Source organism: Mixophyes fleayi, chromosome 1, assembly GCF_038048845.1.
Source record: "Mixophyes fleayi isolate aMixFle1 chromosome 1, aMixFle1.hap1, whole genome shotgun sequence".
NCBI classification, from domain to species: Eukaryota; Metazoa; Chordata; class Amphibia; order Anura; family Limnodynastidae; genus Mixophyes; species Mixophyes fleayi.
This window is the reverse complement of record NC_134402.1, coordinates 455,722,988-455,867,166: the sequence shown is the minus strand read 5'-3', so window position 1 is coordinate 455,867,166 and position 144,179 is coordinate 455,722,988. Positions and strand designations below refer to the sequence as shown.

The window sequence follows — 144,179 nt, the reverse complement described above, 5'->3', positions numbered from 1 at the left end:
TTTACCTGCAGCCGCATCTGATGACATCAGATGCAGCCGTGTCAGCGCACAGACGGCCGCATCACATGACACGGGATGCGGCCGCATCATCAATGACGCGGCCGCATCCCGTGTAATGAGATGCGGCCGCCTGTGTGCCCCCCTGCCTGATGTATCCCAGCCCGCGTCTGGATACAAGTCTTAATTGAATAAACACTTGTGAGTGAATCAGATTTGTTTTCACTTACCCGGATCTGATACATTATATCTTCATTACTGCAGCATCGCTGTTCATGAGCATAAGCCTTTGGTTGTGCATTTATGAGCTGCTTCTCTCTACTCCATTTACAGGGCGCTCCAGGTTGGCAGACTCAGGATGTGATTGCCTTTAAAACAAAATCTGTTAAGTCTTGAAATAAATTGTTGTTATGTTGAACCTCAAAATGTTTTTTTCTGAAGAATATTGTTTTTAAACCAAGAAGCTCTGTTTATTACCCTATCTATGTAGAGTTTGTATATTCTCCCCATGTTTGCATGAGTTTCCTCCAGGTGCTCCGGCGTGGAAAATATTTGTACTTGTGGCTAACTGAATCGCTATCTGTTGTTTGCTACCATTGAACTCAAGGTGGCGATCCTACAGAACTTGATGCATTGTGCTAATTCAGCCTGACATGCTAGGCTGTGTCTCTTTGGGGAGCCACTGCAGACGGGGCTATTTCCCATTGTTATAAGAAGGGTTGGACTTGAAAGAGTGAGAAATGTTTTCTATTGGAGGTGTTAAGTGTTATTTAATCAATGCGAGTTTTGAACTAAGATCGGAATAATTCCCAGCCTGGTGACAGTCCGCATGAGTCACCATATACCCGGGATCAGGGCCACCGATAGGGCCTTGGTGTAGCTGCTTCTTTTTGGTTCCTCATAGGCTGGGCAAACTCCGGAGCTGCATTCACAGCCTAGGGGGTGTGACCGAGAGAAACAACAGTAAGCAATTGGTCAGCGTGGTCACTGTCCCCCACCCAAAATCTGATGCTGATAAGGCTGCGGATTTGGCTGGAGCACCTTCCATCCCTACCTAGTCACCGTCGAAGGGCCCTCAGTGGAGACCTGAGTTCTCTGTAACTGCCAACATGTAGCTTAATTATTACAATATTCAGGTTAATAGAGACTCCAATCCCCTGGAGAATCATAAAATATTGAATCTTTATTAATCACTTGGTTAAAATAGTTATTTTTTTGTATCTTTAAAGCCCATCTAAGTCTTATAATTCATTCACTCTGCATCTTAGATTTTTATGAAGTTTCTAAAATTTAATGTGAAAAGGTTTGTGACAATAAAGTGAATAGTGTATATTAAATCAAAAGTTTAATATAATTACTTTTATTAAAGCATTTTTGGTAATGGGGAAGAGGTACAGAAAAGGGTGGAAGGGAGGGGGGTACATAGTGAGGAGCAGACAAACCAGAATACACCACAAGAAATAGTTTGTTTCCATAGTTGTGCGATCGACACTCTGGCAGCTATAAGAACCTAAAGTGGAGATTGGGCTAATGATACTGAAGTGACCGTCCTTGTTATTTCAAAGATCTCTAACCAGATTATCCGGCATGTCCAGAACACAGGAGAGATGTCGCCAACTGCAGCACAATAGCGCCAACAAAGCTTTGAGTGACAAGACCACATCTTCTGCAGATGGGCCGCGGTAGGATAGGTCCTATATAAAAGTTTCAAAAACATTTCCAAGTGATTAGTGCAGTGGTTCCCAAACTTATTTAGTTTGCGGCACCCTTAGAGTCTCCATAATTTTTTCAAGGCGCCCCTCCAAAATAAGTACCGAGCAGTCCCGTTTTATAAGTAGTTGGGTCAAAATACGTAATAAGTATTTAGGTCAGGACAGAAATACTTGTTTAGTTGTATACAAAAATAATACACATAAATCCAAGGGAAAATAATATGTTTATATATTTTTTCAATTATATTTCTGTCAAAGAATAATTTACAGCTAACTCACTCTGTGCCCCCCCCCCCTGCATCATCTCCATACTCTCTTTGCCCCCTCTACATCCACTCTATGTGCCCCCTCTGCATCCTCACTCTGCCCCCTCCTTCAATCTTTTGCCCCTCCATTGCTGTTTCCTATCACTCTTCCCCTCCGTTTCTTTACTTACCACACTTGACCTTCTTTCTTCTATTTCTTCTGTCTTTTCTTCTTCCTTCTTACCAATTCGGCGGCGCCCGGGACCCAGAATTCTCTCTCCTGCCGCTGCTCACTGAATGTTGGGCGTGATGATGTCACGCCCAACATTCTATGAGAAGGGAGAAGGGAGGAGGATGCTGGGTCCCGGGCGCTACCGGATTAGTAAGTTGTTTTTTTGTTTTCTTTGTCCCCTGGCCACGGCACCCCTGTGACACTTTGGGAACCCAGGTATTAGTGCATTTGGACATTTTGGAGCGATCACCATAAATGCATTTCCACTGGGCATAAACTGATGCTAGCTGGGGGAGAAAACATACTCAATTTTTTACTTAACTTTCCTTAATGCGGTGGTAATGGTGTCATCGGCTCTGACAAAGCCGACACACTTAAGCAGTACAAATTAACCCCGAAAGCAATAATATGGATAGTATGAGAATGTAGACTTACCATACAGCAGGCAGTCATTCTGTCCGGCAGCTGTACCGATACAGGCGGTGGGGCCGGCCATTGCCGCTTTAAAAGCAGCATTTGCACTCAGTCTATTAAAAATGACGTCATTTCTTTATTTACATCTTTCTCACAGTCGCATTTTAGATCTATAGATCAGTACAGCTGCCGGACAGAATGACTGCCTGCTATATGGTAAGTCTATATTCTCATACTATCGATGTTATTGCTTTTGGGGTTATTTGTAGTGCTTTAGTGTTTCGGCTTCGTCAGAACCGATAATTCGTACAACACCCCCTTAGTGAATCTGGCCCAATATCATTATTTATTATCCTACTATTACTCAATAATTCTGATCGATTCATATGTCTCATCCTTTCAAAGTCATTTCTACATGTGATCGATTATAGCCTCTATTTAGGAAGTTATCGCTAAGGATTTTGGGTAGTGTTTTATATGTATCTTCGTTATCAGTTCTCCTTGGTAAACGCATGTATTGACCCTTAGGAAGATTAGGAATTATTGATTTAGGATGAAAAGTATCCGCTCTCAGAAACCATTTTCAATCAATCGGCTTTGATTAGACGTCAGTGGATAATATGGTATCATACTTAGTTACCATAACATCTAACAAACTTACACTGACTTCACTGATTGAAACATTCAATTTGACTGATGGACGCAGTGTAATAACCGTGTGCCTCATCAAATTAAACTCATTAACGCTTATAACATTATCAGCCGCCAATAATAAAGTAGTATCTGGCATTTCTGTGAAGCTGTGATTGGTGCATCATGTTTGCAGCAAGAAGAGGCATCTGAATCATCAAACAAATCATTAAGTGGTTTTTAGTGGAATAAGGTCCATCAACCCCAGACACAGCAACAGAAGGACACGATCACGGTCCTCAAAGCAACAGATCCACCGGTCAAACGAAACAGTCAAAAAGGACAATACCCAAAGTATGATGATCAACCTAAGAAAAAACGATCAACAATATGTTGCGTGCTTTGAATAGGGGTTGCTTTATTTACCCATTTATGAAGCTCGTTTGTTGACTGTTAAAGTTGAACTTTCCAAATTCCATAAAGATGTTAAAAGGAAAATATTTTTCAACTCACAGTTAAATAATCCCTTATGAGGAAGCAGAGACTACCTGGAGTATCAAATCGCTACATGTGGCATTATCTTACATAGGACAAATGCAGCTCAGATAATGTGACATTTCATGCACATATAATCCAATTATAAGTCTTTATTGGATACATATAGTAACATGATGCACGATGTAAAGAGCTATATCACCAGGGGGAAATCGTGACAGGAGTAATACTGAAAAATATATGATTACTATGTAAATAAATTATAAGTTAGCATTAGAAAATCTTACAAAAGATACTGATGTATTAGTTTACAGGGCAGATAACGGAGGTGATATTAGTGTTTGGATTAATGACTGTATAAATCTGAGTTTATGGAACAGTTACTTAGTTAATCATTACAAGACATTGTTAAATGATATAACAGCCTCATTTAAATCTATTTTAGATTATTTTATTGTAGATGCAGATAAGAATAACAGTCTAAAGTCAAATGTGACTTCCTTATAAATCCAAATCCTCATACACCTGTACTTTAGTTATTATCAAAAGTACATAGAGATTCTACTTCCCCAAGAGACCAATGGCCTCTTGGGGAAGTAGAGTTTTTATTGTTCCTTATAGGACAATTTATATGTTTCCATTAACTAATGATACAAAATATTACTCACCACTTAAAAGAAAACACTCAATTTTTAAAGTCTATAAAAGACATTAACAACGTCCAAGATGCTTATGTGTTGGTCACAATCGATGTATTGATTCTGTACTGAACATCCGCATAGTGAGGTCACATACAAATGCATAAAGAGTTGGAATCATTGGAAAGTGACCTCAGTATAGAGAATCTCATGGCGGAATTACTACATAAAGTCCTGACAATGAATTCTTACTGTTCTGACCATCATTTCTATCTGCAATTACAAGATAGATAAAACATTTTCCTTTGAACATCCCATTTGCACCTGTAATTAATACAATCTAATTCTGATAATAATGTTACTGTTGGCATGATCTGTCCTAAAAACTCAAGTGACTTTATCAAAATATTTTCCAGCAATTTGTGCGTAAGCAAACAAGGGTTAATATATGAAGGGGACAGACATACTTCAGAGGCTCCTATCTGTTACCTTCCCCTGATTTATCACAGACCACATGAAGCTTTTGTTTTGTTTCTTTCTTATTTATTTTTTTTAAAAAAAACAAGTTCAGGGTTCCAAGGAACCTAAAAATTGGCTAAAATATTTGGGTCAATCCAAGTTCATTATATTATCCTTATAAGAAACTTATTCATCAAAGCAATAATTCCCCTAACAAATGTTTGTGAAGGCATCTGTATACATTTTTACATCTGAGAGCAACAAAATAACATCACAATAACATAACAATAATCATGCCCCATAAGGAACCTATGAGTAATACCATCTATTTGCTATGTTCCAGAAGGGTTTTATGGTATATGTTTTAGAACCCAATGCTAGAACTTTTCTTAGACAATAGAGCAATAAATAGATTGTAAAACAGATTAGCATAACAGCACACATCTTACTGTAGTGTCACAAGGGAGACGTTTTGCAAGGAAGAAGAAAGTTTAAAAAGTGTGACTTGATTTGGGAAATTGACAGTTTCTGGGTATCAGTCTGCTACTGAGAAATTGTGAACACCTTACCAAATTCCCCCTAGGCAGGTTATGCAAAACAGTACAGTATAAGTGTAGCTATTTTGTTTCTGTGTTTTATTTCTGTTTTATTTTAAGTAACTGTTTTGTATTTATATTATGTATGTCAATTTGTTAAAACTATTTTTGTTTAATAAGCATTCTATCTTTTTGACATATTAAATTCACACATCAGATAGGCTTGGCTTTTATTGACATTACATTTAGGCATGGAATTTTTTGGTTTACCGTAAAATTAGGTTGTATTTGGTAGCGTTTTGGTATAAGTCAGGGAGTAACTGACATAGCCAGGTCATCCATTAGGCAACGTAAGCTGCTACCTAGGGCTCAGTGACACCAAAGGCCCTGGATAGCCTATTTTTATGTTGTTTTTTTCTGAGGTACCCAGATAATGTTTTTTATGTGCTTTTTTTGACAAATAGAAGGGGGAGAAAGGGGCCCAAACCAGTATCATGCCTAGAGCTTCATGGGTCACTGATAGCTGAAGAAGTCCTAAGAGTGTCAGCTCTTGAACTAAAATCTTAGTGGTAGCAAACTTTTGGCCTGATTCATGTTCTAACACATACCTGCCTACTTTTGAAGGGAGCTGTTTGGGAAGGGGTCCGTGGAGGGGGCGTGGCCACGCGTGGTGCGCCATTAAGCTCCACCCATGTCAATCTTAGTCAATTTTGGCCAATCGCAGCAGGGGGCGGGGACATGACAACGCGTTTAGCTCCGTCCTTAACCTCTTCAACAACGGAGATGGCTGCATCCGGTATGTTTGCTTGCTTTCTTGGGAGTGTGGGAGAACTCTTTAAAAATCGTGAGTCTCCCGGGAGAGTAGGCAGAGTTAGGGGTTAGGGGTATTAGGGGTATTAGGGTTAGGAGTTAGGGTTAACCCTTATCCTAACCTTACCCCTACCCCTAACCTTAACCCCTAACATAATACTTACAGGACATAAATGACAGGCGGGTCTGTTAATCGCTGCTTTAAGCCAAATTGCTGTGTCTGATGACGTCATTTTCTCCAGTCGGCGAGAGAGCGAATCGTGATGTGAAGTAATCTGCATTCGGTAAGTAGGTGTTTTTACAGGTAGGTGTAGTACTCAATCGGCCTCCTCATGTCGTTCTCTCCTCTGTTGGGCTAGTCAGTATCATAAAACTGACTATCACCGGGTGGGCCTGGGTACGTCTGGCAGTACTGCTGAGAGCAAGAGAGTGAATGGGTGAATGAAATCTAACGTGGGAGGACGTATCTTGTGTGAAATAGCAAATGTGCATGGTCAGAAATGGGTCAACGCAATTGCATGTAAGTCATGTGTGAATGTAAAGACACTTATGGCTGTCTAAAGGTTAAAGGCCGCAATGGGGGTGGAAAGAGACAAAGTGGACAATGTGCAAAAAGGGCGGGCTGAGGGCGTAGGGCCGATTCAAGTCAGGAGTTTAGTATTTGTAAACTTCTGGGTATATATAAGGACTTACTGGGAAAGTCCTTATTTTTTAGCCATATCATTTGCACCCGCTGCAGGGCAGGGTGATGACTTACACGGCATTGTCTTTGTATTAAAACATTATATGTATATGTGCCGCTAGACAGCCCTGAACATTCATCACCATTTATTTATATAGCGCCACTGATTCCGCAGCGCTGTACAGAGAACTCACTCACATCAGTCCCTGCCCCATGAGGTTACAGTCTAAATTCCCTAATATAGACACACACATACACACACACACAGACTAGGGTCAATTTGATAGCAGCCAATTAACCTACTAGTATGTTTTTGGAGTGTGGGAGGAAACCGGAGCACCCGGAGGAAACCCACGCAAACACGGGGAGAACATACAAACTCCATGACCCCAGTGCTGTGAGGCAGAAGTGCTAAGCACTGAGCCACCATGCTGCTCATTTGTATGTAAATACGAGAGAATATGAACATGCACTGTATGTAAAGTACATATTATGAACATCCTGATTTATGTATTTAATGTAAGAAAATACAAAATGAAAAAAAATAACTTTCAAAAATATATTTTTATCATAATTATAGAATTATGAATTTATTTAGTAAAACTTTTTTTTCACGTGTCTTATTGCACATATACATGTGTCCTTCTCTTTGTTAACGTGAGGCAGTAACATTAAGCAGAGCGTAGTAACACCCAGATTCAAACTGAAATGTATCTTGACATCCACTCAGATTTGGTCGGAACTATAATTAAGTTCTGTTCTAATTTTTTTTTAAAAAACAAACTGCGTGTCGGTTGTGTCCAAACATGTATCAGGTCCTTTGTTTAACAGTAAGGGTAAGATAGGATTTTTGTTAGTGGGTGCTTAGTCATTTTTAGACAAAACAGGTGGTTTTATGCTGGTTAACCAATTCACACCCACATGTCATACCTGCCCAGGTGATTGTGTCCAGAAAATACCTTTCTGAGATACATCATTTATATTTTCCTTATATGCATTAAAAGAAATTTTGAGTTTCATTGGATAACGGACAAAGATAATATGTCAGTCCAATGTCATTTTTCGGGCAGTGACACCATTACTTTTAAATGGAATAGTAACTCAGCATTAATATTAGGCAACCCTAGACAGTTGACTAAGGCACTGAGAGTTTTCGGGGCACCTGAAACACTGAGAGGTATATTTACTAAACAAGCAACCAATCAGATTGTAGATATCATTGATTTAGTGCATTCTACAAAATGACAGCTAGAATTTGATTGGTTGCTATAGGCAACATCTCCACTTTTTCAAACCTGCAGTTTAGTAATTATTCCCCTGAGAGACTAATTTGTTAAGTCTACATTCCATACTTTGAGCAAAATCGCTCTGCGTATTCCCAGAAATAAACCATACGATAGAGAACGCAGCAACATCCAATTCACCTTCAAGCACAAAGGACCCTTACTACGGCCTGCGATTTCAGGGTGAGTATAGAGAGGATGCTGGGTGTGTGCACGTAGTCAGTGTACAGTAAGGACGTGCCAAGCTAAAGCGCGTGCACCAGAGTCTGATTCACTCTTTGTGCATCTCTCAAATACGTGTTTTTCTGTATCTTTTGCACCAGCTACAGGTCGGGTGTAAGTGCTAATTACTAGTAATGACGGCTGTGTATGCAGCTAGAACATGTGTTTGCAATCAGTAAAAATGCATTTTATGCACAGTAGAAATTCATAACATCCTAATAAAACTATTTTAATGGGGGGGGGGGGGCTAAAAAAATGTTTTTTAATGTTTTGTCATTATTCACTATATCAATAGGTAACATTAACTGAATAGTTTTTTTTCTGTGCGCTATTTTGTGACTTATATTCCACATATGTATTGGACGAATCCTGCAGTGTCTTCTCTGTTACAGCAGAGCGGACCTAGAACCATATTCATCAATAGATGTATTTTCAGATCCGCTCCTTGTTGACTACAGATGTGCGTATGTCCTATGTATGTGCGTTTTTTAATAAAAACGCACAATACATTCATTTTGCGTGTCTTAATTAATGTGGCCCTGAATGTGGGGTGCAGGGGTGAAGGTGCAGCACATGCATAGGGCGGGGGGGAGGTGGGAGGATTGCGCTGTCCCTGAGCATGATTCAAAACTATCCACTGAGGTCTTGTTTTAAAACATTCTGCTCTATATGGTTTTCTAAGAGCGGACAACTTTCATCCAAAATTGTTCTTTCATAATCTTCCTGAATGCATATATGAAGGATATCTGATTGGTGACCAGATTGCTTCCGGTATATTTTGTCAAGAATGGACTGTAGTGATTCCTCTATCGCTTCCTGCTTTGGGATGCGGAACCAGTGACTGGTGGAGGCTTAGCACGATGTCAGCCTTAATCTCAGCAATAGGGTAAAATTATACATTTAATCAAAGAAAGAGACACCTATCGGTAATAACATATCAGAAGGCATTTTACACATCTTTTACAAGCTATAACAAACACATGTGAAAGCATGATGGAGCAGGTTAAGGCCTGGAGGGCCACATGTGGCCCCGGGGCCTCAATTTTGCCCATCACTGGTTTAGACCCATTGAGGCTCGTGGAAAATCGAGTGAATGCAGCAAAGCAGGTAAAAAACTTTTGGTTTTTATTTCAACCCAAAACTAAAGTTTCTGTTTTAGATGGTTTTTAGGTATATTGATTGCAGTGAATAAATTTGTAGCTGTAATTTGAAAGTAGCAGAGATTTGTATTTCATCTTATCCAGACTTTTGAACGTTCCTTTTGGTCCCGGGTTGTGCTATTATAATACACAAGGCGAGGGAAGGATATAGGCTAGCTCTACCTTCTGGTGATCGAGGGGTTAAGTAGAACTCTACAGAAAATATTTCTTCATAAGGGCCCCTCTCATCTGTAATATGCGGTTTTTGGAGCTTACCCATGAGTCACTCACCCGTCCAATATTAATGTTCCCATTCACTCAGGTTCTCTATTGAACAAACGACATCTGGATGAAATTTGGCAACTTTTATACTAAATAGAACTCAGCCAGTGACTTTTATTGCCAAAGAAAAACACCAATCTCGAAATTCACAGCCTTTGTTTCAGACTGAAAGTAAAGAGAAACAGAGCAGTGAACTTTCCAGAGCTTTGACCCTGTTCCAGAAACCCAGAATATTGCTGCCATATTTGTTGAAAATGGGTAACAAAGCAGCTTTAATACGCTAGACAGACCAACACCCACATGACTTAATGACAGGGCTGTATTACACAAAACAACATGTATAAATACAGCATTAATGAGTAACAGCAAAAAGGAACCTGGGAGCTATCATTAAGCATTACATGGCCCCGGGATATCATAATGGGGGCCCAGAGCAGGACACAGTTTGGGGCCCCCAATGTCCAGCTGAATTAACAAAAAATTCATATCAATGTAGTTTAGACAATATTAACCCAAAGAAAGTAGTTATCCAGTTATCCAATAGACACCTCTGAAATGTACCCCGTTTAGTCTTGCAAGTGATAAGCAGTGAAATCAGCAGCAGAAAGTTTAAGAATAATTTATATATTTTAAATATATATGTATATATATATATATATATATATATATATATATATACTTATAAATATAATGTATATATTTTTAATGTGTAGAACTGGAACAGACTTCTAGCAGTTTGAACACCAAACAAAATGAATCATGCCTGGGATAACATAGGATGGGCTTTGTAATGTACAATAGTCACCAGAGAATAAGTATTGCATCGTTCACTAGCCACCGCCACCAGAGACTGGGCTTTGCATTGCACACTAGTCACCAGAGAATGGGCTTTGTATTGCAAAATAATCACCAGAGAATGGGCTTTGCAAGGTACACTAGTCACCAGGGAATAGGTATTGCATTGTTCACTAGCCACCGCCACCAGAGAATGGGCTTTGTATTGTACACTAGTCACCAGGGAATAGGTATTGCATTGTTCACTAGCCACAGCCACCAGAGAATGGGCTTTGTATTGCACACTAGCAACCAGAGAGTGGGCTTTGTATTGCAAAGAAGAACAAGTTTCCAATACAAGCTAGTGCATTTTATACAGTGCAGACACAGGCTATTTTTAGCATCAGGATATAACCTGTTTACACAAACATGGATTTACATGCATTGCAATGCCAATAATATTTACACTTAGCTATGAAATTCTTAAAAACCTTGCTGTGATATCCTGTGTCTTATTTCAGAGGCAGGATACATACTAGCAAGTCAAAAGGTCTGACATGAATACCTTCTTCAGACAGTCGCCGAATACACATTCCCACAGAACAACACAACCCAAACAAGCCAATTGCCTACATCACAATACACCAAAGGCTTTGTAAACAAAGGCTCATTGTATCAGATATATACATCAGACATAATGCATTTCCTCTAGAAAGGCTAAAAAGAAAAAACACATTTTCTACCCTGGTCTCAGAAATAACGATTTCCTATCTCAAAATATTATTATTATTATTATCATTTATTTGTTGGGCGCCACAGGGTTTTCGCAGCACCTTACATAATACGAACAGTAGACCATACAGGGTAAACATCACAGAACAATAAACACTAAGTACCAATGCTTCGGAAACTCCGGGCAGACATATGGAGTGAGGGCGGAGCAGAAGAGTCGGTATGAGGACAGGAGGGGAGAGGGGCCCTGCTCATACGAGCTTACATCCTAAGGGAGGGAGGACAAAAAGGCACGAAGGGAGGCAATGATGCAATGGAGAAAAAGGGACCAGGTGAGAGGAGGGAGAACAAGCAGAGTGGATGAGGGGTTAAGTGGATGGTTGGTAGGCTTTCAGGAACAGGTGAGTTTTGAGTGCCCGTTTGAAGGAGCACAGATTGGGAGCGAGACGGATGGAGCGAGGGAGGTCATTCCAGTGCAGGGGGGCAGCTCGGGAAAAGTCTTGGACTCGGGAGTGGGAAGAGGTAATGAGAGTGGAGGAGAGGCGACGGTCATTTGCTGAGCGCAGGGAGCGAGCGGGAGTATGAATGGTAAGGAGGTTAGAGATGTAGGGGGCAGTAGACTGGGAGAGAGCTTTGTAAGTGGTAGTAAGGAGTTTAAAGAGGATTCTGTAAGGGAAAGGGAGCCAGTGTAAGGCCTGGTAGAGAGGGGAGGCAGAGGAGGAGCGACGTGAGAGAAATATAAGTCTGGCAGCTGCATTGAGCACAGATCGGAGCGGGGCAAGATGGGAGAGAGGGAGGCCAGTGAGGAGGAGGTTGCAGTAGTCCAGGCGGGAGATGATGAGTGCATGGATGATGGTTTTGGTGGCGTCTTGTGAGAGGAAGGGTCGGATGCGGGCGATGTTGCGCAGTTGGAAGCGACAGGCTTGAGGCAAGGGATTGGGCGTGGGGGGCAAAAGAGAGAGAGGAGTCAAGGGTGACACCCAGGCAACGGAGTTGGGTGACAGATGAGATGGTAGTGTTGTTAACAACGATTGAGAGGTTGTGGTGAGAGGGGAGTCTGGAAGGAGTAAAGACTATGAGTTCCGTTTTGGAGATGTTAATTTTGAGAAAGCGTGAGGACATCCAGGAGGAGATGGCAGAGAGGCAGTCAGATACACGAGAGAGGAGGGTGGACGAGAGATCAGGAGAGGAGATGTAGAGTTGAATGTCGTCAGCATAAAGGTGATACTGAAGACCAAAGGAGGAGATGGGCGCACCAAGGGAGGAAGTGTAGAGCGAAAAGAGAAGGGGGCCGAGAACAGAGCCCTGGGGGACTCCTACTTGGAGGGGCGTGGGGGCGGTGGAAGAGCCAGACGTGGAGACAGAGAAGGTGTGGTTAGCAAGGTAAGAGCAGAACCAGGCATGGACAGAACCAGAGAGGCCTAGAGAGAGAAGAGTTTGCAGAAGGAGGGGGTGGTCCACGGTGTCAAAGGCTGCGGAGAGGTCGAGGAGGATAAGTAAGGAGAAATGACCCCTGGATTTGGCTGATAGGAGGTCATTGGTGACTTTAGCCAGGGCAGTTTTAGTGGAGTGGAGGGGGCGGTAACCAGATTGGAGAGGGTCGAGGAGGGAGTTGTCTGAGAGGTATCTGGTGAGACGACAGCAGACTAACCGCTCAAGAAGTTTGGAGGCATAGGGGAGAAGAGAGATAGGACGATAATTGGCAACGGAGGAGAGGTCGAGGTTGGGTTTTTTGAGGATAGGAGAGATGAGAGCTTGTTTGAATGAGGAGGGTATAACACCAGAGGAGAGTGATAGGTTGAAGAGGTGTGCCAGGTAGGAGCAGGCAGTGGGAAAGAGAGAGCGAAGGAGGTTAGAGGGGATAGGATCAAGAGGACAAGTGGAGGGAGGAGAGGAAAGAATGAGGGAGCGAACTTCATCGCCTGTTGTGGGGCTGAAGGAGCTCCAGAGTTGTTTGTTAGAGGGAGGTGAAGCAGTAATGGCAGCGGGAGAGGGGTTGGAGGAGGAGATGTTGAGTCTGATGGCTTCAATTTTGGAGGAGAAAAAAGTGGCAAAGTCATCAGCTGAGAGGGAGAGAGGGACCGGAGGGGGGGGGGGGGAGAAAGGAGGGAGTTAAAGGAGGCGAAGAGACGACGGGGATTAGAGGCCTGAAGGGAAATGAGGGATTTAAAGAAGGTTGTCATTATGGAGTATTGTGTGTAGAATGTTGAGGGGGGAAAGGGGAATTTATTCCATTTTGGAATAAGGCTGTAACATAACAAAATGTGGAAAAAAGTGAAGCTCTGTGAATACTTTCCGGATGCACTGCACAAATGATATCCCAACTGCATTATACATTTCATAATTGTTATTATTAACTTGCAAAGAAGTAACATTTTCCCAAGCAATATGAGAATACAGCAGTCATACATTGATAACAATGCAAGAACATTGTCACTCACCGGACTGTGAGGGCCATTTCTCCTGTGTTCAGGAACCGTGGCCGTCCGCCATCCTGAGGGTCTGCGCATGTGCAGCCCTTATGAAACCTTCAGTACCTGTTGCTTTTAATTGATTGGATGATCAGGCAACCCTCCCTATTTAAACCACCTGTGATCATTACCTAGTTGCCTGATCTTGGAGTCTCATTCCCCATGAGCCTCTGAAGGTGTTCCTGTGTTTCCTCGTGTATTCAGCTCCAGCTGATTCCTGTCTACTTCGATTGTGGTTTCCAGACCACTTCAACTCTCCTGTGTTCATCGTGTCTGCAGCCAGCTGATTCCTATCTGCTACTGCTGCCGGATTCCAGTCCGCCTCAACTCTCCTGTGTTCAGCGTGTCTGCTCTCCGCTGCCTCCGTTACTACTGCCGGGTTCCAGACCGTCTCAACTCTCCTGTGTTCATCGTGTCAGCTCTCCACTGATTCCTATCTGCTACTGCTGCCGGATTCCAGACCGTCTCTACTCTCCTGTGTTCAGAGTGTCTCCCCTCCGCTGCCTTCGCTACTACTGCCGGATTCCAGACCGCCTCTACTCTCCCGTGTTCAGCGTGTCTTCCCTCCGCTGCCTCCGCTACTACTGCCGGATACGAGACAGCCTCACCTCTCCCGTGTTCATCATGTTTCCAGTTTTACTTACTACTGCTTCCTAAATATTGCTCCGTTGATTACCGGTTACCTTCGGTGCGCTGCACCAACCTGATTACCGCTTCCATCCTCCAGTGGTCTCTCCTCCTGCCGGCGTTCAGCCGTTCAGGTATCTCTGCACGTCTCCTTGACAGCCTGCTCTCCTGAACCGCGGTATGCATACTTTCCATTGACTTTGCTATTATATTGCATATCCGTCTGGACTGTGTTGTGTTCATCTCCGGAGTCTTCCATCTACTGAAGCTATTGTTACTATTGACTGTGTTTCCTATTACCTGGATCTCTATAGTGACTTTGTATACTTCAAGCAGCGCTTGTCAGTTATTATTGTATTGTGGTTATCATCGTGGGATCAAGTTCCGTGTGCCCCGTGTATCCTCTGCATTCCATTCATCTCCTCGTGTCCCTCCTCACATATATATAGCAGTGGTACAACTTGCTGTACGCAGACCACTGACTTCCCCGTTACCTACTTGCACCTGGAATCCATTCCTTCACTATAGACAGCGGTACAACTTGCTATACGCAGACCGCTGACTCTCACTACCTCCTCGTTACTCCTGGACATTCCTCCTCACTATAGCAGTAGTACAACTTGCTGTACGCAGACCACTGACTCTCCTCACGTTTACTTGTCCATCTGGTTCCTCGTGTACATACATCTAAGTCATTACCAGTTGCTGCTAGTCATAGACTTTCCTTGAGCATTCTCTCACCATCTGCTGTTTCTCCTGTTCCGTTGTCACCCTGCTACCAGAGGACCATAGTACCAGCTATATTACTCTGGTAAGAACATCATCTGGTGATATCCTGGGCAAAGACTCCTAGTGCCCGTGACAAACATAATTTGAGGCAATATATGTAGCTGGGTCAAAAGATCGACTTGTCTTTAATAGACTCACAAATCTTATTTTTGCTTCAAGATTTAGAAGTTCTCCTAAAGGAAGGCTGCGTTATTGTAACCTATCGATTCACCGGGAACTTGTGACATCACTAAGACATGACCCAAGTGAGGACACTGGTTCCCAGGCTACATTGTGATAAATACTGGTGCGTCCACACAACGCCTCCGCTGTGCATAGGTGACAGAACAGGGACACTAATACAGCAGGTTCTTGTAGGTGCATTGGGAGGCTCATTAGATAGAACCAGCTTGGAGGACCTCTATGAGATCACTGTATGTAACGTGCCCTGAGGAGAACACCATTTCCAGTGCTCTCTGGCTGCCGCCACTGTGTCCTGCGTTGAGAGGATTAAGACCTTTGTCCCAGACTGAGGCGAGGCGGCGAAGGTGGCATCACCCAGCTCACGCATTTCACCTGCTACCTCCTGCGTTGAGAGGATTAAGACCTTTGTCCCAGACTGAGGCAAGGCTGCGAAGGTGGCATCACCCAGCTCACGCATTTCACCTGCTACCTACTGCGTTGAACTTCAGGAGTCGAAACATAATCAGTCTGTAATATTACTGGATAGAATTTTGTTTCCTGTCCTACAGTGATGTGACTGTCAGAGGTCAGAAAAACTTAGCTGCTGTTAGTCTAAAAGTAGCACTTGGGCAGCCAGAGTTCTTCCACTGTCTGAGAATCTCTGCTCTGCATTGTCCACTGGGCCACCAGGGAATAGATTACACTGAGCCACCAGGAATATGCCGTATTATACACTGGGCACTAAGATATGTCTCTATGTTATGTTGAGACACACTGGGCCATTAGGTAATGAGCTTTCTTGTGCTTTGACCAAATAGGAAATGGGTTTTGTCCATGCCATGTGTCACCAAGTCATGGCTCTTTTTTACACTGGGCTACAAGCCAATGTGTTGAACTGTACAAGGCCACAATAGAATGTGTTATAATGCACAGTGGCCCACCAAGGAATGGGCTCTGTTGTAACTAGGACTCTATAATAAACTCTAGTCAATGTTTAAAGTGTACACTAACCTCCATACAAGGGGCTTCATTTTGTTTGCTAACCACCATACAATGAGGCCTGAAATGTACACTAGCCACCAAAGAATGGGTTTTGTATTGTACACTAGTCACCAGAGAATAGGGTTTGCATTGTACACTAGTCACCATAGGTCATGATTTACATTGTACATTAGTCACAAGAGAACAGGCTTTGCAATGTACATTAGACACCAGAGAATGGACTTTGTATTGTACACTAGCCACCAGAGAATGGGGTTTGCATTGTAAACTAGTCACCATAGATCATGCTTTACATTGTACATTAGTCACCAGAGAATGGACTTTGCATTGTACACTAGTCACCAGGGAATGGGCACCACAACATTTACTTTGTATAATACACACCACTCCTATCATGAGTGTATTTGACTCATTGTATATACAAACTAGTCAGCTCTGCTCTGATTGCATATATGTTTGAATATTGTGATATATCACCAGGAAAACAGTATAAATACATTCTAAGTTGTTGCATTGGAGTGTAAGTGGACCTAAACTTTGTGATCAATCATTATGATGAATGTACGAACTTAGTCTTCGTTCAATTACTGGAACTGGTTCAATCACTGCCAGATTTGAGTGGAAGTTTCAAGTGAAAAAGGTGTACCAAACAATGGCCATTATAAACCAAGAACCTAGATAGGAAAAAGAATATTGATTAACAATCAAAGGTTTAAGAAAAGAAATGTGGAAAATATAAGTGGTAAATGTATCAAGCTGAGAGTTTCTGGCGGGTTTGAAAAGTGGAGATGTTGCCTATAGCAACCAATCAGATTCTAGTTATCATTTATATAGTACATTCTACAAAATGACAACTAGAATCTTATTGGTTGCTATTGGCAACATCTCCACCTTACAAACCCACTGTAAACTCTCAGCTTGATACATTTATCCCAAGGTATTTTCAAAGATGATAATTTAAGACACAAAGTTTCTGGATTTGCTTAGCTGAGAACTTGAAAAGGAACAATGAATCGGGAGCTAATTTGAAAGAAGTAACTCTTAATTTGTCTTTTTTTGCGGAATGTCACACTTTGTCTCCTTTATTTCAGGGACAGGACTACAGCATTTATCTGCTGCTTGTTGTTCACGGAAATAGTTTAGTCAACGGCTTTGTGGAATACGGGCCATTGGCTTTGGCGTCTCCAGAGGAAGAAGACAATAGATCGTGGAGTACTGGATGAGTACCATATACCATAAAAAATGGTGTTTTGTAGGTGGAGTCATGAGTGTGAAGCAAGTCAGACAAATCAGTCAGTCTGGCTTATAAATATATAGTCCATCACATACTGTTACAGAATTCGGAAAGCTTGATCTGGCCATTGGACAATGGAAGATAGGTCGAAGAAATATTCACATTGACTCCTAATTTTTTGTAGAAAGCTCTCCATAACCTGGCCACAAATAGCATCCCTCGATCCAGGATGATATCGCGTGGTAGACAGTGCAACAAAAACATTTCCTCTATGAAGATGTCTACAAGGACTGGGATAAAGGAAAACTTTCCATGAGGATAAAATGGGACATTTTGTAAAACTGATGTACTGCAACCCTAATAACAGAAATACTTGTTAAGCTAAAGCATTTATATTACACACTGCCCCATTATGAACATGTGTAGTCGTTAGAGTTTGTATGTTGTATTACTCATTGCTCAGGGCTGTGCTAACCTTGGCGGTTGTCTTGGGCAGCAATGGCAGAGACTGATGTGAATGATTATTCATTAAAGCGCTGAATAATATGTAGTCTGAGAATCAATAACTGTTAAATAAGTAAAATGTATGTAGTGTTACACACTGGTCAGGTATGTGTAGTAGCGACACAGTCTATATTGTGTTACACACTGGCGACGTATGTGAATGTGTAGTAGAGTTACATGCTTGCAATGTATCTGTACAGGTATTCCTCACTTAACGACCGACCTATTTAGCGACCATTCGGACTTACGAACCGTTTTTACGTCCGGCTCCGCCGCTCAGCAATAGGGGAAATTAATGACCTGTGCCCTTGCGACGGGAAGTAACCACGCCCTTAGTACCCGCATAGTTTCTTTCTGAGCTGAAGAAGACAAGACAAGACGCACCTGATACCCTTCCAGTCTCCATCGTGCAGTCAGTTAGCTCTACAGTACTTGAAAGCACTTGGTTCTGAAGTAATACTGCAAGAACATTAACTAAACATAATATCTTTTTACTACAGGGAGGAATATAAAACTGCATATGCTGATTTTTTATTGCCATGCATATGTATACAGTACTGTACAGTATTTTCATCATTCAACTAAGCTGCTGAAACTATTTTAAAATGAAAATAATTTTTATTATTTTAGTAGCCAGATACATAGGACACTATTTATACGAGTGCCCCACACCCCCATTATGTAGTGCCTCTTTTGGGGTCCCCCAAACAAGACTTGCAATAATTTGCCATACATGTCCTCGCTATTAAAGCACGTGTATGTGCATGTGTAAGTTAGCTCTCATTCACACTCAATTAGTACATACAACATACAGCTGTACATACAGTATTTGGTTTCTAAATTTGAACCCTTGTGTGCACCCATAGATAAAAAATGTCCAAAAAAAGAAAGGTTATTGACCTTGAGATGAAAATGAAGATTATTAAAGACTATGAAGCTGGTAAAAAAGTGAAAGTGATAGCAGAAGATTTGGAGCTGGCCCATTCGACCATTTCAACAATTCTGAAGGACAAAGATAGAGTGAAAGAGGCAGTGAAAGCCGCAACGGGATTTAAAGCCATCATAACAAGGCAGCGGAAAGGCCTCATTCATGAAATGGAGAAGTTACTGGCAATCTGGTTTGACGACCAGCTACAAAAAAGAATGCCGATGAGCCTTTTCATAATTCAAGCTAAGGCACGCAGTATCTTTGATACTTTGAAGGAGCGTGAAGGAGAGGAGGAATCGATAGAAACATTTACGGCAAGCCATGGATGGGTTCAACGGTTTTGTCGAAGATTCAATTTGCATAATCGGAGTACCTGTGGTGAGGCAGCAAGCGCTGACTTTGAAGCAGCTAAAAAATTTGTTCACGAATTTGATGAAATCATTGAGAAAGGGCTACTGTATGGAACAGATATTTAATGTGGATGAGACCGGACTTTTTTGGAAAAAAATGCCGGAAAGGTCTTACATTCACAAGGAAGCAAAGACAATGCCCGGTTTCAAGGCTTTTAAAGATAGGATCACCCTGTTGTAGGGAGGAAATATCGCCGGGTTCAAGTTAAAGCCTTTCCTCATCTATCGCTCAGAGAACCCACGTGCATTTAAGCAGATTAATAAGCACACATTGCCCGTTTACTACCGTTCAAATAAGAAGGCATGGATGACACAAGCTTTGTTTGAGGATTGGTTCCTCAACTGCTTCATACCCCAAGTCAAGCAATATTGTCAGGGGAAGGGAGTTGTCTTTAAAATTATGCTCCTCCTTGATAATGCCCCAGGCCATCCACAACATCTTGATGATCTACACCCGGATGTAAAGGTGGTGTATCTGCCTAAAAACACAACTGCCATTCTTCAGCCAATGGATCAGGGGGCTATAGCTACGGTCAAGGAGCACTATTTGCGCACAACTTTTTCCAAAGCTGTAGCAGAAACTGAAAGTAATGAGGTAACCCTTCGAGATTTTTGGAAGTCGTACAATATTTATCACTGCATACAGAATGTTGATTCATCTTGGAAGGAAGTGTCAGAAAAATGTATGCAAGGCATATGGAAAAAATGCCTAAAAAGATTTGCAAATAATTTTGAAGTATTTGATGTAGACACACAGGTCGATGTCATAAATCAAACATTTGTGCAACTAGCTAGCAATCTTAATTTAGAGGTTGAAGTAGAAGATATTGAAGAACTAGTGGAATATGTTGAGGGAGAGCTGAGCAACGAAGACTTAATGGAGTTGGAAGCTCAGCAACACTTGGAAAATGATGACGAAGAGGAAAAAATGGAAGAAGTACAAAAGAAGTTCACTTTAAAAAAGTTAGCTGGTGTGTTTTCAAAAGTGAATGCGGCTATGGTACAACTAGAGGCTATGGACCCGAATGTGGAACGGTTCATGAAAGTGGAGCGGAAAATAAATAATGTTTTACTATGCTATCGTGAAATTTATGAAGAAAAGAAAAAAAATACTAAACAAACCACACTAAAAGAATACTTCCCGAAACCTACACCTAGGACCTCCACTCATACATCTACAGGTCCTTAGACATCCTTGCTGTGATCTCCCTGGGCCCTCTTTGTTATACAGTACTGTACTGTAATTGTTGCTGTTTGTACAGCTTTACTGTACACATGTTTCTTTTATGTTATGCAGTTATGCAAAGTAAAGCAAACTTCAAAATACAATTTTCTTTTGTCCATTTCTTTATTCAGAATCAATGAAAATGATTACAATACATGTAGGTGTATATTACAGTACTGTACTCACTTAGCGACCAATTCGCTTAACGACCTAGTCGTTGGAACGGAACTAGGTTGTTAAGTGAGGAATACCTGTAATAGTAAGACAGTGAATGTTGCTATACACAGGTCAGGTCAGGTATATGTAGTAGTGGACAGTGTGAAGTGTGTGTGTAACACTATAGTGCAGTGTAAGGTGTGTGTGTAACATAATAGTGCACATTGTGAGGTGTGTGTAACACTATAGCGTACAGTGTGAGGTGTGTGTTACACTATAGAGCACAGTGTGAGGTGTGTGTAACACTATAGAGCACAGTGTGAGGTGTGTGTAACACTATAGAGCACAGTGTGAGGTGTGTGTAACACTAAAGAGCACAGTGTGAGGTGTGTGTGTAAAACTATAGTCACAGTGTGAGGTGTATGTGTAACACCATAGAGCAGTGTGAGGTGTGTGTGTGTAACACTATAGAGCACAATGTGATGTGTGTGTGAAACACTATAGTGCACAGTGTGAGGTGTGTAACACTATAGAGCACAGTGTGAGGTGTGTGTAACACAATAGAGCACAGTGTGAGGTGTGTGTAACACTATAGAGCACAGTGTGAGGTGTGTGTGTAACACTATAGAGCACAATGTGATGTGTGTGTGAAACACTATAGAGCACAGTGTGAGGTGTGTGTAAAGCTGGGTACACACTATACTGTTTTCGTCCAATAATCGGCTCAAAAGCCGACATACGACCGCTCGTTCAAAAGTCGGGTCAGTGTGTGCAGTGACACGATGGTCGAAAGTCTGCCCAAATGGTTGATTGTCGCCTCATATGGTTGGTCGTACCGTTTAATATTTTCGTTCCAATTTCGTTTCCGCTGTGTAGTGTGTATAAACTTCACACCGATCCACAACAGTGAGTACGAAATTACAGTCATTGCTCACGACAACATGGCTGTAAAAAGTCGCTAAAGGGACATCCGCTCTTCCCTTTATCGTCCTAAACAACAAGGCTAGTGTGTATGCATTCCATGGACCGAGCGATCAGAACATCGATCGCATGTAAAATCACTCGGCATAAAAAGCTGTTCGAAATTTCTGTAGTGTGGACCCAGCTTAACACTATAGTGGACAGTGTGAGGTGTGTGTGTAACACTATAGAGCACAGTGTGAGATGTGTGTAACACTATAGAGCTCAGTGTGAGGTGTGTGTAACACTATAGAGCAGTGTGAGGTGTGTGTAACACTATAGAGCAGTGTGAGATGTGTGTGTAACACTATAGAGCACAGTGTGAGGTGTGTGTAACACTATAGAGTAGTGTGAGGTGTGTGTAACACTATAGAGCAGTGTGAGGTGTGTGTAACACTATAGAGCAGTGTGAGATGTGTGTGTAACACTATAGAGCACAGTGTGAGGTGTGTGTAACACTATAGAGTAGTGTGAGGTGTGTGTAACACTATAGAGCAGTGTGAGGTGTGTGTAACACTATAGAGCACAGTGTGAGGTGTGTGTAACACTATAGAGCAGTGTGAGATGTGTGTGTAACACTATAGAGCACAGTGTGAGATGTGTGTAACACTATAGAGCTCAGTGTGAGGTGTGTGTAACACTATAGAGCAGTGTGAGGTGTGTGTAACACTATAGAGCAGTGTGAGATGTGTGTGTAACACTATAGAGCACAGTGTGAGGTGTGTGTAACACAATAGAGCAGTGTGAGGTGTGTGTAACACTATAGAGCACAGTGTTAGGTGTGTGTAACACTATAGAGCACAGTGTGAGGTGTGTGTAACACAATAGAGCACAGTGTGAGGTGTGTGTAACACTATAGAGCACAGTGTGAGGTGTGTGTGTAACACTATAGAGCACAATGTGATGTGTGTGTGAAACACTATAGAGCACAGTGTGAGGTGTGTGTAAAGCTGGGTACACACTATACTGTTTTCGTCCAATAATCGGCTCAACAGCCGACATACGACCGCTCGTTCAAAAGTCGGGTCAGTGTGTGCAGTGACACGATGGTCGAAAGTCTGCCCAAATGGTTGATTGTCGCCTCATATGGTTGGTCGTACCGTTTAATATTTTCGTTCCAATTTCGTTTCCGCTGTGTAGTGTGTATAAACTTCACACCGATCCACAACAGTGAGTACGAAATTACAGTCATTGCTCACGACAACATGGCTGTAAAAAGTCGCTAAAGGGACATCCGCTCTTCCCTTTATCGTCCTAAACAACAAGGCTAGTGTGTATGCATTCCATGGACCGAGCGATCAGAACATCGATCGCATGTAAAATCACTCGGCATAAAAAGCTGTTCGAAATTTCTGTAGTGTGGACCCAGCTTAACACTATAGTGGACAGTGTGAGGTGTGTGTGTAACACTATAGAGCACAGTGTGAGATGTGTGTAACACTATAGAGCTCAGTGTGAGGTGTGTGTAACACTATAGAGCAGTGTGAGGTGTGTGTAACACTATAGAGCAGTGTGAGATGTGTGTGTAACACTATAGAGCACAGTGTGAGGTGTGTGTAACACTATAGAGTAGTGTGAGGTGTGTGTAACACTATAGAGCAGTGTGAGGTGTGTGTAACACTATAGAGCAGTGTGAGATGTGTGTGTAACACTATAGAGCACAGTGTGAGGTGTGTGTAACACTATAGAGCACAGTGTGAGATGTGTGTGTAACACTATAGAGCAGTGTGAGGTGTGTGTAACACTATAGAGCAGTGTGAGGTGTGTGTAACACTATAGAGCAGTGTGAGGTGTGTGTAACACTATAGAGCAGTGTGAGGTGTGTGTAACACTATAGTGTAATATATCTAGGGGAGGAATGTCTATGAGTCACACAGGGGAAGGGTCAGCTCGGTGTTAGCAGCCCCCCAGTCCCGTCCTCCTCTCCCAGGCTCAGCCCCTGTATCCCCCGGACAGGAAGGAGCCCCCCCAGCTGTACAGACAGAGTCTCCAATGACCGGACCGTGCTGAACTCATCCCCCGGCCCCGGAGACACTGCGACCCCCGGGGAGGAGAGAGAGACCCCCGGGCAGGAAAGAGACCCCCGAGAAGGAGACAGAGACCCCCGGGGAGGAGACAGAGACCCCCGGACAGGAGAGAGAGACCCCCGGGCAGGAGAGAGAGACCCCCGGACAGGAGAGAGAGACCCCCAGGCAGGAGAGAGACCCCCGGGCAGGAGAGAGAGACCCCCGGACAGGAGAGAGAGACCCCCAGGCAGGAGAGAGACCCCCGGGCAGGAGACAGAGACCCCCCGGGGAGGAGAGAGAGACCCCCCGGCAGGAGAGAGAGACCCCCGGGCAGGAGAGAGAGACCCCCGGACAGGAGAGAGAGACCCCCAGGCAGGAGAGAGACCCCCGGGCAGGAGACAGAGACCCCCCGGGCAGGAGAGAGAGACCCCCCGGCAGGAGAGAGAGACCCCCAGGCAGGAGAGAGACCCCCGGGCAGGAGACAGAGACCCCCCGGGCAGGAGAGAGAGACCCCCCGGCAGGAGAGAGACCCCCGGGCAGGAGACAGAGACCCCCGGACAGGAGAGAGAGACCCCCAGGCAGGAGAGAGACCCCCGGGCAGGAGAGAGAGACCCCCGGCAGGAGACAGAGACCCCCGGACAGGAGAGAGAGACCCCCCGGACAGGAGAGAGAGACCCCCAGGCAGGAGAGAGACCCCCGGGCAGGAGAGAGAGACCCCCGGACAGGAGACAGAGACCCCCGGGCAGGAGAGAGACCCCCGGGCAGGAGACAGAGACCCCCGGACAGGAGAGAGACCCCCGGGCAGGAGAGAGAGACCCCCGGGCAGTAGACAGAGACCCCCGGACAGGAGAGAGAGACCCCCGGGCAGTAGACAGAGACCCCCGGACAGGAGAGAGAGACCCCGGGCAGGAGACAGAGACCCCCGGACAGGAGAGAGACCCCGGGCAGGAGACAGAGACCCCCGGACAGGACACTGGTAGAGGCACAGACCCCCGGCCCGGGACGGGACTGACGCCTCCAGCCAGGGATAGACACAGAGACCCCCGGGCAGGAGATCACCCTGTGAGAGACCCCAGAGACATCATGGATCTTATGGCCGGATAATAGCTGGAGCGGTGTAAGGTGAGTATTACAGTACAGTACATTATATACAGGTATAGGTGTATGTATATATATATATATATATATATGTTATATATGAGTGTATGTATGTTATATATGTGTATATGTTATATATGTATGTAGATGTTATATATATGTTATACATGTATACTTTAGACTTGTGTAAGGTAATGCTGCTGGTTTGTTATTGTGTGTGACCTACCTGGTGTATGGGGTGTACTGCATCATACCTGTACCATGTGCTGTCCTCATTACATGTATGTTCTGTACATGAGATCTATAATCTGTATGCTTGGGATTCTCTGCCTGAAATATATCACAATACTTTAGATTGCATTTATAAATTAGAAGTCTTTTGCAATACTACCCCTGGAATTTCCATAGTCATAAAAGTGTTCATCAGTTGTCAGTGCTTCGTTTATGAGATCACGGCTTATGTATGACACCAATACTGTATGTATATACGTGTGTGCGTGTATATATATTTATATATATACTCTACTCAATAATATATGTACAGACAGTTCTGATGACATTGCTTATCGCATGTGAGTTCTGATGTCAGCTTTTCAGTTCATTAGGAGAACATGTGTAATACATGGGATAATGCACACTCTACTCTAAGTTATAATGGATAATATAAGTCACCCCAGACGTCTGTGGCCTACAGTCTTGTGTTACTGTGTGGTCACATGACTTCCTGGTGACTTCACATATACATATACATTTTAGTAGGGTGTGCGTTATCCCATATAAGTATATGTGTAGGGTGTGCGTTATCCCATATAAGTATATGTGTAGGGTGTGCGTTATCCCATATAAGTATATGTGTAGGGTGTGCGTTATTCCATATAAGTATATGTGTAGGGTGTGCGTTACCCCATATAAGTATATGTGTAGGGTGTGCGTTATCCCATGTAAGTATATGTGCAGGGTGTGCGTTATCCCATGTAAGTATATGTGTAGGGTGTGCGTTATCCCAGATAAGTATATGTGTAGGGTGTGCGTTATCCCATATAAGTATATGTGTAGGGTGTGCGTTATCCCATATAAGTATATGTGTAGGGTGTGCGTTATCCCATATAAGTATATGTGTAGGGTGTGCGTTATCCCATATAAGTATATGTGTACGATGTGCGGTATCCCATATAAGTATATGTGTAGGGTGTGCGTTATCCCATATAAGTATATGTGTAGGGTATGCGCTATCCCATATAAGTATATGTGTAGGGTGTGCGTTATCCCATATAAGTATATGTGCAGGGTGTGCGTTATCCCATGTAAGTATATGTGCAGGGTGTGCGTTATCCCATATAAGTATATGTGTAGGGTGTGCGTTATCCCATATAAGTTTATGTGTAGGGTGTGCGTTATCCCATATAAGTATATGTGTAGGGTGTGCGTTATCCCATATAAGTATATGTGTAGGGTGTGCGTTATCCCATATAAGTATATGTGTAGGGTGTGCGTTATCCAATATAAGTATATGTGTAGGGTGTGCGTTATCCCATATAAGTATATGTGTACGATGTGCGGTATCCCATATAAGTATATGTGTAGGGTGTGCGTTATCCCATATAAGTATATGTGTAGGGTATGCGCTATCCCATATTAGTATATGTGCAGGGTGTGTGTTATCCCATATAAGTATATGTGTAGGGTGTGCGTTATCCCATATAAGTATATGTGTAGGGTGTGCGTTACCTCATATAAGTATATGTGTAGGGTGTGCGTTATCCCATGTAAGTATATGTGTAGGGTGTGCGTTATCCCATATAAGTATATGTGTAGGGTGTGCGTTATCCCATATAAGTATATGTGTAGGGTGTGCGTTATCCCATATAAGTATATGTGCAGGGTGTGCGTTATCCCATGTAAGTATATGTGCAGGGTGTGCGTTATCCCATATAAGTATATGTGTAGGGTGTGCGTTATCCCATATAAGTTTATGTGTAGGGTGTGCGTTATCCCATATAAGTATATGTGTAGGGTGTGCGTTATCCCATATAAGTATATGTGTAGGGTGTGCGTTATCCCATATAAGTATATTTGTAGGGTGTGCGTTATCCCATATAAGTATATGTGTAGGGTGTGTGTTATCCCATATAAGTATATGTGTAGGGTGTGCGTTGTCCCATATTAGTATATGTGTAGGGTGTGCGTTGTCCCATATTAGTATATGTGTAGGGTGTGCGTTATCCCATATAAGTATATGTGTAGGGTGTGTGTTATCCCATATAAGTATATGTGTAGGGTGTGCGTTATCCCATGTAAGTATATGTGTAGGGTGTGCGTTATCCCATGTAAGTATATGTGTAGGGTGTGCGTTATCCCATGTAAGTATATGTGTAGGGTGTGCGTTATCCCATGTAAGTATATGTGTAGGGTGTGCGTTATCCCATATAAGTATATGTGTAGGGTGTGTGTTATCCCATATTAGTATATGTGTAGGGTGTGCGTTATCCCATATAAGTATATGTGTAGGGTGTGCGTTATCCCATGTAAGTATATGTGTAGGGTGTGCGTTATCCCATATAAGTATATGTGTAGGGTGTGCGTTATCCCATATTAGTATATGTGTAGGGTGTGCGTTATCCCATATAAGTATATGTGTAGGGTGTGCGTTATCCCATATAAGTATATGTGTAGGGTGTGTGTTATCCCATGTAAGTATATTTGTAGGGTGTGTGTTATCCCATGTAAGTATATGTGTAGGGTGTGCGTTGTCCCATATTAGTATATGTGTAGGGTGTGCGTTGTCCCATATTAGTATATGTGTAGGGTGTGCGTTATCCCATATAAGTATATGTGTAGGGTGTGTGTTATCCCATATAAGTATATGTGTAGGGTGTGCGTTATCCCATGTAAGTATATGTGTAGGGTGTGCGTTATCCCATGTAAGTATATGTGTAGGGTGTGCGTTATTCCTTGTAAGTATATGTGTAGGGTGTGTGTTATCCCATATAAGTATATGTGTAGGGTGTGCGTTATCCCATGTAAGTATATGTGTAGGGTGTGCGTTATCCCATGTAAGTATATGTGTAGGCTGTGCGTTATCCCATGTAAGTATATGTGTAGGGTGTGCGTTATCCCATGTAAGTATATGTGTAGGGTGTGCGTTATCCCATGTAAGTATATGTGTAGGGTGTGCGTTATCCCATGTAAGTATTTGTGTAGGGTGTGCGTTATCCCATATAAGTATATGTGTAGGGTGTGCGTTATTCCATATAAGTATATGTGTAGGGTGTGCGTTATCCCATGTAAGTATATGTGCAGGGTGTGCGTTATCCCATGTAAGTATATGTGTAGGGTGTGCGTTATCCCAGATAAGTATATGTGTACGATGTGCGGTATCCCATATAAGTATATGTGTAGGGTGTGCGTTATCCCATATAAGTATATGTGTAGGGTGTGCGTTATCCCATGTAAGTATATGTGTAGGGTGTGCGTTATCCCATATAAGTATATGTGTAGGGTGTGCGTTATCCCATATAAGTATATGTGTACGATGTGCGGTATCCCATATAAGTATATGTGTAGGGTGTGCGTTATCCCATATAAGTATATGTGTAGGGTGTGCGTTATCCCATGTAAGTATATGTGTAGGGTGTGTGTTATCCCATATAAGTATATGTGTAGGGTGTGTGTTATCCCATATAAGTATATGTGTAGGGTGTGTGTTATCCCATATAAGTATATGTGTAGGGTGTGCGTTATCCCATATAAGTATATGTGTACGATGTGCGGTATCCCATATAAGTATATGTGTAGGGTGTGCGTTATCCCATATAAGTATATGTGTAGGGTGTGCGTTATCCCATGTAAGTATATGTGTAGGGTGTGCGTTATCCCATATAAGTATATGTGTAGGGTGTGCGTTATCCCATATAAGTATATGTGTAGGGTGTGCGTTATCCCATATAAGTATATGTGTACGATGTGCGGTATCCCATATAAGTATATGTGTAGGGTGTGCGTTATCCCATATAAGTATATGTGTAGGGTGTGCGTTATCCCATGTAAGTATATGTGTAGGGTGTGTGTTATCACATATAAGTATATGTGTAGGGTGTGTGTTATCCCATATAAGTATATGTGTAGGGTGTGCGTTGTCCCATATTAGTATATGTGTAGGGTGTGCGTTGTCCCATATTAGTATATGTGTAGGGTGTGCGTTATCCCATATAAGTATACGTGTAGGGTGTGTGTTACCCCATATAAGTATATGTGTAGGGTGTGCGTTGTCCCATATTAGTATATGTGTAGGGTGTGCGGTATCCCATGTAAGTATATGTGTAGGGCACCCACTCAGCCTTATCAAACAGATCCATTGTCTGTGCAGCTGTGAGTACCATTTGCTTTATAAAGAACTGTTTCTTGTTATACAGTTTTATCTGGACTTTCATGATTTCGAAATTACAAATATGGGGAAAAATAGGAGACTGCCTTGAGAAAACGGGGGCATTCAATTGCTGCACCTACACTCAGTGGACCTAAATCCTTACGGCATGCAAAAAAAATGGATTTTGCTTTTTTTTTGTTAAAACATGTAATTCGGACATAGCACAACCAAATTCAACAAGGGGATCTAAAGAAACCTCACGTTGAATGCGGGTCTAGGTGCGCTCTGCTCTGACAGACACAACACACTGTGGGAATCGTCCAATACATATGTGGAATTTAACGTCCCAGGGGAACGCACAGAAAAATAAAAATTCAGTTATTGTCACCCGTTAATAATAGTCGTTTTTTTCTTTATTCCCTTCAATACATTTACAAGGATTTTATTCATGTCTTCTGTACATAAAATATATTTGTTGCTACTTTTTGCAAACTCATCTTTTACCTTCCGTACACAGCCGTCATCACTAGTAGTCAGCACCTGTAGCTGGTGCAGGTGATACTACAGAATATCTCGTATCTTAGAGAAAATTAAAGCTTGAATCAGACACTGCTGTGTGCGCTATAGCTTGGCGCGCCCTGACTGCGCATTGACTTCGTGCATACACCCTGTCCCCTTCCAATTCCACCCCAAAAATCGTCGCATGTAGTAAGTGCCCTTTGCGCTTGAAGATGAATCGGATGTTCTAACGTTTTCTAGTTCATTACTGAGCACGTGCAGAACAATGTAACACAAAATACTTCACGTATCGGCATTTAGGTTCCTTAATGAATCAGACCCAGCATGTGTGATATTGAGAATGTGTTTTTGTGTTTTGGAACTGAGCCTCATGGTCAGGGATAATCGCTTCCAACGACAAGTAAATACATTTTACTACAAACTATAAAAATCAGGGACAGTTTGAGACTCTCCAAAAAGCTTTTTCTTGTTACCTAATAAACAATGAGGTCATCTAGAACGTGATGTCACCTGGCACCTTCCTGCGTCCGTTTCCGCGTCCGCCTGGACGTTTGTCCTGCAGGAGAATATGGCATCTGGCCTGGCACAGACACAGGCCAAGGCTTAGAGTCAGAGAACCTCTTAATTATATGTAAATACTGAGAAATCGCTGCATTATACAAGATAGAATTATATCTTCTGGTGAAGACTGAAAGGTTCATGAGTGCTTCCAGTTTATATATGTAAAATGTTAACGTGACAGTGAAGATTACTCTGAGTGCAGAAGTGTAATCCAGAATATATGTTATATGTAATATCCTCGTGCCTCTCAAGGTCAGTTTCATTGTAGATCTCCGCATCGCTTCTCTCCTATTTATTATTAGGTAGTGATAGGATTAGTTTTATATGTTTGCTTATCACAGAGATAGAAAACTTCCTATCACTGCACCATTACACTGTGAGCGGGACATCTGAGTGGCGCTCTCCGTTGGTCCTCACTTGTAGCAGTAGAAGTCTTTCTGCTTCTCCAGTCAGTCTTGGATCTAACTGGGCATGTGTTACACACCTTGCCGGCTCGCCTATGCGCACTGGAACTGGAAACCTGGACTTGGACATCCATTTTCGCTTAAAAAAAATTAAAATACATTTTTTAAAAAAATACGGAGAAAAAAATGTGATGGAATCGGAGGATTCTGACGCTTCCAGTACCATCGCTGTCCTAAGATGGAGATAGCGATGAGACAGAGATGGTTCTTATAATTCTCCTTTTGCTAAGCAGATGAAACATCTGTTCACCGAAGAGACTGCAATGCTGTCACAGGCGATACTCGGTGATAAATAGGGAGAAGCCGTAACTCCAGCGAAAACTCTTTTTTTGTCTGAGAAAGGTCTTTTCTTGCTATCGTTAATATCTCTGTATGTGAAACTGCTTTAGTGTTTCAGTAGCGTTACAGTGTTTGTTAATAGGTCTGCAGTTTGGGTCTACAAGGGATCCACGTCCTAGGGGGGATATTCACGTTGTATCTGTTGACTGCAAAATGGACATAACAAAGGGTACTTACAAGGTTTGTATGTCTGTCCTTATACAGAACTGTGCACATCTCCAGACACGTCCGCCCTCCACATTAGCAGCTTATGCTTCAGGCTTGCAACAAGTCATCATCATCACCGTCTCGTAGCAGGTGTACATGCGGACATGCCTTTACAGTACAGTACTTGGTCTGCGTTAGAAGACCCCTCCCCATCTCTCCAGGTGCCAGTTGCAAGTGTCAGGCGTGGGGCTGGTTTTCTGGGCATGTCGGGTGAATTTTTTGCGTATTTTACGCATCAGAAACTGGCGCACGCCCATCGCACCATCAGCCCCTTAATGTCTATTTACGCTGAGCCGTATTCCCTGCTGCCCCCCCCAGACTGTGGAAACCAGTCTGTAACAGACGTGGCGTTATCTCATTGTGTTCCACGCTTGGTGTTTCACGTTTATAATAGCATTAGACGGATATAGGAAAGTATTAGTGCCTGGCCGGCACACGGCTCTGACAAGCCCCAGTCTATTTGCAGGGTCTCTTTGGGGACCGGTAAAATGTGTGAAGTTTCCATAGTAAATAGCGAGTTTCCCTGAATGGCTGGAAGCAGCCGATATATAAAGTTACACTGATCTCACAGGTCTGTGGACTGTGCAGGTCTCTTCTATGGTTTATGTCGTGCGCCCTATAAGTGGATGACCCGGGGGCCAAGTGGGCACAAGTGGGGGAGGGGGGGCTGGATGATAAAGATTCTGCTGTGTGATTCTTATATTTACAAGGAACAGTCTTGTAATTAATAGGAATTAGTAGAACAATACTAGCGTCACAGCAGACGCTGCAGAGCTGGACGTAATCCAGACACTGCGGTCTGTAGCCTCTGATGTAACGAGACGCTGGGTATTATCACACGTAGTCTGTATATATCGCCTTGTTCATATATCGCCTCGTTCATCTTCCCCAGCTCCCCCGATACCATCTTACCCTGCAGCCTCTACAATACGGGCTCTGTCCCCTCTACCATAGCCTCTGGACACGGGTGTTCCGGCTTTCTGGCACACACATGTGCAACAGAACTGGAGGTTCTCACTTGTGCTTCCAATTCCACTTATAAAAATAATAATAATAATAATATTAATAATAATAATAATAATAATAATAATAATAATAATAATAAAATAATGTTAAACTAAATAAATAAAAAAAAACACTTAGTTTGCAGGTGTTCCGAATAGAAAAAAAGGCTTTATTTAAATTAAGCATTGTTTTTCTTCTTCTAATATCCTCTGCTGTTACCATCTTGAGATACCGCTGCGAAAATGGGGAAGCCTTCACCGGAGAGACCCGGTGAATATCCTAATTTGCCACCCTTGGTAGGCCGGTGTGAAGGGTAATGAGCATACGTGACCCGGCTATCCGGCTCATACATGCTCCATTAGAATGAAAGGCCGGAGTCGTTAGTTAGTTAGTTAGTTAGTTGGTTAATTAACACTAGGTGAATAAATAAATATTTATAAAAAATATAGATAAAAATATGTAAAAAAATATTGACCATTGGAAAAAAATATTAAAAACCCCACAAGAAACATTTTCCTAATATTTTCTTCTGATATCTCCATCCTGAGATGACGGTAAGAGAACGAGGATTGTGGAGGTACACGGGCAGCCATGATGGGGCAGCCATCGCTGCTGTTGCGGGCAGTGACCTCTATCTGTTTGGGTCTTTTTGCCCTATAATGAACAGGCCCCTAAGTGCAGTACAGATATTATACTGTCACCAGTTCCATGGAGCATTCTGTATATGTGTCCTGTTAGGTCACCTCTGTCCCCTGGACACCTTGTTGTCGCCCCCCCACACTCTCGCTCTATATATGTGTCTTGTTAGTTCACCTCTGTCCCCTGGACACCTGGTTGTCAGCCCCCCCCACACTCTGGCTCTATATATGTGTCTTGTTAGTTCACCTCTATCCCCTGGACACCATGTTGTCGGCCCCCCACACTCTTGCTCTATATATGTGTCCTGTTAGGTCACCTCTGTCCCTGGACACCTTGTTGTCGGCCCCCACACTCTGGCTCTATATATGTGTCCTGTTAGGTCACCTCTGTCCCCTGGACACCATGTTGTCGGCCCCCCACACTCTGGCTCTATATATATGTCCTGTTAGGTCACCTCTGTCCTCTGGACACCATGTTGTCGGCCCCCCACACTCTGGCTCTATATATGTGTCTTGTTAGGTCACCTCTGTCCCCTGGACACCTTGTTGTCGCCCCCCCACACTCTCGCTCTATATATGTGTCTTGTTAGTTCACCTCTGTCCCCTGGACACCTGGTTGTCGGCCCCCACACTCTCGCTCTATATATATGTCCTGTTAGGTCACCTCTGTCCCTGGACACCATGTTGTCGGCCCCCCACACTCTGGCTCTATATATGTGTCCTGTTAGGTCACCTCTGTCCCCTGGACACCTTGTTGTCGCCCCCCCACACTCTCGCTCTATATATATGTCCTGTTAGGTCACCTCTGTCCCCTGGACACCTTGTTGTCGGCCCCCACACTCTGGCTCTATATATGTGTCCTGTTAGGTCACCTCTGTCCTCTGGACACCTTGTTGTCAGCCCCCCCACACTCTGGCTCTATATATGTGTCCTGTTAGTTCACCTCTATCCCCTGGACACCATGTTGTCGGCCCCCCACACTCTTGCTCTATATATGTGTCCTGTTAGGTCACCTCTGTCCCCTGGACACCATGTTGTCGGCCCCCCACACTCTTGCTCTATATATGTGTCCTGTTAGGTCACCTCTGTCCCCTGGACACCTTGTTGTCAGCCCCCCCACACTCTGGCTCTATATATGTGTCTTGTTAGTTCACCTCTGTCCCCTGGACACCTGGTTGTCGGCCCCCCACACTCTGGCTCTATATATGTGTCCTGTTAGGTCACCTCTGTCCCCTGGACACCTGGTTGTCGGCCCCCACACTCTCGCTCTATATATGTGTCCTGTTAGGTCTCCTCTGTCCCTGGACACCTTGTTGTCGGCCCCCACACTCTGGCTCTATATATGTGTCTTGTTAGTTCACCTCTGTCCCCTGGACACCTGGTTGTCGGCCCCCCACACTCTGGCTCTATATATGTGTCCTGTTAGGTCACCTCTGTCCCCTGGACACCTGGTTGTCGGCCCCCACACTCTCGCTCTATATATGTGTCCTGTTAGGTCTCCTCTGTCCCTGGACACCTGGTTGTCGGCCCCCCACACTCTGGCTCTATATATGTGTCCTGTTAGGTCACCTCTGTCCCCTGGACACCTGGTTGTCGGCCCCCACACTCTCGCTCTATATATGTGTCCTGTTAGGTCTCCTCTGTCCCTGGACACCTTGTTGTCGCCCCCCACACTCTGGCTCTATATATGTGTCCTGTTAGGTCTCCTCTGTCCCCTGGACACCTTGTTGTCAGCCCCCCCACACTCTGGATCTATATATGTGTCTTGTTAGTTCACCTCTGTCCCCTGGACACCTTGTTGTCGGCCCCCCACACTCTGGCTCTATATATGTGTCCTGTTAGGTCTCCTCTGTCCCTGGACACCTTGTTGTCGGCCCCCACACTCTGGCTCTATATATGTGTCCTGTTAGGTCACCTCTGTCCCCTGGACACCTTGTTGTCAGCCCCCCCACACTCTGGCTCTATATATGTGTCTTGTTAGTTCACCTCTGTCCCCTGGACACCTTGTTGTCGGCCCCCCCACACTCTGGCTCTATATATGTGTCTTGTTAGTTCACCTCTGTCCCCTGGACACCTTGTTGTCGGCCCCCCACACTCTGGCTCTATATATGTGTCCTGTTAGGTCACCTCTGTCCCCTGGACACCATGTTGTCGGCCCCCCACACTCTTGCTCTATATAAACAATATAATACAGAACACTTGTAGTAAGCAGTTATATCAAATTCTGTCCCAAGGCCAATATGTTTTAATGTATTTTAGTCAGAGAATTGCCCTAAAAAGCCTCTATCTTGTTTTATGTTCTTATGGAAGGGAAGTCATGATCTTTGCCAATGTTAATTTTAGACTAAAATGTTATCTGAAGTTGCGTTATCTGGCTGAGGACTGGAGTTTTGGCTTTGTGCCTTTTTGGACAATCGTAATTTCTTTTTTTTTGTGTTTTTGCTGAATTTCCGCCTCCATTTTTAATTGACCTTCACCGACTTCCCGTCTCTCTAAGTAGAAATAGATCAATTTCCCGGCACAACAAACCTCTCAATATATCATTACTAATCACGGGAACAGAGCTGACAGACTGTAACATTACAGTAACATGTTATTACCGTGACTTATAGGTAGGGAAGACGATCGATCAGTCATCACTGTCCAGCTCATTGACTCACACCCACGGTTATAATACGTGTAGCGTTCAATGGTGGAAAACATGGCATGCAAGACTCTCAGACTGACGGCACAGTATGACTCCTGCTTTGGTGATGCTTAATGTGTTTCAGTGGTATGTTAGGTGATGTAATGTTATATTATGAGATGCTACTTAATATTACTTGATGCAATATGAGTCAATATGGTATAATATGATATAATGTGATATACAATGTAATATATAATGTGACATCATTCGACTTGAGATGATCTGCGCTCTAACAGGAGCTTAATCCATTAATAACTGGTCATATTGGACACTGGTCAGAAAGATATCACCATGTAAACGCTGATTACCTGCGTAGATTGAAGTTACCCATCTGGAGTTGTCATTAGAATCAACTGTGAGCGGCACATTGGGTGCAATTGGTGAACCCATAATATCACCCCCAAATCCTGACTGTCATGTTTTCCCTTATTTACCTGGAATTAACAATCCTTGTGCCCGGGCTTCCTTCACCACATAGGCCAACTAGAAACACTTCTTTTATTTTATTTATTTTTTGCTACTTGAATTTTGCAAAAAAAATAACGCAGGAGGGGTCTTGGATAATGGGGCCTGAACATGTGGGGTGCACAGATTTTAGGGTGTCCTCACGTTCAATGCTTGGGGCAGCCACAACTGTAGGTAATGCCCCGCAGATGCTCCTAGTGGTGAAAGATTCCTCGAAAGAGTATTCTCCATTTGGAACCCCAACAGGCGTGACGTGATAGGGGTGTCCCAAAACGTAATTACAGACCCCTGAGGAAATGCCAAGAGCGCATTTATTATTATCATTTATTTACATAGCGCCAGCATGCTCCATAGCGCTCTGCTTATCGATTCGTGTCCAGTTTATTACTGATTTCCCTGGTTCTGTTCAGTGTGTACATGGAAGATGGGTCAGACCATCTATGAAGTCACAGACTCTAACCCACAGCTCGGACTGCGGCTCTCTGTAGACTTCATGTCCGATTAGTGCCAGCGGCCCCGGTATCAGAGGTGGCCGCAGTAGCCCCAGCTGAGACAGTTTCCCAGGCTCTCTCTAAATATTTAGGAGGATCCGGCCTAGGCAGCGAGGGAGCCTGGAAAAACCTGTCATGAAGTGCTGCTCTTAGATTTTATTAGTCCCGGGGATTGCAGAAAACATGTATCTGACATAGTGCACAGTGTTCTGTGCTGAAAGAGGTACAGCCAGGGGTAAGTAGGACACAGACCTAGGGTGTATATAGCATATCGCATGTGTGTTCTGTACGTGCTGTATTATATGTGTTCTGTACGTGCTTTAATATATATGTGTTCTATAGATGCTATTGTGTGTTCTATGGGGACTGTTTGTCATATACTCAGTTCAGGAGGTCTGTAAACTACACGGAGCGCTCTATGACATGTACGTTGTAGAAAGTTCGCCACATGTCAGACTTTAGAGGATCTTGTATATATGGAAACAATCTGATGCATTATATTTATGTTACAACTACAGTGGAAGAAATGTACGCTGGCGGTCTGGTTAGAGGGGGGGTAGATGCGGGTTTGGGGGTTTGGTTACAACGCTGGAGGTCTATTTTGTTTATATAAGGAGTTTATATCACAGTTGTCATCTTGTTGCATAGCATAAGAAATGCATAATATATACTTGTTTATTGTGCAAGGCTTTTTCAATATGTTTTATTGATGTTTGTTTATTGCATAAATAAAAAAACAACGTTAGCAAAGCAGCATCACAGTTCTTAGATAATAAGCCTATTTACAGCATTTTTCTTATTGTCAAATGTATATTTAGATAAACCAAGACCTAAAAAACAGCCGGGATAGAAATGTCAGGATGATATCATGTCAGCCACAGACACACAAAGATGCTCCAGCTAAAATGTGTATATATATATATATATATATATATATATATAATGGTGTATTGAATTGAATGTGAACTTTTTATTTCTTGAAATAATTAAATGGTTCATTTAAATAGTGTTTAACAACAATAACAAAAAAATACACTAGTTTTAGAATGAATAGAATGAACAGCAAACGCGATCAGCAAACGGAGAATGACGAACTGCAAACAGCGAATGCAAATTTTAATCGGAGTCTATTAATGGTTGCGCTGGGAACATGTTTGTGGCCATCGAGTCGGTGAAATTCGATCAAAGACAAAACTGATGAAATTTCAGATTATCTCGAGCTGTTGTAGATTAAGATATTGATCATTATTATATTCTTCTTTGCTGTTTCAGAGCAGAGAAGAGTTGTATCGCCCTACTACGCTAGGCGTGACGCCACATCCTGACTGCCTGGCAGTCGCCAGCCCTTAATCTGTTACATTTAAAACTTTAGTGAAGGGAAAGTTTAAATAAACACTTTCTTTTCTTTCCATTATGAACAAAGGATAATTACTTTCTAAACGCAGTCTAGATGTGAACCAGCTGCTCGACTCCCTGTTTTTATAGTATATGAATAATATAAGTGTGTTGGGGCAGTGCCCTACTGGAAGCCTGGACCACTAGATCCTATGATGACATGTCTGGGGGAAAGAGAAGGAAGCAGCATCCAAAGTGATATAATACAATGTGCTGCAAAAATTTCTACTACTAACACTCTGTGACCACTGCATTAAGTGCGACTGGCCCTATTACTGAGGCTGAGCCATGATTTCTGAGGAACCAGTGATATCATTGAGGCACGAGGCACTTTATAACAATGCAGGCTATCAATTCACAAATAGAAAATGTAACAACAAAAATACGTTGCTTGAAAGCAGCGATGGTCATATCTCTGTGTGTTTTGTAATGGTAGATTGATCATCATGGAAGATTTTCAAAATTAGTCATGAAGAACACGTGGGCTTCATACCTCAGTGATGTCACTGGTTCCTAGTGAAGTGATAGGTTCATGTTTCAGTGATGTCACTGGGTCCTAGCAAGCGATTAGCTGTTGCCTCAGGGATATCACTGATTCCTAGTGAAGGGATAAGCTTATGCGTCAGTGATATCACTGGGTCCTAGCAAGCGATTGGCTGTTGCCTCAGTGATGTCACTGGTTCCTATCGAAGTGATAGGCTCATGCCTGAGTCATGCCACTGGGTCCTAGCAAAGTGATTGGATGTTGCCTCAGTGATGTCACTGGTTCCTAGTGATGTGATAGACTCATGCCTCAGTGATGTCGCTGGGTCCTCACAAAGTGATTGGATGTTGCCTCAGTGATGTCACTAGTTCCTAGTAATGTGATAGGTTCATGCCTGAGTGATGCCACTGGGTCCTAACAAAGTGATTGGCTGTTGCCTCAGTGATATCACTGGTTCCTAGTGATGTGATAGGCACATGTCTCAGTGATGTCACTGGTTCCTAGTGAATTGATAGGCTTGTTCCTCATACCAGTGTATGTGGCAGACAGGTGTACTTTAATATTGTGTAGAATAGTTTTTATCTCAGTATATAGTGCAGTCTCTGTGCTAGTGACAGCGTGTACTGAGGTTACTGACACAAACATTTATTCACATTTTGTTACCTAGTAAGATAAGTACCCTCAATAATCTACTCCTGGTCTAATCTCCATGTAACGGAGTTCTGCGCACTATATATCCCACCCTCTGCTGTGTACAGGAGTTTTCTGGATGTGGGTGCAGGAGTTATTGCAGACTAGGATGTGAAGGGTTAATGCTCTTATGCCCCTCGGTGGGGGCGCTCTGCCTGTGAAAGGGTTAACGGTCTCCTTTCACTTTCAAGTTCATGTGTATGAGTCAGAGGCTCAGTGAAAGGACAGCCATAATGAGAGCTTTGATGTAGAGGGGCCGGTGACTGATGGGAGCTGATGGCCCCCAGGAGACAGGATGGAATGTGGAGCTGGTGAAAATGTGTCATTTCCCCCTTAACGCCCTGTGCTCCATCCAGCCGTCAGGTTGTAAAGAGATGGATGAATGATGGGGTGTGTAGGATGGGACAGTCTCCATTATGTCACCCACCGGGGTCATACACAAGCCAGCGTTACCTGGAGCCCTCACCGATGCCACCAGGGAGACTCTGGTTCCTCGCTGTAACAAGTGTTGTATAATACTCACTATGAGCTGTGTAACAGGGACACAGAACCTTGTATCGTGTAAGATGTAGTGTTACTTTGTATAATGTGTAGAGATGCTCACTGACCCCCGTGAACTGGTTTTGGTTTTGGCTTTGAATCAGGATTAGCTTCGCTTTTGGTTTCGGTTTTGGCAAAACCGTCCTCGTGTGTTTTGGTTTTGTATTTTTTAGAAAAAATCCTAAAATATGCAAAAAATCACATAATTTTGCTCTCCCCTCCCCCCCCTACATTATTATTAACCTCAATAACACTAATTTCAAGTCATTTGCAGTCAATTTTGACCACCTCACAGATCACAATATTATTTTCATACACTTTCGGACAAATACTGCAGCGACCTGGCTGGATGGTAAGCGACAGAGCAATGACACAAACACACGGCAGTTCCTACCACATCTAGGACACATTGTCACACAGCAGTGGCAGGAAAGAAAAATGGTGCAAGATGGAATTGTCCTTGGGCCCTCACACCCACCGTTATGTTGGAGCTTAAAAAGGAATCCAAAACTCCCGAGATCCGACGACGTAACAATGACGTTTTGCCTCGTTTTCAAATCCGAAAGCTCGCAAAACTACCGAGCCAGCTCGGATCTTCTAAGTTCCAGTATGATCGGTTCTCGGGGAACCGAGTCTGAGGATCTCTAATTATGTGTAGTTGGTTCTGATGTTTGGTGTTTATTCTTTTGTTAATCATAAAGGGTGAGGTAAATGAGGGGTCAAGGTGGTGTCTAAAAGAGGAGAGGAAGCACAACTATAGCAAAGTACCTATAATGTATCAAGCTTTACAAACATACATTACCATTTAAAGATTAGTAGTTGTTATGATAACTAAAGAAACATTACATATTAATAAGGTAGATTAGATAGACAATAAAATCTTTCTAAGGAGCACCTCTCTAATCCCTGGGCTTTCTCAAACGGTCCCTTGCAGGAGGTCATCTCTGCTGTTATGGGGGACGTTCTTCAATCTGCTTGTTTGGTCGCTTAGCCCCTCCCCCTCTGAACGACGGAGGAGGAGCTTCGACAACCCCACTAGTAATCTGAAAAAAACCAACTCTGCTCTTCCATTGGACTATATAGACATTACGCTTAACGAGCGCTGACGAAGCTGTACAGCTGTTCTCAGTGCTTTTAATAAATGTAAGAATATTACTGCTCTGATTTAGAAAAAAATCTACTACGACAGGAAGTTATATATAAAAAAATAGCAGCTGATTTATCAAAAGGCGCCTTTTCCTCGCTTTGCGTTATACAACATCTGGCCGTAACCCCTTCTGGAGATAAGATTCGCTGACGGCTTTCGCTCCCCTGTGTCTTTGCATGAGTAAGGGGCCTATTGATTAATTAGGGATTAAATAGACCAGAGTGCCTGAAGAGCTTGCAATCATTTTCTAATTGGTTCCCTATCACTTTGCTATCCTTATCTGATGGCACTTATAATAATAAAGGAAAGTGATTAGAGCAGATAACAGGACAATGTATGTAATAACATAATAATAATTACAGTGACCCCCAGCTATCCCCGGTGGGGTCTAGGTACATTATACTACTTTATACACACAGGGTGGGAGGTGATTGGGAGATGACCCAGAAGCCCATCCTAATATAACGCAGATGTGAGGGATTAGGCAGCAGGGGTGAGGGTGGGAGATGAGGATCTGGAGGGGACGGGGTGTTGGATTTAATCCGCTGTTTAGCACCAGTAAGTGTGTTGCACACCCCGGGGTAATCTGCACAGCTCTCCAGTGGGTGAATCATCCACCTCTGCACCCTGCACTGACTCCTGGGACCCTCTCTCCACGGTGCTGGGTGACAGCTCTGCCTGTACATGGAGCGCTGGGCTCCTGTTCCTGCCCGTACATGGAAGCGGGATTTGGGACTTGGTTACACATAGGAGGATTAATCATTATAAACACTTGTGTCTGGGGCCAGGCTCATACCTGCTCTCCTTTATGTATACAGAGCAGAGTAATGATTCCAGGGACTGTAACCCCTTCAGTGCCAGTGCAGTCATTTAGCTGTATATATATATATATATAGGACTGACCTGTTTTATATCGCAGAGTGAGACCTGTTCCTGGAGGTCCTGGCTGTGCCGATTGTAGGCCCTTCTGTGTCACTGATACTGAACCGTATATAGTGCTCCCTGGTGTACAGGGCTGTCACCAGTGCAGCGTGAATCTCATTAATGGTAATCAGTGTTTACAGCTCCCTGCGTTATCCCTAATGCGGAGCTCCCTGCGTTATCTCTAATGCGGAGCTCCCCGCGTTATCCCTAATGTGTAGATCCCTGCGTTATCCCTAATGCGTAGCTCCCCGCATTATCCCTAATGCGGAGCTCCCCGCGTTATCCCTAATGCGGAGCTCCCTGCGTTATCCCTAATGCAGAGATCCCTGTGTTATCCCTAATGCGTAGCTCCCTGCGTTATCCCTAATGCGGAGATCCCTGTGTTATCCCTAATGCGGAGCTCCCCGCGTTATCCCTAATGCGGAGCTCCCCGCGTTATCCCTAATGCGGAGCTCCCCGCGTTATCCCTAATGCGGAGCTCCCCGCGTTATCCGTAATGCGGAGATCCCTGCGTTATCCCTAATGCGGAGCTCCCCGCGTTATCCCTAATGCGGAGCTCCCCGCGTTATCCGTAATGCGGAGCTCCATGCGTTATCCCTAATGCGGAGCTCCCTGCTTTATCCCTAATGCGGAGCTCCCCGCACTATCCCTAATGCGGAGCTCCCCGCGTTATCCGTAATGCGGAGCTCCATGCGTTATCCCTAATGCGGAGATCCCTGCATTATCCCTAATGCGGAGCTCTCTGCGTTATCCCTAATGCGGAGCTCCATGCGTTATCCCTAATGCGGAGATCCCTGCGTTATCCCTAATGCGGAGCTCCCTGCGTTATCCCTAATGCGGAGCTCCCTGCGTTATCCCTAATGCGGAGATCCCTGCGTTATCCCTAATGCGGAGCTCCCTGCGTTATCCCTAATGCGGAGCTGTCTGTATAGTCGGTAATCCCTAGTACCGATCTCCCTGTGAATGTGGCAGACACTAGTACAAAGGTTTCTGATAACTTGACTGTACCTAGTGCATAGCTGCCTTCTCTATGGACTCGGCTGCCGTAGTGCACACTCCCGGTGGACTCTGCTGCCCATAGTGCACACTCCCTGTGGAATCGGCTGCCCATAGTGTACACTCCCTGTGCACCCGGCTGTACCTAGTGCACACTCCCTGTGGACCCGGCTTTACCTAGTGCACACTCCCTGTGGACCCGGCTGTACCTAGTGCACACTCCCTGTGGACCCGGCTGTACCTAGTGCACACTCCCTGTGGACCCGGCTGGCCGTAGTGCACACTGCCTGTGGCCCCGGCTGTCTTTAGTTTAAAACTCCCCTCAAGGGTTACTTTGGCCCAATGACAGAGTATTGTCTGATGCTGTAAATCTGTCAGTTGTGGAATTCATTGTATCTGTGCTCTGGAGGCAGCTGGTAGCAGCTCTCTAAACACTGTGTAGAATTAGACAAATAAATAACTCTGACATCTCAGAGAATTGAAGAGCAGCAGAGTTTAAATAAAGACTATAGGAAGCGCTGCGCACTGTGCATTCCTCTGACTTATAAATATCATATCCTGCGGGTATATAATAATCATCGCTGGCTTCCAGCAGCAGAGACTAGTGAGGACTAGTGGGGACTAGTGGTGACTAGTGGTGACTAGTGGGGACTAGTGGTGACTGGTGGGGACTAGTGGGGACTACAGCAGAAATGGAATCTTTCATAGAGCCTCTTCCTCCTGGTTCCTCTGACGCGTGTCACAATGATACAATCCTTTTTCATGTTAGTGATTGATTGATGGCCGTTGTGTGGGTGCAGGAAAGGAGGTCCCACAGAATGTGCAGGAAAAGAGGTCCCACAGAACGCCCAGCGCCGACATTGTTACTCTCCTTGTATCACTTCCGCTGTTTCATTCTTTATTTATGAAATTCCACCTTTTATGACTGTTGAGACAAGTTTATCAGTAACGATACTGGGAGCCAGAACGCTGCGGATACAGGTCGGGGCACCGAGCGGGTGCCTGTCAGGACCAAACTGGTCACGTATGAGGCCTGGCAAAGGCCGGTCCTTTAACGTGAACCTGTCTCACACCGGAGGCAGCCATCAGAACCAGTATTTATAACAATGCTTCATGCCTCAGTGATGTCACTAGTTACTTGTGAATGGATTGGATGTATTTCAGTGTCCGTCTCCGCTGTGTGCAGATAACAGGTCCATTTTACCTGTAAGAATAAACAAATGTTTGCTCCCAGTGGTCGTGTTTCCTCCTCCGAGATCGCTCTCTCCTGGGCAGGGGCAGCTTTTAGCCCAGGGAGCAAAACTCGGCTCAGCAACCTATTAGGAACATTTTAAAGAAAAAAAATTGCAGGTAGTCCAGTGACCCAGCCCAAGACCAGCCCAGGGGGGAAGGGGGTGGTAGGTGCCCACTATTGGACCAGGCTGGGGGGGGCGATGCCCAACCTGCCCCTGCTCCTGGGTTATTTATGTTTTAAATGTTGAACGTACTGTCATCATGTGACTTTTAGACATTTGATTATTTGTCCCATGCCTGGAACCTCGCTGAGCGTTAAGTCCACTTTCTGAATAAGGGTCTAGAGTGGGATATAATGATATAATACACAGGTGTTAGGCACCGGTTATATGATACACACAATGGCAGGTGACTCTCCTGTGTTTAGAGCAGAGTGTCCCGGGGCTATTTATATAGATGTTCCTGGGCGGCAGGTGGGCTCACACGTGTCTGGAGATCATTAACAGTCTTAGTATAGAAGGGTTATCGCACAATGGTCCCGATCCCAGATATACGAGGAGGAGGGGGGGGGGGGGGCACAGCTGCAGCTTGTTGGGTTAGTCATACCGGCTTGTGAAACAGACCGTGTTATTTACATGTCTCCTCCAATGTTCCATGTGAACTCTGGGTCTCGGTGCTCTGCAATAGGCAGACAAACACAACAGCGCACATGTATATTTATTTTGCCATTGTTGTAGTTTGTGACCGAGTTGGCTGGATGCTGTGCGCCTGAGTGCAGTGTTTCTGTGGGTACAGATGTTTCTAAGGTGAGAAGGTTATCTATTTGTCAAGTGGCAGCAGCAGCATGTTTCTGAGTCTTCAACTGGTAATTTCTGTCAGAAGTCATATTTCAAGTATCAGTGTGTCTTTTAATTATTTTAACTTATAGGTGTTATTAATAGCTGTGATTAAGAAGATATTGGTACAACTTTCCCACGCTCTGAACCCTCCTAGACTTAGGGCTAGATTTACTAATGGGCGGTTTGCTCAAACCGACGCTTTGGGGACTAGTTTTCCGGCGGTTTTGAAACCGCCGATTTTACTAAAGCCCGAACCGCCATTAAAATGGGCACAAATAACATTTTTCAAAACCACCACTTTACAAACCACCATCCTGATTTCATCCATGATGAACATACAAACAGCCGGAGTTACTAAGCTGGGTTCTCTAAACCGCCGCAAAACAGCCGTCCAAACGGCCAAAATGAAAGAGGTGGTTGTGAGTGCTGCTGTTTGATCTAAGAGAAAGCACCTTTGACATTTAAAATATTTGAAAAATCATTATTTATTGATAAAGGGACAAAATAAATGTAATACTAACTTATGGGGGATTTTTTTTCAAAATATTTTTTTTAATGGACACTATTATAGCATTATATTATGTGGGAAATGTGAATATATAATAGTATTAACTGATTTTTAATGGTGGATATAATTCTTTATATTGCACAATTTGTCATTTCATATTGTCCGAATAATATAATAATTAAATAATTTTATCCCCTTAATATAATTAATTTTTTTCCCCCTCATAAGTTATTATTTAATTAATTTTGCCCCTTAATCAATAAATAATGATTGTCAACCTAATTTAAATTTCAATGGTACTTCTCTTATGTTCTGAATGGCAAAATAGTTTAAACGGCATGTTTAAGCTATCCAGCCATTCTGAAACAGGTATTAAAACTGTACTGCCGGTTTTGATGACGGTTTCATCCAAACCGCCGGCGGTTTAGCCTTTTCAATCCGCCAGACATCGCCAGTCATTTTAAATTGAAGCCTCAGGCCGCCCTATAGTAAATGCAGCGGTTTGGACCACTAAACCGCCGGCGATGACCGCCACCAATCTGGATTCTTAGTAAATCTAACCCTTACTCTGCTTGGATCATCTGTAGGTACTAGCTTATTCTATTTGTATTATTTCCTTTTGTAGTACTTGTGTAATACTGTATTATATATTTACTCTGTGTTTCTGTTATTATTCTATGCAGTCTTTTAATTTTCTATATGTTGCAATTTTAAAAACATTAATAAAAATACTAGATAAATGTAGTAGAGATTAAAATTAATCTGATTTGATTTCTATTAATTAGACGTTGGCTACTATTGTATCTCAGGCTGAGGACACGCTGCAGAAGGTTTCTCCCGATGCCCTATCAGTAATCATTTTACAAACGACTTAGAGTCCCGATCAGCAGCCGATTCCTGTGTACACACTATACACGTTTTACAAGATTTACCGTCAGATCTGTGCTCGTTATCTACATAACCATTGGATGATAAGATCCTGACTCTGCGCACTCCATAGAGATCTATGGACACTGCCGGTCCTGAGTGCAGACACAGCGCAGGATTAGAACAACATTCGTCCGGCCATTAATGAGATTTTTAGTCCGGTTTAAAAATCTCATTCAACGATACGATGAGCTTTGGATCGATAATTGTTTATCGTTGCAGCTTATACACTAATGTGATATTGGGCCAACCGGTCGTTTATCGTCTGATTGAGCCAATAATCAGCTGAAAACACCGTATTGTCTGCCCAGCCTTAAATGGCGTTGGTGTCCGTGGGCACAAACTTCTTAGTAACTGTTATTGTGGTGAATTGTTTTTACTCCGCTCAGTCTGTTTAAGTTTTCTTTTAATCTTTTCTCCTCGTTTGGGGGTGGGCCGGGGGTCTGACGTGTGCCATGTGGCAACTCTTATAAGAAACTATAAAGTAGTGTAATAAGTCTGATACACGGAATACATAAATGGGCAGGAAATGGACATCACTGGGGCAATTACTGCCATATCCAGGACAGACGTTATATATATTGTACCACATCTGATACATAACACAAACACACAACATGTCAGACATCACAATGATGTGCTGGCATCGGTCATCTATGTGTATATTGTACAGCTATTCCTGCTGTCTGTAGTCGTTATCTAGTCTATGACAGATGTATATAAAGGTATACTGTCAGTGTTCTAACATTTGTCTTGATAATTTAGGTGTTATTATAATAATATAGTTATATAGTTTTCCTTGCAGTCTGCCAGGGGTTTTACTGGACATATAACTGAATATTTTTGTCTTTGTTGGTAATCCGGATACCAATCTGTTCCATAGGGGCCAGCAATATTTAATGTAGAATTGATAAGCCAATAACAATTTGACAGACATTTTCATACCTAATAATGACCTGGCCTGTGGCCCCCAATAGCACACTGCACCAACCTGTGGCCCCCAATAGCACACTGCACCAACCTGTGGCCCCTTATTGTACACTGCACCTACCTATGGCCCCTAGTAGTTCACTGCACCGACCTGTGGCCCCTTATTGCACACTTCACCGACCTGTGGCCCCTAATAGTTCACTGCACCTACCTGTGGCCCCCAATAGCACACTGCACCAACCTGTGGCCCCTTATTGTACACTGCACCTACCTATTGCCCCTAGTAGTTCACTGCACCGACCTGTGGCCCCTTATTGCACACTGCACCGACCTGTGGACCCTAATAGTTCACTGCACCTACCTGTGACCCCTAATAGCACACTGCACCTACCTGTGTCCCCCAATAGCACACTGCACCAACCTGTGGCCCCCAATAGCACACTGCACTGTCCTGTGACCCCTAATAGCACACTGCACAGACCCATGACCCCTAGTAGCACAATGCAGCACCTATTGGATGTAATCTTCAGGAACCCATTATACTGGGCACCATCAGATGTATTCCAGTGGGAGAGGAGTGGGGGGTATAATCTGCCAGCTTGTGGTCTGGTGACCGGCCCTGATCTGATCTACAGACTTACAGCCTCCCACATACTGTCCATGTGTCTGATGGATCCTCTATATTTGGACTGATAGATCAGGGCGCCATGAATCACGTTGTAACATTTAAGCTCCCGTTGAATCCCTCACAGACCTGGTCCTGTCTCCCTGGCTTCTGTGTGTCTGTATCCCGATGTCTCCTCAGGATACCAGGAATTGTCGCCCTGCTGGGGTTTGCGTCTGTTTTTCGGCCTGTTGTGCAATCAGCAGCCGCAGGCGCCAGGGTTTGTGTAACAATCAGCATCATCATCAGTCTTCTCACAGGACAAGGTCTGGACTCGGTCCAGATCCTCTATAATGTGACCAGCTGGTGGTTCTATATCTCAGTCTCTGTGATAACGCGGCCTCTCAGCCTCATATGGAGAGAATTATACTGTGGTGATTAGAGCTCATTTGGTTGGAATCTGCTTCCTACAGTCTGATGTAGTAACCGGCCGCTCTCAGTCCTCTGACATGTAACAATGAAGTACTGTGTACCAGTCTGTATGAGGGTTCAGGCTGAGGCTCAGCGCACGCCGGCGGGTTCATTCCGCCTGTATCGCTTCTTGTTTTTGTTTCTGTTAGACGGAGGAAAGATGCAGCTACATCAGGGATCACTGATCTCTATCAGGACAGCACTGTCTGTGCACACCGGCATCTTCACGCAGTGGAGGACTATCTAGGATGTGACACGTTCCTTTATCTCGTGTCCTTGTCAGTTTCATGTTATGTGAAACAAAGGTGCTTTCTCATAGGGACTATAGATCCCTATTAATTTATTATTCTATATTTATTATTTAGGCATACTTGCCTACTCTCCCTGAATGTCAGGGAGACTCCCTGATATAGGGGTGATCTCCCTCACTCCCTGAAGAGTCTGGCATTCTCCCTGATGCTGAGCCAGTACAAGACGTGGTTGGCTTCGCCATCTGTGGCAGGATGACACAGTTCAGAAATTGTGTCCTATGTCCATGTATTGATGCCTATGGAGGTAAGCATTTTCATGGAGACCAAGATTTAATCAAAGACTGACATGTAAGACAACATGACTTCAGTAATGGAGACAGAAATGTAAAAGACACTCCAGTCTCTAGAGATTCATTAGCTGCTTTTCTTTAACGCATAGTTGGCTACTCTCCCGGAATGTCCTGGGAGACTCCCGCATTTCTGGGAGACGTCCCGGGCTCCCGGGAGAGCAGGGCAGTTCTCGACCCCGCAATAGATAAGTGACGGGGGTGGCTTAATGATGCAATTCATCAAGCCCCGCCCCCCGCACGCCCACCTCCCCCAGGATCTCCCTGAAGCCATTGTGGAAAAGTTGGCAAGCAAGAGTTTAGGGGATTTGGCTCAGATGTCACTTAGGAGTTTGCAAACTACACCAGTGTGGATGTGGTTTCAGTTCTCATCCTCACAGGATAGTAAATCTGAAAGCGATATATGGATGTGTGTCAGTTTGCAATCCGCACAGTAAAATGGTGCTTAGTGTACACAGGAATTTAGGAAATCAGAAAAAAAGTATTATGTGCTATATTCTTCATCTAGGTCTCTCCTTGGTGTGTTTTAAATTTCCGTGCACACTCATCTGTTTACATAGGGCTCATTGATCCCAAACTTTGGCTGCCGTAGTGTTCAGGAGGGGTGGACGCAGCATTTAAAGACAGTGAAGTAGAGACTGGTTTTACCAAACATGTAAGATTTACTCCGGATGAGCGGATCTGTGTTTGTTTATTTAAAAAAACCCTTAAAAAATAGACTTTTAAAAATGTCTCCTTGATTGGCAGTTGTCAGCGAACACAGAATTTGCAAACGCAGCAAAAACTATGGGATCTGCTCAGCGGTGCAAGTAAAGGAGTGAAGGACACATGCACAAAGACCTCTGTATGTCAATAATTTGTTTATGAATAAATCTCTTTAGAACTATAAAAATGTGTACAATGATTGTGCTTTAAATAAAGAGGTTTTTTTTTTTTTTAAAAAAAAAATAATAATCTTTGAAATCATCAAGAACATGGACAGCTCAGATTCTCTCTCCTCCCCAGCACTTTTCCATGACATTTCTCCAATTCTTTTTTTGTAACAGAAACATGTCAACTGTCTGCTGAAAAGTTTTCTCCTCCATGCGTCATTTCACGTAAGAATTTCATGCCTTCATTCCTGCAGTGACCTCTGAGCTAGCACTTCACTGACCCGCGAGCACGTCTTGTGCATCACATCGTCCTTGCACGTAGTTAGCTCCCGGGCTGCGTTGACACACGCCCAGCGGTGAAGAGGATTCAAATGAAAATATCTCTTTTTTTTGTTTTGATTTGTGTCAGCTTTCTGTGGCGGCAGAGAGCGGTCAGATCCCAGAACATTGGGGTGTATTCCTGCAAGTCCACGTGTTTATTCAAGGATTAGAAATGTCTTATTGGGTGAGAGAGGAAACTGCCCCAATGTTGTCTGCATCACCAAAGGCCCAGAATGCACTTTGTTCTGTTTAGCCGTTGGCTCCGTCTCCCTGGCATACACTGACTGGTGATAAACAGCTGTCACTTTCCCGCAGGGATGTGACAACCTGACACCCGAGCTGTGTTTATCTGTTGTTGTCGCTTTATCTAAATGCTGCTTTGCTGTGCTGGTTTGAAAGGGCCTTTATCTTGGGCTGGTAGATTTAGATTCATAGGACGATATATATCTCAGAAATATAATGGTCTTTGCACGTCTGCCAATACCACTCAGGAACGTTATTTGCAGTAAGATTCCAGATAAGGGCATGTTGACGTAATCTGCCGCTTCATAATGAAATGATAACTGCTGCTAATTATATATAGTACATAGAGGGACGCTAGCAAACACCCATTGTACATCCTTATCGCGCCTTCTCTTCCATTATTGCCAGATTTCCTCTAGTGGAGACAATGTCTGTGTCCTCACATTGTGGGTCTGTGTCCCTAGTTTCTTCCTAGTACCCATCGCTCTTTTCTGTTACCTCGTTCTTTTCGTTTCCTTTTATTGAATCTTTTTACCACTCGATTCTGGTCTTGATTCCCAGAGTCACTTTGGTGTCAACAATCAGCCTGGTTCATGGACATCCTATCTGTTGTCTGAGCGCTAAGAGGCCAGATTACTGACATTTATACACGGACATAGATGTGTGGCCAAATCAGACTGGACTAGCTGTATGGGGCTCTGGCAAAGGGGCAGATCCAACGGTACCACCGGCGGCGTGGTCATGCCATGACGGCTACACAGTTAGATGTGGATTTACCCTTCATCCTGACATCTGCTAGATTAGAGTCATTTTTGGTCCCGTAGGAGCTGCGATTTGTGGCCAATTAGGTCTAAACCGGCCCAGTGGCCTGTCCCAATCACAGGGTGTATGGGCACCTCTACCTGGGAGCTCGGAGATAAGAGTGGGAGAAGGTATGAGGGGGAGGGGTTGTAATGAGGTTTTTGAAGGTATTTATTTACTTATTGATTGGACTCTGAGGTTTCTCCCCGTTCACCCTTTGCTGCGTCAGTCTAATATGGCTCAGTCATCTCTTTGTTTTTTGGCACTATTGGCGATAATTACTGTATTACTGTTATTTCAGCCCCTAAGCCACATCTCAAACCCTTGACACTGTGAGAGGGACATAGTATCACATATTTGTACAATTGGAAGGGGATTTCTGAGAGGAGATCACAGGATGATGGGACTTAGTTATTCTATTGCTTTGTATTGCTCTGTCATAATGTTGACTTGAACCACTTAATGTAACCTGGATCCAGCCGGTTACAGTTCAGGTCCGTCCAGATTTTGAGGTCAGTACGTGAGCGCGGACAGTGCAGCTTCATAGCTATCAGCAGGTTACTGTCTTGAGGGAATGGAGTCACACTCACCTACTCTCCCGGAAACACTAGAGTTTCGCGAGTAGTTCTCCCGGGCTGCCGTGAGAGTGTTCCATGGCGAATTATGTCACTTTGGCTCCGTCCATCACAGTGACCCCGTCTCACAATTTCTCCCCCCAATTGCCACAAGATCTCCCGGAGTGGAGAGGAGTAAAGTTGGCCAGTGTGCGTTGAGTTGACCTCCCACTTAATGCAACGTAGTATCTCTACATCCGCCCTTCGACCCTTAGCGAAGCTGGATAATGTTCATCTTCATTCATATTTCTATACAGTCACCTATATATTCACATTTTACAAATACAAATTAAAAATATACAACAGGGTTAGTGTGTCTTTAACCGTTCAGTCTGCAGTGATTATTACTTACAAAAGTGAAACAAGGGAGGTAATTATAATATACAGTGTCCATTATAGAGCTGCAGAAAGATCCCATTATATTTTTCTCCAGTCGCCGCTCTGAGAGACATAACTCACATCTGTGTTTGTTAATGCAGCATCTCTGTGTACATTTGGGGGATGGGGGGGGGGTGAGTGGAACAAGCGAGCGGGGCCAGGGCTCTGTCCCTCCGTTTCCTGCAGCCCACGGTTCTCGGTTTAGCCAGGAGTCTCCATGTATCACTGCAGACTTGGCCCTTCTCCTGGGCTCAGTGTAAAACACAGCGGCTTCCAGCTTCTATTTAAATCACTGCACAGTCACCGACAGGCCTGCTCCCAATTATCTGTCTCCGTGCACTGTGTGATAAGCTGGGCCGCCCAGCAGCCACGTCTGCTCCTGAAGCTCAAACCGGGGGTCCTGTGTGTGCCGGGCGGAATCAGCCGGAGTGTGAGCAGCACTCGTGGAAATACTTCTGTTTGATTCATATTATTAGTATGAGGAAGAAGACAGCAAACCGAGCCTGAGATTCTGGATGGGGGTCAACATCATTCACGACTGATTCTGTATAAAAGAGACATATTAATAAGTGTATGTGTCACAATCAGTGCTCTCCCCAGCACCTATTTCCCGGGTGCTCCACCCGGCTGTTTTTACTTACCACCCGACACTATTGTTTCTCCTATTAGAACAGGCACTGTGTGAGCACTGCAGCCAGCAGTGTGTGTTAGGCCACTGACCACCAGTCTGACCAGTCCTGACAACATACTTGTCAACTTTTCCTAGTTGGCTTCAGGGAGATCCCAGGGAAGTTGGGCGTGCGGGAGCAGGACTTGAAGAATCACATCATTTTGGCCCTGTCCCCTAAATGATTGTCACCATTTTGGCCAATTACAGCAGGGGGTGGGGCTACGATATCATGATATTTGACTCATTAAGCTCTCCCAGGAGGTCTCCTAGAAATGCGGGAGTCTCCCTGACATTCCGGGAGAGTAGGCAACTATGGGTTAAAGAAAAGCAGCTCATGAATCTCTAGAGACTGAAGTGTCTTTTACATTTCTGTCTCCATTACTGAAGTCATGTTGTCTTACCTGTCAGTCTTTGATTAAATCTTGGTCTCCATGAAAATGGCCACCTCCATAGGCATCAATACATGGACATAGGACACAATTTCTGAGCTGTGTCATCATGCCACAGATGGCGAAGCCAACCACGTCTTGTACTGGCTCATCATCAGGGAGAATGCCAGACTCTTCAGGGAGTGAGGGAGATCACCCCTATTTCAGGGAGTCTCCCTGACATTCAGGGAGAGTTGGCAAGTATGCCTGACAGGTGTGGGCAATAACCACCAATGGTTTTCTATATTATTGCAAAGTATTACAACTACCCCCACCCGGCTACTTCTTAATGCCACCCGGATGTCAAAATTTTCCTGGGAGAACACTGACAATAATAAAACATATAATGTATCCATCAATTCTAAATATGATACCTATTTACTTACTAAGTAATGTGATAGAAATTAGTTTCCATTTATCTGATATGACATTAATAATTCTTACATATGTGTTTGGCTTTGTCAGGAAACACAGTTACACTGTTCAGGGGCCCATAGCTGGATTATGGCTGTTTTCAGGCTGTATCCTCTCTGTGAGTTCCTAGATGTTACATTGTATCTCGGTATTTCTCTAGGTTAGTGAATCTATAGGGAGACATCAGTCATTGGCTGCGTCTGTTGTGATGACTGATACAATGTTTTAATGTTACAGTCCTGTCTTTTACTGCTGTTAAATCACAGTGTTGCCATCTACTTATTAGCCAGAGACATCGGTCATTGCCGGATGGAGGGGTGAGGAAGAAACGCTCAATATTGTTACCACATCATTCTTCTTTTTGTTTTATATGTATTTTCACCAGCCCAGTCTCCGCTTGTCTTAAACCACCCAAAATTAACATCCAAACAACATAAATCAGCTAACGAGGATCAGAAGGTTCAGTTGTGTAATACACCGCGGAGCTCACACTGACAGCCCAACCTCTGTGCTGGGCGTCCTGATGAGTGACATTGTACTGCCATTAATCCCATGAAATATTGAGGTTCGGAGACGGGCAGGAAAAGAGGAGCCTGGCAGGGGGCCCTGCCTGGGTCAAGGTTGAGCCAAGCCATACAATCTAGCTACGATGACAGCTTTGCCGCTAGTTTTATAGAGCAGGGGGGCTTTAAAGTCTTCCGGGCTTGGAAGCTGAAGCCAGGCCCTTGGCAGAGCGAGTAACCACTGAGAGATGTTTTGGTTTGAACATTCTTTGGCAAGAATGCCACGGATTACTGTAAGATTCTGACAGAGCTACCATGCCATCTAGTTCTATGGGGTTATAATGTAACACAATGGATAGGACTGTGGGGTTATCGAAAGTCAGATTTTCTGGGCCGAGAACGTATAGTTTGCTACGTGTTTATAAAGGAGAAGGAAAGGAGTAAGTTGGATCTAACAACTGTTAGGATAATTACATTATTAATGGGGGACAATGGATAGAGTGGGGGAAGTTTATCTGCAATGTATATGTCCAACAATGGCTGGGTTTATCATTCTGTTGATAGAGAGGGTGGTATTGGGTTGGATGGGGCCTCCTGTAGACAGGAGCCAGACCAGCCTGAGATTCGGGGACCAGTCGGTGGATGTCATGAACTTTAATGATCATTAACAGGAGGACCTGGTCTAAAGGATGTCTTCAGAATTAATTTGAATTGGTCCATCATGACTCTAGGGGTCTGATTCATTAGTGATCTTATCTGCTGTTTTTTGCTTATCTTAAGCATATCCACTCTGTGCATGCTCAGAAAAGGGAGATAAGAAGCAAAATCCACTGTGTAAGTGAAGAATTTCTTAAGTTAAGATGAAAATCCATCTTAACTTTACTCTTATCTCTCCGTTTCTTCTTGAAAAAAGCATCTTAACTTTTGCACAAGATAAGATCATTAATGAATCAGGCCCTAGATGTTTATGGGGAACAAGATAACATTTGATCTATAGCCAACATCTGGTCAAAGAGGTTCTTTTAAGGATGACCCTATTTACATTCTCTATGAGATTATTGTTCACCAACGTTCTCAATAGTGCTGTCAATAAATTGCATAAACAATTAAGGACATGAATGACTTGCATAAACAGAGATAATCGATGTGGACCCCAAGAGCTAACAATCAAAGAGGGATAGGGTTTGTGTTGAGGAAAATCTCCCAGCTCTTCCATCACGGCAGAACTAAACAAAGATAGGAGGACCATTTCGGACACCCTCTGTTCCCAGTCTTTTGGGAAATAGAAAGGTTGTCGGATATTTGGCTTATCTCTGGGAATTGATTGGCAGTAACCTGTACCTCAGCGAGGTTCATAGACATTTGTAATCCTCGCCGATCTCTGCTGTGTATAAACATTTTACAGCATTACAAGTGACCGTTCTCACGTTTAATAAACTAAACCGCATTCCAGATGCTTTCACTAATGATTCATAATGATTCACTTCAATGTTGGAGTTTCACACATCTAATGAGCATGGGGCCCCTCTTCAGACAGTCCAGAATATACATTCCCAAAGAATGGTACAAACCCCAAACAAACCACTTCCCCACATCACAACACACAAAAGACTTCCATCCACAAAGGCTTATTGTATCAGATGTATACCTTAAGAAATAATGCATCTCCTCTAGCAAGGTTAAACAAGAATCAAATTTCTTCCCCATGTCTCAGAAATTAAATATTTCCCTTACCAAAATATACACAATATCAACAATAAGTGCATGTGCAATTATATAAATAAGCGTCCTGCGCTATTTCCTTTAGGTAAATTTATACTATAAGTTATTTATCAGGGATCCAGTCACAACAGGTCTAGGAGTGGGTGAGATAAATTGTTTGTGCAGCAGTTGTTGCTGCTGACAGTGTACATCGGTTGTCAGGGGCGTTCTCAAGATTCCTCTATGGGCTCCGGGAAGGACAAAAATGAATGTCTGATTGGCGTTATGTGGAGCAGAGAGAGTAGGAATCTTCTGTCCCCTCGTCCAGCTGCCTGCCCTAGTCACCGTGCCTCATGGTATGTAACTGGTATTGGGAGGTGGGGTATGTGGAAATATTTGGGAATGGTTGAGAGAGATGGATTGGGGAAATAGTGGCATGGTGCAGATAACAATGTGTAAATACGTTGGTGTGAGCAGTCTCACATAATCCCAGCCGAGGGAGCAGACAGTCTATTTATCTGTAACTTCCAGCATCAGAAATTTTTTTCAGATAAATTTAATCACTGGAAGAACTGTGTCATCTCCCTTATATGCTGTGTATGGGGTGAGGTTTGTTCAGGGGTCCTTCAGGGAGGAGGATAGTGGACAGACTGCGAAACAAACGCAGGGGCTGTAAAATGCTGAATCTGGTTGAGCGTCTCATTCTCCAGTGTTCAGTCATTATTCTCTTCATTTCTGTATTCAGAGACACTTGTAGGATATAACATAAAGAAATATATATACAATAAAAGGATTCCACCAAGTGTAGTTAGTACATTATGCCTGATTCATTAAGGCACACAGAATGAACGCATTGTGCATATTATTTAAACACGCACATAATCCGGATATACGCACGACCGAATTAGAAGCGGATCTGAAGAAACTTCTCTTGTTAAATAAGGGTCTAGGTCTGCTCTGTTCTGACAGACACAACACACTGCGGGATACATGTAATACAGATGTGGAATATAAATATAAAACACTTGCTTTAGCCTGTATCTTAGAATGTGTCTGATTAATACAACCAGCACGTTTTAGGAAATAACAAATTGGTGTAAATTTTGTTATCTTTGCATTGCATTTAAATCCAAGTTTGGAGAACATATTGCATCCTGATGCTAAATATCTCATCATCATCACCATTTATTTATATAGCGCCACTGATTCCGCAGCGCTGTACAGAGAGCTCACTCACATCAGTCCCTGCCCCATTGGAGCTTACAGTCTAAATTCCCTAACACACAGAGAGAGAGAGAAAGAGAAAGAGAGACTACTAGGGTCAATTTTGAGAGCAGCCAATTAACCTACCAGTGTGTTTTTGGAGTGTGGGAGGAAACCGGAGCACCCGGAGGAAACCCATGCAAACACAGGGAGAACATACAAACTCCACACAGATAAGGCCATGGTTGGGAATCAAACTCATGACCTCAGTGCTGTGAGGCAGAAGTGCTAACCACTGAGCCACCGTGCTGCCCTATAATATCTCAGTCTTTGCAGAGCCATCTAGGATCGGGGGGTAGTGTTACTCCCTGCTAACATATGTGTCAGAATGTGAATAAAAGGAACACTGTTTGACCATGTAATGTAGTATTATACCATCTAATTTATGTCATTAATGAATAAACATTAAGAAAAAAACCCAACTATTTTAACCCCATAAAATACATTTATTAGGATGGTATTAAAAGGCTACTGTACATAAAATACATTTTTATAGTTGCTTTTAATTACAAACACATGTTCTAGCTGTATACACAGCCGCCATCACTATCAATCAGCATTAACACCGGCGTGTAGTTGGTGCAAGTGATTAGTTCTGAAAATCACACACCTTAGGGATGCCCAAAGCTTTAATTGGGCGCTACTGTGTGCGCACGAGCTTGGCACCCCCTTACTGTACACTGACTACGTGCATACGCCCAGTCCCCTACCCGTTCTGCCCATCAAATCGTAGGCTGTAGTAAGGGTCCTTTGCGCTCCATGATGAATTGCACACGCTTGCGTTCTCTGGCATATGGTCTGTTTCTGGGCATGCTCAGAGCGATTTAATGCAAAATACGGCACATATCTGAATTCATGTTCCGTAATCAATCAGGTGTGAGTCAGGCTGCTTTGTATGAACTAAATTCCTGTGTGACTTATAATATACTACAGGGTACATAATTATCCCATCTATTACTATGTTTTCACCCTTCATAGGTGATATTAGGAGATATGCAGATAGATGACTGACAGGAGAGGCAGCGAGCTGTCGCTGACTAACTCTAAATTGATGGCGTTGAAAAGAGAGATGTTGCTGATTACTGAGCGGTGCAGAATGTGAGAAATGTTTGACGTCTTTGAATGCAGACAGGTGATCACTTTGTTCCTGACGGTGATTTGTGGGAGGATGATAGAGATATCAGTGATATGTCAGCGCCAATCACCTCCAGGTGCTGTATGAGATCACACAGTAAGACCTCTGTCTCCAGTCCGCACAGCCCCGGGATACTGAAAATTGTATGTATGGAGGAAAGTGAAGCAACAGCTGAACACGTTTGTGTTGCTGCAAATTACACCCATCATTTTCTCTTTGAATTTCTGTGTTGACTACAATGAGAAGTTCTTTTATTTTTCCTTTGTGCATGACGCCAACTTCTGCGTGTGTTTATACTTTGTTGCATAGCGCCTTGCGCACTACGGGCCCGGCTCACAGCTGAACGTAAAGATATGTACACACACTCGCGTTCCCACACCTGTATTTGAAGATACGCTCAACTTTAAACCAGGTGTATAGTAAGTACGGACGGTAGATGCAGCAACAGCAGTAATCATCCGCTCCAAACATGCACCAGGTTCACAAAACATCTTTTAATTTAGCAGATTTTGGTTTCCATAGTTGCAAAGCTTACATCTAGTAACTAACGTATTTCGAGATCAGAGTGACTTAAAATTAGACATATCTCATAGGGGCTAGCTTAACATGTCTGGACCCCCTTCTGTGCTGCACTTACACGTTAACATTCCTGATCTGCCTCTGTAAGTGCAAGGGGTGCAGGTTATGTAGATCTCTAAATACGGTCGCCAGTTGTGTGTCAATACTCACCTTTACATCGCACAAAGACACTTACACATAATTCTGATTCATGTGCATTCATTGCATTCTGTTCCCCCCTGATATCACCTGCTGTCCGGTGGTCACCTCTAGCTATCCACATACGCCGTGCGCTCCTGCCTCTAGCTATCCGCATACACCGTGCGCTCCTGCCTCTAGCTATCCGCGTGAGCCGTGCGCTCCTGCCTCTAGCTATACACATACGCCGTGCGCTCCTGCCTCTAGCTATCCACAGACGCCGTGCGCTCCTGCCTCTAGCTATCCGCATACATTGTGCGCTCCTGCCTCTAGCTATCCACATACGCCGTGCTCTCCTGCCTCTAGCTATACACATACACCGTGCGCTCCTGCCTCTAGCTGTCCGCATACGCCGTGCTCTCCTGCCTCTAGCTATCCACATACACCGTGCGCTCCTGCCTCTAGCTATCCACATACGCCGTGCTCTCCTGCCTCTAGCTATACACATACGCCGTGCGCTCCTGCCTCTAGCTGTCCGCATACGCCGTGCTCTCCTGCCTCTAGCTATCCACATACACCGTGCGCTCCTGCCTCTAGCTATCCACATACGCCGTGCTCTCCTGCCTCTAGCTATACACATACACCGTGCGCTCCTGCCTCTAGCTATCCGCATACGCCGTGCTCTCCTGCCTCTAGCTATACACATACGCCGTGCGCTCCTGCCTCTAGCTATCCACATACACCGTGCGCTCCTGCCTCTAGCTATCCACATACGCCGTGCTCTCCTGCCTCTAGCTATACACATACGCCGTGCGCTCCTCCCTCTAGCTATCCGCATACACCGTGCGCTCCTGCCTCTAGCTATCCACATACGCCGTGCGCTCCTGCCTCTAGCTATCCACATACACCGTGCGCTCCTGCCTCTAGCTATCCACATACGCCGTGCTCTCCTGCCTCTAGCTATACACATACACCGTGCGCTCCTGCCTCTAGCTATCCACATACGCCGTGCTCTCCTGCCTCTAGCTATACACATACGCCGTGCGCTCCTCCCTCTAGCTATCCGCATACACCGTGCGCTCCTGCCTCTAGCTATCCGCGTGTGCCGTGCGCTCCTCCCTCTAGCTATCCACATGTGCCGTGCGCTCCTGCCTCTAGCTATCCACATACACCGCGCACTCCTGCTTCTATCTGTCCGCATACGCCATGCGCTCCTCCCTCTAGCTATCCGCATACGCCGTGCGCTCCTGCCTCTAGCTATCCGCATACGCTGTGCGCTCCTGCCACCAGCTATCTGCATACACCGTGCGCTCCTGCCTCTAGCTATCCGCATACGCCGTGCGCTCCTGCCTCTAGCTATCCGCATACACCGTGCGCTCCTGCCTCTAGCTATCCGCATACACCGTGCGCTCCTGCCTCTAGCTATCCGCATACACCGTGCGCTCCTGCCTCTAGCTATCCGCATACACCGTGCGCTCCTGCCTCTAGCTATCCGCATACACCGTGCTCTCCTGCCTCTAGCTGTCCACATACGCCGTGCGCTCCTGCCTCTAGCTATCCACATACGCCGTGCGCTCCTGCCTCTAGCTATCCACATACGCCGTGCGCTCCTGCCTCTAGCTATCCGCATACGCCGTGCGCTCCTGCCTCTAGCTATCCGCATACACCGTGCGCTCCTGCCTCTAGCTGTCCACATACGCCATGCGCTCCTGTCTCTAGCTATCCGCATACACCGCACACTCCTGCTTCTATCTGTCCGCATACGCCGTGCGCTCCTGCCTCTAGCTATCCGCATATGCCGTGCGCTCCTGCCTCTAGCTATCCACAGACGCCGTGCGCTCCTGCCTCTAGCTATCCGCATACACCGCACACTCCTGCTTCTATCTGTCCGCATACGCCGTGCGCTCCTGCCTCTAGCTATCCGTATATGCCGTGCGCTCCTGCCTCTAGCTATCCGCATACGCCGTGCGCTCCTGCCTCTAGCTATCCGCGTGTGCCGTGCGCTCCAGCCTCTAGCTATCCGCATACACCGTGCTCTCCTGCCTCTAGCTATCCGCATGTGCCGTGCGCTCCAGCCTCTAGCTATCCCCATACGCCATGCGCTCCTGCCTCTAGCTATCCGCGTGTGCCGTGCGCTCCAGCCTCTAGCTATCCGCATACACCGTGCTCTCCTGCCTCTAGCTATCCGCATACGCCGTGCGCTCCTGCCTCTAGCTATCCGCATACGCCGTGCGCTCCAGCCTCTAGCTATCCCCATACGCCATGCGCTCCTGCCTCTAGCTATCCGCGTGTGCCGTGCGCTCCAGCCTCTAGCTATCCGCATACACCGTGCTCTCCTGCCTCTAGCTATCCGCATGTGCCGTGCGCTCCAGCCTCTAGCTATCCCCATACGCCATGCGCTCCTGCCTCTAGCTATCCGCGTGTGCCGTGCGCTCCAGCCTCTAGCTATCCGCATACACCGTGCTCTCCTGCCTCTAGCTATCCGCATGTGCCGTGCGCTCCTGCCTCAAGCTATCTGCATATGCGGTGCGCTCCTGCCACCAGCTATCTGCATACACCGTGCGCTCCTGCCTCTAGCTATCCGCATACACCGTGCGCTCCTGCCTCTAGCTATCCGCATACGCCGTGCGCTCCTGCCTCTAGCTATCCGCATGCGCCGTGCGCTCCTGCCTCTAGCTATCCGCATACGCCGTGCGCTCCTGCCTCTAGCTATCCGCATGCGCCGTGCGCTCCTGCCTCTAGCTATCCGCATTCGCCTTGCGCTCCTGCCTCTAGCTATCCGCATACGCCGTGCGCTCCTGCCTCTAGCTATCCGCATACGCCGTGCGCTCCTGCCTCTAGCTATCCGCATACGCCGTGCGCTCCTGCCTCTAGCTATCCGCATACGCCGTGCGCTCCTGCCTCTAGCTATCCCCATACGCCGTGCGCTCCTGCCTCTAGCTATCCGCATCCGCCGTGCGCTCCTGCCTCTAGCTATCCGCATACGCCGTGCGCTCCTGCCTCTAGCTATCCGCATACGCCGTGCGCTCCAGCCTCTAGCTATCCGCATGTGCCGTGCGCTCCTGCCTCTAGCTATCGAGGAATCCAAACTGAGAAAGATACAGAAAGCTCTATATTAAACAATATCTCCTAGGTGACCGGGCTCATGAAGAAGATACATTTATCTTACTAGATATTGCACAAAGCACTTTGTAATAAACGACTATGAAGCCAAGGACAGGCTTTAATCAGGTTACATGATGTTGTTAGTCTCTATAATGGTGTCACTAAGTCTAATTGCAGTTTAACTTACCACTGCTACAGTCTATGTCCTGTATGCGTCCTCTTGTTCTAGGCAATGAGGCAAAGATAGTATTTTACATCAAAGGCCACTGAAAACATAAACTAAAGTGGATATGTATAGATAGTGGGTGAAACACGTCACATTCTGTCACGTTTTATTATTTAGGACGATTGGCTCAATATGCCGGGAAAGTGCTTAGTGCAGCTGTAAATGTTTGTATTTTCCCTTCATATGAGAAGCTTCGCAGAGGATTTCTGTAATGGATTTTGGGAGCATTTTTCAGGGAATTATATTACTTTTCCCTTTTGTTTCTGGTCCAGGCGCCTCCATGTGTTTTCTCTCGTATTCTGCCCCGACGTGGCAAGCGTCTGGCTTTGGCAATAAGTGGCGCTTCCAGCCCAATCCGTCCGTCCAGCGCTGGGGCGAACCTGTTTCCAAGCATCATGTGAGGACCGAGGCCACTGATTGCCAACGTTGTTACAAGCCCCCACTCCTTGTACCTGGGGCTCATCCTGCAACGGGGTAACCTGGCGGGAGCGGAGCGGACATCTGCTTCCAATCATCAATACGTTACAGATTCTGTGCACAATTATCCAGGAGTGGGGGGTCCGTATAGAGCTGCTTCCAGTGTGCGATCCAGGGCAGGATTGCTGCAGGAATATGTCACTAATTTACAGTCTCTGGAGACTGTGTATAATACAACGTGGTTCTATATTAAGTACTTGTTGAAGTGTCTGCACAGGAGTAAGCACTGAGCACATTACTGCAGTATGTATCATTTACTCCTATAGCACCAACTTATTACACAGCGCTGTACAGAGATTCTTAGGGGCTTATTCAAATACCCTTTCCATCCGCGATTATATGCGGCTGCACGAGTCCAGATATTATTATTATTATTATTATTATTATTATTACCATTTATTTATATAGCGCCACTAATTCCGCAGCGCTGTACAGAGAACTCACATCAGTCCCTGCCCCATTGGAGCTTACAGTCTAAATTCTATAACACACACACACACAGACAGACAGACAGAATAGGGTCAATTTGTTAGCAGCCAATTAACCTACCAGTATGTTTTTGGTGTATGGGAGGAAACCAGAGCACCCGGAGGAAACCCACGCAAACACAGGGAGAACATACAAACTCCTCACAGATAAGGCCATGGTCGGGAATTGAACTCATGACCCCAGTGCTGTGAGGCAGAAGTGCTAAACACCGAGCCACCGTGCAACATCGCAGATTCCATGCGCACCCATATAGGGTTGGTGAAGAGAAATCCAAAATGTTGCGTTACCGTATTGCCACTTTACACGGACAGAAAAGCTAATTGAATATGTCCCTTAGGGGGGTATTCAATTGTTCAGCTTGACGGCCGAAAAACACGCGCTCTAAAACCATTACCGTTAATACTGAAATTCAGTGAGTAAAGTACCGTATGAACGTTTTTTAACCGCAATTTTACCGGTAATAGTTTTAGAGCGCGAGTTTTTCGGCCGTCAAGCCGAACAATTGAATACCCCCCTTAAAGTCTAAGAGCCAATTTTTTTACGACGATAAAAATATCACAATTTAGTAATAAAATATTCCCATTTCAGCTCAGTGATACTCGGTTGCCCCTTGTAATACAGCCCGGAGAAGCAAAGGTTAACTGTGGGTGTCTAATGCTGTTCTTCTGAGCGGAAGAATACGCTCATCACTTCTGACACCATCCTTCACTGGTCCTGTAAATCATCCCAGTAGATTGGGATTATGATCGCATTGTGTGATTGGTCAACGTCCTGCCTCCCAACCGTACTGATTTAGGTGGCAATGGCGGTGTTGGGAGGGGAGGAGAGAATGGGCAGCCTATCACTTCATAGCACCCAAGATGTGGGCACATCCCCACCGTGTCCTAGCCATGCCCCTATTGTGTCACCCCCCCAAGTGTTGTAAGGTACGGTCAATGTGGATAGCTCCAGTTCTTCTGTGTTGTTTTGAAGTCCGTAACTTTATTTGGAACACAGTTAGTCGCTGACTGGGGTTGGGCACAACATTGTCAATCCAGATACTCAGGGGTAGCTTGAGACAGCAGGATCAGAGCCTCATATCGCTGGATATGTAGGTGACAAATTTGGATAAGATCAGACGCTCACCGGCCCCTTCTGGGTGTGTAAGTGCGTCCGGATGGAATCACATAGTGGTCGATAGCGTCAATCTGCACCAACATGCGTGATAATGAGCCAAGCGCCAACGGTCATTGTTATAGCAGACAGTTGTCACAGATGGTCCTATGAACATTATTAGTAATTCCATAATAGACATGTAATAGTCTTAATACTGTGCAGTTTCTCATTCTGAAATATTGTGACATGCAAAGCTCAATAATATGTTCACTTCTGTACCAGGTATTCCCAGTTATATTTTGGTAATTTCTCTTCTAAGTCAGTAAATATTAAAGTCATTGCTATATTATTTTAATATTATTCACCATTTCTGTTAAATTTAGATTATAAACATGTACTGGTGTGTGTGTGTATATATATATATATATATATATATATATATATATATAAAAATAAAAGACAAAAAAAGAGAAGCGCCACGCATAGTGTATTAAATGACCAACAATTAGTCTTCTCAATGTGGCAAACAAGTGAATTGGCCTCGTACCAAAAGACAAATAATAAACAGCTTATCTGTAATTAGATTCCCGACATCCTATATAGACTCCTTGATGTCCAGTCCTTATGGTTCCAGAAGTTCAGATCACTATGGACTCAGAGCAAAACTATTATGGTGTAGTATGCCAAATAAGGCTACCAACAATTCCTCAAAACTGGGTACCAACACAAGCTCATAACATTATGATCCATAAAAGTGTTTTATTACAGAGATAAAATCCTTAATATATATAAAATGCGCCCGTACATAATATGAAACAAATATAGGCTTATCTGCAGTCTTTCCTGATGGTAATCACGGATCTCTCAAAACCACCTGGCCGGGGTAGATGTGGTGATCCACAGAAAAAACACACAGAAAACGCCTTATCCCCCTCAACGCGTTTCGTCACTCGACTTTTTCAAGAGCATTCCGGGTATGTAGTATACTTACTCTTACTACATACCCGGAATCCTCTTGAAAAAGTCGAGTGACGAAACGCGTTGAGGGGGATAAGGCGTTTTCTGTGTGTTTTTTCTGTGGATCACCACATCTACCCCGGCCAGGTGGTTTTGAGAGATCCGTGATTACCATCAGGAAAGACTGCAGATAAGCCTATATTTGTTTCATATTATGTACGGGCGCATTTTATATATATTAAGGATTTTATCTCTGTAATAAAACACTTTTATGGATCATAATGTTATGAGCTTGTGTTGGTACCCAGTTTTGAGGAATTGTTGGTAGCCTTATTTGGCATACTACACCATAATAGTTTTGCTCTGAGTCCATAGTGATCTGAACTTCTGGAACCATAAGGACTGGACATCAAGGAGTCTATATAGGATGTCGGGAATCTAATTACAGATAAGCTGTTTATTATTTGTCTTTTGGTACGAGGCCAATTCACTTGTTTGCCACATTGAGAAGACTAATTGTTGGTCATTTAATACACTATGCGTGGCGCTTCTCTCTTTTTGTCTTTTAGAATTATTTGAGCACTTGCAAATGAGTGCTTGCTTTTGAGGAGCTGCCTGCTGCGTAAATCTGTATGTTTTTATATTTATATTGTGTATGAGGTACACATATATACATGAAAATTACTGTCACACATTTTGGTGTTTTTCTAATACTGCACTAAGCGCCTTTTGCTTATTATTTTTATATATATATATATATATATATATATATATATATATATATATAAAATGTAATGTATATGTAAGTATATAAATAAAATCACTTTGTATTATTGACTGTTTCCAAGAAGCTTATTTTATAAAGGGGAACTGTTTGGTACATAAATAGTAAATTGTTGTATTATTCAGCGTTTCTGTGGAATTAGCTGATAAAGAGGATGTGGATGGAATCAGATGGTCTCGAAGGTGCTAAATATAACCAGTAATCGCCTCTTTCCAGAGCACTGATGTTGTTATACAAGTGACAGCGTAATAGATGGTCAGTGTTTAGGAACAGGAGTCTCTTTCTAGTTAAATATAAACATGCCGCCCTGCAGATCTACTGTGTTGTGTGTAATCCCATCATATATCTCTGTACTGTCATTCATAGAGCTACTGCAGGAAGTGTGGTCTGCATAGGAAGAAAGCCTTCCCCCACCATAGGAAATGTTTTTAGTTTGCAAATGTCCTTGAATATTCGAGATATATATCTGTGGCTTATTTATTAGATATTTAGTAGTATTTTACTTTTATGTAATAGGCGATTTATTCCTTACTAAATATTATATTATTTTGCATCTCATTGGTATGATGTTTAATAGAGTGCTGGGGCGATATTTTAGCCTTCAGTTACCCCTGTTGAAACGGGTCTCCAAAGATTCTTGAAGCGCCCATGTACCATGTATTGGTTCTTGAACATGTTCAATTTTTTTTTTATATTTGCAGGAATTTCTAGAGTTCTTAACTAATTAAAAAAAAATTGAGCTAAATTTGAGAAAGCAAAAGAGGTTCCACCATATTCAGGTCAGGTTGTCCGTACTCCAGCCTGCTCATCCGTGACCGCACTTTACACATTTAACTTTTTTCAGTGGAGAACTTGAACGATAACAGGGAACTTAGAACACAATAGTGTTTGCAGTTCAAAGAAAAAAAAAGCACATAACAAAATAATGTGCTGTGAATACGAGGTTTAGAACCGACTTTTCCGGACGTAGAGACTTCTGACTGGAGGAACGTTGATCTGAATGTGTCCGTGTAGGAGTGACACCAGGCAGGGTGTAGGAGTGACACCAGGCAGGGTGTAGGAGTGACACCAGGCAGGGTGTAGGAGTGACTCCAGGCAGGGTGTAGGAGTGACTCCAGGCAGGGTGTAGGAGTGACACCAGGCAGGGTGTAGGAGTGACACCAGGCAGGGTGTAGGAGTGACACTAGGCAGGGTGTAGGAGTGACACCAGGCAGGGTGTAGGAGTGACACCAGGCAGGGTGTAGGAGTGACACCAGGCAGGGTGTAGGAGTGACACCAGGCAGGGTGTAGGAGTGACACTCAGTAGTGCCTACAAGTGACATCATTCAGTGTATATTAATACAAGCTGCCTGGTGTCACTTCTACACACCTCTGAGCTTCACTTCTACACACTGCCTTATAAAGTAGGACACCAGGCTCTGTGTAGAAGTGAAATAGTATTGTGTGGAAAAGACTCCAGGCAGTGTGTAGGAACATAAGAGTGTGTAGTAGGGCATCGGGCAGCGTGCAGGAACATAGCAGTGTGTAGTAGAGCACCAGGCAGTGTGCAGGAACATAACAGTATGTAGTAGTGCACCGGGCAGGGTGCAGGGACATAGCAGTGTGTAGTAGTGCACCGGGCAGGGTGCAGGAACATAACAGTGTATAGTAGTGCACCAGGCAGTGTGCAGGAACATAGTAGTGTGTAGTAGTGCACCGGGCAGCGTGCAGGAACATAACATTGTGTAGTAGTGCACCGGGCAGTGTGCAGGAACATAGTAGTGTGTAGTAGTGCACCGGGCAGGGTGCAGGAACATAACAGTGTGTAGTAGTGCACCAGGCAGCGTGCAGGAACATAGTAGTGTGTAGTAGTGCACCGGGCAGGGTGCAGGAACATAACAATGTGTAGTAGTGCACCGGGCAGCGTGCAGGAACATAGAAGTGTGTTTTAGTGCACCGGGCAGCGTGCAGGAACATAACATTGTGTAGTAGTGCACCGGGCAGTGTGCAGGAACATAGTAGTGTGTAGTAGTACACCGGGCAGGGTGCATTAACATAACAGTGTGTAGTAGTGCACCAGGCAGCGTGCAGGAACATAGTAGTGTGTAGTAGTGCACTGGGCAGGGTGCAGGAACATAGCAGTGTGTAGTAGAGCACCGGGCAGCGTGCAGGAACATAGAAGTGTGTTTTAGTGCACCGGGCAGCGTGCAGGAACATAACAGTGTGTACTAGTGCATCGGGCAGCGTTTAGGAACAAAGCAGTGTGTAGTAGTGCACTGGGCAGGGTGCAGGAACATAGCAGTGTGTAGTAGTGCACCGGGCATTGTGTAGTAGTGCACCGGGCAGCATGCAGGAACATAGCAGTGTGTAGTAGTGCACTGGGCAGCGTGTAGGAACAAAGCAGTGTGTAGTAGTGCACCGGGCAGGGTGCAGGAACATAGTAGTGTGTAGTAGTGCACCGGACAGGGTGCAGGAACATAGTAGTGTGCAGTAGCGCACCGGGCAGCGTGCAGAAACGTAGCAGTGTGTAGTAGTGCACCAGGCAGTGTGTAGTAGTGCACCGGGCAGCGTGCAGGAATGTAGCAGTGTGTAGTAGTGCACCGGGAAACGTGCAGGAACATATTAGTGTGCAGTAGTGCAATGGGCAGTGTGCAGTAACAGGAACATAGAAGTGTGTAGTAGTGCAACGGGCAGTGTGCAGGAATATAGTAGTGTGTAGTAGTGCACCGGGCAGTGTGCAGGAACATAGCAGTGTGTAGTAGTGCACCGGGCAGCGTGCAGGAATATAATAGTGTGTAGTAGTGCACCGGGCAGTGTACAGGAACGTAGCAGTGTGTAGTAGTACACCGGGCACCGGGCAGTGTGTAGTAGTGCAACGGGCAGTGTGCAGGAAAGTAGCACTGTGTAGTAGTGCACCGGGCAGTGTGCAGGAACGTAGCAGTGTGTAGTAGTGCACAGTAGTGCACCGGCCAGCGTGCAGGAACATTGCAGTGTGTAGTAGTGCACCGGGCAGCGTGCAGGAACATAGCAGTGTGTAGTAGTGCACCGGGCAGCGTGCAGGAGCATAGCAGTGTGTAGTAGTGCACCGGGCAGCGTGCAGGAACATAGCAGTGTATAGTAGTGCACCGGGCAGCGTGCAGGAACATAGTAGTGTGTAGTAGTTCACAGTAGTGCACCGGGCAGCATGCAAGAATGTAGCAGTGTGTAGTAGTTCACCGGGCAGTGTGCAGGAACATAGTAGTGTGTAGTAGTGCACCGGGCAGTATGCAGGAACATAGTAGTGTGTAGTAGTGCACCGGGCAGTATGCAGGAACATAGTAGTGTGTAGTAGTGCACCGGGCAGCGTGCAGGAATATAGCAGTGTGTAGTAGTGCACCGGGCAGTATGCAGGAACATAGTAGTGTGTAGTAGTGCACCGGGCAGCGTGCAGGAACATAGCAGTGTGTAGTAGTGCACCGGGCAGCGTGCAGGAACATAGCAGTGTGTAGTAGTGCACCGGGCAGCATGCAGGAACATAGTAGTGTGTAGTAGTACAGGGTGCAGGAACATAGTAGTGTGTAGTAGTGCACCGGGCATCATGCAGGAACATAGCAGTGTGTAGTAGTGCACCGGGCAGCATGCAGGAGCATAGCAGTGTGTAGTAGTGCACCGGGCAGCGTGCAGGAACATAGCAGTGTGTAGTAGTGCACCGGGCAGCGTGCAGGGACATAGCAGTGTGTAGTAGTGCACCGGGCAACATGCAGGAACATAGTAGTGTGTAGTAGTGCACCGGGCAGCGTGCAGGGACATAGCAGTGTGTAGTAGTGCACCGGGCAACATGCAGGAACATAGTAGTGTGTAGTAGTGCACCGGGCAGCGTGCAGGGACATAGTAGTGTGTAGTAGTGCACCGGGCAGCATGCAGGAACATTGCAGAGTGTAGTAGAGTCAGTGGTTTGTGTGTGTTTGCTGGAGGAGGGGACTGGCTGCCAGGAGAGAAGGATTTGGCTGAGCTCCCCTGCTGCACCTCTCCTGTGCTTTAGCTCTTGGTTGGAGCTCATGCAAGGGGTTCAGGTTTCAGCCTTGGAGGGAGGGGGTTTGGCACAGGGAGATCAGCCGCCTGGCAGGGTACCGAACTCTCTCATATTTCTATTTTTCTTCTTAATTCGCTCTGTGAGTTTTTTGAGTTTTTCCAAAGCAGGGACTGCTGTGTGCAGCTGGGGTCCGCGATGAGGTGCAGCAGGGCAGGCTCTATGGGGAGGTGAAGGTAAGATGACCATCAGTACATGCAGAAAGTTACAGCTAGTTTTACATTCCACAATCAAAGCTTTAATCCAATCTTAGGTTTCATCAGTGAGCTCAGGGAAGTCTCTGCGAGGGTTAAACAAAAGTAAAAGTATCCACTATTTGTTACACAGCATCTATTTGTTTTTACAGGATTTATCAGTGTAGTATCCACTGTATTTATGTATTATATATTATTTATTATACTATGTTGTCAGTTATTCCTATCTCACAGTTTTCTGTTTTTCCCTCTTCTGTTCTATTTTTGTATTTTATGTATTTAGTTTTTAGTTCAGCCCTTACACTAGCTATGTGCGTCCCATGCATTTTATAATTCTGTAACTATGAGTCCTACCACCTCTGCTGGGAGCCTGTTCCATGTCTCTATCATCTCCCTCTAGTTTGAGCCTCTTCTCATGCTCTAGAAATCCTCCCTGGTATAAATTCGGAACCTCCCTGAACCCTGTTGTGTCTCAATGTGTATAACATCTGTTGGTGCTGCTCTCCTCTAGACTGGGGACATGAAGCTCTATAAAGTGATTGTCCGCAATTGGACAACCCGCTTCCCAGAACAGTTCCCCATGCAGCAAATAACGGGGTCCTGTGTTGCACCCAAGCTGACAATCATACAGCATTTTCACAGCCTGTCTATGAATTGCAGCTTATTAATGATTTTCTGGAGGTCACAACATTGGAGGTGATGTTTCACCAGAGCTCGTTTTATTTACAATATAACCTAATTATTCCTTCCACTGTTTCATCCTCATGTGCTACAAAGTCTTCTAACGACTTTCCCCACTGTGTTACTACAGTGATAATGACATTTCTGGTGGGGATAAGACCACCAACGTGTTGGTCCAGAGACGACAACTGAGTAGGAGACAGGAGAGATTTACAGTATCCTCACTGTCTAATCTATGTTATATTTTGTTTCCAAATGTATATAAAGTAAATATATATGTTTATTGTGCAATATATTAATGACTTAATTACACAAATACTTTCTGTTATGTGCTTCATTTTCAAGGTACTATTATTAATTAAATGCTGTTCATTTCATTATCGAATAACAAGTACACAAGTCAAGTCACTATAAGAAATGTTTGTGGTGATAATGACTGGATGTAACCATCCAGGTGATATACGATAGGTGACAGGTAGTCTCCCCATTCTAGTGTATAATATACGCTGCTGCGATGATCCAGTGGTCATTCCCAGCTTCCAACCACTTGTAATAACAAATAATTCAGAATGAAATGATTCTGCAATCTCTCACGAAACGATTCTGCGATTCTCTCCCTCGCACAATAAGACTCTCCTCTGGTCTACAAAGTTTCAAGCGTTCTCTGAAAACCCACCTCTTCAGACAAGCTTATAATATTCCTCAACCACACTCTTAACCTCACTACATTACCCTGTTATCAACCATTACTACCCCATGACCAACATTGTAATGTGACAGGATCATTTAGCTTATGAGTCACTTTTACCTTTGCAGTCTGGCTGGGCCGAAAATGCAAAATGGAGACTTAACCTCATGTATCAAACTCCCATTGTCCCATAGATTGTAAGCTTGCAAGCAGGGTCCTCTCACCTCTCTGTCTGTTTTACCCAGTTTGTTTATTAGTTTATTGTGTTTGTCCCAAATTGTAAAGCGCTACGGCATATGTTGGCTCTATATAAATAAATGATGATGATGATGATGATGATGGAAGGTGGAGGATATGTAACCTTCATGCAGAGGTATATTTTTGCCTGTACCTGGGCTATCTGGTCCCTTCTGTATAACACGCTCAGCACAACCTTTATAGTGTAACATATATTAACGCCAGAGTAACGGTATCATAACTATTGTAAAGGTGTCAGAGATATTGGAATGATCGACTAGAGACACGTATAGTCACATCGATGCCAATCGCTGCTTTCTCATTATAAGTGATTATAGAGTAAGCTGAGCTATGGCTCCATGTACAATGATTTGGTTTGAAATAATGTATCATGATTTGTATTATGACCTGCTTCATCTTTATCACTTGCAAACCTATTTTTCTTTATCGAAATAAGATTCAAATGCAAATTGATTTTTGTTTTGATTTGAAAGAACTGATTAAAACATTCCCAAATATATAGGATACAATGGTAAGGGTTAAATATATTTCTTGTAAGGGTAATGATGGATTTGCTGTTGTGTATATTGCACTCGTCCCCAGGGACGGCTCAGGTCATTATGCGTCAGATATGGGTTAGATTGTGTATCTGGCACCAGGTTTCCCACTATATACAATATTTTACTTAACATACGTCGGCTTCTAACGTTTAGTGATAGCCCCTAGGTTTGTACTGCTCATACAGTAAGTACCTCTGTCATCATGTTGGGGAACTGACTGGGACTTCGGCTTATGCCCAGTTATGTCTAAAAGTTGCCTGAAGTGTGAGTGTGTGCTCTCTTTTATCAGTCATTTTAGAGTAAGCATTTCACTACTTATAGACGCCAGTTTACTGTGCATATGAGAAATACCTTTCCCCACGGTCAAAGCTGTATCTCAGATATTCTGAAACTGTTACATACAGATTTGTGACTGTTATTAATAACTCTCTTATATAAGATAACTTGTATTTTATAGAAAGATCTGCTCACTAATGAAAGATTACATGTCGGTTAACAGAAAAAGAAACAAAAAAACGGTGTTTAAAAGGGTTTTCCACCATCAGATCACTTTCCTGCAATTTCTGCTATATATATATATAAGATTGATTTTTGTTCCTAGTATTTATCTTGGCTTTGTAGCGTTTTATCAGTAAGCAGAGTGAGTTTAGTTTCCTAGTCCTTGGATATGACATAGAGTTGTTATCGGGAAACAATTGTATCACTCTTTGTGTGGTCTATTGTTTGTAATCTGTACAGCGCTGCGGAAACTTTGTGGCGCCTTTACAAACAAAGGATAATAATAAAAATAATAATAAATAATGTATCAAATCAACTTCAAACATAATAATGCAATTGGAAAGAGGAACGTCTCCGAGGATTTTACAATCTAAATAAATAAATATCTTTACTTCTATCCTGAAACTACGTCAATCTGAGATGGAGTTTTGTGATTCTATACCTGTGATAATCCCCAGTGATCCCTACTGCTGCGCTGTTTTATACAAACCCAATGTTTTTGCTCATTTACTGAATTCCAGTACAAAAATTTGCACTAAACCATGGCTGCCAATTAGGCTCTTCCTATCATGTCTGCTTTGAGCCAGACAGATTGAAAGCTAATTGCTGATTGGTTGCAACTAAATGCAGCTTGTTATATTATTATGGCCACACATGTTGTGGGATCAGTGGGCTAATTGAATGAGATCCGCTGATTGGCGCTTATGTAACCAATTCCTAAATAGTGTAACTTGGGGATCTTACTGCAGATAGCACCATATTCCAATAATAGTCCTGTCAATGTTCATAGGATGATTATTGGGTATCGCTGTTGGTTTTGTGCTGTAGGCGGCATTGGCTCTGATTGGTGCTGATAGTGAGATTCATTATTTAAAAGTTATGGAAATGTTTTAATGTGTATTGTTGTGAGATGTGTATCTATATATATATATATATATATATATATATATATATATATATATATATGTGTGTGTATGTATGTATGTATGTTTGTATATGTGTATGTATGTATGTATGTATGTATGTATGTATGTATATATGTATATATGTATGTATGTATGTATGTATATATGTATATATGTATGTATGTATGTATGTATGTATGTATATGTGTATGTATGTACGTACGTACGTACGTACGTACGTACGTACGTACGTACGTATGTATATATATGTATGTATGTATATGTATATATGTATATTTATATGTATATATGTATTTATATATATATATATATATATATATATATATATATATACATTCCAGTCACTTACATTCCCATTACATTTTTCATACCGCCACTTCTTCATTAACAGTCCGACATTTCATTTTGACCACTGGTAATAAAGTAATAATACATATTAATATAAGGTGTTGCTCTCTAGAATAAATAAGAGAATTTCTGACAGTCTGGATGACCACACAGTGACAGTGAACTTCCCTTCTCTCTCTCTCTCTCTCTCTCTCTCTCTCTGTCTTTCTCCCTCTCCCCAGATGTCTCCGTCTCTTCATCTCCCTCTGTCCCCCCCCTAATCTCTTTCCTTAACCCACTCACCCTCTCTTCATCTCTCTTCTCCTCACTCTCTCCATCTCCTCTTTCTCTCCCCCCTCTTTCACCTCTCTCTCCTCTTCCCTCGCTCCCTCTCCCCCCTCTTTCACCCTCTCTCTCCTCTTCCCTCGCTCCCTCTCCCCCCTCTTTCACCCTCTCTCTCCTCTTCCCTCGCTCCCTCTCCCCACTCTTTCACCCTCTCTCTCCTCTTCCCTCGCTCCCTCTCCCACCTCTTTCACCTCTCTCTCCTCTTCCCTCGCTCCCTCTCCCCCCTCTTTCACCCTCTCTCTCCTCTTCCCTCGCACCCTCTCCCCACTCTTTCACCCTCTCTCTCCTCTTCCCTCTCTCCTTTTCTCTTCTCTTCTTCTACACTAAATATCAAGCAACATGTTGGTCTTTCTTACAGCAACTATCTTTTAATTTTGCAGTTGTCACAACAAGCTGATGTCATTTACTGACTGATGTACAAATATTTGGCATTTCATGTACAACATTGTGTTATATACCTCCTCTAATTACTTTTATAGCTTCCATATTATTCTATACCTCCCTCATTATTCTATACATTCTCCATCAGTTTCTATACCTTTCTATTTATTCTATACCTCCCTCGTTATTCTATAGCTCCCTATTTATTCTAAACATCCTCCTTCCATTTCTACACCTCCCTCATTATTCTATACCTCCCTTATTATTCTATACCACCCTCATTATTCTATACCTCCTCCATCAGTTTCTAGTTTTTATACCTCCCTCATTATACTATGTATCTCTCCATCGGTTTCTATACCTACCTCATTCTATACCTCATCCATCAGTTTCTATACCTCCTTTATTATTCTATACCCCCTCCATCTGTTTCTATACCAGCTTCATTATTCTATTTATCCTCCATCAGTTTCTGTACCTCCCTCATTATTCTATACCTACTCCATCAGTTTCTATACCTCCATCATTATTCTATCCCTTCTCCATCTGTTTCTATACCTCCATCATTATTCTATACCTCCTCCATTAGTTTCTATACCTCCATCATTATTCTATCCCTTCTCCATCTGTTTATATACCTCCTTCATTATTCTATACCTCCTCCATCTGTTTCTATACCTCCTTCATTATTCTATACCTTCTCCATAAATTTCTCTACCTCTATCATTATTCTATCCCTCCTCCATTAGTTTCTATACCTCCTTCATTATTCTATACCTCCTCCATCTGTTTCTATACCTCCATCATTTTTCTATACCTCCTCCATCTGTTTCTATACCTCCATCATTTTTCTATACCTCCTCCATCAGTTTCTATACCTCCTTCATTATTCTATACCTCCTCCATCAGTTTCTATACCTCCTTCATTATTCTATACCTCCTCCATCTGTTTCTATATCTCCATCATTATTCTATACAACTTCCATCAGTTTCTATACCTATCTCATTATTCTATACCTCCTCCATCAGTTTCTATACCTCCTTCATTATTCTATCCCTCCTCCATTAGTTTCTATACCTCCTTCATTATTCTATACCTCCTCCATCTGTTTCTATATCTCCATCATTATTCTATACAACTTCCATCAGTTTCTATACCTACCTCATTATTCTATCCCTCCTCCATCTATTTCTATACCTCCATCATTATTCTATCCCTCCTCCATTAGTTTCTATACCTCCTTCATTATTCTATACCTCCTCCATCAGTTTCTATACCTCCATCATTATTCTATCCCTCCTCCATTAGTTTATATACCTCCTTCATTATTCTATACCTCCTCCATCTGTTTCTATACCTCCTTCATTATTCTATACCTTCTCCATCAATTTCTCTACCTCTATCATTATTCTATCCCTCCTCCATTAGTTTCTATACCTCCTTCATTATTCTATACCTCCTCCATCTGTTTCTATACCTCCATCATTTTTCTATACCTCCTCCATCTGTTTCTATACCTCCATCATTATTCTATACAACTTCCATCAGTTTCTATATCTCCTTCATTATTCTATACAACTTCCATCAGTTTCTATACCTACCTCATTATTCTATACCTCCTCCATCAGTTTCTATACCTCCATCATTATTCTATCCCTCCTCCATCTGTTTCTATACCTCCATCATTATTCTATACCTTCTCCATCAATTTCTCTACCTCTATCATTATTCTATCCCTCCTCCATTAGTTTCTATACCTCCATCATTATTCTATCCCTCCTCCATCTGTTTCTATACCTCCATCATTATTCTATACAACTTCCATCAGTTTCTATACCTCCCTTATTATTCTATACCTCCTCCTCCATCTGTTTCTATACCTCCATCATTATTCTATACCTCCTCCATCAGTTTCTATACATCCATCATTATTCTATACCTCCTCCATCAGTTTCTATACCTCCTTCATTATTCTATACCTCCTCCATCTGTTTCTATACCTCCATCATTATTCTATACAACTTCCATCAGTTTCTATACCTACCTCATTATTCTATACCTCCTCCATCAGTTTCTATACCTCCATCATTATTCTATCCCTCCTCCATCTGTTTCTATACCTCCATCATTATTCTATACCTTCTCCATCAATTTCTCTACCTCTATCATTATTCTATCCCTCCTCCATTAGTTTCTATACCTCCATCATTATTCTATCCCTCCTCCATCTGTTTCTATACCTCCATCATTATTCTATACAACTTCCATCAGTTTCTATACCTACCTCATTATTCTATACCTCCTCCATCAGTTTCTATACCTCCATCATTATTCTATCCCTCCTCCATCTGTTTCTATACCTCCATCATTATTCTATACCTTCTCCATCAATTTCTCTACCTCTATCATTATTCTATCCCTCCTCCATTAGTTTCTATACCTCCTTCATTATTCTATACCTCCTCCATCTGTTTCTATACCTCCATCATTTTTCTATACCTCCTCCATCTGTTTCTATACCTCCATCATTATTCTATACAACTTCCATCAGTTTCTATATCTCCTTCATTATTCTATACAACTTCCATCAGTTTCTATACCTACCTCATTATTCTATACCTCCTCCATCAGTTTCTATACCTCCATCATTATTCTATCCCTCCTCCATCTGTTTCTATACCTCCATCATTATTCTATACCTTCTCCATCAATTTCTCTACCTCTATCATTATTCTATCCCTCCTCCATTAGTTTCTATACCTCCATCATTATTCTATCCCTCCTCCATCTGTTTCTATACCTCCATCATTATTCTATACAACTTCCATCAGTTTCTATACCTCCCTTATTATTCTATACCTCCTCCTCCATCTGTTTCTATACCTCCATCATTATTCTATACCTCCTCCATCAGTTTCTATACATCCATCATTATTCTATACCTCCTCCATCAGTTTCTATACCTCCTTCATTATTCTATACCTCCTCCATCTGTTTCTATACCTCCATCATTATTCTATACAACTTCCATCAGTTTCTATACCTACCTCATTATTCTATACCTCCTCCATCAGTTTCTATACCTCCATCATTATTCTATCCCTCCTCCATCTGTTTCTATACCTCCATCATTATTCTATACCTTCTCCATCAATTTCTCTACCTCTATCATTATTCTATCCCTCCTCCATTAGTTTCTATACCTCCATCATTATTCTATCCCTCCTCCATCTGTTTCTATACCTCCATCATTATTCTATACAACTTCCATCAGTTTCTATACCTACCTCATTATTCTATACCTCCTCCATCAGTTTCTATACCTCCATCATTATTCTATCCCTCCTCCATCTGTTTCTATACCTCCATCATTATTCTATACCTTCTCCATCAATTTCTCTACCTCTATCATTATTCTATCCCTCCTCCATTAGTTTCTATACCTCCATCATTATTCTATCCCTCCTCCATCTGTTTCTATACCTCCATCATTATTCTATACCTCCTCCATCAGTTTCTATACCTCCATCATTATTCTATACCTCCTCCATCTGTTTCTATACCTCCATCATTATTCTATACCTCCTCCATCAGTTTCTATACATCCATCATTATTCTATACCTCCTCCATCAGTTTCTATACCTCCATCATTATTCTATACCCTCCATCAGTTTCTATACCTCCTTCATTCTATACCTCCTCCATCTGTTTCTATACCTCCATCATTATTCTATACCTCCTCCATCAGTTTCTATACCTCCTTCATTATTCTATACCTCCTCCATCAGTTTCTATACTTCCATCATTATTCTATCCCTCCTCCATCAGTTTCTATACCTCCTTCATTATTCTATCCCTCCTCCATCAGTTTCTATACCTCCTTCATTATTCTATACCTCCTCCATCAGTTTCTATACTTCCATCATTATTCTATCCCTCCTCCATCAGTTTCTATACCTCCTTCATTATTCTATACCTCCTCCATCAGTTTCTATACCTCCTTCAATATTCTATACCTCCTCCATCAGTTTCTATACTTCCATCATTATTCTATCCCTCCTCCATCAGTTTCTATACCTCCTTCATTATTCTATACCTCCTCCATCAGTTTCTATACCTCCATCATTATTCTATACCTCCTCCATCAGTTTCTATACCTCCATCATTATTCTATCCCTCCTCCATCAGTTTCTATACCTCCCTTATTATTCTATACCTCCTCCTCCATCTGTTTCTATACCTCCTTTATTATTCTATACCTCCTCCTCCATCTGTTTCTATACCTCCTTCATTATTCTATACCTCCTCCTCCATCTGTTTCTATACCTCCTTCATTATTCTATACCTCCTCCATTAGTTTCTATACCTACCTCATTATTCTATACCTCCTCCATCGGTTTCTATACCTCCATCATTATTCTATACCTCCTCCATCTGTTTCTATACCTCCATCATTATTCTATACCTCCTCCATCTGATTCTATACCTCCATCATTATTCTATACCTCCTCCATCGGTTTCTATACCTCAATCATTATTCTGTACCTCCTCCATCTGTTTCTATACCTCCCTCATTATTCTATACCTCCTCCATCAATTTCTCTACCTCCATCATTATTCTATACAACTTCCATCAGTTTCTATACCTCCCTCATTATTCTATAAATCCTCCATCATTATTCTATCCCTCTTCCACTGTCTCCAATGCCTCCACTTTTATCCCTGTCCCCCCATCTGTGTATGCAGCTTCCCTATCTAGCACTGTGGATCAGGGTGTATACTGGTTCAGCCTCTGCTGTGTATAAAGGAATAATATCCATATACTGTCCTTGGCTGCAGGTCTTGTGGTGTTACTAAGGACAGGGTATATTTAGGGGTAATCCTGAAGTTGTTCTTCCCGTTTACTACATTTCAAAAGATCAGATTGTTCCTTTCCTTCAATATGTTGTGTTTATAATCTCTCCAGCTCACTGCTCCCATATACTGACCCTCACAGGTCCCACAACCCTGTAACTGCATCATATAACAGCTGGGCTGCTAGTAAAACTAACAGAGAGGGGTAGGACGTCTCCCTGGCACAATCTCCAAACCTGTGCCTGATTCTCAGGAAATTCCTGATGGCTGCGGAACATTCCGCGAGCAGCGTCCCAAACATCTGTACAGTCCTCACTATGAATCCCTGAAACCTAAACTGCAAGAAAATAAACTGTACGTGTGAGTGTGTGTGACATGGGAACTATGTGCCCTGATCTGGGAATGCATTGAGTTGGGGGTCAGTATGAATGTTTATATTTGAGGATTTAATATAATACTGGGCTTAGGGAATGGGCGACTTCCAAGCTACTGTTGAACTACAAGTCTCAGTAGGCCCACCTCTGCATTTGAGACACAAGTAGACAATGTTGACACATTACCGCACGAGAACGTGGATTGCGCTCAGACCAATGACCCAGTTCATGCACCAGAACATCCAGACACGTTTATGGGAGTTGTGAATGGGAAGATCTGCTGCAGGAATGTAACAGAGAGAGTTATAGTTTCCCTAACAAATGGGTAATATAATGCTGCATATAAGTTGTGTATTGCAAACTACTAAAAGATGACATTTAAAGTTTCAGTGAATTTTAAAAATGATTAACCTATTTATATTGAGATTAGTACATGAAATATTTCTGCTATGACTTATTTTGATGGACATAGATAATTTTTTTTTTTTTATATAAAACTGAAGAATATGCTGCTCGCCATTAATCATCTGTAATCTGAAACTTGCAGCAAAGTCCCCGATTGTTCATGTAGCCGGTTATAGTGCAGCATAGTGCGGGTAATGGGCTGTCAGTCATGTGTGTGTGTAACATACGTGAGCAGTCTGCACCCAGAGGACATTGTATCAAGGTCTTTGTAAAGTAAAGGGTTAAGTGCGAGTGATCCACCTGCAGGAAGACATCGTCCACTTTCCATATTGTCATGTTTTTAACTTTTCATGAAAGACTGAGAGGGAGCTCTGAGCGTACAGCCCCTCTCTGTAACTGTGTCATCTGGCTGTGGTGTAACAATGTAGTGTAGCTGTGTAGTGTAACACTGTATTGTGTAATGGTATCTAGTGTAACTATATAGTGTAACTGTGTAATGTGACTGTGTGGAGTAATGCTGTGTATTGTAACACTGTAGTATAACTGTAATGTCACACTGTAATGTAACTGTGTAGTGTAACAATGTAGCGTGTAACTGTGTGGTTTAACACTGTGTAGTGTAACTCTGTAGTTTAATTGTGTATTGTAACGCTGTAGTGTAACTGTGTATTGTAACGCTGTAGTGTAACTGTGTAGTGTAACGCTGTAGTGTAACTGTGTAGTGTAACACTAAAGGATAACGGTATGTTGTGTAACTGTGTATTGTACCGCTGTAGTGTACCTGTGTAGTTTAACTGTGTAGTGTAACGCTGTAGTGTACCTGTGTAGCATACTGCTGTGTTACAGCCCAGGCACTGTCTGTAGTGGCTGCAAAGCTCAGGACACAGCACTCTCTGCTGCTCGTACATTGGTGTTTTGGAAAGTTCTGTCTTGGAATCCTAAGAGACCTTCAGGAAGTGGCGCGGGGCCATAAAACACAGCGACTGCGCAGTGTACTGAGAAGTGTCCATGCCCTAATATATACACTAATGCAAGGTTGTGTCTCCTGTTCTGTATACTGGGTTATGTGACTGCATCTGTTATTGTAGATGTGTGGTCAGTATTGCCTCTCTTTTCCTGAGGGCAATTCACATTATCTGGTGCTACTCTAGATGTATGGATAATGGCATATTGCTATTATTCTTGCTCTATATGCTGTGAGCATCCTCAGTACCCTTCTTTGTCATGTATGATTATTGTCATCATCCATGTTATATTATGCTGTATGTCTAGACACATGCACCGTACCACTTCTTTGTCTTGTGTGATTATTGTCATCATCCATGTTATATTATGCTGTATGTCTAGACACATGCATAGTACCACTTTTCATCTCCTGCATGATTGGTGTCATTATCCATATTATATTATGCCGTATGTGTGTGCACAGTGCCACTTCTCTTGTTTTTGTTCCATTTGTATTTACAACTGCACAGTATCACTTCACTTGTTCCATACAAACTATTTCTCAATATATGTTATTTTGTAGTTTTATGTCCAGTTGCCCTGTATCACTTTTTTGTCCTGTATCCTAGATGCACTTCCCAGTGTCCGTTCTTCTCCTCTGTATATATCACTTTTTTGTCCTGTATCCTAGATGCACTTCCCAGTGTCCGTTCTTCTCCTCTGTATACTGGATACAATTCCCAGTGTCTGTCCTCTGTATACTGGATACAATTCCCAGCGTCTGTCCTCTGTATACTGGATACAATTCCAAGTGTTTGTCCTCTGTATACTGGATACAACTCCCAGTGTCTGTCCTCTGTATACTGGACACAATTCCCAGTGTCTGTCCTCTGTATACTGGATACAATTCCCAGTGTCTGCCCTCTGTATACTAGATGCAATTCCCATTGTCTGTCCTCTGTATATTGCATACAACTCCCAGTGTCTGTCCTTTGTATACTGGATACTATTCCCAGTGTCTGTCCTCCTGTGTACTGGATACAATTCCAAGTGTTTGTCCTCTGTATACTGGATACAACTCCCAGTGTCCGTTCTTCTCCTCTGTATACTGGATACAATTCCCAGTGTCTGTCCTCTGTATACTGGATACAACTCCCAGTGTCCGTTCTTCTCCTCTGTATACTGGATACAATTCCCAGTGTCTGTCCTCTGTATACTGGATACAATTCCCAGTGTCCGTTCTTCTCCTCTGTATACTGGATACAATTCCCAGTGTCTGACCTCTGTATACTGGATACAATTCCCAGTGTCTGTCCTCTGTATACTGGATACAATTCCAAGTGTTTGTCCTCTGTATACTGGATACAATTCCCAGTGTCTGTCCTCTGTATACTGGATACAATTCCCAGCGTCTGTCCTCTGTATACTGGATACAATTCCCAGTGTTTGTCCTCTGTATACTGGATACAACTCCCAGTGTCTGTCCTCTGTATACTGGACACAATTCCCAGTGTCTGTCCTCTGTATACTGGATACAATTCCCAGTGTCTGTCCTCTGTATACTGGATATAATTCCAAGTGTTTGTCCTCTGTATACTGGATACAATTCCCAGTGTCTGTCCTCTGTATACTGGATATAATTCCAAGTGTTTGTCCTCTGTATACTGGATACAATTCTCAGTGTCTGTCCTCTGTATACTGGATACAATTCCAAGTGTTTGTCCTCTGTATACTGGATACAACTCCCAGTGTCCGTTCTTCTCCTCTGTATACTGGATACAATTCCCAGTGTCTGTCCTCTGTATACTGGATACAATTCCCAGTGTCCGTTCTTCTCCTCTGTATACTGGATACAATTCCCAGTGTCTGTCCTCTGTATACTGGATACAATTCCCAGTGTCTGTCCTCCTGTGTACTGGATACAATTCCAAGTGTTTGTCCTCTGTATACTGGATACAATTCCCAGTGTCAGTTCTTCTCCTCTGTATACTGGATACAATTCCCAGTGTCAGTTCTTCTCCTCTGTATACTGGATACAATTCCCAGTGTCTGTCCTCTGTATACTGGATACAATTCCCAGTGTCCGTTCTTCTCCTCTGTATACTGGATACAATTCCCAGTGTCTGTCCTCTGTATACTGGATACAATTCCCAGTGTCTGTCCTCCTGTGTACTGGATACAATTCCAAGTGTTTGTCCTCCTGTGTACTGGATACAATTCCCAGTGTCTGTCCTCTGTATACTGGATACAATTCCCAGTGTCTGTCCTCTGTATACTGGATACAACTCCAAGTGTCCGTTCTTCTCCTCTGTATACTGGATACAATTCCCAGTGTCTGTCCTCTGTATACTGGATACAATTCCCAGAGTCCGTTCTTCTCCTCTGTATACTGGATACAATTCCCAGTGTCTGTCCTCTGTATACTGGATACAATTCCCAGTGTCCATTCTTCTCCTCTGTATACTGGATACAATTCCCAGTGTCTGTCCTCTGCATACTGGATACAATTCCCAGTGTCTGTCCTCTGTATACTGGATACAATTCCCAGTGTGTGTTCTCTGTATACTGGATACAGTTCCCAGTGTCTGTCCTCTGTATACTGTGTGTACATATCCGTAGTCCCACAGTGGTCTGTAGTGATGATAGTCGCCCTCTGTCCTCTCCGCCCTCGATGTGACTGTTCCAGAAACAGCATCATGCATCGGAAAGTAGGGATAATTGTGGAAAGGGCCTCAGAGACGGGGGAGGAGCGCAGGGCACAGTTACTGCCATGTTCTGCAGAGATTATTACCTAATTAGCAGCTAATACTTTTTCCTCTGAGTGTATTTGAGTTTCTGGCCTGATCTGTGCGCTGTATTTACTTAAGGTCTAAAGACTTTGGATCCCTCGTACCTGTCCTGCCAGAGCGTCCGCCACACGGTCATTATTCTCCTGCTGCGCGTGGTCACACGGGGAATAAGCCCCTCTTGTCACATACAGCTCATCTATAAACGCATGGTAATATACAAGGAAATACATGCTGGACAATCTTAAGTCATTATTAAAGGGCCAATAGCCCTCCTGCTGGCCAAAATGGGTGAGGTACCCTCTGCCCTAGACATGAAAAATACTAATTTATTCAATATAGAATGCGGTTAATTTTTTTTATTATATTTGTATTTTTTTTTTTTTTTTTACAAGTATATAAATATATATTTAGTGTAAAGGCCAAATCTGTGATTTCAGTTCCGCTGCGCACGCGCTAGCCTGCTCGCACATGCTCAGATCCCCCAGAGATTGGCACAGCAAGGTGGTAATTTACCCTAACTGCCCCGGGGCAGATGTTTTGATAATTTGCAGTGATAAGTGATTTTTTTATTTATTCCTGAGATAAGTGGCGATAAACAAACCAAAAACATTCATATTTTGTAAATCGGCTCCAAAGTCCTCATGAGATATTACACGAAGCAACCACAGAATAATGGGGTCTGACAATATCACTGATTTATGGTGAACCTTTAGGGCAGCACGGTGGCTTAGTGGTTAGCACTTCTGCCTCACAGCGCTGGAGTCATGAGTTCAATTCCCGACTATGGGCCTGATTCATCAAGGTACGCAAACACATATGTGTTTCATACTTTGAGTGACGCAAACCGTTATATTTGCATTGGACGTTGAGTCCCGTATCTGCTCTGTTTGCGCTGCGTATGTGGTGTTTTACGTAGCTCAAGTCCCGTTTAGCAGATGCGTATGCCATCATATGATATGTGTGAACTGGGGGGTGTTACATTCCTCGGGTGTAATTCTGAGTGACAGGACTTGTCCTAAAGGATGGTTTCACTTCTGCTTAAATTTATTCAACAGGTGGAGCGAGTGTGTGTGTCCCAGACATATACCGAGTATTGTTACTTTGTTTCATACAAATGTGTTGAATAACAATATTCTACTGACTCTAACAAAAGACTTCGCTAACGTTACAGTTTCTTGCAGCATTATCAAATTAGTAATTTGTCACGATCGACACTCACCTGAGCCTGCGCGACGTGTGTGTGCGATAAAGGGTTAATCAAAAACAACCAACTGGTCTGTCTAAAATGATTATATTCTTCCCTTTCTATGCCACACACAGGCTGTGCCTTACCAATTATGCCACCACCAAGGTTTTTTGTGAAGAGCTGACACTCTTAGTTAGGAATCCTTAAGTTCTACCTTAAAACTAATCTATCACAATTCACTTTAATCAGAGGTAACATAAACCACAATGTTCTCCCCGTTTTCAGCTATGTAACGTTTTTACCAAACTGTCACGTGAATTTGTAAGAACACAGAGGGCCTGATTCATTAAGGGAACTAAAGTAAAAAAATTGAGTAAGTAGTCTCCTGGACAAAACCATGTTACAATGCAAGGGGTGCAAATTAGTTTTCTATTTAGCACATAAGTTAAATACTGTCTGTTTTTTCATGTAGCACACAAATACTTGATAGCTTATTTGTACACTGACATTTAAAGTTGATATTTGTGTCCTACATGAAAAAACAGTCAGTATTTAACTTATGTGCAAAACAGAAAACTAATTTGCACCCCTTGCATTGTAACATGGTTTTGTCCAGGAGACTATTTGCTCTCAATTTTTTTTACTTAACTTCCCTTAATGAATTAGTTCCAGAGACTTGAACTTTTTGGGCCTGATTCATTAAGGCAAGTTAAGCAAAAGTAATCATGCATGGCAAAACCATAGGAGGGGGGGGGGTACATTTAAAAAGTGTTTATATTTGGGGTAGGGCATATTCTAGATCATCTTTAAATGTCAGTGTACAAATAAACTATCAAGTATTTGTGTGCTACATGAAAAAACAGACAGTATTTTCCTAATGTGCAAAATAATAAACTAATTTGCACCCCTTGCATTGTAACGTGGTTTTGCCCAGAAAACTTGAGTAAGAAAACTTACTCAATTTTGTGCTTCATTTTCCTTAATGAATCAGGCCCATTACGTGTTATTTAATATGGAAAATCTACAAAGCTTAAGATAAAACAATTAACAAAAATAACACACAAATATATAATGCAATGGTTTCTTGTCAGTTGTTGTCTGTGACTGTTTATACGCACAGGTCTAGAACGCTCTATTGTTCTTGAGGCTCCGTCTAACTCTGATCTTTGTGTGTTTTCCAGATGAGCAGCTCTGCATCATGTCTTAGCCGGGTGTTTTGTCTTCTTGCTGTGACTGTCGTGTCCGTGTCGTTATCTTCACATACATGGGAGGAGGAAGGTACAGAATCATTTGTTCGCTGCTACAGACTGAGTCACCTGAAAGATTGCAGAGGTTCTCCAGTTAAATCACATCCCCCCCGCTTTTATGACCCACCCGTAGACAACTTGGTTTCACAAATGTTTATAAATATATCTATGCAGAGAAATCTGGTTTTCTTTGTCCAGATATATTACTGACTATATGTAGAAAGTGAAAATGAAAATATACTCTACTTAAAGATGAGATATGAGCTAGATAGTCCATTAAAGTACCCCCTACTCGGAGCGTGTTTGAATGTAACTGTCACTTTCCTTTCAGGTGTCGTGTATGGGAGAATTGGAGAGACTGTTACCTTAAAATGCAACAGCCGAAATGACAGGTGAGACTACAGAACCGTGTGAATAGGACAGACAGGTGTAAATTAAGGTGGAGAATTGTTTGTCACTTCCTCCATACACGGATAGTAACCCACATAGCGCTGTGCCCCTCTCCCATTTACCTGCTTAATATGCAGGTGGGTCTGTCCGTCATTTATAACCGTTAAATTATGTTGTTGATAATGGTAATGATAATGGTAATGATAATGGTAATGAAGCAAAATGTGACCTTGTGCAGAATAATATTATCAATATACCCCTAATTGTGTTTTTTCGTGGTCATTGTCCTCTCAGCCTCCATTATGTATGCGTGTGTACTTCTAGACAAGGATAATTGATCCCTACTGGGTCTGATGGGTACAAAGCGCCATATATATGTCCACCTATAACGCCGTCTCTTCTTCCTTCTGCAGCTCAGTGGCCGAGTGGAGATTCAATGGGTCCCCAGATGTCTCCTGGGGCTACTTCACTAACGTAGGAGACCTGGATCTTCCAAGTGTAGGACATTCAGTGATGGGGAACTACACCTGCCACGGCCACTCGGGGGAGCTCCTGCGCTCTTTGCTGCTCAAAGTGGGATGTGAGTAACAGTGATTTCTCTATGAGTTCATACAGATATACTTGGTGTCAGCGAGGGGCAGATTGCTGGTAGGAAGGGGTGACTATGATCATACAGATATACTTGGTGTCAGCGAGGGGCAGATTGCTGGTAGGAAGGGGTGACTATGATCATACAGATATACTTGGTGTCAGTGAGGGGCAGATTGCTGGTAGGAAGGGGTGACTATGATCATACAGATATACTTGGTGTCAGCGAGGGGCAGATTGCTGGTAGGAAGGGGTGACTATGATCATACAGATATACTTGGTGTCAGCGAGGGGCAGATTGCTGGTAGGAAGGAGTGACTATGATCATACAGATATACTTGGTGTCAGCGAGGGGCAGATTGCTGGTAGGAAGGGGTGACTATGATCATACAGATATACTTGGTGTCAGCGAGGGGCAGATTGCTGGTAGGAAGGGGTGACTATGATCATACAGATATACTTGGTGTCAGCGAGGGGCAGATTGCTGGTAGGAAGGGGTGACTATGATCATACAGATATACTTGGTGTCAGCGAGGGGCAGATTGCTGGTAGGAAGGGGTGACTATGATCATACAGATATACTTGGTGTCAGCGAGGGGCAGATTGCTGGTAGGAAGGGGTGACTATGATCATACAGATATACTTGGTGTCAGCGAGGGGAAGATTGCTGGTAGGAAGGGGTGACTATGATCATACAGATATACTTGGTGTCAGCGAGGGGCAGATTGCTGGTAGGAAGGGGTGACTATGATCATACAGATATACTTGGTGTCAGCGAGGGGCAGATTGCTGGTAGGAAGGGGTGACTATGACCTTCTGCCCCTCAGCCTTTGAGGATCTAAATAACATCTTCTTCCAAACCGACTTTTGTTGACCATTGTCCCTATTGCAATGCCTTCTGGGTAAAACATATCTATATAAGGATTTTCTCGGATATGCAGCATCGTTACTATAATTGCCTTGTTAAGAGAAGTGCGTTTTATTCAAAGGGACAGAGCTCTTCAGAATGATTTGAAATGTTTACTTAACTGTGACAGATCTTCACCCCTCGTGTCCTGTGTACGGCAGCGAGGGAGAGTGTGAGTCAGTGCAGCGTCCAGTCATTACACGTCTGATAGTGCGTTCAGGCTGCCCGGATCCCTGCGTGTTCCCAGACATAAACACTTCTCTTTCCTTGGAACGCCATGTGTGCGATGCTCCGTGTTTGTCAGCACCGCCTGTTGTTTGACAGGAGTAAATAGAAACTTGTTCTCACCTGCCGGAAGCTGTCACTTGTCCCATTATGTTACGCAGAGCGGAGACCCTGGGACTGTATCACAGGAGGCGGCTGTGTCGGACGGGTAACCTTGTCCGGCTCTCTCAAGCTCCGTTATCACTCTTCTGAATATAAATATTTACAGTTTCTGCTGGGTGGACTGACGGGAGCCGCTGTGTGTAGATATTTACCCACGGACAAGACGCAGGGGGCCTGCGCTGAGAGCAACATTTAATCACCCACTTACCGTAGCTGTGGCGGCAAAGCTCACCCTCTACTGGACTTATCTATTGTTTATTTTCCTATGTTCAATCCGTGGATGCTCAATTTGAGCGACTGCCTTTAATCATAACTTGTTATAAATTAATTGTGCAAGTTCTTGTACCGATGATTTTGCTATTGCAGTTGATGTAGCATTGGACACAAGTATGGCGGTAAAGGATCACTCTCTGCCTGTGTAGAGTTGTAGACAGCTGTAGGAGGTGTATCTGTTGCAGGTGATTAACCCCTATTGCAAGATACCCAATAATGAGAATGGTCTTCAGCATGGACCTTGCAAGTGTTTTAAAACAAATCCTTTTTTTTTATAAAGCGAGCCCCAGTCCCGAAAGTGCCCCCAGCACCAGCCCTAATATACCAGGCTGCTATCAGCAATTTCAGACAGTTTCTATTAAATACAGAGCTGCTTCACTCTGATTGGTTAGTAGCGGTTGAGACACCACGTGGTGTCTGACTGCTAACCACAGTGACCTGCAAGGATACAATGTAGCTCATTGATAAAGTATATCAATGAGATTCATTGTATCAATATAGCTCATTGCGGTTAGCGGTGAAGTCTTATGCGGGGCAAATACAAATGATTAAAAATAGATACAATTTATGGAAACCTTAAAACAGTAAAAAAAAAATCTTTATTCAAATAATAAAGCGTTTTCTTAGTGATTTTAATCAGAGATGGCGCTAACACAACAGGTATTGTGTCCATCGCTGTGATTTGGCTTTTTGATAAATCAGCCCCTTAGCGATGCAGCTTACATGTTAGTATGTAGACCAATCCTCTGATACAGTATATATTGTATATTACTTGAAGAATTACAATTGTCAGATTAATAGTTTAGGTATTTTTATGGGTAGAACTCGTGATAAAGCAGCTGCGTGAAGCATTATGTAAATGTTTCCTCTCTGCCCTGTTGGTCTACCGACCTCTCGCCCCAGACAACACTATAAATCTGTCATGTTAAGGCCGCCTCTGGCAGTGGAAGGGCTCCCTTATCAGCAGTATTGTACTATTCGCTCCTATAACGTGTAATGAGTATCTGTAGCATGTTCTGGTACATCGCTACTACCGGTATATGAGATATATATATATAATTCCGCACACATTACACCCATGTTGTGTTGTGTTTGCAGATCTCCCGGGCATGCCATCCGTCACCTGCAGAGCTTCTGATTATCACAACTTTTCCTGTTACTGGAAGCCGGCTGTGGACACTCTCCTGCCTACGAGATACATCACGTCGTATCGGTGAGATTACATTCTGTATAGTTACTGGGGAGCAGACTTATATTTATCCTTTGTTCTTACACCCATGTCCTGAAAATGGATATCTGGAGTATTGGAATTATTAACAGGACGGTCTCGTATAGAATTATACTAAAAGGTGCCCCCCAGCTTCCCCAGATGACATCGAGGCATTGACCTGTGCAGGCCCTTGTGCAACTTTTACTAAGCACAATGCTTTAACGCTCTGCCTTCCATCTGTGCCTTTCAGCCATGCATTTATATCATCAGGTAATGCTGTTTATTTTGGGTGCTCAAGATATGACACGATGCCGCTCAGTTCTGAGAATTGCAAACAGCAGCAGCTGTTGAGCAGTTTTGTGCTGAATACAATAAACTGGCCGATGATATAAAGGCATTGCTGGAAGACATTTGCGGTTGCCAGTATGAAAAGGGAATGTTTTTAGTAATTAGTGCAGTGTTGAAGGAGGAAATAATGGGTTTTGAAGGTCACAATTGTGTTAGAAACACAAAGTGGTGGAAAAAGTGGACCCTGGGTATGGATATGAAACAGAATGGCTCTTTGGATACAATTGTAGAGCTGATATGTGTTGTATCTAAGGGCCACAACCCTAATCTGCCTGGGTGTTTTAGAGCTGAGAACAATGGAAGGAAATGCATGTAGTGAAAGTTGTAGGAGTGCAGATCATTAGCTTACAGTCGTCTGAAGGTGGAAAACCGTTTTAAATTAAGTTTTGCTTCAGTGCAGGGGGGAGGTGAGCCCAGGATGGTGCCTCTTGGTGGGGACGTGTACACGTGGGGAAAAGTTCCCGACAAGTGGACAATTCCTTTAATTATATTTTATAGTAATTGCCATGAGGTTTAATCCTGTGTGTTATCGATAACTTGCACGTTTCTGTTGCCAAATAAAGAGCCACAAACCCCAACTATGATATTTTCAGATATGAACGTAGAATACGCTGTGCAGTGTTACCCTGACACCACAATTACTGTACTGTTACAATAGTAAAGTATTACACCCCTCTCAGGCAGCTGTAGCTCCTCCCACATCCTTAGGACAGTGTCCTGATGGGATTCCACGCAGGTCACAAAAAGCTAAGGGTGATGATCACTTGAGCAACTATGACATCACTGGGTTGGGCCCTGTGTATGAATTAACCAATCCACACACTGCAAAGCAAGTGCGCAAAACTGTCAGTCACTCTGTGTCTGCTCTGTTAGTAAACCATTAATAACATATAGTCCTACTGCAGAGGAGTGAGAGAGAGCATGGTGGTCATATCTAGTTACATATAAACACTCCATGTATATCGCTCAGCTCTGTCATACACAGCTTTTCACATATTAATATCAAATAGCGAATTTACTTGTCTTTAAATATAGCGATACATCTGCTGGTGTTTACTCAATCACAGGACAAAGCAATAGACTGGTAAATTGATGAAGTCACTTTATCTCCCCCTCCCCACAGCCACAGGGAACGTGATATCTATCTTGTATATTTTATGGTTACAGACACTACAATCCAGGTCTATTACAGTCTAAAATCAAATAGCTGGAACTTGAGGAACATTATCAGCTTTAAAAGAAAACTATTTTTAAGCATGTTGTATTTTTGTTTTACATCGCTGCAAGTGTCCACCCAAAAATATCAACAAAAGTCATTTTGCACAATTATTATCGGTATGTTTGTATATATTAATATGCATGAAAGCTACAGCTATACATTTCATCCATAGACGTCAATAATAGCGCCACCTACTGCCCAACAAAAGTCTGTACATTGCAGGACGTCTGCAAGGTGCTGCTAAACACTCTGCAACATACTAACGCAGGCCCTGGCCAACCTGTTACTCTCCAGGTGTTTTTAAACTACAAGTTCCAGTATGCCGTGCCAACTATCAGCTGTCTGTCTACTGGCAAAGCATGCTGGGGCTTGTAGTTTCACACCACCTAAAAAGCCACAGGTTGGTCTAACGCCTCTAATACCGAGGACTCTGCTGGTTTCATCCTACGAGGATGCATACACTGATTTTCATCTTTTCTACCATATCTGTTTTCTTGGTATATATATATATATATATATATATATATATATATATATATATATATATATATATATATATATATATTCTGACTCCGAAGTGTTACTTGTTCTTGGCAGAATTACGTTTTTTTTCCATGTGGTTTTATTTTGAGTAAAGTGGAGAAGTTGCTGCCTTTAGCTCTTGGCTGTAATTTTAGATTTGTAATTTACTTGGTTCTATTAAATTTAGAACTGAGCTGTATAATGGGCTGGTTAACCCTCCACGAGCAGGTAGATTAGGAACAAATTACATTTTCAAAGCTGTTTTACAAATTGTTTGGCTTATTTTGCTGCAAAATACTGGAGCTGGACCTGGTTGTTCCCAGTGCTCTCCCAAATGCACCACTCAGCAGAATATACTGACCACGCTCCAACCTCAGCTCTATTCAACTGTGTTTGTACAACACCCTGTGCAGGTATAAATCCTGGAGTAACATGACATAACCCACATTCAGAGCAGTAGTGTGATAAGTACTGCAGAGTAATACGCAGAGGGATGCTGTGCAGGTGTAAATTCAGGAGTAACATGACATATCCCACATTCAGAGCAGTAGTGTGATAAGTACTGCAGAGTAATAGGCAGAGGGATGCTGTGCAGGTGTAAATTCAGGAGTAACATGACATAACCCACATTCAGAGCAGTAGTGTGATAAGTACTGCAGAGTAATACGCAGGGGGATGCTGTGCAGGAATATATCCAGGAGTAACATGACATAACCCACGTGCTGTGCAGAGCAGTAGTGTGATAAGTACTGCAGAGTAATAGGCAGGGGAATGCCGAGCAGGTGCTGGGATATAAAGGATTACATTCTGCAGGTGTGAAGGGCAGCGAGGGATTAATGTTTAATAGCTGGGTCACAGGTAATATGATTCTAGTGGTTACATGTCTGTATATTAGGGAGCTCTGCACATAACGCTCCCCCTGTACTCTGCACACAGAACCCATTCACCAGCCGCTGGCATCGGCTTCCTTATCGCTGCTGCTGGCTGGTACAGGAAGGAGGACGGGAGGGGCCCCAGTCTGCAGACTGAGAGGACCCATTGATATGTACGGCCCCCTGACCTGGGATCCTCTGTCATTGTGGGGGGCACTAGTGTATAGTTACACCAAGCACCCGTATGTGGGGCAGAGAGAGGTGGTTCTGAGAACGAGGGATGTTACTGAATACAAAGAGAGTTCATAAATTCAGTTTATGTACATTATGCTGTGTATTCCATAGCCGTGTATAGAGGAAACCGGGCACAGTAGACACTTATTACCTATCATGTAGGAGACAGTAGGATATGGTTGGCAGTAGGTGGGTGAGTGCTGGCTGCATGGGATGGCACACCAGCGGAGGTGGTAGATGGTCAGAAAATATATTGAAAAAAATAAGTTAAGTAGTGAATATCTTACAGGCGCACAGGGAAGCTGAAGAGTTAAACTGTGTGATGAGAAGGATTGGATCATATTTTCACATTATAGATTATGAGGAAATTTTGATCTAGACCTATTTTACTGGAGCTGGGTATTAGAATATTCATAGAGCTGGATTAACATGCAGCCAATCAGAACATTAGAATATTCATAGAGCTGGACCTAGTGTAGCCAATCAGAGCATTAGAATATTCATAGAGCTGGACCTAGTGTAGCCAATCAGAGCATTAGAATATTCATAGAGCTGGACCTACTGTAGCCAATCAGAGATTATGTCATCGCAGGGCTAGTGTAACCCAATCATGGAATCAGAATGACCACAGTCACAAAAGAGCACAGTGTAAGAGGTGCAAACTCCGTCTATATGGAACAAGTTGTAGTGAAAGTTTGTGATGACGTTTAGTTTACTCTGTTTGCTGCTAGTTGTTTCTGACAGCTCCTATCACTATATATATATATATATATATATATAGCTGTGTCTTTCTCTATAGGTCTAAACTATAGACTAAACTAAGTTGTGCTGTTTGTTATAGTGCAATGATTATTCAGCCACAGGACACTGCTTCATGCAGTCTGAGATTTAGTTTTTCTTGGCCATATGTCAGTGCCTAGATATTTTACACATGTAAATATACAGAAAACACAATTTCAGCGGGATAGATTAATATGTACCCATATGCGTTGCTAAACATTCATAGAAACTAAAATACAAACACACCCTGGTTAAGGATAACTTTTAGGCTCTTGATGTGAATTATGCTAACGAGTGTAAGTATCTGATTGGATGCGGTGGGACACAGCTCGTTTTAGTCAATAAATAAGTTTATTACTATATTACTATATTACACAGCCGGTTTGTTCTTTAATGCGGAATTCTTGAACCTCGCTGCGTTAACATCCCCCCGATCCGCCCACAGCATGAGATGGGGCCCGTGGGGTTTAGCGCAGGCCTTCAGAAGGGGCTCAGTGCAGATTTACATATTTGTGAGAGGAGCCCGGCTCTGCCAGTTTCAGGTCAGTAGACACTGAGAGGCCATGCCAGAGCGCGCACTGCATTGTGGGTAATAACTGGCAGGGAAGGAACATGTGTCTGTGCTGCGGGGGAAGCGGGGCCTCATTGTGCGGCTGTACAGGCACATTCTGGCTGCCAGACGCCAGGGGCGACTTCGGGGAGAGTGTAAATGAATTATACTGCCCGTCCTGTATCGTTACCATGAGACGTGCTGTGGATTCTGCTGTGTTTCTGAGGTGTCCGCATGAAATGTTTATCATTCTGTTCCACGAATCGGGATTTTCAGCTTCCTTCAGTGAGAATCTTATTTGTGTACACGTTACCTGGGCTTGTATGGGGCCCTTTAGTTATCAGTAGATCCGCCAGCAAAACTGACTACAGGAAATATTAGAAACAAGCCCTCGGACGTCCACTCCTTCGCTATTTTATTACTTTGTATGGTGCATACAGTGCTCTGCTAGAAATATAGTGTTTATTGATATTAGGGCCTTGTCCCAAGCGCTTATTACCTAGTACCTCCAATTCACTGTGTTTCTACAAGGCCATCAACAAAGCTGCACCAACATACATCTCCTCACTTGTCTCAAAATATCTCCCAACTCGGCAACTCCGTTCTACACAAGATTTGCGTCTCTCATCCACCCTCGGTACATCCTCCCATTCCCGGTTACAGGACTTTTTTCGGGCTGCACCCACTCTATGGACTTCTCTCCCTCGCACAATAAGACTCTCCTCTGGTCTACAAACTTTCAAGCGTTGTCTGAAAACCCACCTCTTCAGACAAGCTTATAATATTCCTCAACCACCCTCTTAACCTCACTACACATTACCCTATTACCACCCGTTACACAATTTCACACAAGACAAGTACCCCCCTGACCAACATTGTTGTGTGACAGGATCATTTAGCTTATGAGTCACTTTTACCTTTGCAGTCTGGCTGGGCCGCAATGCAAAATGTAGACTTAACCTCATGTATCAAACTCCCATTGTCCCATAGATTGTAAGCTTGCGAGCAGGGTCCTCTCACCTCTCTGTCTGTTTTACCCAGTTTGTTTATTAGTTTACTGTGTTTGTCCCCAATTGTAAAGCGCTACGGAATATGTTGGCGCTATATAAATAAATGATGATGATGATAATGTTTCACAGGGCATGTTCTTTTCAGAATACTTTGCCCTCCCTTAGTCATCCACAGAGGAGGCTGGTGAGATGGGTACAGCCGGGGCACAAACTTATCCTAAAACGCAGTTAAATCTGTGCATCACAGCGCCATTAGTTGCCACGGTAAGACTTTCCTGTCTGATTATGATTGAGAGATGACACAGTTGGTGACAGACCATACACTGCGTTCCGCTGAGGTCCTCCTGGGTGAATGACCAGCTCCTCAGACGTCCTCCAGAAGAGGAAGAACAAGAACCTACACTGGACAAGGAAAGGACAAAATGTGGACATGTTGTTTAAAGGAAACAATATTAAGGACAGGAGGAGAACAGGAATCAGAAATTGGGCTGAAGCTACAAATAGGACGTCCAACCGTCCATGTGGGGATGATATTATTTTGGAACCATCGCCCATCAGATGATCCTGGATGATCCTTGGTCCCTGTCCAGCGTCCCAACAGGAAATATCTGCGTGGAGCGTCAGCGGATCCCTCTATTTATAGAGACTGTTTTGTCTATCTCCTGTCCTGCACTTTATCACATTGTTCAGTACCAGTGAATCTTTACTTCAGCTTTCTACAGCCACGACATCTCAGGGTGCACATATATATATATATATATATATATATATATATATATATATATCTCCAGGCGTCCTGTTATATCGCTCAGATGTAATCACTGCACCTCAATAACTGAGATCAGTAATCACCATTTATCAGACAGTGAATTACAGCTGTGTTTACCAATAAGAAACTTCATTGAGGGAAATCACTGATAGACGTCAGTTTCGCCCTGTTTTTGCTCTTCAGTGTAGGGCAGGGTTCTTCAGCTGGTCCTGAGAAGATTAAACATCTCCCTAACTTTTATCACTTCCTCTACTAAGTTTGTCTGTACACTGCTTCACGTGTTAATCCGAAAGCGCTTACTCTGCACTGATGAGCACTAAAAGGGTGAAACAGCTCTCAGTGTGGGATTCTGGGCTAGATTTACTAAGCAGCGGGTTTGAAAAAGTAGGGATGTTGCCTATAGCAACCAATCAGATTCTAGCTGTCATTTTGTAGCAGGTACTAAATAAATGAAAGCTAGAATCTGATTGGTTGCTATAGGCAACATTCCCACTTTTTTAAACCCGCAGCTTAGTAAATCTAGCCCTCTGTCTGCATTGTGTGGACACGGATATACAGTATAGCATTATAATATACTGGCTTGCTCTGCACATATGTATTCTATGATCGTCTGCTAAGTTAGTAAAAACAGATGTTTGTCCACATGAATCGCTTCTGAGAGTCATCTTTTTTTACTTATTATCTTAGAAGCTTGAATGGGGGCCAGAAACTCTGGAGTCTCGAGTAGTAAGTGTAAACATGTAGGTAACACAGTGAATATGGCATACAAATGAAATCCAGTATAGAAAGTTAATCTGATTCTCGGAGGAGACTGAACAGTTTTGTGAACAGAACCTGGTTTGGTTCAGATTTCACAGAAAGTAAAGAAAACTAATAGAATGCAGGAAAATCACGTGGTCACTTTATGTAACGTGGAAGATGAAAGGGGATTTATATCAGAAGATCTACATATTATGTAACAACTCATCCACTAAGAGTCCTCGGGGTAAATGTATCATTCTGAGGTCTTAACAAATTGCCAATTTTCAACAGTTTTCCGGCAGTATTTAAAATTCAATTTTATTAAAGGCAAAACTCGTCGGGCTTTGTCGTTAATTAAATAGTACTTTGAATCCCAGATAATCAGTTATTTGTCTACACTGCAGAATGATACATTTACCTCCTGGTGCATTTTTTAAATTGAAAACTTCTCCAAGTTAAGAACTTGTCCCGGTTATTTCACAATCACATGACTATAAGACATAAAACCAGTGATATTAACATGACATTTATACACGGCCCCCAGGATGTGTAATTATTATCCCCCCTGCTGAATGGCTGCACATAAGAATATGTTTAGTCTTAATAACTGAGGATCAATCATCCTGCCCCAGGGCCTCTCTGAGAATCCGCATGTGTGTCAGCGATCAGTCGGATCAGAGGGATGTGCTTTCCATCATGCCAAGATAGATATAATTACAGGGCGGTGAGGAGGTTGTCATGCTATCTGTGTCTGACTCTTCTGCACAGCAGCCCCCCCCCCCTTACAGTGTGTACCCCCCCCCCCTCTTACAGTGTGCGTCCCATGTGATAGGTGGCAGCTTAGAGCCAATTCTGGTCTCCGAGAAGATGGAAGAGGGTGACGAACCCTCAGTGTCAGCGCACGAAGCACCTGGGCAATCTCTGCCGTCCACACTGTATATTAGAGAATTAATAATATGTGCTGCCCTACGGGGATTATACCATTCAGCTTGTACATTTAAAAGGAGTCTACCATCAGAATACTTTATAGATATTCATAGACTAATTCCATTTCTAGACTAATTATATATATATATATATATATATATATATATATATATATATATATAAAATATATACATCACTGAAATCCTTTTGGTCACTAATAGTGCAGAACTTGTGACCTGTCATTAGATGTTGGTCAGACACATCTCTAGTGCACATTTCTCATTGTCCCGGCATCACTGTGAATTTCTGATTTGGGTATATGGGAACATGGCACCGCTGTGGGGAGACTCCTGCGTACCTAATCCCCCAGTAAAAATGTTTTTTTGTCGTGTTAATTTATAAACATAGAGGGGGGGAGGAGCTTTTAGATAGGCCTTTAAAGGCGAACTCCACCCTAATCAGTTCCATTAATAAAAAAAATTTTAAAAAATCTATTAAAAAAAAAAAAGATAAAAAATATTTTAAAACATTTCCATATTACAAAAAAACCTAAAGAACCTTAATTCAAATAATAAAACATTTTTTAATGATTTTCTTCTGTTATTGCCATACTGAGGATGCTTGTTAAATTGGCAATAACAAACAGCAGAGAAAAATCTTGCTACCTCCGCTGGATGTATAGGGCAAAGATATAAAACACCTTGGACTAGGTTTACTAAAGGGCAGTTTGGTCAAACCGAAGGTTTTTGGCTATTTTTCCGGTGGTTTTGCATCTTTCCTGCCTCACTCTCGCACACTTGTTACTTCTCACAGTGTGATAACCACTAGGTGGCGGTATAACCTCTCATTATCTGGGAGTGTGGTAACTCTGCTACATTATGTGAGCATAGATATCAGCGGGTGAGTCCAGCGAGAGAGTTCTCGGGATACATTGTAACCTCCACACACAGATTCCATATCACAGCGACCTAACATCGTGTTCTCCCAGCATAGATTACAGGAAATGCTGTGTAGTTATACTGTGTATAAAGATAGGATTGTGTTGTCTGTATGTATGACCTGACCCGTGTATCGTTGTGCTGTGGATTCCTTGAGCGAGGAGACAAGACACATGTTTTCGTGACTCAGAGTCTTGTCATCCTGATCTGTGAATGGATGTTCCCAGGGCTGTCATTAACCCCACGGCTCCTGGAACGGAATTGTGTGTATTTAATGGACTGGGACTTCCCATTTGGGATATAATCTGACCTTGGCCTGGGCCACGGGGGACCTTTGCAGACGCTGTGTTATACTGTAGGAATTTATATTAATTGTGCATATTGCACTCAGCTGTAATAAAGGTCTCGTGCCAGGGAGCAGTCCCTGTATCACTTTCCAGAATAGGACCATAACTGGCCTCCACAATTCTGTATAAAATCTAGGCTGCAGCTCCAGATGTCATTTGGTTACCACCTGCCAGGGAAAATCTTGTTTTGTACTCACACTGGACAGATGATGCGGGGCCCACCCCATATAGTATATTGTTATATAAGGGGGTCTATTTGTCGGTTTGTAATGGGTCCCCAGGTTTGTGATAGTTGCTCCTGTCCAGGATACTTACCCAGCACAGCAGGTTACAACTCCTGTTTAATTACATGTTTGTCAGGAGCAAGCGTTCTGTTGTCATGGAAACAGATTCTCTCTCACTACACTGTAACCTGTGTCACCAGGTATGTTGTCACAGAATGCTTTTTTCTTCATTCGAACTGTAATCACCGCTGTATTGAAGTTTGCCATTAGAAACCCTTAATTTATGCTCGAACACGTTTGAGTCGCTTCTCACACGGTCAAAATTGTTGGATTTTCTCTAATTTAGATTTATTTTTTTAAAAAAATTAATCGATCAAATATTCAAGCAGTGCCGGGAAATTTTATCTTTTTTTTTGGCTCAAATATATGTTATCCTTTACCAATGCATGAATACATGTCTCCACACCACACACCCATCAGTATATTACTTTAGTTTTGTATGTAAAGTTGTGTAAATAAAAGGCACTAAGCCTCGTTTACAAACAGCAATAACATGCATCGGTGCTTTATTTGTGTACGTGTGCAGACTGCGTTTCAAGGTACACACCCACCTCCCGACTCTTGACGGTAAGGGGTAATGTTGACGGTAATGTGGCCCTTAACACATCAGTTAGTCCTTCTTTAATATTTCCCACTGGAATGTGCAAAATGCTTCCTATTACTAGGAAGAGACCTGGGGGTATATTTACTAAACTGCAGGTTTGAAAGAATGGAGATGTTGCCTATAGCAACCAATCAGATTCTAGCTGTCATTTATTTAGTACATTCTACAAAATGACAGCTAGAATCTTATGGATTGCTATAGGCAACATCTCCACTTTTTCAAACCCTCAGTTTAGTAAATATACCCCCAGATTTCTGATCATAAGTTGGTGGTAAAATCAAATGTCCATCTGCAAAGTACATACTAAGGGGCAGATTTAATTTGGCACAAGGTGACATGAACAGTCCACGGAGACCGATCACATCTGTGATTTTACAGAAATTTTTGTTCATTGTTCCTTGTGGAAATTTCTTTCTGCAATAGCCGGTGATAGATGCATCTGAACATCATCATCATCATGATCGTCATCATTTATTTATATAGCGCCACTAATTCCTCAGAGCTGTACAGAGGATATTTGTCACATCAGTCATCATGGCGATGGTCAGCAGCACCTCTCGCTGAGTTGAATCTGTCCCCATGTAATGATGCCCCGTTCACCCGACTCCTTCAGACAGATAGTACCTACTTTCATGCCCCTGCAAATCACTTACCCGCACAAAACAGGGCGGATTAGCGCAAAAGTAGGTGTCTCCCGCCATGTAGGAGCATTCGCGCTGAGATTTGTCAGGCGTGTGATTGCTCCCTCTCCCAGTTTTATATCCCCCATAGACATCCGATCTATACAGCCTGCGGTGGACAAAGTGCAGGCGATTAAACAAACCCCCAGACTCCCCACACTCTGTCACTTTGAAGCTGTGGTCACATCCAGCCCAGCCCTGGCTGTGGTCAGAGATTCAGTCTCCAGTGGTTTGTGAGGTCACATCACAAAACCACCACCGTGCCCTGTATCACAGCTGCTTGTGCAATGTGTGAATCACAGATCTTAGAGAGCGTTTTATTACAGCACAGATTAAAGGCAGTGGTTCCTGGGAATTATAGGGGTGTTGTGATTGTATCTATTCACTGAATGCTCTGTCACCATATAATACCACAAGGCCAGTGCAGGTCACATAAATCCAACCTGACTTCTAATATTCTTTAGAATTTATATTAAAGGGGGAGGGGGTATTATTCACTTGTGTATAATAAGGTTATATATTGATGATCATATGCCATAAGGTATAAACACCAGTTCCCATTGAGAATTGTCAGCTCCATGAGCCAAAGCCACCTCTGACCACAGCCTCCTTCTCTGTCTGTCTATACATGCGGAGACTTGTAGTCTGAACTTTTATCCTTACGTATTATATTAATATAGACGGTAGAACCGGTCTGCTTAGTTTGTGGGGAATTTAGGCTAAAACCTGATTTGTGAACCTGACAATAACTGGGTTACTCATGTTGAGGTGTGATGTAGTTTTGACAACTCAGCACCTGTAAGATTTATATGATGCTAACTCTGAAGAGGCCAATAACTCCCAGCTGCCCCGATATAGGTGGGAAAGTTCTGATTTGAGGGGATGCCCCCCTGTTATTAAGGATATTTGACCTCCTGATCTTTGTTGGTGGTGACCCTTCACTTAGGAAATGCTAGGCATGCCTCCAATGGGGGAGAGACCATACCCCAACTTGGCGTGACTATGTGGCGTGACTATGCTTCCTTCTGTGTGCGCAACAATACTGCAACGTTCCTCATTACACCTGTTACACTTGCACAGCATAAGCTCATTTTTCAGTTACTTTCTCTATAAACATTAGTACCTCATTAGGGGTCATCATTACAAAGGCCTTTTTGTGTCATGCATCTATTTTGTGCAGATTTGTCCACTTTCTAGAATGTGCATGGATAAATGTTAAGATGGCCGTGACTGGGGATGTTCCTCTTATAATGAGAAGATCTGGGTACATGACCGTGAGCTGGCTGCTTTCAAAATGAGATGAGGTTTTTAGGAGAAAAATATAATAGTTCTTATGAATGGCAGTGTCATACAGCGATAGTATCACTGTGTGCATTTCTATCTAGTGCGCAACCACACAAAAGGTTTTAATAAGCCTGGTACCCGGAGTTCTGTGTATGCAACAGGCAGAGAAATAAACACATTTACCCAAAATGAATCACGCCGCCTGCCCCCATGTTCTTCCCCTAGATTCAGAGCTTCAAATACTTCAATTCATTAAGATGTGGAAACAGCTCTCATGCTGATGTAAATGAAACTAAACAGTGCCCCTAGTGGTCAAATGATGATAACACTTGTGGAATCAGCACTTTGTGTTATCATCATCATCATTTATTTATATAGCGCCACTGATTCCGCAGCGCTGTACAGAGAACTCACTCACATCATCCATATCATCCATTATATTTTGCGCACAGCAGATGTCATTTACAAAGCACACTAAGTGCACACTGCAGATCCCAGCACACTTTAAGGCGAACGCCTATTCTATCTGAGACCACCACTTAGACATGCACCCTGGTGTGCGGAGAGGTGGAGAGTTCTCCATAAACGTACCGTGCAATGGTGTAAACATCACATCAGTGACAGTTTAGAAGCAGCTCTCATTAAAATAATCTTTTCTATTATTCTCTTAAAGTCCTGCTCGCCTTGTGCTTACACAACTGCATTAGTTACATGTGACGGTTTTGATTGTGTGAAGCTGATTATTGAACTATCCCGCCAAATCCCAACATGAAGCCAAAAAAATCTGGTCCCATTAAGGTATAGGGGAAGGGCCAAAGTCCAGTTCATGTCCTTTTGCAGAATCGAAATCACAATGTGCAGGGGTTCAGGGAACACCCCTAAAATGCGCTCACTGCACCCCTATTTTCTCATTTCAGTAATCTCACTACCCAAAGGAATATCTGTAATGTTCTCTCAGGACATTTCTTATAGTCACCACTGCTCCTGTGTATCTCGGTCTGACATGGGATAATTACATAGAGATGTGTCTGTGTTTTATTGCAGGGTGGACAGGAACAGTCCTGAGATCTGCCTGCAGGATCCCACCCATCCCAACATGTGCTCGGTGAGACACTCCAAGCTGTGGACTTCTTATCAGATGAACATTACAGAGGAGAATCCCCTGGGCTCCAACTTCAGGATCCTGGAGTTTAACGTCCAGTCTATTGGTAAGTGTCTGATCTCAGGGACCTGCAGTCAATCGCAAACAGTCTGATTTCACTGATTTAAGGGACCTGCCCTCGATTGCAAGCATCTGATCTCGGGGAACTGTAGTCTATGGGCAAGTGCCTGATCTCAGGAACCTGCCTTCTATCAGCAAGTGCCTGATCTCAGGGACCTACAGTCTATGGGCAAGGACCTGATCTCAGATACCTGCCTTCTATAGGCAAGTGCCTGACCTCAGGGACCTACAGTCTATGGGCAAGGACCTGATCTCAGGGACCTGCCTTCTATCGGCAAGTGCCTGATCTCAGGGACCTGCAGTCTATGGGCAAGGGTCTGATCTCAGGAACCTGCAGTCTATGGGCAAGGGTCTGATCTCAGGGACCTGCAGTTTATGGGCAAGGGTCTGATTTCAGGAACCTGCAGTCTATGGGCAAGGGTCTGATCTCAGGGACCTGCAGTCTATGGGCAAGGGTCTGATCTCTGGAACCTGCAGTCTATGGGCAAGGGTCTGATCTCAGGGACCTGCAGTCTATGGGCAAGGGTCCGATCTGAGGAACCTGCAGTCTATGGGCAAGGGTCTGATCTCAGGGACCTGCAGTTTATGGGCAAGGGTCTGATCTCAGGAACCTGCAGTCTATAGGCAAGTGCCTGACCTCAGGGACCTGCAGTCTATGGGCAAGGGTCTGATCTCAGGGACCTGCAGTTTATGGGCAAGGGTCTGATCTCAGGAACCTGCAGTCTATAGGCAAGTGCCTGACCTCAGGGACCTGCAGTCTATGGGCAAATGCTAAAATGTTTCATATTCTGTCTTTTGATTACATTTAAGGATAATTGGTGTTTTCTGGTATAAGATGATTTATCCCCAACAAGGAGTGTGAGGAGGCAGTTATTCCTGGTATGGGGTCTGAGGAGACAGCGATGCCAAGTGGGGGGAGTCTGAGGGTCAGATATCCCCAGCGAGGGCTCTGAGGGGTCAGATATTCCAGCGAGGGCTATGAGGGGTCAGATGTACCCAGCGAGTCTCTAAGGGGTTAGATACCCCCAGCGAGGGCTCTGAGGGGTCAGATGTCCCCAGCGAGGGCTCTGAGGGGTCAGATGTCCCCAGCGAGGCTCTGAGGGGTCAGGTGTCCCCAACAAGGGCTCTGAGGGGACAGGTGTTCCCAGCGAGGGCTCTGAGGGGTCAGATACCCCCAGCGAGGGCTCTGAGAGGTCAGATACCCCCAGCGAGGGCTCTGAGGGGTCAGATGTCCCCAGCGAGGGCTCTGAGGGGTCAGATGTCCCCAGCGAGGGCTCTGAGGGGTCAGGTGTCCCCAGCGAGAGATCTGAGGGGTCAGGTGTCCCCAGCGAGAGATCTGAGGGGTCAGATACCCCCGGCGAGGGCTCTGAGGGGTCAGATGTCCCCAGCGAGGGCTCTGAGGGGTCAGGTGTCCCCAGCGAGGGATCTGAGGGGTCAGATATCCCCAGCGAGGGATCTGAGGGGTCAGATACCCCCAGCGATTGCTCTGAGTTGTCAGCGATGAGAATGGAGAGTGAGTCAGCGTCTCTGGAGTATTACACTCACATCGCTGCATCAGACTGACAGCACAGTGACTGTATTGTTCAGGCATTTACTCGCTGTCTCTCTATTGTATTACTGGAAGTGATGTCTTAGTTTCATACTCTCTGCTTCGATTTTCCTCTGTTGGCTGCCAACAAGAAATCCTACGGAGCATTTTCAACAGGGGAAAGTCATGGTCTCGTTATGTGTCATTGAAACATGCCAGAATATTCCACAGAAAACTCTTCCACTAATCCTTCCTCCGTGTCACACACTGGCAGCGTTCTATACAGAGGGGGCAAATCATTTGTAATTCTATATGTGTCTGGTACCCGGGAGCATTAATAATGTGCTGGAGGAATCACTTCTGTTCTCTATATTATCACTTACATATAGATAACACACTGCTGATGCATAAGAGATGTTAACCTATAGATACTGGATAAGTAGTACTCACATATAGATTAAACATTGCTTGTGCTTATATAAGTGGTGTTCACACACACACACACACACACACACACACACACACACACATATATATTTGATAAATATTTATTATTTGCATATAGTTATTACCCTGTCTATATGTACTGTACTGGGTAATATATTAAATATACATTGTTTCCTTCCAAAGTATTAAAGTGACATTTTTCCAATGTTGATGTATGTAGGTTTAAATGTTTCTATAATGACTCTTTTATACTTTTCCTTGTGATATCAGGATATTGCAGGGACAATATCACATTGTTTAATTCATTGAAATTTAATTTGTTCCTCCTAAGTGACCCACAATGGTCCCCACACTGTACTGTATGAAATGTTACCAGTTTCTACACTAGATTTAGTAGCCCTTCGGTTCCCACATATAAGAATCAGCAACAACAGAACAACGTAAATGCTATTTCCTTATTAATGTTTAGGTCTTTTGTTGCAGTTAAGCCAGATCCCCCAGAAATCATGTCTGCAGAGCCCATCCCTTATGCACCCCGACGGCTGCTAGTTACCTGGGCGTACCCATCCACGTGGCCCCAGGAGCCACACTTCCAGCTGAAATTCCGGCTACAGTACAGATCGGTGCTCCATATGTCCTGGTCTGTGGTGAGTTCCTCGTCCTGTGTCTACATACATGTCATACATACATGTCATACATACATGTCATACATACATGTCATACATACATGTCACAGTGCACAGCTTCTCATTCATGAACCGCATCCATGTCTAATACCAGGTGGAGACGGCCAACTTGTCGGACGTCATCACGGACGCGTTCGTTGGCACAGAGCACATTCTTCAGGTCAGCGCCAGAGACTTCCTGGACGCCGGCAACTGGAGCGAATGGAGCGTGGAAGCCAGAGCCACACCGTGGATCAGTAAGGAACCGTCAGGTGCTTTCATGAGAGGAATTGAATGCATGTATTGTGGCACGAACACCCTTCTGATGACGCACACACAACAACGTTTTGCTTGTACTCACTAGTCACTGGACAACTTGTTCAACCTCAGTCACAACTAGATAATGAACAATTTGGGCTTAAATACTTTACACCCTTACCACAGCCCTAGCTCGATGGTGACACTCCCACTTCGTCTTTAAAGAGAAGTTCTCTGCGGTGTTCTGCTTGATTAGTCTCACTGCAGACACACCCTGTTAGCTCTGCAAAAAAAACCCCCTCCAAACTACCTCAAAATATGTAAGTTAAATCACTCTATACTATTATATTGGCACACATATGTCCTCCACCTGTATATCTTTAACCTAGGTGCACTGCTGTACAGACATGTAATGTCTGCAGCCTTGCCCTGTAGACTCATTTCTTAGAGGCCTGTGGGAGTGGTCCCTTTGTCACAGTATATTTGGGCAGCATCGTGTCAGAGGGGTCATGGCTTCTATTCTAACCAAATTTGCGTGTGTCGTTGTGGCAGGGAATATAGATTTTAAGCTTCACTGCAGCAGGGACTGAGGTGAATGATTATTCTCTATAAAACTCCACATAATAATAATAATATGTAGGCGCTATATAGATAACTGTTAGTAAATACTAAATGTGACACAAATGGACGCGTCTCATTAATACATAATCCCAGCTGCTGACCAAAGACAGTATTGAACTATCTGTACAGTAATCAATGCAATGTTCCTATTATGATTAGTGATGGAGGACTAGTGTCTTCCAGGACCCATTATCCAGATGCACAATGTGTAAACATCACATCAGTCCAACCTCCGACCATCTTTCATTAAATAAAACCCTTTTTTCTCCTAAAATACAGCTCAGTTTAGCTTGGTTTTAATTTGGGCAAATTGAAGTTAGAAATTTGTTGCGAAATACCGAAGTACATCTGAAGGGCGCATAATGTGTCCTATTAAAAGTATAAGAAAAAGCCCGAATTCTGCCTGCTCAAAATTGGTGCAACAATTAAGGAACGTCCCTAAAAACGAACCCTCTTCTCCCCTTTATCTAGTTTTCAATAATCTTAATAGTCTGAGTTCTGACAACTAGACACCCAGATATATTCCCTACTTAGCAAGGAATGCCCTCGCTCTGCCCAGACCCAATTAGCCACAGACACGCCATCTTACACCATAAACTAACGCGTTTCGTTGGAAACTCTGACACTGCTAAAATTGAGGTGCACAGCACTACCAAAGTGGTTGTTGTTTCACATCTCAGCCATAGCGCATCTCTAGAGTATAGAGATAACGTGTAAGACTTTATACATGTCCGCAAATTGGTGGAAGCAAAATGTGAAATGAATTCTTAGTTATATTCCAGAGTCCTCTTTTCCTTGTCTTATTCTATCTTCTTTATGTTATGTACCATAGTGTCAGTCTCGGAGGTCAGTAACAAAACCACTACCGAAGAGCCGGAACCTCAAGTGAAGGAACCGTTTGGTGAGCTGCCAATCACAATACCATGTGACTTGTACCGACCAATGTAAATGTTGTTGCATAACACAAGACTGACTTAAATGTGCAGGTCATTGTTTTTAGATAATAACACATAAATGAGATTGGTGTCTAAGAAACAATTGATCATTAAATCACAGTGCTCCCCAAAAGCAGAAACTTGGCTTCCACACTGGGGTTGCTCCACTCTCATTGCCATATCACACGGATTTCATAATGCTAGGGAGCCCTGTTAGGTTAGGAGAGACGTGACCCATATGTCTCCTGACCCCCAACTAGCAATAGATCATTGTGAGAAGAACAGGTCCCTTCTGCCCCGTTTTGCACACAGGTGCCCTTTCTTCAAGGGGAAAAAATGTTTAAAATGAATATTTTTATTCCTGGACCCTGTAACTATGTCACACCGTTAATAAAGAACACACTTGGTATCATTGTATTTAGTAGAACCAAACAATGTTACAATAAAGTACAATATGGGCAAACTAAGAAATAAAAAACGTTATTCCCATTTAAACTTATTTATCTCAAAAAGTAATGTAACCTAGTCTCGAAATGGGGAAAGTTCTACCAGTCATGGAGTCGGTAATAACGGCCAATTTGTTATGTAGGAATCTTAGTCACTTAAAGCCCGCGGGACACTTTGTAGCTGATCGTATAGGTATCATTGTTCTTACATAGAAATGACTGTATACTGCACTGTTCATATCTGATGCGTTTCTCTCGTCCTGCAGTCCAGAATGACTCCGTGGAGAAAGTGATCATCCTGATCTCTTTGGGCATTTTCGGCTTTGTGGTTCTCGTCCTTTTTTTGATTTTCGGAGCCCTCATCTGGTAAGTGTATAAAATGTCTTATCTCACCAACAACATCTTTTGTGTAGTATTTATTTAAAAAAAGATTAATGTTATCTCTTTATATCAGTTAATGCGTTGATACAGAAAGACGTACGTGATGCATCAGCTGATGTGCGCAAATCATTAATGGTGGTTATCCCACCTGCAGTGCGCTGTTTTGCGCCACGGTTATCAGACCATGCGGTAACAGTCTGCGGAAAATGCTGATTCAGCGTTATTTTATAAAAAATCATTTTATTCCCGACTATAAGTTCCATAAGCTTACATTGTCACGCCACATACCATACAATTGGATGATAATAAATAATACATTTTTCAGAATAATCCAGTTGTCATAACACCACAGAGAAAAGAGATTTCTCTACTTTATTATAGAGAATCTTATAATTCTAATTTGCTTTTAAATACAGCTTAAATTCTGTTTAAGATCTCATCGGTTTTAATTCTTATGTCACCGAAGAGTCACTGAAGTCAATGTAGACTCGTAGATACTTCTCTTCTTTGGTGAAGGTAACTTAGAAATATAAATAAAACAGGAAATTAAATAAGATATTTTATGTTACCGATATATACTTAAATGTAAAATGCGTCGCGAGTGGTGGAAGAGCAATTACCTGATGTCATCACAGGACAATGCTTGTTATCATTGTATGTCATGATTTTATATTTGGGAGGTGGGATGGCTCTTAAATTACAGTGTAAATTAATGTGTATCAGGTTGTAAAGGGCTTCACATAATTCATTCATTTGTACATTCATGCAGCTTTGGCTGGATAGCTTTGTGGCTGTTTTTCTCTGTTACTCAGCCATGTCTTTATAGCATCAGTTCTCTATTTCCATTGCCAGGATGTGTAAGCCAATAAACTAAAGTTATATATATATATATATATATATATATATATATATATATATATATAATGTAAGTGTTACATTGCATTGAAGGGTAACGCTGTGTCTAACGTGATACTTCTGACATACTGTTGACGTTTTCCTCCGTCACGCAGGGTCAGAGTGGGACGGACAGTCAAGGACAGCGGGATAAAGGCGAATTTCCTGTCTGCCATTCATATGAAGACTCTGCCCAGTAAGTACTGTCTGTAGTGTAAGACACGGGAGCCCTTGGCGGGGCCTGTGTGTCACACATGTAGAGACCGGTTTCTCCAATACTACATGTCACTAACTCAGCCCCAGAGTATGTGATTGGCTTTCTGTGTCGGTCCCGTGCTCATCGCATGGGGTATCTCAGTGAGGGGACTATCACGCATTTACACTGGATCTGTCAGTGCGCAGCAATACTGGATGCGCTAAAAATAAAAGTTGTGTTTGTAAAGTATTATCGTGCCCTAAAACGAGTAGGTGAACTGGTCCAATGGATCAAAGTTCTCTTTCAATTCTTTATTTTGGTTTAAATGCAGTTTCACCGCTGCTGACACTCTGTGGTCAAACACAGATCCTGCAGATATGTGGATGTATCCTGTGGCACATTAAAGGGAAGATTTATCTACTTTATAAATAAGGTTTCTTTTTACACATTACCATTCCATATGTACTCGGTAAAAAAGACTTTCATACAGCGGGGTGTTCTGGGCTGAAGAGGGTGATGATAGAAGGCGATCTCATCCCACCTTCTCTGGGGTGAGTCGGTCACAGTCTGCTGCAGACCAGCGTTATAACTCCCCAAGGTATCTCCCACCCACATGCAATTTATTTTATATAGGACCAGGTTTAATAAGAGTTCCCAGGTAAGAATTGTATCTTTGTAGACTACATTGGCCAAACGTATTGTATGTATGATCCTAAGGATTGTTCATAGTCATATTGGATCAGAGAAAACTTCGCCAGCCCAAATACACTGTGTGACCTTATATTCCTGCGCATAGGGCAGGAAATACTGTATATACCTTCTGTGTCTCGTAACGTTTACATGTGTCTAAGACATTTCCAGATAGCCAGGGGCAAACGCAGTATTTGTAGAGGGGGGGTTTCCACACCATGCCGCCAGTGGGCGTGCCCAGCATGCATGGGGGCATAGCTATAATTTTAGACAGTACTTGTCTGCCCTCCAACTCTTCCTATCCCCATAATATACATGGGCAATGCTGCGTGCACTACTGTTAGGTGCACGCAGCTCTCTTTTCGAGCAGAGCCGTGTGAAGCGGGAGCAGGGTCCAGCTACCTCAATTATACAGTGCCCCAGGCTTGGAGGGGGGGTTTCCAGGCACTAGAACCCCCCCCCCTCAGTTTGCCTATGATAACGGCCCATTTCCCAACTGTTGGACGCCTATTGCCAAGTAGATATGACTGACCATCCCTATGTTTCATTTCCACAGCTACCAATCTGCGGTCTCCAGATTCTTATTATTATGCTGTTCAAAGCTCCGCGATGAATGGGAGACACAAAAAATGACAGGGGGCTTATTTGCTAATGTTTACACCGAAGCACAGACACTAATCATAACTCAGCTCTGTATCTGTCTAGTGCTGTAGTTTAGTAAATCATCCATACAGTATAATTATTCCTCTTTAGTGCGACATATTACAGGGCCTGTAGGTAATAGTAGCCCATCAATAGATATAAAATAATGTTGTATCTCTGACAGGTATAGGGGGCCTGATTCATTAAGGCACATGCATACATTACGCACATGCGTGTTCAACAAGGAGCGAATATGAAGATATGTGCATTGATGAATACGGGTCTAGGTCCGCTCTGCTCTAACAGACAATACACTGCAGGATACATCCAATACATATGTGAAGTATAAAGTCACAAAAGAACACACAGAAAAGAAAAATATTCAATTATGTCACCTGTTAATTATATTGTCATTAATGACAAAACATAAAAAAAACTTTTTTTCCTCCAGAAAATACAATTATTAGGATGTTATGATTGTCTACTGTACATAAAATGTATTTTTATAGTTGCTCCTGATTACAAACACATGTTGTAGCTGTATACACAGCCGTCATCGTCACTTACACCTGACCTGTAGCTGGTGCAAGTGATACGGCAGAATAACACGTACCTTAGAGATGCCGGAGGTTGTGCTGGCTGCACTTGAGCTTGACACATCTTTACTGTACATTGACCTTGTGCATACGCCCAGTCCCCTCCCTGTTCCGCCCATTAAGTTATAGCCCATAGGTTATTTGAAGATGAATTGGACGTTGCTGCGTTCACTGGCATATGATCTGGTTCTGGGTATGTGCAGAGCGATTTTATGCAAAATACAGCATTAACTTCCTTTAATGAATCAGTCCCAAAATGTTCTACCGTTTATTTTTATTCAGTGTCTACTGAGTGGCGATATGTTTTCTATAACCTTAGATAGTGGAGACAGCGATGAAGAGATCTAAGTATTAAATGTAACTAGTTAGGTTTCTGAACCGTGGCCGGTATCCAAAAACGTATGTATTTGTCTTGTGATATAGGAGTTGAATTATGTTTAGGAAAGACTGACATCTACTGGTTGCAATGGGTACTTCATTGTGATTCAAATGTGTTTGTTTAGAAAAATAGATACTATTCGTAAAGAGTGGTGGAAGATCAGCGTTCACCGAGACCAAACAATGCCGGTTCTTAAACTCTTCTGCGCTGCTAGTTATTGATATCCCCCCTCTCACTGGTGTATGTCATATGTTAGGGTCACAGGAACACACATGACATTACTACTGGTCACAGAACTTCTACCTTTTACTTCTTTCTCCGCAGAGAGCCAGATCTTGTAGTTGCCGTGAAGGAAGGGAAATATTCCAGGACCCGACAGCCGCCCGTGTAGAAATGTCTACAACTCTCCTGAGAAACAAGTCTACAGAGATGTGTTTCCTCCTGCCGGGATGAAAGAGTCAGAACTTAAAGACCATCCACCAGGGTAAAAGCAGATGTAAGAGCTGCAGACTGGCAGTTGTATCTCAGCGGAACCAGCTACGTTATTCTCACCCTCTTCTTCAGACAGCAAATTGTCCTTCATAAACCTTCCGGGTAGAGATACTAAGCGCTATTAGTCCCCTGACGACTCCTCTCCTGGCCGATGGGTTCAGGCCGTACAGGCTGTAGTCCAGTGAACAAATCCTTGCTGCTATCTCATAAACTTTCTTTTCATAGTACAGCCCTACATGCACCTGTGATGGTGTCACACATGAACAGTTATTGAACGGACAATAGGAACATGTTATATGGGTCTGAGAGACAGTGAAATGTCTTGTGCTGGACAGCAAAGTTGTTGTTTTTGTACCTTCATGTTATTATATATATATATATATATATATATATATATAAAATAGATTTTCAGTAACAGTCTGTTATATACTAAGCAGTTCATAAAGCTAAACTGGGGCGATGGTATTCCGTTATCTCCCAGAAGCAACCTGTTCCTTTTCCACACACTCAATATGTGTATACCACCATGCAGATATATGAATGGCATACACTTCCATAGAGACAAGTTTATATATGTGATGGGTGTGTGGGGCTCATTGTGACAGCAATACACTGCCATATTATTTCATTAGCATGTACTAGCCTTTGATCTCCTCAATGTTGTGTGCTCTCTCTGATCTACTCCATGTTGTGTGACTTCTCTGATCTACTCCTTGTTGTGTGACTCCACTGGTCTCTCCCATATTGTGTGACTCCTTTGGTCTCCTCCATGTTGTGTGACTCCTCTGGTCTCCTCCTTGTTGTGTGACTCCTCTGGTCTCATCCATGTTGTGTGACTTCTCTGATCTACTCCATGTTGTGTGACTCCTCTGGTCTCCTCCTTGTTGTGTGACTCCTCTGGTCTCCTCCATGTTGTGTGACTCCTCTGATCTACTCCATGTTGTGTGACTCCTCTGGTCTCCTCCATGTTGTGTGACTCCTCTGGTCTCCTCCATGTTGTGTGACTCCTCTGGTCTCCTCCTTGTTGTGTGACTCCTCTGGTCTCCTCCATGTTGTGTGACTTCTCTTATCTACTCCATGTTGTGTTACTCCTCTGGTCTCCTCCTTGTTGTGTGACTCCTCTGATCTACTCCTTGTTGTGTGACTCCTCTGGTCTCCTCCGGTCTCCTCCTTGTTGTGTGACTCTTCTATGTTGTGTGATTCCTACAATTTTATCCATGTTGTGTGACTCCTCTGATCTCCATGTTGTGTGACTCCTCTGGTCTATTTCATGTTGTGTGACTCCTCTGGTCTTCTCCATGTTGTGTGACTCCTTTGATTTCCTCCATGTTGTGTAACTCTGCTGGTCTCTCTCATGTTGTGTGACTCCTCTGAGCTCCTCTGTGTTGTGTGACTGACTTGATATTCTTAATGTCATCTGATTCCTCTGCTATTATTCATGTTGTGTGGACTCACCAGATCTCAATGCCATGTGATTGCTGTGGTCTCTTGTGTGTTGTGTGACTTTGTCTTGTGCAACTCATCTGATTTCCTCCATGTTGCTTGACTCCTCTTCTAAACTCCATCATGTGTGACTCCTTTGATCTCTTCCATGTTGTCTGGCTCCTCTTGTCTCCTCCATATTGTGTGACTCTTCTTCTGATCTCCATGTTGTGTGAGTTTACTTTTCTACCCTGTACTGTGTGACTGTACTGACCTCCTCTATGCCGTGTACCGATCTCTACCGTGTCCCGCTTCCAGTTTACCTTAGTTGACTTCTAATTTCCAACATGTTCTGTGATTCATTTAATCGTCCCCATTTGATCTCCTCTATATTTTGTGTTTTATTTCATCTGTTTATAGCTTTACATTTGTATATATGACACACATTACATACAGGACACTATGTATCGGTACTATACAGCTCATTTCACTGTTTTCTACTTGTAGAGCAATGCCATGTATTTCTTTTCAATTTATTTAGCTGTTCACAGGATCATTTTCAACAGCTTCTCCTTTTACAGTGACTGTCCCACTGACTGCGTAGAAATGATGTGTGTACTCTGGTAGAAATATTGTACATTGGGTTGGTGATTGCCAAATTGTATACCCAGACATATCCCTAGACATAGAAAGGATGTAATTGTATTGGGCCCTTTATTAGGATTTTAGCCTTGGTGGAACTTAATATTCCTTCATTAGAACCTGTCTTTATTAGGTTGGAGTTGCTGTTTGACAACGAGAAGATACCCAAATGAACACTAGGGGTCATATTATGGCTTTTTCTCAGTGGCATTATATGGGAATTGGTGGAATAATGGAGATTCACCATATTTTATAAAAGTAAAAAAAGGAAGATGACCCTTCAACTCATAAAAGACAATCACAAAATAGGCGAACGACTGGGCACATCCTCACCTACCGGCTTAGGACTACATTGACGTTTTATATGGAACGGCTCCTCCTTAACCCACATTAACTCCACAGTTCTCTCTTCACGGACATTTCTTGGTTGTGCTGGTGGGAGCCCAAATTATAGCTCCCAGAGCTCTCTGTAAATCCACAAACTTTAGGAGTTATCTGTACAAAGACAGCTCGTTAAGCTATAGGAGAACAAGGGAACGCTAAGGACAAGCTGTATCTGTAACGGGGCATTATTTTAGGAACAGAAGAACTTTGTAGGGACAGTTTTACTAATATTGAGAGTGAATGTTACGCTGATCGACACATTAATGAACTGCTGGGGGTTTACATGAGTCAAATTTTTGCATTAATATCGGCAAGACCTACTCATATGTTGGAAACAGTTTACGCCAATCTTGACACAAACCATTTACACTACACATGGATTTTATCTCTGTCCAACTAATGAACAATGGCAAACATTTGGCTGTAAGGAAACATTTTATTACCTTCATGCAACAGAAGACAACGGAGATCAAAACTCCTATTCTGAATAGTTTTGTTTTAATAAGCTGAAAGCATTTTGCTGGTGGTCATGATCTATTGTTGCATTTCCTGAGGAAAATTGTGTAAAAAATGTTTGCTAAAATTTTGATACAGTTTATTTTTATTGGGACCTGTGATTAATTATTGGGGGTAATTGTTCTGAGTCTCAAAGAGTTTGTTATAAATTAAACCTTTCCAGTGACGTCCAAACACATCCAGGTCGCTAAACAGATGATGATGTTCTGATATGTTTGCAATGGACCTGTGAGAAGCCACCTAAGCTATCATCCAACAACCGGGCTCCAATGCTGTGATTGGACAAATGGGAAATCCTTGTGGCTGATGATGTCCTGTTTAGCTGTCAGGAAATACATATCTGTTCAGCTGTCAAGAGATATGGTGCTTGTGATTCATTATTTCATCCCAACCACTGAACAACTGGATCTGTCCAATTTGGCTTTCCACGTTTGAAGCTTAGATTTGGTCCGTTGGTCTGTTTGCAACATGTCTGGCCAGCTTTATATTCTACCGCATCGGCTGCACATAATAAGAATACTCACTACATTAAATCAAGACAATGAAAATACCAGCCAAGTTTACAGAGGAATACTATGCTAGTTCCAGAATTATGTTCTGTACAAAGGTTTATATATATCGAGCATTATCTGTACTGCTGCGTTACCAAGTCTACATTATCTCGCCTCCATGTATAGAGATTTTTTTTGAATATTGAAGTACAAACTTCACATTTTTCTTGGATCTAAATAATAATGATCATTTTATAGTAACCTTTCCCAGTGGTAATTATTCCACAGGGAAATAAAATATGATCAATAAACCACTCCCAGAGGTTTAGCACTTGTAATCCCTAATTCTCAGCCACATTCACACAATGCAAGTTGACAGATCGGGTCATATTTATGACGTGCGTTACCAGGACAATGCTAAAACAGGTTTGCCTGATTCTGATGTTATTGCACCTGCTTTTCACGTTTGGGATCAGATTCTACGACCATAATAGTGACTTTGTATGTGCACAATGTTTGGCTGCACAATGGATGGATTGAGACACTCTAGGCTTTGTGACAGTCAACTGAGCAAACTTAGAGGCTTCTCCTCTATGTTCGAAGAGCTGCAGAGCTTTTACACGGAGCAAACAAGATACATTTTTCTTACAACTGATGCAAAGTTGTCGCTACTCAAGTTATTCAGTGGAAAACGGTTTGTGCAGCTTGTGTAGAAATTCTCATAAAACTCACTCACCCTACACTTGAATTAAACACATCACCGTTTCCCCCTTTCTTTTTCTGGTTGTTTTATGTAAAATAGGGAAAACATCTAATTTAATGGAGATTTAAAGTGGGAGTGGGCAGTGGGACCCAGATAAACAGGACGTTTCACCCAGACCATGGTAAACCCACGCGTTTCATTCACAAGGAGACATTCAATACTGTCACATCTACAGTTACCACCAAGAACATTTCTTTTTGCAGTAGGCCCTATAAGGGTGCGTATAGTGATCCTATTCAGGAGGTTATGAATTTTTGGCTTCCTCTGCCCATGAATAACCCTCATTCAGCTGGTTGTAGGGAAGCCTGTATATAAGCATAACGCTAGGTATGGGCAGTATCTGTCCACATGGAAACATAGTATAAATCTGTATATCTAAGTTAGATGTATGTTAGTCACTTACTGTGTGTGATTTGTGAAATCATTGTATGAATTTATGTATTGGAGATTGTATTTAGACTTAAAAAATCATACTGTTCCCATCATAACGAGAATAAAATATTAGTGGAAAAAATATAGGATTCATTGATTCAAATAATCACTTATTTCCTCAACAGAAAGCAAATAAGGGCTCCTGTGAACAGTAGATGCTCCTCCAATCACTGATTCCAGTGGGAGGAGCTATCTGTCACTGATCCAGGGGGAGGAGCTGTCTCACTGATCCAGGGGGAGGGGCTGTCTCACTGATCCAGGGGGAGGAGCTGTCTCACTGATTCCAGGGGGGAGGAACTGTCTCACCGATCCAGAGCGAGGAGCTGTCTCACTGATCCAGGAGGAGGAGCTGTCTAACCGATCCAGGGGGAGGAACTGTCTCACTGATCCAGGGGGAGGAGCTGTCTCACCGATCCAGTGAGAGGAACTGTCTCACTGATTCCATGGGGAGGAGCTGTTTTGCTAATCACTGTCTTGAACAGCAGAGGCATGACTGTGTCTTGTAGACCAAGGTAAGGTTTATCAAGGAGCCAGTGTTATAAATTGGGCGGAATGATGTTCTGTTCGAAGAACATAGTAGGTGACACTGATGAATTGCACAAACGATTTCATTTTGTGGAGTGAAATTATTTAAATGAGATAACGGAGGAGAGGACACGTTTTGGAGGGTATCCCTTGCTGTGCACAAGGCCACATGGCTGGTCCTATATTGCAGGAGGGATTGAACACCTTCTAGTTGCACTTTGGCAAAGAAACACTTTTCTAGGTGCTCCTTCCCATTGGTTAAAAAATCCTTTAAAACACCAAAACTCCAAATGTAATAAAGACAGTGCCAGCGTCCCCTCTTTCTTGTGATTAAGCCATACATTTGGTGAAACTGAGCAGTAGTTTAGGAGAATGAGGACAATATTTTATGTAAGGAAAGGGGCGGCTCTAAGTGAGTTTATTTTGCCGACTGCACCTCTTCAGCTCTCCCCACCACCCCGCACACCTAGATACCCTATTACTTTGTGGCGGCATCTCCTGGAAGCGGAGGGTAGTGCATTTAAGAGTAAAATAAATGTGTTATTTATATAATAAAAAGTACACAACTCAGTGTCAATACAATCTGCAACCCATGATTCCAAGGCAGACCCAGAGCCAGGGATCTCTCTGCAGTTCAGTAAATACATCATTACAATGGAGGGTGTGTTTTACAAATTATGTCATCCTACACTGGTTTCAACAGGTGATACAAAGAGGTCACAACAAGGCAACAAGAAAGCAATGATGAATGACCTTTGTTTCATGGAACGACATTCTTCTCCATAATCAGCAGCCATTTGATGCCTAAATAGTATTTATAACATTTAATAGTATTTTATATGCTATTCCCAAAATAAACAATTAATAGATATATTACAAGTATTGTTGCACACTATGAATTGTATTTACTATTATAAATTTCAATTTAACAGCCCACAAACTTTCATAGTTTATATTAAAAGTGTGTCATGATACAATTCTTCCCTTGTGTCAACTATGTGTTCCTTATTCGTATTTATCATAACCCTCTCCGTGGACCTGACGTTTCTACTACTTTAGAATGTACGTTACCATTACTGACTCACACTGTGATTGTTACTATTAAATCTGTAGATGGTTCGATCAATTCCTTTTTCTATTTCATTATTTTCCTACAATATTTTAACTATTCAAAATTCTATTGCCACATCTATCTATCTATCTATCTATCTATCTATCTATCTATCTATCTATCTATCTATCTATCTATTTATCTATCTATCTATCTATCTATCTATCTATCTATCTATCTATCTATCTCTTATATCTATCTATCTATCTATCTATCTATCTATCTATCTATCTATCTATCTATCTATCTATCTATCTATCTATCTATATATCTATCTCTATCTGTGACTGGATCACTTATAAATAACTTATGGTATAAATTTATTTAAAGGAAATAAAGCAGGGTGCTTAGTTATGTAATTGCAAATGTACTTATTTTTGTGGGTGTTTTCGTAAAAGGAATATCTTTATTTCTCAGACCAGGGGAAGAAATTTGTTTTCCTGCATAACCTTACTAGAGTAAATGCATTATTTATGTGCCTGGGTGGATGAAAGTCTTTTGTGTATTGTGATGTGGGCAAATGGCTTGTTTGGGGCTTGTACCTTTCTTTGAGAATATGTATCCAGCGACAGTTTAAAGAAAGGATTCATGTTAATTAGACCCTTTGACTTGCTAGTAGAATTCTTGCCTCTGAAATAACATGCAGGAAATCACAGCAAGGTTTTAGGGTATCACAGATAAGTGTAAATATTGTTAGCTTTGCATTGCAGGTAAATCCATGTTTTGGTAAATAGGTTACATCCTGATTCTAAAAATAGCTTAGACCTGGAGGGGGCTGGTTTACCCCGGGAGGCTGTGTTCAAATGTGTATAAAAAACAGCACTGTTTTGTATTAAAAGTTGTTCTTCTGATTTCATCTGACCTTGGCACTAGTGCCTTCAATCAGTGTGACTGCCAATAAACATCACTTGCTTCAAAGACCTGCTTTAAAACATCTTCCATGCTGAAAATCCTGTGACCTACAGATTAGACTCAAAATCGAATCCGTTCCCAGCTGTTTCTGAGGTTTGGACCCAGCTTTCCGGTACCACTGCTCTGCCTGATACCCTGCAGCTCTGGTCAGTGTGATAGGCCAGGGGAAATCCACCCACAGCAACCCTGATTCATAGTAAGAGGTCAGGAGTACCAGCCCAGGTACACCAGTAACGGGATACACTCGTAGCGTCAGTTACCTAGAAGTAACACGGTACTGGATGCCGGTAAGGAGTCCAGTGGTGGCAGCATTTGTAAGCCCCTCCTACTGCGACAAGAGGGCGCATTTGGGACAACATAAGGGAATGGTGGCAAAATAAACCCAGCTGGTTCCCAGCAACAACAGACAGGGTGGCATAGGCGGTCCATTGTGTCACAGTTACATAGAGGTCTGATTCTGATGCTGTGCGAAAAACCCCAAAAGAAGCACCTCTGCCCACACCAGACATGTCTTTGCCCAATTCTAACATCAGCACCTATTAAATAATCAATAATTAATCTTAATCTCCCTTTTTTTTCGTTATATAATGACCAGTATAATTCCATATTATAGACTAAACTGCAAAAGAAAACAAAAGCCCTATCTCTACACAACTTAAACTATAACAACCTACTTGTAGACATACTTCTTAAGATCTATCATACATCACAACCTTTACCCTTATCATGATACAGCATTAATCATTTTCTTTATATATCTATATCCTGCTAGACTATACCAATCTTCAGTGCTATATCCATACATTAACACAAAGCCAAAACCGTACACAAATGGTGAGAAATTCTAAAAGACAGTAATCTGTGCGTGTGTGTCACGAGTACCGCCGCGCCTCGCTTACTGTGCCCTCTGGCGTCCCGGCCGTCACCTTGACGACCGGGACGTCACTTCCGGATACTGGCCGACCGTTGCCAAGGCAACGGTCGGAAGCTTTGTGTTCTGCGCTGCGTCCCGGCAGCGGAGGAAGCTGGGCGCGCACGCGCAGCAGCTCAAAAACCTGTGGCTTGATTAAACAAGCCTTACTCTAGTTTGTGGGCTAATTAATGTTTTGATTCAATTAATCATGCAGAGGGCTGTGAGTGATTCAGAGCTAGGCTCTGATTGGTGGCCACTAGTATTTAAGGCAGTGAGGTCTGCAGCCTCACTGCCGGTTATAGCTTCTGTTGCCAGTCTGCTGACCTGCTCTGCTCCTTGTTCCTGTCCTTTGGATATTGTGTTGGATTGCCCGTGTATGACCCGTTGCCTGGATTTGGACCCTGCCTGTGTTTCTTGTGACCCCGACCTCTGGCGTGTTGACTGACCTTCCTGTTTGCTCGTGACCCTTGACCTTGGCTTGTTTATTGGATTCGTTGTCTGCCGCCGGCCCTCGACCCTTGCCTGGACTTTGCCCCCCTTTCCTGGGTACTCCTCAGCCGGTATGCACTTCATGACCCTCTGTTAGTCTGCTGCCCAGTCTGTCCCCACCACTAGGGGCTCCAGTGAACACCAGACTGGCAGAGCCGACTCCGGGTTGTGCTGTACCGGCTAGAGGGGTTCCTAAGTGTGAGAAGAGTTCTATCAGATATCGACCTAATCATTTCTAATTCAATTATGGATTGTGCAGAAGGTTTCTGAGTGTAATTTTGTTAACCATTGATAATTCATATATGTATATCATGTGCAATTTTTAAATCAATTATGGCAATACAGATAACTTTTACAATTCAAAGTAGTGTTTGACTGCAGGAGAAGAGACAAATGTCTTCAATCCCATTTCACGATGCAGAGACGAAAGAAATAAAACAGCTTGTGCCGTATTTTGCACCTGACACCAGGAGAACCTCTGGGAAGTAAAACACAGATTTGAACAATCCCTAATTACTCTGTATAATCCCTGACACATAATCTTAGATAATAGTTCTCCTTCTTTGTTGTGACCTCATGAAGTTAATCTGGCCAAGGTAGGGCGGCAGCTTCCTGTCTGCACCAACTTATCAATACCCCACTGAGCACCGATTTGTAAAAATAAAATAAATGTATTGTCCGTACCAAATGTAGAAGTTGTAAAAAAAAATAGAGATTTATTTATTACATTTTTTAGTTATGGCAAAAAGTACATAGTTCAGTGTCAATACGACCTGCAGCCCAAGTTTCCAAAACAGACCGAGAGGCAGAGATCTCGTTGCAATCCAATACATACACTGTTACAATGGAGGGTGTGATATACAAATGTACATTCTTCTGTTACTATGTCTAACAGGCACCTTAGAATGCGCTGGTCGACCATCCAGGAAAACATCATAACTGAGGTCTATTGTATGTAATGTGTATAACGGAGAGTCTGTTATATGCTCAGCCAAAGCTGTAAATCACTTTCAATTGGAAAATACCCCTAAAGTAAAAATCATTTATATCACTTTGGTTTGTTAAATTATAACACTTTATCCAACTAAGCCAGCTGTATTCTGAGGCCGTGTCCTGTACTGGAGAATAGAACTTTCAGTACAACAGCAGATGACATCTAGCTCTAACACTCAGTAGATGTCCATGTAGCTTTGTAACATAAACTATATGACTATAACAGGTTACAGGAGGCAGGAAAGAGATTATAATATACAGTACAATTATATACGTCCGGCTTCAGCATTCTGTTGTTTTGCTGGGACTTGTAGTTTCCTGGCAGCGGAAGAGCCACAGGTTGTCTGATATACACAATGTGGGATATATGTTATCAGAGCTCAGAAAAATGACCTTGGATGTAGATAAAAGTGCAGTTTATTGACTTTTATTCAGCTACTATTAAGCATCAATACCCGATGTCTGTTCCTAGCAGAATTGGGACACCCCCCTCATTCCAGAGGTGCAGTACACCCCAAATATTGTATTTAATCTGCTGGAGAATCTAAAATACAATGGCTGTCTGGTGGTGGGGGGTCAATGGGTGACTCTGTTCACATGCATTAATTTATTTTGGATGCAGGGACAATACTGCCTCTCTTTACATTTAACACACAAATTCTGGGCATTGGCAGCCGTGTTTTTGCACTGCAATTTAGAGTTGAGCTAGGACATACCCCTCCCCTCCCCTTACTCTAAGTCTCTCTGCATATTTTAAATGTCCCCTTTCCCCTGTACTGTAGTGCTCTATTTTGCTGTGCTCCTATCTCTGCGGAGCAGAGTGAGTACAGTACGATAATGATTATGTGGCATTTCTAAAATAAAGTATACATAGGATTCTACTTCAATAATTAATCTTTCAACTCTATTAAAATAGATGCTAACTTCCCGTTTAACCCCAACAAACTGAAGGTTTCACAGAACATATGTAACAAAAACCCTGGGCCCGATTTAACTTCGGACGTGGATCATAGTGTTTGCCTGCTACAAATTTGCCTTGTTGCCCGTGTCATATTTAGGCCACGGATCAGGATCTCACAGGGCTGTAAATGTTTACATTTTGATAATCTTTCCCGGTACTAAGAGCATTGACCCCGACTGACATCTAATATACACAAGAGAAGGGAGAGCTTTGGATACGCATCGTACATGATGTAGCTGTCAGATCACAGATGTTTGTTCTCCTTTAGCCACAGTTGAAGGACCTTGTTTTTGGGGTCCATACATCTCTGCTTGTTTTCCACATACAACCTGTAATAGAGAGAGTAATATAATGACTACACAGTAGCTGTCATACGTGAAGGACAGAGAGCTGAATTATGTAGGTGAAGCTGAGTGAGAGTCACATTAACTTTAAAGTAATGTATATAGCGCCAACGTATTCTGCAGCATTGTACAATCAGTGGGAAATCTCTGATCAAACATACAGGGCGTGATTCATGTTTGGATCATCATCATCAGTTATTTATATAACGCCACTAATTCCGCAGCGCTGTACAGAGACCTCACTCACATCAGTCCCTGCCCCATTGGAGCTAACAGTCTAAATTCCTTAACATACACATACAGACAGACTAAGGTTAACAGCAGCCAATTAACCCACTAGTATGTTTCTGAAGTGTGGGAGGAAACCGGAGCACCCGGAGGAAACCCACGCAAACACGGGGAGAACATACAAACTCCACACAGATAAGGCCATGGTTAGGCGACAGTGGTGGCGGGGTAGTTAGCTGATGGTGGTAATGGTGGGGTAGTTTGGTGATAGTGGTTGTGGTTTGGTAGTTTAGTTATTGTGGCAGTGTGGCAGTTAGTTACTTGTGGAAAGACGGGGTAGTGATGTGATGGTGGCAGCGTGGTAGTTAGGTGGTTGTGGAGAGACGGGGTAGTGATATGATGGGGGTGCTGCCGAGGTAGTTGGGTGAGGGTGGTGTTGCCACAGTAGTTGGGTGCTGGTGGTGCTGGCAAGGTAGTTGGGTGATGGTGGTGCCGGCGAGGTAGTTGGGTGATGGTGGTGTTGCCACAGTAGTTGGGTGCTGGTGGTGGTGCCACAGTAGTTGGGTGAGGGTGGTGTTGCCACAGTAGTTGGGTGAGGGTGGTGTTGCCACAGTAGTTGGGTGCTGGCGAGGTAGTTGGGTTATGGTGGTGGTGCTACAGTAGTTGGGTGATGGTGGTGCTGGCGAGGTAGTTGTGTGATGGTGGTGGTGCCACAGTAGTTGGGTGATGGTGGTGGTGCCACAGTAGTTGGGTGAGGGTGGTGTTGCCACAGTAGTTGGGTGCTGGCGAGGTAGTTGGGTTATGGTGGTGGTGCTACAGTAGTTGGGTGATGGTGGTGCTGATGAGGTAGGTGGGTGATGGTGGTGGTGCCACAGTAGTTGAGTGATGGTGGTGGTGCCACAGTAGTTGGGTGAGGGTGGTGTTGCCACAGTAGTTGGGTGCTGGCGAGGTAGTTGGGTTATGGTGGTGGTGCTACAGTAGTTGGGTGATGGTGGTGCTGGCGAGGTAGTTGTGTGATGGTGGTGGTGCCACAGTAGTTGGGTGATGGTGGTGGTGCTACAGTAGTTGGGTGATGGTTGTGCTGGTGAGGTAGTTGGGTGATGGTGGTGGTGCTACAGTAGTTGGGTGCTGGTGGTGCTGGTGAGGTAGTTGGGTTATGGTGGTGGTGCTACAGTAGTTGGGTGATGGTGGTGCTGGCGAGGTAGTTGGGTGATGGGGGTGGTGCCACAGTAGTTGGGTGAAGGTGGAGCTGGCGAGGTAATACAGACATTCCTTCTCGTGATGTTCTCCAAAAGGAATATAGAGAAGACCATTGTTGAAGAGGAGACTTGGACAACATGTGGTTCTCCAGCTGCTGTGGATATAAATGCTCTGCCATTGGCATTCTGGGATTTATAGTATTGGGTTGATGAGCCATGGGTCTCTGCTATAGAGAATAGGGCAGGTCCGCAGGGACAAACTACCATTACATTATTATCATTGTAAATCTTTGTTTTAAGCTGCAGTAAGCAGATACTTTTGGGAGTAATAGTATATTATATGTTGTCAGTATCGTGTGATCTACATTCAGATCAGGTGAGCATTGTAAATCCCCAGACAAGTCCAGACCTGGGCACATTCCCCTCCAGCCTCCCAGCTGGATCAAACTCCACCGAGGAATGTTCACAAGTTCAAATCTGCCTTCACCCAGCAGTAAACCCTCAGTGTCACAGCGGGAAGACGCGGTGCTGTCTGCTCTCGGTGGTTAATGGGAAACCCGTCAGTATTCAGGGTGTAAATTCAATTAAGTTGGGATAATCTTTTAATTGAATTTTATTTGTACTATGTTGAACCCGCTAATAGTGCACCTTATATTTTTTGTGATCGATTTTTTATTGATTAATCTAACACTCTTGTAGTAATAATGCTCTGTTGTACTGCGCTCATATTGCATTTTTATCAGAAGTTTTATTTTAGAGTAGTTATCTAGGGGACTTGCAGTCACTAGAGGTCCATTAGGTCCACTACGCCAGCTCTGGACTGGCCGCTAACCGCGACCTTCGGAAGTACGCTCGGTTTTGCAGAGGAACACATGACTGTTCTACTTGGACAGTGAGGGAATAACTTGCACCATTGTGCCCAATGTTGCAGAAACAGATTTGTCTTTTGCAGAAAGAGATGAATGAAATGGGATAAAGGATTGGAGATGGCGCATCTTTAGGAACTAAGTGGCGCACAAGCATTTATAATATACAAAAGGGCCAACTCAGAGCTGGCAGTCGTCAGATCTCCTCTTTAATGGGATCTGCTTTGCACCTCCATGTTGCACTAGCAAAGAAACACACTCCAAGCACTGTAATAAACTTGTCACACACACAAAGCTACATGTAATAAAGATAGTTCATACGTCCCTTAGTCTTATGATTAATGTCAGCCAAACATCACTGGGCCCTTAAATAAAGCTATGGGGCCCGGTAGTGCAGTGCATAGTGTTTTGAAGGCACGAAAACGAGTTTAGAGATGATAGACGTGTGCCTAGGTTTCTTGGCTGGTTGCAGTGGGCAAGAATGCTAGTAATAGATGTAAAAGATTTGTTGTACTGAAAATAAATGTGCAGAATATCTGAAAGAAAAGTAAAGAAAAACCCGAGAAAGAAAATTAAATTATCAGAAGGACCAACCTAGAGTCAAATGAGGCTAAAATTTAGAGTCCTAAATGCCAACCCCTAATAAATAAACATCCCAAAAGATGAACAGAGCAGGTAAGGAGCCCAAAGGCTTTTAATACAATATAATCATGTTATTGGCAGAAAACTTTTCAAATGGAGAATCGATTAACTTAAAAACAAACACTTTAATGCAAATAATACTATATAAAAAAACAGACTCAAACAATAAAAGTTCTGGATATGACTGCCATAAATAGTGATGAATAACAGTCTAATAACAGTGACTATATGAAGCTGCTAGCATGGTAGAAAGTAGCAAAACATAACAAGCAGACTCTTGTCACTAAATATCACAATAAGGGATTAGATGATATCAGGAGATATAAATGTTCCCACCACAGAATCTTATAATCCCAAATCCCAAAATAAAAAGTTAGTGGTAGACGGTCTAGACGGCACTTGGGAGGTCTGTGAACTCTTAAAGGGGATGATTTTCCCCCTAATCCATAACATAGGTCCGGTTAATGGTAGGATAAAGCACTTTACATCCGCGTACATGGAAATAACTTTCAATACCAAATTGTAAATAATCTGATAACAGGAACTAGATAAAATAATCTAATACTCACTCGGTCTTTTGCATCTTTTACAAACGCTGACACATTACATACTTACCTACATTCCCAAAGCTCTTTCCGGGAGAGGGGCGTGACTGGAGGGCAAGAGGCGGCGGGGCACGGAAAACGTGGTATTTTGGCCCCGCCCCCCACGACAGAAATGCCGTTTTATTGCGGTGGCAGGGCCAAAATGACGCGATTCACAGTGAATTGCGTTATTTATTGGTGGCAGTAGCGGGATGCGGGAGATTTGCCAGCTCTCCCGGGAGTCCGTGAGACCCATCCGAATTTTGGGAGTCTCCCGGACATTCCGGGAGAGTTGGCAAGTATGTGATATTATATAGTATAGACAGCCTATGCAGCGGCAGGGCGAGCCTACTCATCAGGGCCCTGGAGAACAATGATGGCCCCCTGGGCTACAGGGCTATCTGGGCCCCCCTCCCCTTAAACAGCTGTTGCTGTGTCATGGCGGAGGTTGGCTGTTACCGGCTGCGCTGTTCTCACCCTGGGCACTATCTGGACATCAGTGCGCGCTCTTTGTTTTGACTAGCTAGAGCCGGCTGGGTACCCCTCACACCCACTATCACATATAAAATATGGCGAGTAATGAGTGAAGCACCTATCAGCTGCAGAGGAGAATTCACAATCAGCCAATCAGCAGTGTTTAGTACCCCTAACACCCACTAACACATATAAAATATGGTGAGTAATGAGTGAAGCACCTATCAGCTGCAGAGGAGAATTCACAATCAGCCAATCAGCAGTGTTTAGTGCCCCTAGCACCCACTAACACATATAAAATATGGCGAGTAATGAGTGAAGCACCTATCAGCTGCAGAGGAGAATTCACAATCAGCCAATCAGCAGTGTTTAGTGCCCCTAGCACCCACTAACACATATAAAATATGGTGAGTAATGAGTGAAGCACCTGTCAGCTGCAGAGGAGAATTCACACTCAGCCAATCAGTAGTGCTTAGTGCTGGCAGCCGACACCATCATCGGTGTGTATTTGCACCTGCTCCCGGGCATCCGCCATTGCTACAGCTACTGATAGGCATATATGCCTTCGCTGGCGCTCTGCAGTTAAGTAAACACGCTGTTACTGTACTGCGCCTGCGTTTGCTCTTCCCTCCCCCGTTCTACCTCTCCAAACATCAGGAGGAGAAAGTGTCAGATGCGATCAAGTCTGCTTGCACGAATATTATATCTTTTACATAGATTTTACAGACAGGCGTACGTCCCACTCTACATAAACCTCCCTATCTGGACTTACTCCTAACACTTTACATGTGGAGCATAGTGTTAGACCAATAAATTATAAAGTGTGAAAATAACTGAAGATAAAAGAGAACAGATGATTGAAATGATTTTTTTTTTGTCTAAATTCACAAAGGAGGAATAAATTCATGGGAAAAGGTTGTTTAACAAACTACTACGCACACAACTATTTTCAAATACAATTTTTTTTGTACATTCATCACACAAATAAAGGTGCTATCAAGGCGTACTGTATCTTAGCTGCATACAGTTGTCTTGTGCTAGATACTGGCACGCATACATGTAATTTATAAATCAAACACGATGACGTGTCACTCAACGCTATCAGATGGCACTTACATCTGCCCTGTAGCGGGTGTAAAAGATATGGCTGAAAACAAGTGTACTTATGGCAAACTCCAGACTTGAATCATCCAATCTTACGTCTCTCGTTCAATTATATCTGACCAACATTAAGACAGATAAAGCACCGGGTACAGACCGGATCCACCTATGTGTGCTAAAGGCACTAAGTTCAGTAATTTATGGACCACTAATTCTTATATTTATGAACATCATCAGTGACAAAAGATTGGCAGAAAGCAACTTTACTACAGACAAGGGGCGAGATTTACTAAACTGCGGGTTTGAAAAAATGGAGAAGTTGCCTATAGCAACCAATCAGGTTCTAGCTTTCATTTATTTAGTGCATTCTACAAAATGACAGCTAGAATGTGATTGGTTGCTATAGGCAACCAAACACTTTTTCAAACCCGCAGTTTAGTAAATATATCCCAAAGCCTGATTAGACTTTAATAAAATCGCCTTTATAAAAAACAACGGAAAACCGCTGAGAATCAGCGGTTTCACGTAGTCGAAGCTTAGTAAATATACCCCTTACACTCAGTCAGTGGTAGTATGTAGGTGGGTTTTTTTTGGGAAAGAAGATTTTTAATGCATATAATTAAGTAGTGATTGAGGGTTTGGAGAGTCTTTTTTTCATTAAAAGTTGACTTAAATTGTGGGTGTTATTTTTTTTTTATGTTCTTCTTATATTGTTATAATGGGCTGGGATTGTCCGTTATACTGGGACCACCATGGTCGTCCCAATCTTGATATTTACCCTAGCCTACATGGCCTAGGGGGGTGGGGTAGCAACAAGTGAATACAAAATAAATACTGAAAGCAATAAAGACAAAATGCATAGAAGTAAGAAGACAACAAAGGTAGAAAATAAGAATAAAGTGACAAATTAAACAAATGCTAAATAAAATTATCCAATAAGAATTTTAATCCACAAATGATGAAGACTAATTAAAGGGAGTGATTGAAAGGTCCTACTGCAAATATAATAACACTATAATAACATAACACTCCGAGTGATAACAGCTCACCCTAAAATATATGGATTACCTCTATTAAACGTGAAAAAGAGTGAGAGAGGAGGGAGAGGGAGAGAGAGAGGAGAGAGAGAGAGAGGAGGGAGAGGGAGAGATAGGGAGAGAGAGAGAGGAAGAGAGGGAGAGAGAGAGGAAATAGAGGGGAGGGAGAGGGAGAGGAAAGAGAGAGAGGGAGAGAGAGAGGAGGGAGAGGGAGAGAGAGAGGAGGGAGAGGGAGAGAGAGAGAGGAAGAGAGGGAGAGAGAGAGGAAATAGAGGGGAGGGAGAGGGAGAGGAAAGAGAGAGACAGAGGGAGAGAGGAAGGAGAAGGAGAGAGAGAAGAGGGAGAGGAAGAGAGGAGAGAGAGAGAGAGAGAGAGAGGAGGGAGAGGAAGAGAGAGGAGAGAGGAGAGAGAGGAAGAGAGAGGGGAGAGAGAGGAGGGAGAGTGAGAGAGAGGGGGAGAGAGAGAGGAAAGAGAGGAGAGGGAAAGAGTGAGGAGAGAGAGAGGAGAGAAAGAGAGAGAGAGAGAGAGAGAGAGAGAGAAGAGAGAGAACCCAAACAATGAAAAATTAAAGAGTTTAAAATAAAACTAAATAAACTTTTTCCAAAATTGTAACAGTCAGTCAGACCGGGGGATTAGATTTAGACAAGACATTTGGCATCTTCGGCCGTGTTGTTGGCAGACCTACAGAATGAAGAGCATCTGCAGCAACCCTACCAACTGTTTAAATGGATGGTTGGAGCCAGGTTGTGGCAGATTGCAGAATGGGGGAGGATTTGTCTCTTTAACTCACTCAGTATTTGGCGTATTTACCGTGTTGATGTCAATGGTAGCTGATGCGACTATGCCATTTATCATATTAGTCCTTGCTATGGAGACATAGAGAGGTGGTATAGCTACTAAGAGAACAGGAGGTATCTCTAGAATACCAGGCTTTGTCTTCCAGCCATAATGAAGTAGCAATGCTGACTCTGAGCACTGTCTCGCAGAGGTGGATTCACAATCTTCATTTATTGTGCACAAGACTGAAATCAGTATCTCCTTAAAGGTTATGAGCAAGCAACACAAATATCCTATATGTTGTCATTGTGCAGGTTGTCAGCTGGACTCTAAACTTTCCTTTTTGCCATTTTCTCTTTTACGATGAGGCAGAAGGTGGGCTCCAGTATAAAAAAAAACCCCATACTAAAATGTTAAATTTCTATTTGAAATAAAAGGTGATAGAGGACTGCTGGATGGTAATGGAGGGTTTTCTTGGCACAACCCGGAGGCTGGTGGTGGCAGTGGTACTGTCCATTGTAATGAGGATAGTGAGCATGAGAGAGGGTGGCAGTGTGCCCTTTGTTACAGAAGGGATACAATGTGAATACCTGGCACACGGCACCTATACCAGGTGACCCGCTTCTTAGCATGTGCTGTTGAAAAGACTTTTCTATTGATTGGAAAGTCCTTGTTTTATTTTGTGAAACACATTCTAGTTTTCATCCTCTTTTTCTGAAAGATGACGTAGGTTGTTTACAAGAGTTTTATTTCTCAGCACTTGTTCAAATTTGTCTCTCTTTTCTCATCCTCCTTATCTCTAATAATCAAGATGCTATCACCATGACTATTACATAACTCTGATTTATTATCACCAGACATATACTGTACTTGGAGGTGGGGTAAGAAGCACTGTTTACTGGAGAATAACACCTGGGGAGCAAATTGCAAACTAACTGATCTATTATGATTATCACCACCCTGACTCTCGGCATCTGTATTTTGATATCCAAATGTATGTAAGTCCCCCCCTCCTTCTACATCATGTTATTATTTTAATCTTTTGAGCTAGGACCGGGAATAATTAAGTTCATGCACTGCTTTGCAATGCACAAAAGTTTGCATACAAAAACAGAATAAGCCTAATATTTCATGGAACAATTTTGTAATTATCATTATTCTCTTATCGGAACCTTGATTTAGCTTCTTAGAATTGGGTAATTGTACACTTTGAGCTGACAATGTTATTCACTTTTTGAAATTATTGACAGATTCATTTGTCTACACTAGTGACACCAGTACATAAATGCCTTGCATCTTGACTAATTCTTGCTGTTGTTGGCACCTCTGAGTTTATGTCAACATCAACTTGAGGTCATTAGGTCCTACTGATCAGGTGATGCTACTGCTACGGGAGGATCATCGTCATCAGCATTATTATAACAAATGAAAGGATATCTACCCCCCTCCCTCTAATCTGAAAGGTTTTCATATATACTTGTGAATATCATTAGTAGATATATTATATAACCTAAGTTTTTGGTTTAGTGATCTTTTAAGCCCTGCTCTTGAAAACACAGACATTTTTTTATGTTGCCCCCAGTCTCTTGATATGCCCCAAAACTTACACAATAGCCCTCAGGCTGCATATCCCATCCTTCTTCTGAGAGCGGACTTTGGTCACATGCTTGAGCATGTTCTTTGGGATGCGTTTAGCCAGTCGGGTGCAGCAGGAGATGGAATATGTTGGCAGACCTGTGAAGCCAAGAACATAATATTTAATACTTGGGGATCTACCTTTTTGGGTTGGCACTGAAAGCTGGTGTGTTCAGACCCGCTTATCTCCATAGGGAACACGGTTCCCTATTATGTGGTGCATTCTACCTGCAAAGTGATGCTACTGAACAAACCTCAAATCAATGGACAGTGAGGACAGAGAATGAGTCCAGTGTGTGAGGTCTCTAAAGAAGAATCATCAGGGCACCTCTGCATCAGGAGAACAAGAAAGTATATTCACATGTAATCATCTCCTATTTCCCCTCCGTCTGTGTTTTATCCAACTAGCATTAAACAGGGCGTCTAAGATGGACTATAAAAGGAATAATTGATCACCATAATGATCACAAGTAGAGATGTTCACTGACCCACGTGTTTTGGTTTTGGATCTGGATTAACTTTGTGTTTGGTTTTGGCAAAACCGCACTCGCGTGTATTGGTTTTGGTTTGGATCCCTATTTTTTTCTAAAATCCCTATATTTTTTGCTAAAATCACATAATTTGGCTCTTTTTTTGTCCTTACATTCTTATTATTAACCTTAATAACATTAATTTCCAGTCATTTCAAGTCAATTTTTGTCAAGTGACTAGAACACTGCTACCCCTCCTGTTTCTGTGTGAGCAATGGCACTGAGCAATGTCACTGGAGACTGGAGAGTGACAAGAACACTGCTACCCCTCCTGTTTCTGTGTGAGCAATGGCACTGAGCAATGTCACTGGAGACTGGAGAGTGACAAGAACACTGCTACCCCTGTTTCTGTGTGAGCAATGGCACTGAGCAATGTCACTGGAGACTGGAGAGTGACAAGAACACTGCTACCCCTGTTTCTGTGTGAGCAATGGCACTGAGCAATGTCACTGGAGACTGGAGAGTAACAAGAATGCTGATACCCTGTTTCTGTTTGAGCAATGGCACTGAGCAATGTCACTGGAGACTGGAGAGTGACAAGAACACTGCTACCCCTGTTTCTGTGTGAGCAATGGCACTGAGCAATGTCACTGGAGACTGGACAGTGACAAGAACACTGCTACCCCTGTTTCTGTGTGAGTAATGGCACTGAGCAATGTCACTGGAGACTGGACAGTGACAAGAACACTGCTACCCCTCCTGTTTCTGTGTGAGTAATGGCACTGAGCAATGTCACTGGAGACTGGAGAGTAACAAGAATGCTGATACCCCGTTTCTGTTTGAGCAATGGCACTGGATCTCCTGGGAAGGAAGGTACTTATGTAATCCAAAACCCGCGAGATCCGACAACTCAACAATTACGTTTTGCCTCGATTCAGATCTGAGGATGCGCGAAAGTACCGAGCCGGCTCCCGAGTCCCTGAGTCACTTGTGATTATAGATGCTCGGGCTCGGTTTTCTGAAAACCGAGCCTGAGCATCTATAATCACAAGTGACTCAGTTGTAGATATTTGGGTCATTACAACATCTAGTACTATTTTTTTCCATCTTAGTCCCATCTGGCAGTTTCCCTCTTTGGCCCTGAACATCCATTGAACGTACCATCCAACAGGTAAATTTTACGTCCAATCATCAAAGGTATTAATGTTCCTTCTTAAAGTCCCCTTTAATGCTAGTGGAATTGAACACAATTCACATGAAGGTCAGCAGTGAAGTGCATTGTATTTGTATAAGAAAACCTTTATTTTCTGTGCGCTGCGCGTGACATTATACAGAGACCTTCGGTGAGAAACAATCTATAGACAGACGCTGCAATGTTGGCCCGTATTGTACTGTACAGATGCAGGCTGGGTCTGAGGAGCCTGTGTGTAGTTCTGGACTCCTGGTAACTGTAAGTTTAGCCGTTATTAATGCATTTATATTGGGGAATGGTATTCTGCAGAGCTTTTAAATCACGCCCCCAGTTGGTATTAATATAATATTTAATATTTATTAAAATACTTTTATTATTAGTTATTTTAAATTATTTCTGCTTGATGGAAAAATAAACATATATTATAATTGTTTCTATCCTATCTACTTAGGAGCTGGAGGTGTTAGCTAGCATGTATCGTATTAGTTTGAAAAGACAGTCGTTCCGCTTCTTATTCACGATACAGTTACTGCAAATATAATATATAAATATATATATATATATATTTTCAGCTTTATGATATCCTCCAAAGTGACATGAACAGGAATTCACCCTTGAACCAGTGAGATATCCACCATGGGTGCAGGGTGTGCTTCTGATTTAAGGGCCCACCCTACCTCCACATTCAAGCTGGCATGGTGGGAGGAGGGCCAAGACCCTGGTCTTGTGGCCCAGGCTATAGGGGGGCAGGCCTGGTAGCTTAGTACCTCCTGATGGCTGCTCCCTCCCCAGGGAACCATCAAAATCCAATAGACATGAGATTTAAATCCCCCATATCTCAGCTGGATGCGTTGGTGCTCTTATTCACCAGCCTCCTCTCCTGCCGTAATGCTTCCATCAAACATGTTCACTGTATAGCCACCCTGTGGGTTCCTTATCTACAGCTTTGAACTTTTATCCTATGGGACTTCAGAGCCACCTTTGTGGACTGCATAAAGACTGTTTGGGACCTTCTTTGCTTATTTACAAGCCCGATGTGCGGGACTTTGTCCTATTGATTAAGAGGCTGATATTATTGAATGCCTTAGGATTTAAGTAAGGTACATATGATTTCATCATAACTATCATTTGATTTATGGACCAATGAAATAGGTTCTCTATATAATAGTCAAAAGGACTAAATCATCAAACTTAGTGAGTCACTACATACTCCTGGTGCATTTATTGCCTATTTATCTCATTTGTTTGATGCTGATTTTTATGCCTGAACCTGTATATTACAAAGTGATTTCTTGTCATTATATTTAAGGTTGCAACCTAAGGTTTTTTCTTAACACATGTTGTGTGCTCACCTCTAGTAATACAATTATCAGGTCTTATCCTATATACACACTGTGGGCCTGATTCATAAAGGACCTTTATTTAGGAAACTTCTTATTTAAGTCTCCTGGACAAAACCATGTTACACTGCAAGGGGTGCAAATTAGTATTATGTTTTGCACATAAGTTGAATACTGACTGTTTTTTCATGTAACACACAAATATCAACTTTAAATTTCAGTGTACAAATAAGCTATCAAGTATATGTGTGTTACATGAAAAAACAGTTTCTTAAGTTAAGATCCTTAATGAATCAGGCCCTAAATTGTCATTGGTTATATTTCCAATACTTTTATTACATATACCGATTCTCTTTTAGATCTATCTATCTATCTATCTATCTATATATATATATATATATACACACACACACAGAGGTGGGGGAGTGGGGGGTTTACCGTACTGCTCCTACTGCTTTCCTTGTAACATTATCACATTCCACTCACTTACATTATATATATAAGCTTTAAAAATATTATTGCTCATTTTACTGTGGTGTTAACATTGATTTCAATTTTAAATACAGATAAGATTTAAAAAAAATTAAAATATGTTCTATTTATTTTATTTGCATAGAAAATACAGCATTATAAACAATACAATTTGATGTTTTTAATGCCATTTTTCATATAGCTCAATTCTATTGAATTTGCTCCAACTGATATAATTACTTAATCACTCAATTGGACCTTTCCAACCCTCTAGGGATCCAGTGTCAGATTTGTAAGGCTTTCTGCCCTAATCCTCTTACCTTGGCAAGGTGATGTGATGATCGCTATGAAAACCAGAAGGATGAAGATCTTCAGGGCTGACATTGTACTGGGTGTAACAGTTCCTGGAACCTCTGATCAGTTTCTATGTCAGAAGCTGCAGAATAACATTCTCTATATATTTATGAAGGGCAGACCCACCCTACAGTACAGTTTATCCTAAGGCACATTGATTCATTGTTTCAGGTCAGGAGGTGGAGATTCTACAGCAACTTAATTAAAACTTGAGTTATAGGAAAGAGAGAAACGAATATATAGTTTATGATTTCCCATAAGTGAGTGATTCTATTATAAACGTCAGCATTGTGGTAAAACTATGGTGGTAGACTCAGATATACCAACTGGCCCATAAAAAACTGGGACACACATGGCCCAGTGCAGGGACTAAGAGGAAATCCTATATACTGTGCAGGGACTAAGAGGAAATCCTGTATACTGCACAGGAACTAAGGGGAAATCCTATATACTGTGCAGACTAAAAGGAAATCCTATATACTGCGCAGAGACTAAGAGGAAAACCTATATTTTGTGCAGAGAATAAGAGATAATAATATACACTGTGCAGAGACTAAGAGGAAATCCAATACACTGTGCAGAGACTAAGAGGACATCCTATATACTGTGCAGAGAGTAAGAGGACATCCTATATACTGTGCAGAGACTATGGAGAGGTTCTATATGCTCTGTAGAGACTAAGAGGAAATCCTGTATACTGTGCAACGACTAAAAGGATATCTTATATAATGTGCAGAGAGTAAGAGGAAATCCTTTATACTGTGCAAACACAAAGAGGAAATCCTATATACTGTGCAGAGACTAAGAAGTAGAGATGCTCAGGCTCGGTTCCTCGGAAACCAAACACACCCAAACTTTGGGAATCTGAGTACCGAGTCGAGTCGGCTCGGTACTTTTGCGCTTTTTCGCGTTCCAAAATGAGGCAAAACATCATCGTGACGTGGTCGGATCTCGGATCTCGCGAGTTTTGGAATCTATAAATACCGCCCTCCACAGCGATTTAGTGCCATTTGAGAGAGGGATACAGAAGGGGTAGGATAGAGTGTAGAGCAGTTGGGCAGGCAAACTTACAGAATTGAAAGAGGAGGGTGATAGCATTATTGCTATTTGTCATTGCTGAAATACAAATATACTAGTCCTTGCAGGCTTTTCTTCTGAATTTGCACCAAAAACTGTAGGGTGTTATATACACCCAAACACAAGGGCTCCATTGCTAATTGTCACTGCTGAAATACAAATATACTAGTCCTTGCAGGCTTTTCTTCTGAATTTGCACCAAACAGTGTAGGGTGTTAACCAAATGGATTCACAGCAGTACACAGAAGAGCAGGAGCAGCAAGCAGCTGCTGCCACCAGTCCTGATGATAGTAGTCCATGTATGTCTTCTGGTAAAGCCTATGTAAAAGTAAAAAGTCTTTTTAAGTCATGGAAAAAAATATAAATAAAATCACCTTTTACTGTGGTGAAGTAAAAAAAAGAGCTGTAATCCATGAAAAGTTATCTGCCGAAAAAAAAAATTGGCGACATGCCATTTTACACACGCAGTGGCAAAGAAAGAATGAGGCCTTCGCCTTTCTCTATGAGTGCGAGATCTAAAATTGTTACTGAGGCATCTTCTTATAAGGTCACTTGTGACCAAGCAAGACCAAGTAATTTGGACTCCAAAAGTGGTGCACAAATACTTTTACGTGTAAAGTCGAGCTGAAAGAAAACAGTAAGGCATTAGAGGAAAATGTATGCTCAGAATCAGAAATGACACCAATCCCTGAGGAGAGTTCATGCACGAGAGCTATGTGTAATCGTGACCATTCCGATAGTGTACCCATAAAGAATGCCCCTTTCAACCTTTCTGCAGATGTGTGCCTAAACAGTCCTACTGTAGCCGGTGATACACCAATTGAGGATGCCACTTTTGGAAAAGGCTGAATTGGAACAGGATGAGAGGAATATTTGTGTAGCCGATGAGAGCGCTACTGAGGATGTTGATGAGAATGATGTTGTTTGTGTAAGTCCTGCACCAGTGGAAGCAGTTCTGACACGTGATAAGAAGAAGGCCATTGTCATGCCTGGACATAAGACCAAAGAAGCCACTTCTTATGTGTGGAATTATTTTTATCCAAAGTTCTCTAGCAATTTTTAGTGTATGTAAAGCCACAGTCAGTCGAGGGAGGGACCTTAACCATCTAGAAACCTCAACCCACCCTCTTGGGCCATAGTTACCTGCCTGTACTCACTTTTCCCCTCCCTCCCTCTCTTTCTTGCTGTGCCTGAGCCCCTAGAGTTATAGTGCTTACTGTTACTTATACTGTGCTGTTTCACCTTGTACTGTGCCATTGTTTGTCCTTGTACGGTGCTACGGATACTTTGTGGCGCCCTATAAATAAAAATTAATAAATTATAATAACCATGTTACGCCATTTGACACGAGTTCATGGCAAGGTGTTGGGAAAATCAGAAAGTTATGGTAAAAAAATAACAACAAGCAGTCCATCATCAGCTAGGACCCTTCTCTCACCTACATCACAACGCCTGCAATCTACACCCACAACACCGTCCTCATCAATATCCTCCATGGCGACTATGCTCATATTAGATCTGTGTCCAATATCCACTATTAATGCAGCTGGTTACTTCAGGTCTTGTGTCCTCGTTACAAAATTCCATCACGACACCATTTCAGTAGAAAAGCTATTCCTCATTTCTACCAGAAGGTTCGTAAAAATGTAATTATTGGGCTGCAAAATGCCATTCTACCCACTGTACACTTAACCACAGATATGTGGACAAGCGGAACTGGGCAAACTAAAGATTATATGACTGTGATAGCCCACTGGGTTGGTGATTCGCCTTCACCAGCAGGAACAGCAGCAGCATGTACCCAAGTACGTCCCATTTGTCAGAGGCAGGCTACAATGTGTATCACCGGCTTCACTAAGAGGCATACAGCTGACAATCTGTTACAAAAACTAAGGGATGTCATTGCAACATGACTTATCCCGTTTGGACTCTCCTCAGGACATGTCATTTCTGATAACGCCACCAATATTGTGAGAGCATTACAGCCGGGTAAATTCCATCACATTCCCTGTTTTGCTCACACAATAAACTTGGTGGTGCAGAGCTTTTTAAAAAATGACAGGGACGTACAGGAGATGCTGTCTGTGGCCCGTAAAATATCTGGACATTTATGGCTTTCGGCAAAAGCGTGTAGGAGATTGCAGCAGCTGCAAAAGCAATTTAATTTGCCTTGCCACCAACTGAAGCAAGAGGTGGAATTCCAACCTGTATATGCTTCTGCATATAGAAGAACAGCGAAAAGCCATCCACGCTTACTCCACAAGCCATGACATTGGGAAAGGAGGAGGGATGTATTTAAGTCAAGCGCAGTGGAGAATACTTTCTGTGTTGTTCAAGGTTCTGAAACCATTTGAAGTAGTCACCTGTGAAGTGAGTTCAGACACTGCGAGCTTGAGTCAAGTTATTCCCTTTATTAGACTTTTGAAAAAGCAGCTTGAGAAACTGAAGGAGGAGATTAAACATTGCAATTCTGCTAAGTATGCTAGACTTGTTGATCAAGTACATTATTCGCTTCACCAGGATCCAAGCGTTATCAAAATCTTGAAATCGGATCACTACATTTTGGCACCTGTGCTTGATCCTCAGTTTAAGAGCTATGTCTTCTCTTTGTTTCCAACTGACCCAGATCTAAAGGGATGCAAGGAGCTCCTGGTGAGCAAGATGACAGCTCAAATTTTACGTGACAGGACGGCGTCTCCTCCTTCAGTTTCTCACTCAATTGCTGCTAGGAAAAAACTTTCCCAAGAGAGCCAGGGGTGATGCAGATGACTCAGCACAACATTTTGACATCTTGTCTTGTCTACTGTAAAAGTATTGACCAGAATTAGTGACACCTCTGCTGTAATTCCACCTTATCCTACTATCAACTATCAACATCCAAAGAATGGTGGAGGATTATTTTAAATTTTTTTGAACGGTATAAAGACAACTTTATTAACAAAGAACAACGTTGCTTGCAGAAGTAATGTAAGCATGGATGTCTAAATAGACATGTATATGTATTACCTTCCACTTTGCTGCTGTTTCATCAGTATTGCACAAGATGTTTGTAATCGGCACTTTACATGAAAGGCAACTAACTATATTAGAATTTTGTTTGAATTGGGGCTGATTCGAAGCTCACTGATGAACTGGCTTTTTGCTGGGAATTACAATGGCTCTTTTTAGTGCATTATCTGGCACCCTAGATTGGTCTGGGTCTGATAAAAGCACGCATCCCAGGGAGGGTCAACGCTCGTTGCCATGTATTAGCTGTAGAATTACCTCACTTATCCAAGAAACAGGAGGAGCGATCAAATGAACCATAACTGGTTTCATGATCCAAGGATAATTCCATCTTGCCCCACTTTTCTTTTCTGCCACTGCTGTGTGCCAATGTGTCCTAGATGTGGTAGGAACTGCCATGTGTTTGAGTCATTGCTCTGTCACTTACCATCTGTTACGGTTCTCAGGAGTTTTCTATCAGTCAGTATTAGCGCTGGCTTTCCCAAGGCGCGGAGTCTAACGAACCCCCCGGTCTTCACCAAGAACCACTGCAAGGCAGGATGGACTTTGCTGCCGGGGGTCCGCAGGTCGCGGTCCCTAGGTTAGCCCACTGATGTGATAGGAGACAGACGTTTGGTAGGAGGTCCGGCAGGAAAGGGGAATAGACTCTGTAGAGGTAGTTTAGCAATGCACAGAGGAGCAGGATCTGTTAGCTGAAGGAACACAGCACATGCAGAAGAATCCTAGCTGTATGCAGTGGAACTCCGGGTCAGATAAACAGGGGAGCAGGCAGAAGCGTAGTCGATAAGGATAGCCGGGTCAGATACACAGGTTCACAGGTAGCAGAGTAGTCAAAAGAGAGCCGAGTCGGGTACACAGGAAAACACCAGAATGCAGCACAGGATACACAGGGAGAGCCAGATGCTAAGTGGTAACTTGTTGCTCTGACAAGGCTGCAGTGTCCAGGTGAGCTTAATATAGTAGGGGGATAGTAAAAGCCACCTCTTAGCCACGAACATGTGACCACCCAAACCAGGAAGTGCTGCTGTACACAGAGGCAGGAAAATCAGCAGCATGAAAGCAAGTACGTTTGTGACAGTACCCCCTCCCTTAAGGGTGGACACTGGACACCCAAAAAGGTTTGTGTGGAAATTTTTTATGATTTTTTTTTTAAAAGATCTGGAGCATGAAGATCTTTAGCTGGAGTCCATGAACGTTCCTCGGGTCCATAACCCTTACAGTTGACCAGGAACTGAAGGGAGCCCCTGGAAATACGAGAGTCTAAGACTTCTTCAACCTCATACTCTTGGTCTTGTATAGAGACAGCTGTGGGAGGCTTTTTAGAGGAAGAAAATTTGTTAATAACAAGTGGCTTTAGAAGGGAGACATGAAATACATTAGGTATCTTCATTGTGGGAGTTAATTCTATTCTAAAAGCCACAGGGTTGATAACCTCCGAGATCTTAAATGGACCAATGAAGCGGGGAGCAAATTTTCTGGAAGGTACCTGGAGGCGAAGGTTGCGAGTGGATTACCACACTTTATCGCCTGGAGAAAGGATGGGGGCAGGCCGTCTCTTCTTATCAAAAGACTTCTTGCTTAGACTAGAGGTTTGAAACAGTTTCTGCTTGATTTGGGACCACCGGGAAGAAAAATTCTGCAAAAGAGAATTTACAGCAGGAACTCCGGAGGGTGGTAGATCCGAGAACAGAGGAAGCTTGGGGTGGAATCCCCATAGAGCAAAGAAGGGAGAGACTGAAGTTGAGCTGTGACAATGGTTATTATGGGCAAATTCTGCCCAAGGTAATAGGTCAACCCAGTTATCGGGCTTGGCAGAGATATAGCACCTGAGGAATTTCTCCAGTTCTTGATTGGTTCTTTCAGTCAGCCCGTTGGTCTGGGGATGGTAAGCGGATGAGAAATTCAACTTGATTCCACATACATGACAGAAAGCTCTCCAAAATTTTGCCACAAACTGGGTTCCACGGTCAGAGACTATCACGTCCGGACAACCGTGGAGACAAAATATCTCTTTTATTAACAACTGAGCCAGTATGGAGGCTTAGGGTAAGCCTTTCAAAGGAACAAAATGAGCTGCACGAGAAACACGGTCAGTGACAACCCACACCACAGAGTACCCTTTGAAACAGGGCAAATCAGTTATGAAATACATAGAGAGATGACTCCAGGGACGATCAGGAATGGGAAGTGGATGAAGAAATCCATAAGGAGATTGTCGAGGAACTTTGTTCTGTGTACAGATGGAACATGAAGAGACAAAATCTTCAACGTCAAAGTGCAAGGAAGGCCACCAGTAACTTCGGGAAAAAAGTTCCTTGGTCTTCTTGTTACCATAATGGCCGGCAAAGCATGAAGCATGAAGCATGAGCCCATCTGAGGAGTTTAGAACGCAGATGGGAAGGAACCAGGGTTTTCCCACGGGGAATTTTTAGATGAGTAGGAGTAGTAGCCACGATGCATTCTGGATCAATAATAGGTCTTCTACAATCCAGGTCCTCAGAGTCGGCAGAATCGAAGGAGCGAGAGAGATCGTCTGCTTTCTTGTTTTTGGAACCAGGCCTGAATGTGATTATCATATCAAAGCGGGAAAAGAATAGGGACCATCTGGCCTGTCGAGGGTTCAGACATGATGCAGATTGAAGATATAAGAGATTCTTATGATCCGTGTAGATGGTTACAGGAAATATGGCCCCCTCAAGATGATGCCTCCACTCTTCAAAGGCTAATTTAATCGCAAGAAGTTCCCTATCACCGATGCCATAATTTCTCTCAGCCGTAGATAATTTCTGAGAAAAGAAGCCACATGAACAAAGTTTCACCGAGAGGTTTTTCTGGGATAGTATGGCTCCAACACCGATGGAGGAAGCGTCTACTTCGAGAAAGAAAGGAAGGCTGGAATCAGGTTGGCGTAATATAGGTTCTGAGTTGAATGCTTTCTTGAGTACCGTAAAAGCCTCTAAGGCTTCAGGAGGCCAGTGTCTGGAATTGGAAGTTTTTTTTGTTAACGCGGTAATGAGTGCAACCAAAGAGGAGAACCCCCTCATGAATTGACGATAATATTTAGCAAATCCCAAGAACCGTTTAACTGCCTTAAGCCCTACAGGTTGAGGCCAATCCAATATTGCCTTTAGCTTCTCGGGGTCCATTTGAAGGCCAGAGCCTGATACCACATAGCCCAGGAAGGGAAGCTTCTCAAAAATGCATTTCTCCAGTTTGCAATATAGTCGGAGCCGGTCAACGACGAAAGATACATGTTTTCGATGGGAAATTATATCAAGAGAGAATATGAGAATATCATCCAAATATTTAACCACAAATTGATAAAGAATGTCTCGGAAAATTTCATTGATGAAATTTTGGAAAACAGCGGTAGCATTACATAGCCCAAATGGCATAACTAAATACTCGAAATGACCGTCATGAGTATTAAAGGCCGTCTTCCACTCGTATCCTTGCTTTATTCAGATTAAATTGTATGCTTCTTTGAGATCCAACTTGGAAAATACTGAAGCTCCTCTGATTCTGTCAAATAACTCAGAGATTAAAGGTAATGGGTATTTATTCTTTACTGTGATAGCGTCAAGCCCTCAGTAGTCGATACATGGGCGAAGACCACCGTCTTTCTTTTTAACGAAAAAAACCCCGGCACCAGCTGGCGAAGAAGACTTCCTGATGAAGCCTCATGCCAAAATATCCTCAATATATGCGGACATAGCCTGGGACTCAGGCAGGGACAATGGGTAGATTCGCCCACAGGGTGGCGTCTTGCTTGGCAAAAGTTCGATGCTGAAATCCCAAGGCCTGTGTGGAGGTAACTTGGAGGCCTCCT

The 144,179-nt window shown here is 43.1% G+C and overlaps 2 protein-coding genes across 4 annotated transcripts; one reads left to right on the top strand and one right to left on the bottom strand.

The window, feature by feature from the left end:
• The first annotated feature begins 24,432 nt into the window (after nt 1–24,432).
• On the top strand, nt 24,433–117,738 carry IL11RA (interleukin 11 receptor subunit alpha). 3 transcript variants are annotated; one of them, XM_075187069.1, is made up of 12 exons: nt 24,433–24,878; nt 86,678–86,774; nt 87,075–87,135; nt 87,547–87,713; nt 90,387–90,501; nt 103,652–103,815; nt 106,288–106,451; nt 106,585–106,726; nt 108,181–108,249; nt 108,996–109,095; nt 110,121–110,200; nt 112,832–117,738. In XM_075187069.1, exons 2-12 carry the CDS (start codon nt 86,678–86,680, stop codon nt 112,846–112,848), a joined length of 1,176 nt encoding a protein of 391 aa, XP_075043170.1. In that variant the 5' UTR covers nt 24,433–24,878; the 3' UTR covers nt 112,849–117,738. The 3 variants fall into 3 exon arrangements, with proteins under 3 accessions (XP_075043170.1, XP_075043153.1, XP_075043163.1); XM_075187052.1 differs by having other exon boundaries at nt 24,437–24,878; nt 106,585–106,741; XM_075187062.1 differs by lacking the exon at nt 24,433–24,878 and adding an exon at nt 70,031–70,280 and having other exon boundaries at nt 106,585–106,741.
• A 4,551-nt stretch (nt 117,739–122,289) lies between these two features.
• CCL27 (C-C motif chemokine ligand 27) lies at nt 122,290–136,364 on the bottom strand. The gene is made up of 3 exons (XM_075187038.1): nt 136,234–136,364; nt 132,413–132,539; nt 122,290–123,882 (listed from the first exon to the last, which is right to left on the bottom strand). Exons 1-3 carry the CDS (start codon nt 136,295–136,297, stop codon nt 123,798–123,800), a joined length of 276 nt encoding a protein of 91 aa, XP_075043139.1. The 5' UTR covers nt 136,298–136,364; the 3' UTR covers nt 122,290–123,797.
• Between the last annotated feature and the right edge of the window lie 7,815 nt (nt 136,365–144,179).

Bases quoted from the DNA above. Each gene is read 5' to 3' on its own strand.
- IL11RA (XM_075187052.1), top strand. From the start codon at position 86,678: ATGAGCAGCTCTGCATCATGTCTTAGCCGGGTGTTTTGTCTTCTTGCT. The intron at 90,502-103,651 runs GTGAGATTACAT...GTTTTATTGCAG, and splicing joins AGATACATCACGTCGTATCG to GGTGGACAGGAACAGTCCTG. The intron at 103,816-106,287 runs GTAAGTGTCTGA...CTTTTGTTGCAG, and splicing joins GTTTAACGTCCAGTCTATTG to TTAAGCCAGATCCCCCAGAA.
- CCL27 (XM_075187038.1), bottom strand. From the start codon at position 136,297: ATGTCAGCCCTGAAGATCTTCATCCTTCTGGTTTTCATAGCGATCATC. The intron at 132,540-136,233 runs GTAAGAGGATTA...TTGGCTTCACAG, and splicing joins CATCACATCACCTTGCCAAG to GTCTGCCAACATATTCCATC. The intron at 123,883-132,412 runs GTAAGTTTTGGG...TCTCTATTACAG, and splicing joins TGCAGCCTGAGGGCTATTGT to GTTGTATGTGGAAAACAAGC.